This window comes from Pteropus medius, unplaced genomic scaffold (assembly GCF_902729225.1).
Source record: "Pteropus medius unplaced genomic scaffold, Ma_sr-lr_union100, whole genome shotgun sequence".
NCBI lineage: Eukaryota > Metazoa > Chordata > Mammalia > Chiroptera > Pteropodidae > Pteropus > Pteropus medius.
Genome location: NW_024349519.1, coordinates 2,966,991 through 3,072,666, shown reverse-complemented (window position 1 = coordinate 3,072,666; position 105,676 = coordinate 2,966,991). Strand labels below are relative to the sequence as shown.

Genomic DNA, 105,676 nt, shown 5'->3' with positions numbered 1-105,676 from the left:
TGTAAGTAAGTATTTTAAATGCAAATAGTCACATTGTGTTTATTGTTTTAAACTAGAAGGTTTTTGACATAGTCTGAAGTAGTGCAGGAAAGGGAGCAAGGACTTTGGAATCTGAAAAGATGTGGGTTTAAATCTTCACCCTAACGCTTACTGCTAGTTACGATACCTTCCTAAGCAATAACTTCTCTGATCTTCAGTCTCCTCACCTGCAAGTTTGGCATTATCTTACCTTGCAAGATTACTGTAAGGGTCATCTGAAATGTATACAAATGATGTATACATTATTTCATTCTCCTGGATGCATCAAATGTGCTCAAAGTTCATGCCTGGCATTTTAAGAAAACAGATATAGCTATTATGGCTCTAAATTATTGTAATTAAAAAAATATTTCCGAGTGCCCATTATGTAGTAAACATATGAGAGGAATCTGAAGATACATAAAGCATCTTAACTCCCCAAGATTGTTTGCTTGTTTGGCAGTGACAAGCCTGAAGTTTCTAAAGATGTGCAAAGACTAAGTTAAATCCTATCCCAGAAGTGTAGTTAGTCTTGAGGACTCTGAGAAGCAAGCAGCTTGGAGGTGCAAGGGGAGAAGTATAGATGAGGTGGGACATTTTTAAATTTTATCTCACACACCAGCCAATGAACCAGTGGTAGGGTTTCCTTCTGTGTCTTCAGGAACTGCAGAAGCTGCTACCAGCTTCTGACATTGATCAGGAGGGGAAAGAATTATTAGCCACTAATTACTGGTGGTAGGATTATACAAAGCAGAGTGAGATGGTCAGGTCTCTTACTGAGGAAAAACCCAATCTGTCAATATTCATAATCAACCAAAGTCATATAACAGCCATTTTTAATATGATTTGGAGAAGTGGCAATTTTAGAATTCGCATGTATTACTTAGCAGTCAAACTCACAATGATCAGATTGTATATTATCTGATTAACCTTTGTATGTAAAAATTGGCCACATAATCCATAGCATAAAATGCTCATGATAACAACAGCAGATAACAACAAACTATTCTAAATTTTATGTAGAAGAACAAAAGGCCAAAAATAATTAAGATAATTTCTGAAGAAGAATAAGGTGCACATTTTTACTTTAACAGATATTAATACTTATTATGAAGCAGTAGTGATCAAGGCATGATAGTAATGGCAAAGGCTTAGACATATATCTGATGGGTCAGAATGCAATGTTTAGAAACAGATCTACATATATATGAAAACTTGATATATATGAGAGGTTACATGGGGAAAAGTTCAGTGACTCAGTAATGGAATGCAGTACAACAGGAAAAAGTAAAATTAGATCCCTATATCACACTGTATACAAGAATCAATTATAGATCAATTAAAGACCTAAATGTGAAAAGTGCAATTTTTAAACATCTAAAAGAAAATGTTTTATGACCTTAGGATAGGTAGGGATTTCTAACACAATGTCCGAAAAACAAAGAAAACCATGGATAAATAAACTTGACTATGTTAAAATTAGAAACTTCTGTAATTAAGAGATATAAATATGAAAGACAAATGGGCAAGTAAGAATTTTTTAAACAAAAAATTCATGCATAGACTATATAAAGAATCCCCATAATCAATAAGAAAAAGATAATCCAGTAGAAAAATGGGTAACAGATATGAACAGGCAGAGCACAGAAAAGAAAACCAAAATGGCAAATATTTATGAGAACACAGTGATCAGGGCAATGCAAAAATAAAACTGTTAGAAGATAGAATTATACATCCACCAGAGACCAAGTATTGGTGAGGATGCAGAACAAAGAGAAATCTTATGTTTTGCTTATGAGAGAATTTTACTGGCACTACCACTTGAGAAACAATTTGACAAAATCTAGTACAGTTGAGGATGAACCTACCATACTACCTGCACCTCCCAAACCATCCTATAGGTCTGTCAACTCCAGTGTAACTTTGGGGATCTCAGATTAGCCTTTACATCTTTGAGATTCTACCATGAATGGAAATAATGTGTTCATTAACTGATGCATTGAATACACTCTGTAAATGTATTTCTTACATAATTCACGGTGGTATAAATACTAAGTTCTCATTGCATATTTAAAGTGAATCTATCTAATGCGTAAAATGAGATGCACCAGTACATTATAGGTAGCATAAAATAATAGTTGCTACTGTATCCTTACAAGTCTATTGGCAAAGAAAAATGAGTCCTGATGCCCTGAAAAGATAAAATGTCTTTTTTAAGCATATGAATAGTAAAAAAAATATTCCACTGGTTTATGAAGAAATGGATGTTCTTTTAAAATAGTAAATATTCATATGCATCAAACCAATCCTTTTATAACTATATTCCTAAGATCATAAAACATGGCAGCTCTTCCCATAGCTGGAAGAATGTGTGGTTACCCTGGCAACAACATCTTAGTTCCTGCTTCTAAGTACCACCTGGAGATTTAAGTCTAACAGCTGTGCAGCATCTACATTTCCATTGAGGAAATAAAATGCATTCATGCATCATCTCATGGAGGATTTAAGAAGAAACGAGCTTGCAAGTTTGGATAAGGAGGGAAAGAAATAGCACTACATACTAGCAGAACCAGTTGAGGTTTAAAAGCCCTAACTGCAGTATTGGAAGCATGCCCAAAGAAGCCAAGGCATAGCATTAGGGCTTTCAGATCTCAAGGAAGATTTTTCATCAGAGTTGTAACATTCATATAGGCCCAGTAGCCTAAGAACGTTTTCTTATCCCTTACTAAAAATGTATACTTTTAAGTGGAACTGGCATTCTCCATCCTAACAGACATTTAAACAAAATGGTCATACACTCATCACTGTGAGAAGTAAAGAAATATGAAAAAAACAATGCCCTAGTTTCATGCTTGTTTCTCAGTACTCCTAATTTTACCCAAAGTATTAGGACCTTCCTGAGATCTACTCATATTTAAAAAGCCAAATCCTGTAGTAATTTCCAATAGAATTAATTTCATGGGAACTTCTGAATTAGGTAGTTGAGTGCTAGAGGAAGAATAACATTGCTAGGCTGCAGGGGCACAGTGGGCTAGGGAATAATTTCCCATCCTCTCCAAAGAAAAAAACAACAAAGAATTTAAGATATATATTTAATTTTTTCTTTCACTTTTCCCCTGATTATTATGATTCTATACATATATTATAGAAAATTTAGAAATAGAAAAAGTTATAAAGAAGCAAAAAAAAAATCACTGATGATCCTAACATTGTTAATGTATTAGAAAGCTTTTATCTTGTTTATGCATTTTTCACCTTTGTGCTGCATTTTAGAAGAGCTGCTCAAGTTATCCATCCATACTACAATTGATTTTCTGCAGTATCAGTTGTGGTCATTATTGCTTCAAAGGACTACTTTAATTCTGATATGGCATTTTGAGTTCTCATTCCAGTGAGAACTCCTTTATCTTAGTCTAGTCATTCTTGAATTTCCTTCCTATTTCATAGAGATCATGTTTTCATATACCTCTGTTAGGATACCAAACAGGACATCAAAAATTTTTTTGGTACTGTAGAATCTTCTTAAAGGCATCAGGTTACTTTTGTCCTGCCTCAGCCTTGGACAGGGAGAGATCTACCCAGCTCAATATAAATAGGTTATGCAGAGGTCCCTAGCACTGTCCACTTGTGTTCTGAGAGCTCTCCCTCTCTGAGCTAAACACTGAGGGCTGGTTATGTGCACAGCCTCTGTCCAATTTCCAGAATTTAGGATTCCTTCGATCAAGCACTCCATAAGTACCAACATCCCTACTACATTCAGATGCTGTTGTTGGTGCTGAAGATAGGGCAGTGAACAAACAAGTTTATAGAAAATAAGTAAACCTGTAATCGTATAATATAAATTATAATGTTAAGCTTCTGGTAAGGGAGATCAGAGGTTAGGGAGGCAGTTATTTTACCTCAGGTGCTGGAGGAAGACCTGCATATTGTAAGGTAATATTTGAACTGACGGAATTGAGGGACTGAGTTCTCTAGTTATCTCGATGAAGAGCATTCTTTGAAGGAGAATCAAAGATGGCCTTTTAAACCATTCTAAGGCTTTTGGCTTCTATTTTGAGTGGGATGGAATGCTGTTCTAGGATTCTAAGCAGAATGCAATCCTAGAAACCAAGTGAATCAAGTGTTTTAAGAAAGGGGGAGTGATCGAGTGTGTCAGGGTCAGTAAGAGGAGGGCTGAGAACTGGCTGTTGGGTGTAGCAGCATGGAGATCATTGGTGACTTTGACAGGAACTATTTCGATGAAATCACAAAGGCGAAAGCAGTTTGGAATGGATTCCAGAAGGAAAGAGAGAATCTGGACAGGAAGTAGACTATAGGCTACTCTTTCGGGTTTTACTCTTAAAAGGAAAAGAAACTGGGGTGGTAGCTAGAGGAGGGTATGGGACCAAGAAATTTATAAAAATTTTAAATGGGAGAAATTATTATAGCACATTTGTTTGTTAGCATGACCCAGTAGAGAATAAAAGTGATGCAAGAGGATAATTACTAGAGCAATATTTTGTAGTAGGTGAGAGAGGATGAGCTCTGGGGCATGAGTGGCAGGGGCGTGCATGTTCAGTCATGGCTACAGGGGGGAGGCTGGGGTGTGGACACAAAGGAACCTGCACAGTGGGAGCATAGACATCCAATCAGTGTGGCTCAGCTGGACTCTCACTGGCAGTTAGTATATTTGACAAACTAAGGTGCCATCTGCCATTCTTCGTATTATGTGCACCAGTGCACTCCATGAAAGGCCAACCCTCTGCCTCTTCCCAGACAGGCATGCACATGCAGTCGCTGTTCCCAGGCCTGTTCTTGTCCTCACCACTTTGTGTTGGTAAAGCAAATACTACATTTATGTCCATTTCACAGTTCAAAAAACCTTGGGTGCAGGCCGGTTTAGCCACTAACATAAGCTCACACACTGATAAATGATAGAGCAGGGAGGTGAACTTAGACATGTTGACTGTTTCTGGGTTCTTCCACACTATTATCAGGTTGGACCCAAGAAACAGGAAAGGGATATTTTACTTCTGAAGACTTTGAGATTCAATGCCCTTCTCCTGCTCTTGTCTACATAAGAGGCCACCACAGGAATGCTTATGTGAATGTATAATCCACTGAGGTGCTCTTTAAATCTGAGGAGAAGCAAGATTTTGTGCTTATTCAATTGCTTCTAACCAGAGGATAATAGAATTTTGAGCTCACAAGGAACCATTCCCAGGATCCTTGGTTTAACCCTGTCCTTCTACACCCCACTTTCTTCATCTGCTATGTTGGCATCTCAGGTGTCACCTAACATCTACTTCTAGAACTTGCAACCTTCAACTCAGGAAACACACACACACAAACACACACACACACACACACACACACACACACACACACACCCTTTGTTCCCTTTTGGAAGAGGCTCTAAGAAAAAAGATATAAGGCTTTAGCCTGAAAACTCTCCTTGCTATTCCAAAGGCTGTCATTGCAATCATTACATGGGGCCACAGGAGGTAGTGCTTTAACATGCCTCTGGCAGCTACCCTATTTATGATGCATTTTCTTCAAAATCTGCTACTTGTATTAGGTGAGCTGTACCTTCCAAGTTGCAAGTGTTTTCTATTATATGTACATCGTGTGTATAAGTCTCCATAAACTATTGTGTCAGGTCATGGCTAATCGGTTTGGACTCCTAATTATAATGAGGTGTTATTAAAAAGGTTTAGAGATGCAGATGAATGAAAAGGTGTTTTAAGTACAGAAGTAGGACACATGTAACCAAGGAGCATATTTAGAAGCTACTCAAACATGCCTTAAAAATTAAAGTTTAGGTTAAAAAGCATTTAGAAAAATAATAAAATTTAGAGTTTTTGTGTATATATGTATATATGCACATGCATATATAAATAAAATATTTTTAGAGCCATAACATTGATGCTCCTATGGCTCAGGAGCATACACACTAGGAAAATAGAAATATGTTTCATACTGTTCCCTTACAGAATGTTTTGCAGGGGTTCTCACTTTGATTTGTTGCTCTTTGCAACATCTTGCCTTGAAGGCCCCCTTCCTTTGTGGAAAAGCTCAGGCATGCGTATGAGCAGAATCAGTCATTTCGAAGAGAATGAGATGATGGCTTTACTAACATTTCCATATATGTTGATCATGTGGGGGAAGAGAGGATTAGGCAAAAGCTAGAATTAGTCATATGAATTATGTACTTGTTTGGATACTGGGCCACTCCTGCCCCAATCAGTGCCAGTAAATCCTGCAGACAGCTTCAACACCACCACTCTGTTTCTATCCCACTCACATAAAATTCCATGCCAAGGTACAAACCACAATCCTCCCTTTCTTGGTTTTTCATACAAAAACTATTTTAGAATAAATTTAAATGTCAAACCTTCAAGAACTTTGAACAGAGGAGACTTCAGCTCACTTAGTTCACAACATGGCTAATTTTTTTTTAAAATTCTAATGGAAGCACTAAAATTTTAGAGGTCTATATTTTTCACAGAATTTACATTCCAGAGAGAGACAAAATTGCTATGGTGGAGAACTGGATAAAAGAGGAAACATTGAGAAAAGCATAGATATCAACAGCAGCACTTTCATGCCCAGGAGAGACCCAAAGATCTTGTGTATGAATAACACTGCAATAGCTGCTTTATGCAGTCTGTCAATAAACACAGTCCCCATACCGTTTGAAATATTCAACATTGACCTAAACAGACATAGATAGAAATTGCCAGTCCAGGCAGATATTTTTGAATGTACACATAGAACACATTGCAGGAAGAACTTGGTGCTTTACCCCCAACTGTTTTATGCACACATTTCATATTAAATACACATTCAGTGTTCATAGTCTGAGCAATAGAAAACACATTTTTAATCAGTCCTGGACAGCAGGAAATACTTCCTGTAGGAGTTCTAGGAGGTGTAGTCTTCATTTAACAGATGCTTGTTGATAATAGAAGGCAGGAAGTTACATTACATCTCTAGCTTCAAAGAACTTAAATTGTGGTAGAGTTCTCTAGGGAATCTAGTCATCAGGGAATTTTGTATAGCTATATGAGAAAAGTATAAAATCATAAAGAGGAAAGAGAAAGTCAGAGTTTTGATTTCAAAATTAGCAACTAAAAAATAACATCCAGGCAATAGGGAAAAGAGGTAGAAAGAATTGAATCAACAGTAATACTATGCATTATCGAATCCACTGTTTCCTAAATTATAAAATATGGTCCACTGGACTCTTTTGAGAATCTGATGAAAGTTATGGGCCCAGAAATAACCACCAATCCTTAAACTTTTACACATGATCCTAGCCAAAAGGCCGAGAAGCGATACCCTCAAACTTTTAGACAAAATGTTGGCGATTTGGAATCTGAGTTCACGGGCTTTTATAGTTTAAATCTAATACAGTTACATTTACTGTAATTAATGTGTTACAACTATTTATCTACATTTCTGTCTCCTCCACTAGATTATAAGCATTTCTAAGAATTACATTATATTTATGCTTTATTCAAACCCCTCTATGTTCAGCATTGTGTTGTTGTGTAGAATGTTTCTAATGTCTAAAAATGTTGACTGCCTTCTCCCTGTCTCAATGTTTAGTATTAAGTTAGTACAGCATCTTCCAAATTTCAGTCATTTGAGCAACTTCCTCAGAATTTTTGCCAAAGCTGTTTACCACCAGTATTATTATTTATTGCAAGATAATGATTTTTGTTGATAGATGGAGCACTAAATAATATCATATTTCAGAGTGAGCATGTTATTTTCATTCCATTTTCTTTCAGTCCAGCTTATACCAAGGAGAGAGTTCCAGTTTACTCGTGGTGTATTTTTAATAACTCTCTGATATTTGGAGATCTTCTTTGGAACTAATTTAGAGGCTTCTGTAGGCAGCAGTATCTGGCTAGAAGTGAATAACATTGCTTTGTTTCTTTCATTGTGTTTAGTTTTATGGAAAGTGATACTAATTTTCTATTTATAGAAGTGACAAAAATGTTTTTGTTTTTTTTTTAACATATGCTTAAATTAAAAACAAAGCATTGATTTAGAGAAAAGCAGTGCATCAGTTATCTATTGCTATGTAACTACCCCGAAATGTAGTGGCTTAAAAAACAATGACTTATTAGGATTCTCTGAGTTGGCTGGGCTTAGCTGAGCAATTCTTCCTTTTGTGATGTCTGCTTGGGATATTTCCGTGGCTTGAGAACTTGGCTGGGGCTGGAAGGTCTGAGGTGGTGTCATTCATGTCTGACAACTCAGTTGAAGTGGCCAGAACGAGTACAGGTGGCTGAGCCTCTCTCTCTCCACCTGGTCTCTCATCATTCAGTAGTCTGGCCTGGGCTTCTTTTTACATCATGACTGGAGCTCAAGAGAGTGAAAAAGCTGCAAAATCTTTTAAGGCATAGACCTGGAAGTCACAAAGTATTGCTCCTGACACATTTGGTGGTCAAAGCAAGTGATAGGACAAGTCTGGATTCAAGGGGAGGAGAGAGAGACTTCACATCTTTTTGGGAGGTTTAGTGGCACGTGCGATCAGAGGTGGAAGGAATATGGCAATAATTTTGCAAACAATCTACCGCAAATGTTAAGTAAATAAGTAATAAGGCAAGTTGTAACAGATATGGCAAAAATTGTGAGGTTGTTACTGAAATGACTAATATTTAGAAGATGCAGTATCCACCTAATACCTAAATATTCAACTAGACAGTCTATTGGCATTTTTAGCACCTTGTACATTCTAAGCATGGTACTATGCAGAAAAAGGTTAGAGGAAAAAAGATTAAACATGATACAAGCTTGTCCTAGAACTGCTTACTCTAGTAAGAGAGGTGTGTAAATTAATATAATTATAACAAAATAACCATGATGCATGTTACAGTAAAGAGTTTAAAATACAGAGTACTGACATTGTGTGAAAGTTTGCGAGAATGTGATTTTCTGGGTCCATGACTTTTATCAGATTCTTGAGAAAGTGAGCAACCCTAACAGGACCTAAAAAGCACAGAATGAATCAGGAGATACAGTGGCATGACACACAGGGATGACACTGTAGTGGTGAAGAAAAGGCTTTTAGATGGGAATGAGGGATAATTGAGGTAGAAGGATTGACTTGAGTTGGAGGCCAGTTAGATGTGTGGGGGCATGAGATGGGCATTGGGGAAGGAGGAGGATAATAGTAAAAGAAGATAGGAATGTGAGGAATTGGAGAAGGAAGAAGAGGGGGAAGCTAATTCCAGACTGACTAAATTTTCTAGCTGGGAGAATATCTGTTAGAAAATATAGGATATAGGAGGAAGACTGGGTTTTCTGGGAACATCTTTCTGGAATACAATATTTTTTCACATTGTAATTGAGGTGCATGGGTAACAAACCACCAGTAAACAATTGGAAATGGAGATCTGGAACTTACCAGGGAGACCTTGTCTTTTGCCCTTGCCATCTACCTCAAGGTAAAAATATATTTAATTTTTAAGGAAATTGTATTTTGTAATATTATCCTGATTTTTCAGTTACTCATTTATGAATACACCCCACCCCATGAAGAATGTCTACAATGTTAAGTAAATCAGTCTATGTCAGTGATTCTGACCACCTCTACTTTGATTCATGCTAGGATATTTCTCTGGATTTAAGGTGAAAAAAGATGTTAGTTCATGACATGTGTTGAAATTATAGGATCCCACAAAATAAAACCTTCAATGATTGGACCATTTCATCATTTTAGAGCTTAGAAAGATTTCAAATATTGGATGGGCAAAAAGAATTTAAATGATTATTTTTTTTAACCTTAGGTAAAATATTATTTCAAAACCACAGCCTTTGAGTGTTAACTAGTGTTACTGTGGGCAGAAGCAGCAAGCAATGTGCCAGACAACCTGCCACAGCTCTAGACTTCATTCTGAGAGAAGAGGTTTGGGAATTACTTTAGACCATTATTTTTCTGCCATTTTTGTTTGTTACTTTGATTCAATTTATAAACTGGGATGTTACTCAAAATACAAAATTTCATCAGGAAAAATTAATTCATCAAACACAGGCACTATATAGGACTCTAAAATCCTAAAAAGTACACATTACAAAAAGCTAGGAAAAATTTGGGCTTGGTACCATGAAGCTGCCGTCTTTCTTTATCCCATTGTTTGTGACCATGACTATTTTAGTCATGATATAAACCTATGGAATCAAATCACTGACATGTTTATGATTCTCTAGTCATATCTTGTACTTATTAATACAATAAAAGTGGCAAGGACACTTAAACATGTAGTGCCTCCTATCAAGAGAAGATTAAAACCTTCTGGTAAAGTCCCCAGAACACTGGCAGTAAGCTTTGTCCTAAGTCTGTACCATAGCACAGACTCTTAAAGTGGGGATCTGAACTATTTACCCCAAACTTAATATTATGGAGGAATAGATAACAGTGTTCAGATCCCTTGTATTGGTGACAGAGAATACTACTCTCACTACTCTCAATACTACTACTACTACTACTACTACTACTACTACTGCATAACAACAACAACAACAACAACAATAATAATGCAATAATACAAACCATGACAATTACCTGATACTATGTTCTTGGGATTGTTCCAAGTACCTTGCGTACACTAACCAATTTAACCCTCATAACATCAATGGATACTATCGCTATTACAGATGAGGAAATTGAGGCCCAGGGAAGTCACACATCTGCAAAGTGGAGGAGCTAAAAGAGGAGTTGGTGCTGACAGGTGAACAATACTGATAGTAAAAGTGAGGAATATGATTTTTCTGTAAGGTGAGAAAAGTTACTTGGGAAAAAGCTGCTCCGTCTTTGAAGCCAGTGCTAACCCTGAGGAGAGGGAGCAGTGTTGACTTCCCAATCCCAGGCCTTTGCGGCTGCCCAGGCTCTGCCCCATCACCATGAGGAGCGGCCGAGGATCAGGTGTGAGGCTGTTTGGGGCTGCTGCTGAGATTCTTCTCACCAACAGCCATGCATCCCAGAATCATAAAATATTTGAGCTGGAAGTATGGCTGGGGATGCCCGAAACTCCCCCACTTTACAGAGAGGGTCCTGAAACACCACATAGACTGAATGTTGGTTACAGGGACACCTTTTCTTTGGTCCTAGGAAAGCAGACTTTTTCAGGGGGGCAATTAACGAAGCAGGAATTTGGAGCTTAGTTTGTGTCTTTCTTTACCTCCTATCGCTGACAGACAGGAATGACAAGGATAAAGGTTAGGATGAAAGGGAGGATATTCTACCAGATTTTATGGAGAAATGTGAGCAGGAAGGAGACTTTCATGCGGGATTTATTTATAGCTCTGTAGGGTATATGGATTTGTGTTTATGGGTACAAGCATTCAGGAATCATAAAGTTTAAATTCCTTTAATGTTCTTAGTGGGTGCCTGGGAGGTGTTCATTATTTTGGTTTTCATATTGATGCTATTAAGAAAAGTCAGAAAATTCAGAAATCTCATTTCTCACAGAAATTCCTGCTGGTCCCTCTTCATGAGCACTGCTAACCTGGGCATTCTTTGGTGCTCAATATTTTGGACCATTACCTGGATCCTTTGATGTAGGCTGAAGTTCCACTGGCCATGTCAGAGAGGAGGCACCTTCCACTGCTGCTGGGTTTTACCCCAGCCCTCTTGTTACTGCGCCCAGGAAATCATTCCTTTTTCTATTTCCTAATTATGCCTCTGGGTACTTTATGGTAAGGGAGACGTTTTCCTCTTGACAGGCAGTATTATAGTATAGAACTGTCCTTGTCACCCTTTATCACTTTTAATAACTATGAAATCTCTTACAAGATATCTAGAGTGTTATAAACATACATTGATGGCACTATTTTATTAGTCTTAAAACAGTCAAGATCACAGACAATGTGCCAGAGCAGGAAGACAGTGAACATAATATTATAAATACATGTGTTGCATGAAAATCATCCTCTTTGATGTGGGGACATTAGTTGGCAATGGAGAAGTGATGAAATGTAGTAATAATTTTACTTTGGAATGTCTCCAGGTATATGCCAAATGCTTGTTATATTTAATCTGATCGATATCTTAGCATGTCAGAGGTTTAAACATTTGTCATAGTTAACTCATGACAATGGAAAATGAATGAAAGGATAAAAATAGAGCAAAAATACAGTTTGGATAGTGAAAAGTTAGCATATGAGAAATAATTTTAATTTAGGAAATCTAAGCAAAATATGTAAGAACAATGTACCTTATATTTTGTCATTCTGAACTTTTAAACATTGGAGACCATTTAGGTAGGTAGTTGAAATACTAGGACTGAATCCCATTTCTTTGCCTCTTGATCTCTCATTCATCCTCATCAGGTACATTTTAACAATGAAATATCTAAAAGGTATATATTGGTTTTGCGATTCAGTGCTCAAAAGTGTCCCCAAAGCATTGGTTTAGATCTGCTAGTGTATGGGCTGATGATTTGTGTGTAATAGACCTCAGAGCTCCCAGCATCTGGGGAGAGAGAAAAGCACCAAAACCAATATCACCATTAACAGCAGTAGCACCAAAAATAATAACAATAGCATTAATTGGTGTACATATATATTAATGTTACCCTTTGAATACCCTGTTTAGACAGGTATTATGACAGTAGTATAAGGGGTCAAGAGTTCATGCAGTGAGGTTAGACTTTGGGTAAGTTAATTAACTCCTCTCAGAAGTACAGTTTCTTCATCTGTAAAGGAGGAAGTATTATTATTACTTATAATATTACTGTTAGTATTGCCTTGAATTTTTTTCTGATGATTAAATGAATAGTGCATGTAAAGCACTTAGTACAATGCCTATTTTATGATTGCTAGTTATTATCATCATTGTTGCCCCCATTTTTCAGATGAAGAAGTACTGGCTCAGAGATTCAGAAAGCTGGGAAATGAAAGGCAGGAAGCGAACAAGGAGGCATTTGACTCTCAAGAGTCCTGCTGGCCATCAACAGCCCACTACCACGTTGCATTAGGGAATATTGCTTTATGGGAAAGGAGGGTGTGGGAGTGAGGTTTAGCCTTTGGCCAGGAATCTGACTTTGAGAAGAGATGACAGGGACTGGGGAAAAGCAGTTATGCATAGTCGGGGCCTCAGGGGCCTCAGACACTGCCTCTAATTGACACTCTTGTCCCTCATGTATTCTACCTTCTCCCAATGGCTTGCTCTTTCTTTGTCATGATTGCCCACTGTAGAAAAATGTTTAATTAGGTCATTCACAGGCCCACTTTCTCTGAATTTGCTTAATCCCCTGATTAACTGAAAGAAGGGAAGGGATAACCTATCAATCAGATATTGTTTACTCTACCCTACTTCCTGCCGCCCTGTTAGGTTATTTAGACCTGGATGCTTGCTTTGTCTGCACAGCTCTAGTCAATTTGCACAGCATTATTTGTAGCATCTTGAAGAAAAGGCAAAATAAGAGCTATTCTTGAATAAGAGTCATCACATAACACTCATAAGCAGTTACTCTGGTCTTATGCCTATTCAGTTCCTTTTTTGCTAAAGAATAAGCATTTGTATTGTACACTCTCCATCCCCTCCCAAAATTTGGGAGGAGAGATGCTGTTTGAAGTTGAAGATTTCTTTATGTGACATTGGATAAATCTTGATTTTGCACTCTTGTCTTTTTAAGTGGTTTTAGAAAAATTTTTCTGTGGTATAGTCTGCTGTAGGGATTGGTGAAATTGGTATTTAATCACTTTTCCCTCTGTGGTTTCATTTCCAGGATTCTCCCTTGCATTAGATTTAGTTGTTTGCATGTTTGTTTTCCTCTGTTGGAGCACAGGCTTCTTGCAGGCAAGGCCAAGGCTTCCTTCTCTTTGCTTTTACCATACCTCATACAGAGCACTGCTCAGTAAGCATCAGAGCAGGTAGAGCTAGTGAATCACTGTGTACTAATTTGGGCCAAACCTTTTTGCTGGCCATTAACCTGAAAAATTAGTGAAAAGGAGAAGGGAGCTCATAGTCTTGACTCCAGGAGACAGAAATAATTTTAGCAAGTCGGGCACCTTTGGCAGTCACTAATTGACACCAGCATAGGGTGAGAAAAAAAAAAAAAGGAAGAGAGAAGAAAGATTCAGAAGAAAGGACCTGAAGATAAAAAAACAGGCTAGGATGGGGAACATATTTTATATCACCAGTTACTTTTCCCAGTTCCCAATCCCTGTCTTGGGCCAATGTGCTCTACCATTACCCTAGCTATAAACATTTTTATTTATTTATTTATTTTAAAGCTTAATCAAAAGAATGGATTTCATTGGGCTCCCAAATCAGAAAGAGAAGGACACTGAAACTATTTAGGCAGTGAAAAGTATGCCCTTTTCCTGCTTTTTAGCCAAAGCAAGAGTTGTGGCATTAGTAGGTGGGTGAAGATGGTGTATCTGAATATGTGATCTCCTGGGCCCAGAACAACTGATAGTGATGATTGGGAGAGGAAATGCAGGAGGTGGGATCAACTGTTATTAAGGGTAATTGTCAGCAGGTCAGACCTCAGTGTGGGGTAATGATACATATTTTGTCCAGAGTTGGGCTGGCATAGACTTACTATATAGGTAAATGTAAATCTCCCAGTGATTTCAACAGTCAGGCTCTTGTGTGTACACTGCTTTGAAAGCAAAGTTTTCCATTTTCTGTTTTCATAAACCTTTTTTTATTCTTTCATTCTCCTCTGATGTCTTTCTGGACTAATAGAAAAATAAAAAAAGAGGACAGGAAGTAAGGGAATACTTAGTTGTAAAAAGGGTAAGCAGTTTCCTAAAGGCAAGCACTATAATGTTAGCCTTAGGTACTTTCACTTTGGAAAGAAAAATGTCCTTAGATCTACTTTTGCTATCCATGATACTTTTAGCAGTACTTTTATTTAAATTTAATTGTTTTTCCCAATCGTCATGACTTTAATAAAGAGGCTGCATTGGGTCTCCTTAACTTTACTGTAAACAAAATAACTATTTCAGAGAGTTCTGCGGAATTTGTGTAGACTGGTTCAGGGCTATGTGTTTTCTTTCTAGAGATACCTCTGAAGAGAAAAGAATGCATAGGAAGAGAGAAGGAAAAATAATGGGCAATGAGTAAAGATAAGCGGAAACATTTTTAAAGACGTGAAACACTGATTGCAATGGATAAATTTGATTTTTGTTGTAATGGAGAGTACAAGAGTTTCTTATTCCCAAAGATGAGTACAATCAGTTGGCTTGTTCTGCATGCATATGGTGACAGAGTCAGCTCGAGTCCACTGCCAACATTTGAGTCGGTTTCATTCCTGAACCATGGGGACGATGAGCAATGCAGCATTCCCCTCCCGTTCCCAGTGTGCTCCATCTGTGACACTTTCTTTCATTTAATTTCCAATTTGTTTAAAATAGTTTACTCTAAAGTAGGATAGTACTATGTTGCCAGTGACAGGCTCTGCAGCTCTATCATCACAGAAATGCTGTCAGCATAGTATTAGAGAATAAAAAGCTAACAGGTGGAAGTCAGATAAAGCCAGCAGCATGCACAGATGGCAGTGCAAAAACCTTAACGTTATTCTACTTTGGGCATGCTTTGAATTTCCATACTCTTGCTAATGTGGCACAAAGCTACTATACTCAAGGCTGTTTTTAACCATACTTGTGGAAGAGGCAACCCTAGAATTTCATTTTAGTGATTTGGTTTCAGCATTTTATTTTAAATCTTCCCAAGAAATCTGTTACCCACTTTGCTAAAGAGTAACAAAATAGGTACCAAAGATCAGTGAACTGGTCCAAAGATTCAGTTTGGTTCATGGTTATTGCTTCCCCTTATAGTATTTCAACACAGGTTATAAGGATGATTAAAGCATGGTTCCTGACCTCACCAAGCTCATTGGTTTGCTAAGAGAGACAAAGGTAAAGGAAACATGGGCTCAGGTTGAAACACTGCCTATACTTCATAATATTTTTGGAAGAAACGAATGAAGTGCTAGATTTCTTGGATAGTACTAACAATCTATTTTGGAAAGAAAGATGGAGATGGAAAGCCAAATAGGTAAGTGGGAGGGAGGGGAAAATTTGATGAGGATGCTCTGTTAGAATTATAGGAGAGTGAAGGAAAAATGTTTTTCATATTTTTATATTGAAAAATTTTGAACTTATAGAGAAATTAGAAAAATAGTACAATGAGTACCCATATCCACTTTACATTGATAGATTTACTAGTTGTTAATATTTCTTCACATTCATTTGCACTATCTCTGTGTGTATTATTTTGAACTATAAAAGTAAGTGGCATATCTCATGGCATTTCAGCCCTCAGTTGTGTAATAGGCCTGATCACACCCTTAAAGAACTCCATGGCATTCTCTAATATACAATCCATATTTAAATTTCCCTAGTTATCCCAAATATGTCTTTTATAGAATTTTTTTCCTCCCCAACTCATGATTTGATCATGGTTTACACATTGCATTTAGTTGTTGTGTCTCTTTGACTTTATATTTTTTTCTTTGTTTCATGACACTGAATCTTTGAAGAGTTTAGACTGGTTATATTGATGAATATCTCATCTGTTGGATTTATCTAATAATATCTTCATGAATATATTTAGGTTAAACATTTTTGAGAAAAATTCCACAGATAGATATTGTTGCAATGTAACGGCTCTAAATCTAGTGTTCATAGACTTTGTGGGTTTATGTGTGTGTAGCTATCTGGGTTCTACTGAGAGGAGGGATTTAGTGTTTATCAAATGTTCAAAGATTCCATGAGTTAGGAATTGGGGTAGAGGAATAAGTCATCATTAGCAAGAGGTTAATAGGTATTCAGTCTACACTTAAATCTTGTTAATCCACTAGATGCATTTTTAAACATGGTATTTTTACTTGTCGGTTTTTTAAAAAGTAATGCTATTCATGGTAAAACATTCAAATAATACAAAAATATTACAGAGTGAAAAGTGTTCTTTTGATTCCAGTTCTCCAGGTGGTCCTCTGTTCTTCTTGGCAGAATTAACCTGCATTCCCAGTTTCTTGAGTAGTAGACCCCCTTATCCACGGTTTTACTTTCTGCAGTTTTAGTTACCCATGGTTAACCAAAGTCCGAATATATTAAATGGAAAATTCCAGAAATAATTGATAAGTTTTAAATTGTGAGCAGTTCTGAGTAGTGTGATAAAATCTCTCGAGTCCTGCTTCATCCTGCCTTAGACATGAATCATCTCTTTTTCCAGCATATCCACCCTGTATACATCACCCACTCATTAGTCACTTAGTGGCTGTCTGGGTTATCAGATTTACTGTTGTGATATCACAGTGCTTGTGTCCACTTTAACTCTTATTTTACTTAATAATGGCCACAAAGTACGAATGTAGTGTTGCTGGCAATTAGGATATTCCAAAGAGAAGCTGTAAACTTTATCATTACGTATGTATTGGAAAAAAACATAGTGTATATGGGGTCTGGTGCTACCTGTGGTTTCAGGCATGCACTGGAGATGTATGGCCTGAGGGTAAGGAATGTATGCCCTGAGGATAAGGAGGGACTAACTACTGTATAGTCTATGTACAGGTAAGTATATAGGTGGATAAGTGTACTTTTGTTTAATTATTTTACACAAGTAGGAGAATTTTATAGAGGAGGTATGCCAAATATGAATTTGACTTAAATTATTAAATTAACTGCAAATATCTGATAGCCTTCAGATAGTCTATGTACAGGTAAGTATATAGGTGGATAAGTGTACTTTTATTTAATTATTTTACACAAGTGGGAGAATTTTACAGAGGAGGTAAAATTCTGAACCATGGGGACAAATATGAATTTGACTTAAATTATTAAATTAACTGCAAATATCTGAAGTGAAAAAATCCACTGCTTATATTTGGAAAAACAAAAATATTAAAAAAACCGAAACAAAACGAAGAAACCAAAGGAGGAGAGGATCAATGATGATGATCCCACAAGCCATTCCACTTAACCAGTGCAGTGTGGTGAGTAGGAGACAGACACACCAGCCCCTGTTTCTTCACCTGGACTCACTCTCAGCGTGTGCATAGCCCTGAGTCAAGGGTGAGACTAGATTTATTTTTATTTTACTGTGGTAAGAACATTTAACATGAGATCTACCCTCCTAGAGTTTAAGTGTGCCGTGCAGTATTGTTAACTGTAGGCGCAGTGTTGATCAGCAGGTCTCTAGAACTTACCCATCTTGTGTTACTGAAACGTTGTACCTGGCGATTAGCAGCTCTTTCTCCCCCATCCCCTAACCCCCAACCACCCTCTGTCCCTGGCAACCACCATTCTATTCTTTGGTTCTATGAATTTAACTATTTTAGATACCTCATATAGGTGGACTCATGCAGCATTTGTCCCCCTGTTACTGGCTTATTTCACTAGTATAATGCCCTCAAAATTTATCCACGCTGTCACATATTATAGGATTTCCTTCTCGTTTACTGTTGAAGAGAGGCTGGCTTTTAAAGACTGGATTTATCCCACAACCTGGCCCCTCAGTGGAAGCCAGTTTCATCTGATGCACAACTGAAGAACTAGAAACACCTTTCAATTTCAAAGCTACGCCAGCTTTGTGCAGGATTTACTTGAGGAAAGGTTCGTGGGCCTCCAAACTGGCATTGCTCTCGGGAGATCTTCTAGGGACATTTGAATTGTGTGCAATTCCAGCCTTACACACTGATTTGAGAACCCCGTGTAAGGTGTGCTCCACTGCTCCTTGTTCAGTTATGTGCTTTAAAAAAAGTTAACAGGATATCTTGGTTGTTCTACATCAGCCCATAGAGAACTACTTTATTCTTTATTTTTATTTTTTGTCATACAGATCATTTTTTTAAAAATTAGATTTATTGGGGTAACATTGGTTAATACAATTATATAACTTTCAGGTTTACATTATAATTTGACATCTACTTTATTCTTTTAAAGAGTTACATAGTATTCCATTGCATAAGTGTACCAGAATTTGTTCAAAACCAGTCCTGTATAGATGGATATTTAGATTGTCTTCAGACTTTTGTTGCTACTATTATAATGCTACAAGGAATGACATATCTTTTTATAATAATACATTTTGGGGATTTTGAATGACCAAGTGACCATAGGAGAACAATTAGAATACTTTTGCTATATTTTTTGGAAAATATGGGCTTTGTTTTCTTTTCTGATTCGTTTGTATTGAAACTATTTTGATTCTAATTCCTATGATTTCAACTTTTCAAAATTGAGTTAAAAATATCAAGTACCCTTTAAAAATCCTAATTAGCATAGTTTTAAAATCCATTTAATGGCATTAGGATCCTAAAAGACAATTTACCAAATATCTCTAGTAGTTAGTAGTTATTCAACAAATATTTCTTGAGTGACTCTTGTGTACTAGGTATATAATATTAAGGATTTTAGTAGATTTTATGCCTCCTGGCATCATGGACATTCTACTGAAATTTAAGACTAAGAACTATTTATTAGGTAATTGCTCATTTATTCTAGTAAATTTATAATAAGATTGTATATCAGGGAGGTGGAAAGGAGGCAGGCAATGCATTCGTATTAAAAATTATGTTTTAATCTATTTCTTAAGAAGCAGTGATAGAAACTGGTTTCTTTCCTTTCCTTCCCTCCCTCCCTCCCTTTCTCTTTCTCTCTCTCATTAAATGACTATACTGAATGTTATGGATTTTTTGGAGTCTGCCTGAATGTAAAATGGTTTTAGAAGCTTTGACTGTCGTAGATTCCAGGATGAAGTTTTTAAAATATACAACATTATAAACTATTTTCTATTACAGAGGTATTAACTAATTCCTAATTAAGATTATAATCCTAAAACATATAAATGGATCCCAGATAGTATGTAAAAGTAATTGATATGCTTTCCCTAATTTTATAGAGCAGAAAATTATTATAATCTTTATCCAGTTAACATCTATATATTAAAATTATTTTTTTAAGTTTTGAATGGATTAAACATCATATGATATAGAATTTAAAAATAGTACAAAAAGCATCTAATTCATTGCACAAAGCCAACCAATATAGCCAATTTCTTTTGAGATGTTCAGTGCAGACACAGGCAATTATATGTTTACATTTCCTCCCTCCCTTTTCTGTTTCCTTCTCTCCCTCCAGTTTTAATAATTGGCGTAGATCAATCCTTCCTCATTCTCCATTTTACTTTCCCTAGATACTTTTTCTTTTCTCTTATAGCTTATTTAGTTTTATACAGGAGCTTTAAAAAATCAACTTGCTTAGTTTGAACAAAAAATTATACTAATAACTTTGGGAGCAGGATGTCCAATATTTATAAATTAACTTTGGAAAAGTTGACATCTTAAGATGCTGAGTCTTTTAAACCAAAGACATATAAATATTCCTTTCTATTTGTTTTATTTTGAGTAATTTTTGTCTTTTTGTTTAGTAGAGTAATTCCTTCTATTATATCTTCTGGTTGTTTTTTGTATATATGAAGACTATTGATTTTTCCATATTATATATATTTTTACTATACTAGATTCTTTCATTGTTTGTAATAATTATTCAGCTGATTCTCTTGAGTTCTCCAACTAAACAATCATTTTATCTGCACGTAGCTCCTGAACAATATTAAATTATGGTGACGTTAAGTTGTATGGCTAAGTTAACTTATTTATGTGCACAGTTTTGAACAAAGTCTCTCTGGATGCTTAACTGAAAGCAATATAGGCTGTTAAATATAAACACACACAAAACATCCTGACCTACAGTCACCATAAAAACAAACACAACCAACCCATGAAAAGTGCCTCATATGCAATTGCTTGTGAATCAGATGTCGCAATTTAGTGAAAACAAAACAACAAACTGAAATATTTAGATACTGAGGTTAAGATTTCTATCACTGTCATGAATAACCTTCAATTTCAAATTTTTTGTGTTCCTTAAAACTCATTGTTCTTATTTATTAATCTTATAATAAATACATGAACAAATTTGAACTGATAAAATATTCTCATAAAATATTGCTTTTATTACCTGTTTTCCCGTTGTATATCCACATAAAATTTTATTTGAAAATGGATGTTAGACAATAAGAAAAATTGAAAACACTGGATTTACTCCTCTTGCCTCTCACTTTCTGGCATAGAACATGCCATTGTAGACCCAGTGTCAGTAGGTCAATGGCCAACAGTCCCTGTCTTTGTGCTGGAAACGTCTCTAGAGAGGGAATCTTAGACTCCTATAAGTGAAATTATTAACAATACTAATTGTTTGATTACCTGCAACATATGGATTGTTCAGATAAGGCCTGGTGGGAACCTGACCCACCCAGGCATAACTTTCATCTGAATACGAAGGAAATGATTCATTGACACTCAACCCCGAAGACCTTGCCTGGAAAACAAAGCTCAGTATTGCATAATCAAGTATTTGAAAACAGAGGGTTTAAGAAAACAGTTTGGAAATCAATTCTCATCACTTTCTCTCATTAGGTTACCTATTGTTTGTTTTTCTTAATAGTAGTAACTGCCAATGTATTTTGTTTTGCAGTTTATTAAGTGTATGTGAGGTAATCTTTGTGAGGTGGTGAGTTGGTGTAATCACTCATTTTACCACTGAAGAAAATGAGGCTCTCAGAGGTTCAGTGACGTGCCCAGGGTTGCATAGGCAGAAAGTGACAGAGCCAGGAATGACTAAATTTAGGTCTGCCTAGGAAATGGGAGGGCATGCATTGTATCACTTCATTTTTTAGAAACTCTGTTTTCTGATCTGTAGAATGAGCATAATCGTCATTTTGCTCTATTGTTATAAATAATGTAAGTAAAATGTCTAGGTCAGTATTTAACATGTGTGAGGTTCAATACATATTTAATTTATTTGTTTTAGCTATTTTCTTTCAGTGCCATGTTTATAGTTTTATAGCTGTACCTTAATTGCTACTTTAAAATTTCCACTGCCTAATTTCTTATATACAATAATAGTAAATTAGGGTATTACTATATTGAATCCTCAGTGTAATACTTTTCCTGGGGCTAACTTACAGAAAGTTTCTTTGATATTTTACTTACGCATTCCTTCCCCCCACTTTTGGGCAAAGGCCAAGAGTATTTTGAGGAGATTAAGATGAACCTAGAATTTATTGAACCATACTGTTAAAAGAGCCAGAGTGAAGTTTTAATACATATATAAGGTGACATATCTAAAGAGGCCAAAAGTAGTGGGTGTAAGCAAAATCATAAAATCCATTTATCTGCCAACACATTTATGTAAGAGATTACATTATTGGTAAGGAATTTCCTGCCGTATGTCATTTTTTTCTATGGAACTTTTCAATAGCTTGTAATGGGCTGTTGTGCTTCCTCTTTAGGCCTGGCCATTATCAGTTCCACTCAAATATTCCTTCCTACTCAAGATGGAGTGTTTTGTGACACTTATGAATTTGTACATCTATTTTTTAATGATTACAATGTTGATTTAGATCCTAGGAGACTTAACATTTCTGATTCCCACACACGGGACTGTTGTAAGAATTTACTCTTCGAACATACATTAATTATTTGAACCTCCAGGAAAAAGAGTGCCATAAAATCAAAAGCCACATATGAATTTTATAAGAAATAATTTCCTAGTAAAATAAGACACAAAAGTAACAACTGAAGGACTTTTCTAGGTAGGTGAGGAAACATATTTCACTGTTTCTAATTACGTAGACAAGACAAGTAAAAGGCAGAGCATCGTGAAAAGAATATTTGATGTGTAGCAGAAAACCTGAGGTTGAGTCCGGGCTCCACGACCTACTACGTGAGCATGGGCAAGACACCTGGGGCTGCTGAGTTTCATTTTCTTCAGCTGTAAAAATGGGCACCATATCATTGCTCTTAATCTCTGTTTTTATTTTATTAAGACAAATGTAACTCCCCAGAAAATTCATGTTTACAGATGTGGTATAAAACTTTACTCATGCAGCCTTATTTTAATGTGGTTAGATATGCAAATTAAATCTTTAGGAATTTCAATGCTTGTACAAGTAATTGGTAAATAGAAAGTAATATAAAAGAAATATGTAGATTTAATATTTTCTAATATTGAATAGAGAAACATGGTTTTGTGTTTTATTAAAAAAATAGATTCAGCCATAGCTGATTCAATGAATTATTAGCATTCTAAATATAGACCAACTTTAGTCTTCTTTTTTAAAATAAATTTTACATCAAACAATCTGCCAGGAGAGAGAAAAAAATTAATATTTTCTAAGTGACTTTTGCATCAATTGCATAAAACTGTCGCTTGTATCATATGAGATATTTTGATTCACCTAAAATTTCTGGTGTATTATACAAGCCTAAAGATTAAAACATTTTCAATGACTTTTCTCTTCGACTATAAAAAAATTAATTTCAAGAAAATCAAGAGTAGGTAAATACAGGTACTCTATTGGAAAACTTGATTGCGCTAATGAGTAAAAGTAGAAAGTGAACTAGGGATGTATACCTTTGGAAAAGAGATGGCAAAATTATCACTATCTGCAGGTGAATGATTGTCTGGCAAAACCAGAAAATCAATTGCAATCCTTTTAGAAACAATAAGAGAATTTAGTAAGAAGACAGGTTAAAAGTAAGTACACAAAACTCCATAGCTTTTTTATTTACTAAAACAATCACAAAATGATTAGGAATATTCATAATATGAAATATGAAGGGCCTTTATGAAGAAAATCATTGAACTATACTGAAGGACATAAAATAAGTTTTAAAAAAATGGAAAAATAACTTTCTTACTTGGAAAGTATTTAGTGCTATAAAGTTGTCATTCTCTTTATTCAACATCAGTCCTATTAAAAAACCCATGGATTTTTTTTTTAATTCATCAAATTAATTCTGTATTTCATTGAAGGATGATTGTGTAAAAAGAACTGGTGAATTCTTGAAAAAAGGTAGTAGTTGTATGTAGAATGATTTTCTCTATCAGATATTCATTCAACAAATATTTTTAAGGCTCTGTTTGGTGCTTGGAAGTATTCTATGCACTGGAGATACGAAAGTGAATAAAACAGACCCAAGTTTCTGTTCTCATGGGATCTAGTTTAGAGACATAGACAATATGCAAATAAGTAAGTAAAATATATAGGATGTCAGATGGGGATATGTATTAAGGAGAAGAATAAAGGAACTAGGTAGTGGCAATGTGCAGGGCATCAGTGCAGGTTGACAGACAATGCAGTTATAAATAGGCTGCTCAGGAAAGATCTCACAGATAAGGTGGTATATGAGTGAAGACCTGGAGGAGGTGAGTCATGAGGTTATCTGGATATTAAAAGCTACAGTAATTAAAACAGTGTGGTCTTAGCTCCAAAGAGCCACAGAAAAATGGAACAATATATTGAGTTCAGAGATTGGCCCAAATATATATGAAGATTCAGCATATGATAAAGTGGCCCAAAAGACGGACTGTTTATAAATAGTGCTAGAACAACTTGCTAGCCATTTGGAAAAAATGTTGGGATCCTTGCTTATATAGACAAAAGTTACAAATGGATAAAAGATTTTAATGTTAAAAAAAATATTAAACTGCTAGGTGAATATTTAAGTAAATACCATTATACTCATACTCTGACTAGAGCAGGCCTGTTAAAGCATGATAACAAATCTAGAAAACACAAATGAAACCGTCCCCAAATTTGACCATAAAATAATTTATCAAAATCACCTCCCACAAAACAATTTTTTTTAAAAAAACACATTTTACAGAAACACTATATTTTCTTATTCTAATTTTTACTCTTTCTGAAGTTAGTGCATACATTTAATGTGGTGATGTCTCTTTCCTTTTGCCCTTAAGAGCTGTTGAATTGATAGTACACATTCTAATAAGCTGCTTGTTAGAAACCAGAAATAAGGTCATATATAGAGTTGTAGAAAGCAAAACAATTTCTCATATATTCCAATAGCAAAAGTAAAAAGAATATGGACACAATTCACAATGAAAGAAGTACAAATAGCCAACAAAAGTGAAAAGATGTTTAACCTCTTGGGTAATCAAAGAAAGATAAGCCAAAACATTACTGAGATGCAATTTTTAGAGGCAAGGAGGATATGGCATTCTCATTTACTACTAATGGGAGTATAAATTTGTAAAGCCTTTTATCAAAACTAAATATGTTTATGCCTTTTAAATTTTTTCGGATTTTTTTCTACAGGTAATCAGACTACTGATCAAAGATGATGTATGAGAATGCTTATCTCAGCATTGTTTGCAATAGTAAAAAACTGGAAATAGTAAAAAACTTGATGTTCATTAATAGGGGAATGGTTAAATAAGCTACAGTATATACTGACTATGGAATACTATGTGGTTATTAATTATTTATATAGAAAGATGTCTACAGTAAATTGTAATTAAAAAAAGGCATTTTGGAAGACAGCGTGACAGTTTCTTACAAAGCCAGACATAGTCTTACTATATGATCAAGCAGTTGCACTTCTAAGGATTTACCCAAAGGAAATGAAAACTTATGTCCACACAAAAACCTACACCTTAGCATCTTCATTTATAATTGCCAAAAATTGAAAGCAACCAATCCTTCATTGGTGCCTGGATAAGTAAACTGTGGTACTTCCAGACAGTGGAATATTATTCAGCAATAAAAAGAAATGCGATATTTCATCAGGAAAAGACAGAAAAGACATGGAAGAACCTTAAATACATATTGCTAAGTGAGATATAGTCTGAAAGCCTACATAATATATAATTCCAACTATATGACATTCTGGAAAAGGCAAAACCGTAGAGACAGTAACAAGATCAGTGATTGCCAGGGTCTGGGAGGAAGTGAGGGAGGGGTGACTAGGGTGGAGTACAGGGGACTTTTAGGACAGTGAAACTGTTTTGTGTGGTACTCTAATGGTGGATACATGACATACATTTGGTGAAACCTATAGAAGAGAGAATCCTAATGTGAACTTTAGTTAAGAATAATATATCAATATTGGCTCATCAGTTATAACCAATGTACCACACCAATGCAAGATCCCTTAATTATAGGGGGAATGGGTGGGTAGGGGGAGGAATTAATGTATATGAACTCTGTGCTTTCTAGTCAATGTTTCTGTAAACCTACAAGTGCTCTAAGAAATAAAGTCTATTAGTTTAAAAAACCCCAGACTACAAAGAACATGTGTGTATGATTCTCTTTTTGCAGTGTGTGTGTTTGTACATGAGTGTGTCTGAGTCGGGGGACATGTGTAGAAATAAATTCAGAGGGATTATATGAAAATGTTAATTATGGTATCTTCCAGTGGTAGGACTATGAGTGATTTTTGCCTTTTAATTGGTGTCTTTCTGCACTATCTAAATATTTTACAGTTGTTTTTATAATTATTTTTGTTTCAAAGAAATAAGATAACAGTGACAACTACAAAGAAAACCAATAACAAAAATAGAATAAATAAAGTAAGATAAAAAATAATCCATAATCCCACCATCTAAAGATAAGCACTGTTAATTTTTTGGTGTACATGCCGTCAGACTAGTTGTGGTAAAATATGTATTGTAATGTGTGAAATATATATATATATATATATACATATATATATATACATATATATATATATATATATGGTGGAGAGAGAGAGAGAGAGGAATGCACACATATTTCGTATGATTTTACAACATAATTATGCTTTATATATAATTTTCTTCCCTTTGTGTTAAGCTTACTTTACTACTAACATTTACCATGTTGTTAAAATCCTTTGAAAATATAATTTAAAAATGTGCGTATAGTATTTTATCATAAGATATACTATCAGTGAATATTTAGGGTGTTTTTCTACAAATATTTTGATGTTATAAACAACATTGCGGTGAACATCATAAATAAAAGTTTGTATTATGTCATTATTTCAGGACCATATTTCCAAGGTGCTTCACAGAGGTCACTTCAAATCATGGCAAACAAGGTAACTAAGTCCTTAAGATGGGAAGGGATGTTAAGAAAATGTTTAGTCTCATTTCTGTTTGCATGGAAGAGCATTGCAATCAACCAGTTTAGAGACAAGTTTTCCTTCTAACCTTAAAAATTTTCAAATGTACATGATATCTTTATGAAAAAAGTCCCAAAGTAGATATGTGAAACTATAAACCTATACATTAGAAGTGGCTATTAGATTCATAAAAGATTGTGATACACAATCTTTTTTTTTGATACACAGTTCAATCAAGATACCAACATTTTTTAGAATGATTGCACTTAACTTTTTGGGGAAGTGAGAGGAAAGAGAGGAACCAAAGATCTTTCGGAGAATCTCATGGAGACAATAGCCTCTTACCTCAGAAAAATATCCATGTGTGCATACACTCACATTCTTGCATACCTAGTGTTGGACATGACGATAGTCTATCAGTGAATCTCAGGTTAGGGCCCCTACTGTAGCACTTGAACATGACTCAGGACTTTAGTTCACTCAGATATTTTCAAACAAAATCACTTCTTAGTTATATTATAGTTTACAAAATTCTTTCCTATACAAGGTTTCATTCAAGCACCTCAATCTACTGAAATAAATAAGGGATATAATGTTTATTTAAATTTTAATGGCTGAGAAAATTAAGGGCTCAGAGAGAGGTTAAATGATTTGTTTAAGGCCTTTCTGTCACAGAGAGTTTGTACCAGGACTCAAGTCCTCTTTGACTTTAAATCTGATGTTCCTTCTCCTCCATTCTGTTGGGTCACTCTATTCTTCAGGCTTTGGACTCTCTAGAGATTAATAAAATAGTACTAAGCTAGGCCTTTGTAATCTCAGATTTTGGTATCACTGTAGAACAGTATTTTAGTCTATACATAGTAGGTACTCAATTGATGCTGGTTGATAATATTTAGATTTCATTTAGCAGGAAATTCTGCTGTTGTTAAATACCATTATTACTTTGCTTACTTACACAACTCTATGCAAAGTCAAGATTTTGTTAATTATCTGGTAATTGATGCTTTCAGGCATCAGTTTTTCTCCCTGAACTGTCAGACAGTGAAATCATGGAAAATTGGCAATAGCGAACATAAGATATGCATACATATTGAAGATAGTTAGATTTTTTTTTTTATAGCTTTATGATTGAGTTTTTTTCCTTGTCAAATACTTATAAAGAACGTTGAGGGCAACTGAAGAGGAAGAATGTCACAGAGAACAATTAGTTCCTTTGGATTGAGTCTAGGAGGTTCATGTCGTATACAAGGTACCTCTTATCAGAAATTTTTTTTCAGCATTTTTTTTTTTTTACCGAATTTACACCATTTTTTTCTCTCAGTAAAACAAAGCAAGGATTTTTTTAATACATTTGACCTGTTTGAGTTACTGATATCAGAGAGGGCAACCCTGATATATATTTATTCATATCTTTTTAAAGTACATAAAGTTCTCTATTCTTAAAGGAATTGTTCCATAGAAACCCAAGGATTGAGAATATTCCTTTTTAATAATATTTTATTGACATTAGTGGATTAATCTATACCTAAAGATTAATTTGGAGGAAGGGACAAGGGGAATAGAATATGAATGCGTATAGGTAAAGGAGAGAATGTTGGGCTATTTGGGAATTAGGGCATTAGAGCCAATGGAAGGATGTGAATGCTGCTTTTCAGGCTTCCTGTGCTTTCCAGGCTCTGTGCTAAGTGCTCTACAAAAATCTTCTCATTATTCTCCTTGACAGGCCTATAAGATGTCAGATATTATTATCCATACTTAAAAAATGAGAAAACTGGCTCAAAGGGGTTTAAGTAAATGACTCAAGTTCTCATAGTTAGTTAATGGCAGAGTGGGGATTTGAACTCAGGACTGTTTAGACTCCATGCTTGTGTGCTTTAACTGTGAGGCATACACACATCAAAGCAATGCTGATGTTACAATAATTTCTCCCAATTTGTATTTTGGTTAACTGCCCAGAATTTTTTTTTAACAGAAGTGGCACATGCTCTGGTTTATTTTTATTCAAAGATAAAAGTATATAAAGAGATGTAGGTCCTTTTATGGCTTGTTGGAGTTTATCTGTATTTGGTCCTAATTGTGCATCAGAATGACCTTATTAGTTGAAAATAATTCCTTAATTCCTGTACAGAATCATAAAAATGTACTTTGTAAATTTCTAAGTTTTCCTTTTTCTGGATTGCAGTAATTTGCATTCATCTCTATTCCTGTGCTTTTGACAGTAACCAGAGTCTTCAAGTATTAAACATCAGTGAACTACTGCATATAATTCTGTATTGTATGAGTGGGAAAAAGTGAATCTGGGGGATAGATCCTAATGATGTGTGGTTCCAGCTGGAGTCTCATGTCCCTCAGGGCAAAGTCACAGCAGTCTAAATGCATATAAGATGGTACTCTACTGCTATTAGTTTACTTGGTAATATCTGGCAAAGAATATAAGATGAACAATGTAGCAGGGTTGACTGGTTTTTTTCTGCAGGAGAAAAAAAAAATCACAAAATTGGAAATTTTATGAAACTATCCCAATGTCTGATAATCATTTAGTCATCAAATACTTGTTGGGTAGTAGATGTGAAAATACAATGATGACTTAATCATTATTCCTACTTTCAAGGAACTCACAGTCCTGAAGGGAAGACAATCAATCAATCAATCTATCAATCAAATACAGGGCATCAAGGGCCCTAATAACAGGGCCTTTATGACAGTACCTAGGAGAGGCCCTGGCTTTACTGAAGGGATCAGAGACATAATTCTATGGGAGGAACATCTATTCTGCATAGGACTGGCTACATAATTTGTGGAGTCCAGTGCAAAACAAAAATGCGAATCATTTGTTCAAACTATTAAAAATTTCAAAATGATGACAACAAAACATTAAGTCAAGCATAGGCATTTCTAATTGAATTTCCTTCCACTTAGACTGTAACATCCATAATGGGAAAATTCCAAACCATTTTTCAGCATAATAACCCAGTCTGGGTACTTATGCCATTTGTTTCTTTTGAAATATTATTAGTACATAACTAATATCTGTGGATCTATGACAACATATTTAAATCAGTTTGGTGTGGTCATAACAATTTTTGGAAGAACCGTAGGATATTAGAATGTTTATTATTTATCCTTTAATTTGATATCTAAATATATAGTACATATATTATGTACATACACACATACATATATACTTATTGGTATACATTATTATATAATATATATCTTATTCATATACACTTATTAGTTTACATGTATTATAACTATATTTGTATATACTCTATTGGATACATATGTATGTGTACATAAATTAAAATATACATATAACCATATTCTTTATATAGGATAGATTTAAGATAAAAGAATTAGTAAAATATTACCTTTCTTTAAAAAAATAATGGTGAGGAAAAGCACTTTTACTTTTCCTCATGAAGTTTTTATTTCTTTCATGTCATTTGCTAGTTTTTTCTAATTGTTTCTATGGATTGGGCCCTGTACTAGAAAAGGGATAAAAAGGGGAACAGAATGGAAATGGGCTTGTCCTCCTTGAGCTTATCTCCTGGTGGGAGGAGACAGAAAATAAATAATTAACCAATAAATAAAAACAATAACAGGCCAATAATAATTAAGTAAGAGTCCCAGGGAGGACCCTTTAGTGAATATATGAGAAAGCTGGTTAACTTATAGCTGTTTCAAAGAAGGAAAGTAACTTAATGAGCACATAAGTTTCACCTAGTTTATCTGTGTCATTTCATTTAAATCTTATAATAACCTTATGAATAGGTCTATTTTATAGAAGAAACAATTTGAAGTTTACGGAAGTCACCTAATTTTCCAGGATTATCCAGTTGGTAAATTGAAGAGTGGACTTTTAATTCTTACTTCCTACTTCTTCATGCCTAATGATCTCTTTTTAAGTAGGAAACTCATGTGTCTTTCTGTCTACAGAGAGAAAGTAGAATCACAGTTTTGCTACTTGATAGCTGTGTGGTTTCTGGCAAATCACTTAACTTCTCTGAGCCTCTATTTCCTCATTTGTAAAAGGAAAGAGTGCCAGCTTTCAGGTTTTATGATCTCAAATTTTGAATCAGTGGGGTCTGGCTTAATTAATTTTACTACACTTTACACACAGACATTGTACACTGATATAGATTCTCTCTCTGGCAATGTGCACAAGGGTTTGTCAACTCAGGCTACTTCCTCAGGGTGGTGGCTCAGAGGCCTTGACAACTAAAGCCTGAATCCCTGAGTCTATGGAAGGATCTCTCTTTCCTCTGCACCTCACCCTCAATATTTTTTCAGGCTAGGGAAAAGTTTGCCTATGGTATACTCTGCCCTTGAGGGTAAAGGGCTCAGGGTGACTTTAAAGTCTTTTCATTGAAGGCAGAAGCACCAGGGAATTGTCGTTTTCTATTTCTTGAGCTGTCTGGGTAAGTGTAGCTGTAATAGAGTACAGTTCAAGAAGGTAAGAACCACTTTGGAAGAAGCCCTTAAAGTGACTCAGTTTCAAATCACAAGATCAATTTTGCAAGGTTCTAGAACTACTGATACTGAGTATTACAGTAGCTCCATGGCACAGGTTCAGAAGGTGATTCAGGATGTCTTCTTCCTTGGACATTAAAGCTCATTACCTGAAAATTACTCAGCCTTGGCCCATAGGGAAATCTTAAGTGCCCAGCCCCAATAGCATAATCCTGTTCGAAATACCAAGATTTCATGATAATGAACACTGTAGAAAGAGAAAGGACAATTGCCTGGGTTATACCACATCCGTTGGATAATTTCCAACCAAAAGGACACATTTCTAGATCACTATATGTCTGTCATGTAAAGGATCTGTGGACTTTTAGCTGTGTGCTTAGAATAAATTATCTAGGCAGCAGGTAAAAAAGGGGATAAAAGTTCCTGCCTATAAACAATTTCTGACAGAATGAACTTCATTTGATGATAATTTCTATTCTTGCCTGCAATTGGGAATATTACATCCTGCATCACAGAGGTGTGATGCGGGTAGCATGAGATAATGAAACGAAAGGCTTCACGTAGTGTTTGGCACAGAGTAGATGTGTAGTGATGACAGTTCTCCCCTAACACTCTGCTCATCTGATGTCTGTTAGGTGCCAGGCTCTAGGCCTTACAAACCACAGAGAGAAATGTGTGAACTTGCCCTCAACAAACATGTGGTCTAGGAAGGAAGATGAGATGCATAAGTAGACAACCTCTTGTGGGGCTTGGGGGTGCCCAAGAAATCGCACCCCATTTCCCAGCTGAGTTGGGAACTAGGAGATTGAGAGAGGGATCCAGTAGTCTTGTGGATTCTGGAGAACAGGGCATGGATCTGTTAGTCCAGGACACCTGCTAGTTCTTCAGTCAGCAAGGGGCGGATGTCCCCATTTGCAGCCACTGGCAGCCTACAGAACCACAGTCTTCCTGTGGGAGAGCAGAATGTGCAGGAGGCTTCCCCACAGAGTGGTTAGAAGGGCTGCATGAAGCAGGCTCAGAGTGGGAAGCATTCCTGCCATGGAGCCTTCTCCACATGGAAGCTTGAGAGAGGAGAAGGGTATAGGGGAAAACCTTACAAAATTTGTTTTCAAATTAAATTGAAGGACTAATATTCAAATTAATATCTCATTACTGGTTGATTTATTTGGTTCTCAAATCCTGGCTCTGCGCCAGAATCACCTGTGGAGATTTAAAAAGTTACCAATAACTGGCTCTTCCTGTGGGGATTCTAAATTGGAGGATTTGGAATGGGATCCGGACATCATCTTCATTTAAAAAACCTTCTGCAAGTCATTCTGACAGACATGCAGGATTTTGTACCATACTCTTGACCAAAGATGGGCTTGGTTAATCTTTTAAAAAAATATTCTTTGAAGAGGACCAATAATAATTGCATTATGCTTCTGTGAGAATAACTCCTTCAGATTTATTTGTTTGTTTGCCAAAATGGGTGAGATGCTCAAGGTAGTAAACAGATAAAAGGATAAGTTCTTCTGTATAGTTTTTTTTTTTTTGTAGAAATGACTCTGTAGATACATTTTTGTTTATCTTTGTTCTATACCTTATATGATCAAAGCTAACATTTCAAAAGGTGGTCTCCCTAGAAACATAAATCAAAAACATAATAGATTCAGTTGCAGATTTACTTAAATTGTAGTGAGTGCCTATTATGTGCTAGGAACTGTGCTAAGTAATCTATCTTTTCTCAGGTGAGAGACAGGTTATAAATGTAATAAGGTTAATGAAGATATTGTGAATTGATGAAAATGTTTAGAGACCATGACCGGTGAAGACATGATGATGCTGTGACATGTATACATTACTTGAGACACTGAAAATCGGTACAACTTTAAAAAAATAAAAGTTATTGGTATAACATTGGTAAATAACAAATTTAAGGTGTATAACTTTATAATACAACATCTGTATATTCCATTGTGTGCTCACCATCCAAAGTCTAGTTTCCTTTCGTCACCATTTTTTGACCCCTTTTGCCCTCTTCATCCTCCCCTCAACTCCCTTTCCTTTGGTAACCATTAAGCTCCCTTATCCTTTGGTAACCATTATTCTGTGGTACAATTTTTTGAATATACATTTGGTTATATATCTTAAGAACTAGTTTTATGTAAATGTTCTTGCCATTTCACTTATTAATCCAATTTTTGGGAATTGTCTTAAGGAAATACTTTTTAAAAGTGACATGCTTTAGGTAACAAGAGAATCATTCTATATTTTAAATAGAGCAACATCTGGAAATTTTGTAATTAATCATTAGGGAGATAATAAGTAAATTATTGCATAATGACTAATGACTTAATGTTATACAGACACTTAAAACAAATATTTATAAAATCTATGTGTCAACAGAGTAAAATGCTTACTACAAAATGTCAAATGAAAAAGTATGTGCCAGGACACTAAAAGTTTTTCGCCAGCACTGGAAGGGGTTGTGAAGATGGAAAGTGGTTTCTGTGTTGCAGTAGTAGAATTCAGAGCGTTTTTCTCTTTTTGGATGTGGTGGATAGATGCCATTCATGTTACCCAGCATCCCTTCCCTCCCTGTACAGACCCAAGAGGAAAAGGAAACTTACCACTTCTAGCCAATGAACTGGGATGATGTATGCCTGGATTTTTTAATGGTCATGTGCTTTTCTTCTCTGCCAAGTGGAGAAAACTTGCCTGTAGCAAGAGGTAACCAAAAGTTAGAGATACTTCAGAAATCAGAGAGGTGGATGGATGGATGTATAGATAAAGGGGTAGATAGATCGATGGACCAAACTGATGACAATTTATAAGTTCTAAGACAAACCTCTGCATTTGTCATTTATGTGAGCCCCAAAATTCCTTTCTTGTACTATACAGTAGACCTTCGGTTAGTCACTTGCAATTGAAAAAAATTCTGACGATAGAATTTATTTAAGTTTTAAAGTTTTTATTCTATATTAGAATTTGCTAAGGTTCTTATTTGTTTATTTTTAAATAAACCTTTACTTTCTGAAGTTCTCTGGAACATTCTGTACTTGTGTGTAAATACTGCATTTGTGAATCATTTCCCGTTAAATTACCCATAGATTTTTGGTCCCTACTGAACTTTAATTTCCTCCCATGTCTCTTTCTCAGCTTTTCCTGCACCATCAGCTACATTAACTGTTTTCCCACATCCTGCTTCTGACAATAGCCACACTGAGAATGCTTTCCAAAGGGTGGTCTGAACCACAATGTGAATTCAATTCTGTATAAGGTAGGAATGTATGGGGAATTTTGAAATAAATCAACAAATATTGAGCACCTACTATATTCCAGGCACTAGGGCTACAATGATGAAGATAAGACAGAGCCCCCGCCCGTAAGGTGTTCTATCTGTGAGTACATGTGTGTATGAGATATGGGATGGGGGTCTAGTCTGAGAGTTTATTCAGCTCTTAGTACTGATTTGCTTAATATTTCTGTACAAAACAGTAGGATAATAACCGTGGAACTTTTATTCTGTGCCACACCTATGTGCTTCAATTATTATTTTCCCCATTTAACGGATGAGGAAGCTGAGATACAATGAGGATATTTAATGTATCCAAATGGCACAGTTGAATTTTTATTATTTATTTATTCATGCATTCATGCATTCATTCATTCATTTATTTTCATTAAGGGTTGGATTTAAATTGAGGCAGTCAGGCTCCTTACCTCTGGACAATGCTGCCTACATAATATTGTAAAAAAAAAAAAAAATCTGCTCAGAAATGCTGAATCTGCTACTTAAATCTACTACTTAAATTTTTTTGAAAAAAGTTTATTAAATTGTGATGGTATAGGATACAGATATCTGGCCAGGATGTGATGAAGGGAGATTCCCTTCTAAGCTTGTTATATTTTGAGCCATAGAGAAAAATGATCTGAAAAAATGAATTCTTTCAGACATTCATCTATTCAATAGATGTTTACTGACTATTTGCTACTGTGTAAATTTTGTAGAAAGCCCTCCATTTAGTAAATGTAGATGGAAAACAAACAAATCCTTAAAATATACCATGGCATGATAAGTCCTATTATAAAGGAATTGAAAAGCTACTGTGAGAGCATTGAGAGGAGGGAGGGGAAGGAGAGGGGAAAGGTCATGAAGTGGTTGACAAGTAAGCTGAGCTTTGAAATATGAGTAGGAATTCCTTAGTGGACACTGGATGGGGAGGGTGGTGTAGGAGGGTGGGGTGGTACTGGAAGAAAGGGCTTCTGGAAAGGATCTGCTTCTAAGCTCACTCAAGAGTGTTTTGAGAATTGCAAGTGGCTCTAAGTACAGGACTAGAAAGATAGGTGGGAGGTGGACAAACCAAGGAAAAGCATTTGGATGTATCTTTGAAGTCAAGGGTATATAAATGTTTTCAGTTGCATACGCCTAATGCTAAAAATAACTTGAGCATTACTCTTCAAATTTGTAGTTTTTAAATAATTTATATGATTAGTTATTTACATACATGTACTATCATACTAATATGTTATATATCTTACAGTACACAGAGATAAAATTGTATAGACATTATTTAAAGATATATCTGTATTTTTGCTTCCACAAAAATATTATTAAATATTAGAATGAGCAATGTGTTTGAAAATGTTATAGATTTTTTGTAAACTTTGGTTTAATACTTTGTGATAGGATAATTAAAAGGATTCTAAGTTCAGTTTATTTTGACTTTTAGTTTTAATCAAAACAAGATACTTCAGAAAGAGAATTCCAGTTGAAGTGTTTGTTGGTGGGATTAATCAGATCATGATGTAATTTTTTAAATCCTAAACACTATGCTAAGGTTTTTCTTAAAATTTAATTGATAACTTTCCATCTTCCTTAGTGTCAATTTATCATTCTTGTAAACTGTTTGGAAGGTGTTGCATTTTCATATTTTTAGCAATTGGTTCACACCCATGGATAGTCTTTATATGGACTATTTTAAAATAGACTGGGAAAATCTGTTTCTAATATACTTTTTCAGATGGGAGAGGTTTTTCTTTTCTTTTTTAAATGAAACATATTCACATTATTTTCAGCCATCAACTCATTGATGATGGGGAAACATTCCCTCAATCATATGAGTTATTTCTTGCTGTGTAAGAAATTATCCCCCCAATTAGTAGCTTAAAACAACAGAGATTTATTATCTCATAGTTTCTGTGGGTCAGGAATCTAGGAATGGCTTAGCTGTGTTCTTTTGTCTCAGGGCTGCAACTGAGTTGTTGGCCAGTCGTCCAGCCAGCTTAAGGTGGATTAGGGGAGAATACGCTTTCAAGTTCACTCACATGCCTGTTGGCAGGTCTCAGATCCTCAACAACAATTGGCCAGAGATAGTAGTTCCTTGTCAGGCAGCTTCTCCATAAAGAGAGAGTGGGAGAGGGCTAATAAGATGAAAATCGCAGTCTTTTTGTAAGATGTCAGAAGTGACTTTTGCTATATTCTGTTTGTTAGAAGTGAGTCTGAAGTCCAGCTCACGCTCAGTAGAGGAGAATGTATAAGAGCATGGATGCCAGGAAGAGGGGATAGAATAAGGGTTGGGGAGGACAATCTCATTTTCAAAATAGCAAATTAATTTGGAAAAGCAGTTACTTTCTTATTCACTGTTAAAATGTCATCTTTATCTTGAAGAGACATGTTAAGCATATTTATTTTTCTGAAAATATTTGCACAATCCTGGCAGCCACTAGTCGTCATAGGAAAGGTAGGTCAGACAACTCAGGAGTCTCATTTTTTGTAAATGAAAAATGTGGAAGTCATCTTTTAGTTGGACAACTCTTTAAGTATTTTGACACCAAATAACTAGCAAACTAGCATGGGCATAAACCTTATCTAAGTTAAAATAACTGTAAATAGTTTACTTTATGAAAGACTTAATTTTATAATATTACCACTGATGGCATCTTTTGGCACGTAGAATGCGATTCATTCCGATATACTGAAGGTGAAGAAATGAGTGATGGTGCTGCTATTGCCCCTCATTTGTGGAACTCCCTTTCTTCCTTTAGAGAATCTTAGGTGTGTTAGATGAAGGATGGACAGGGAGAGGGCACGGGTATTATTCCACACATTCAATATTAGTGCCTTTAAATTACTTTCTAAAAAGATTCAGAATATATAAAAAAACAAATGCAAATATTTCTTTTTCTGTACCACTGTGGATAACATAATGAAGCTTTAGGGTGCATGCACATCCCTTTGGAGACCTCTGCTTTAGACCAAGGATTCTTAACTCAGTATTTATTATTTATGGGAGATTTGCTTTCAAGGAGTGGAAAAAAGTGACCAAAGCTCTAATTAGTTGTCAAAAAAACATTAAGAACCACTGCTCTTGGTAATGGAGAGCCACTGAAACATTTTAAGAAGAACGTGAAGAGACTGAAAATTTAGAATGTTTCTTGGGTAGCAGAGTGGAGAGTGGCTTGGAGAGGTTGAGCCTGGAACCAGGGAGAGCAGTAGCTACCAGAGAGGCAAAAAGTAATGAAGGATTGAACCAAAAGAAGGTGAGTGGAGTAGAAGGGGGAGGCTTGTGGGTCATAAAAATCAGCATGTTCCATAACCAAGGATGTCATTAAGGCACAACTGAGCATGTGTTCATAAAGGCAGTTTAGAAATAAATCACATCTTCAAAAGGGAATCCGAAATCTGAATTCAGAGAAAAAGACATTTCAGGTCCTCCGCCTTTTTAAAAAATTGTCTTCTCCTTTATTTATTATTATTATTATTATTATTATTATTATTATTATTATTATTATTGTTGTTATTAATTTTCCTGGAGTTTCAAGATGGGAGAGAGAGATTCAGAAAGATGAGTTATTAATATTTTTAAAAATCTAGTAATACAGTAATAGAAGAATGGTATTTGGAAAGTGGGGCTATAGAATGATACTGGAGCCCCCCCCAAAATTTACAGTTTGAAAATCTTTTCTAGGTTGGAAAATATAATTCTACAGCTGTGCCTTCTTTAGGAAGGGCAGGGTGTTTTTTCTCCCCCTTTCTAGATTTTTGATTTCTTTTTATTGTGATGAGCATCGCTATAGTTTTGTCTCAGTTGAACTGTATCTCTTGGCCAGTTTCTTATCTCTCTCAAGTAGTATGAAACATTTCTGTTTCACACCTCGCTCAGCCCCTCACCTACACCTTCTTATTTAACTAGTCCCTTGGGCAATGCTCGGAGCATCCGAGTGAGCTGGAAATGTTATCTCCAGGGTGTTGTTGCAGTGGATTCTCAAGGTGGTGGCTGTCATATTCTTGGGGTTCAGATAAGACAATGAATGGGGTGCAAGAGCCCTGGGTGTCACACTCAAAGTCGTGCGGGAAAGAAGAGGGAAGCTCCGTTTCAACAAGGGCTTCTTTCAGTTCCTGCACGGCCTCATGTTTCCTGAGCCCCAGACCTGCTAACTGATCCAGAAACAACAATTTGAACACCCTGGCCTTTCCCCACTGCCTCTGCAGAGGCTGATGTTATTCCTGCACCCCAGCCAGGGCACCCTCCCCAGGAACTCGGAGCCAGTGTGCTGCGGGAGTCCAGGCTGGTGTTGCAGTTGGCGGCTCCTCTCCACCCACAAGCACTTCCTATTGCCAGAGGAGCCTGGGCCCAAGGTGGGCAGGGCAATGGCTGTGCAAGAGCCATCTTTCTGAGTGGCAAGTGTCTGCAGTTCATCGGTGATTGTTCCCTCTGAGATTAACTTCCTAGTACAATTTATTTTGACTGTCAGTGGCAATCAAATGAGACCTCAGACTGTAATTATTTTCAACCTGGCTTGTATTAGACCTTGACAGCTGAGCTCCTGGCACATGGATGGAGGTGTTCGGGAAGCCTCAAGAAATTTGACCTCCTTTTCATAGCTGCTTCTTGGAGAAAAGGCTCTTAGTTGGCTTAAGAATCTGGTCCCAACCATGTGTGGTGACTGTTAGGGCTTATTTACCAGGTATTTAATTTAATTTTCTATTTGAAAAACTATTTAAAGGTCTAGAAAGATAGTTGTTTTTCAGTTGGGTATTTTTTCTTTTTTCTTTTTTTTTGTAAATTTAAGAGAGTCTTTGTGTAATCTGTCTGATACTTGAGGAAGACCCCCACGACGACAGTGTGGAGTTAGGTAGAGCTGGACTGTAGTCTCCTTTCACTGACATTAATTATGTAACTTGGGAAGATTGCTTTTCTTCTCTAAGCCCCCTGCCTTCTCATCTGTAATGACATCTGCTTTATCATGAAGTGAAATTCCTTAATCATCAAGGATTGGAAATGATGAATAAAGCTCTAGAATAGTGCCTGTGTCATCGAATGTGCTTGTTAAGAGAGAATTATTATTTTACTCTGTAAATTGTCACCCATGTGGCCTTTGTGGGGGATTGAATCAAGGTTTCTCGAAAGAGAGATGTGTGTGAGTCTTATGACCTGAGTAAGGAGCACGACCGGCTTAGTCAATATTTATAAAAAAGCATCCACTGACAACACGGTGTGCTGTGTTAAACATCATTGTCCAAGAAGCAAAAATATAAAACTCATCATGAAAAACTTACAATTGTATGTGGCAAGGCATGTTAACAAAAACATTTACAAAAATTTGATTATAGGTAGTTCTCTAGTTCTCTAGTTCCTCTTATACTTTTTAAGAGTTAAAAAAAATTCTGCCATTACTCCTAGATGTCTCCACCTTTCAGTGATCTGTATGAGGCCAATAATTCACTTCTGGGGTTTTGAAGTTATTTGGTTTTGGGTTTGGGGCATTTACGTTCTCACTTGTGATAAATGTAAGTAGTAAGCTGATTCCTTACCTGATTAATACAGGTAAACATGAGCGGGAGGAGTGTGCAACATAATTTACATCTGCCTTCTAATCAGATTTATTCAGCTCTCTGGTTCTCTTTGACTGTGGGTTCCAAAATGTTCTGGTGGAGTTTGCAGATTCTCTCACTCTTGCACTCTGCTACTAAGGGGTCACTCTTTCTGCTATCTCCTCCTACCATCTCCGCTTTGCTCTGTCTTATCAACTCTGAAATCTGCCCATCACCCCACTGCCCTTCAGAACTTTTTTCCTTGAAGCCTTTCCAAACAGGTGCTATATTGCTTCACTTTTGATGGCCATTCTGCTAAGCCCTGTGTCTTATAGATGTTCTCCCTCCTGAATAGTGACGTGCCTGTCTTTATATAGCTCTGACGGCCTTTGTGTTTCCATGTCTGTCACTTGGCATTTACCACTATTTATCCTACCTCCTCCAGGAGAGCCCATGGGAATAGGCTTTTCATGTAATGCCCACTGTTGTTATGGATTAAATGAATTATAGAGACAATAAATAAAGAGTGTGTTGAGGAAAGCTCATCTTAGTCTGATAGCTTATTATTAACTAAATATTTATTAGGCAAGGTTCTGAATTTTTTCTTGAAGGAATGAGTACAAGTTTGGACTGGTGGCTGACTCATAGACTCTAAGGAATTCAAAAGCCATGGTTTGCTGAGAAAGTCAGCCTGAGAGAGAAAAAGAGGGAGTTAGGAAGTCCTGGAGATGGAACCCACTAAGTGAGGCCTTGCAAGGTCCCTTGTAACTTACCAGTAATTTTCCCCATCGATGTGGTACAGATGGCTGAAGGTGAGCACTCCGAGGTTATCTGATGGAAGAATGAAGAAAAAGGAACTGCTCCTACTCCCAGCCCAGTTCAATCAGTAGTTGTAATTCCTACCATTTATTGAACTCCTTACTATGTCCAGACACTATGCTATTTTTTTAAAAAAATAAACACTATCTCATTTAATCCTCAGAAAACACCTCTGAGGAATTTTCAGTTTTACACAGAGGACACAGAAGCCGAAGGTCACAGTTAGTAAAGGTTAGAGTCTGTCTAATCTTAAAAGGCTGTGCTAAGGCTTGTTTTCACCTATGTGACTATTCATTTTTATGTCTGATCTTTTTGAGGGGGAGTAGGGAGGGAGGAACCTAACATTTTTGTAGAAGATAAGAATTTGCCTTATACCTGGAGCATAGCTTAGCTACATGATCTTGGGCAAGTCGCCTAAGCTCTGTGGGCTTCAGAGTGTTACCTGTAAAACATACGGGGGCTGAGGAACAAATAGTGTGACTTCTCCAAATGCTGATTCTTGCGAGGCTACTATATCCCTTTGAGCATGTATGTCATAGTAAAAGAGGGGAGATAGAGTCATCTGTCCATGTCTGTAATTCAGGAATTCTTTTTATCACAGAAATCTATATTTGTGATTTACGGTAAACTTGTCCATTTTCCTTTGCCATTTCTTCCATGTGACAAGGAGATATAGCAACACATGCATCCTTTCTTAATGTATTTGTTATGATCCTCAAAGTTTTATAGAAGATGAAAATTTACTAATAATATGATGAGGCTTAATGACCATAAGAAGTCCATAAATATCAAATTAAAACTCATCTATAACATCTTCTTCAACCAGGGAAATGCTGAATTTGGATGCTATTAACCTTCTGGTTTAATTACCGATGTTTTAATATCATGAAAATGAAGAAAGGAAACCACAGATTATTTAGATGTGATACACAGTTACCCCAAGTCTACATTATAATTGAATTCACTGACAATTCCTAAATTGAAATAATCTTTAATCACAAAGCTATTCTTGTTCAATAAATTCTTTTAGTGAGAGACTAGATTTCAGAGAGAGATGAGTATTGTTAACATTATACAGATACTTAAAAAGGCCAGCTTTGAATTCGATGGTCTTGCTCATCTCATGGTCTTTGTCTGGGATTCCGATGATCAGAATACACACATTCCAGAAACAAAATGTACTTAGGGAATGACATGAAACCTTTAGTGTCAATGACCAAGTGCAGGAGGAAGAAAGACTGTGTGCTGAGTGCTGGATCCCTTATTATTTAGAACACATCAAGAGGAAGACATTAGCAGGTCGAATGAGGAAGAGAACAGGCAGAGAGCAGTTGAGTTACTAATACAAGGCCACACAGATACCAAATAGCAACAGCAAATTAAACCCCCAGATCTTTTGAGCTGCTCTTTAAATACTGATTCACCACCCCACCCTTTACATTTTCCCCCGTTTCTATGAGAGCTGATAACCATTTTTTGGATTTGCAAGATTAACACAGAAAACTAATAGAACTCTCTCCATTGCTTAAATAGTTATCAATCATTTTATCCACTCATGAGAGATGGTTGGAAAGGGTTAGTACTTTTGAGAAGTTGAGTGTGGTAAAAAGCTGTGCGGGGAGAAATCTATTCCTGGCATTATATTCAGGAATATAGCAATTAACTTACAAACTGGATGATGATAAGATTTTCATGGATGGCAAGGATGAGGGGATTTAAGGGAAGAGTATTTCAAGATGGCAAAGAGGATTTTGTCTCTCCTCTTAAAGGTGCTTCATTTGGCAGATGCCTTTGTTTGTTTGTTTGTTTTTTTTTTTTTTTTTTTTTTTTTTGGGTGACGGCAACCCTTGGTTGACCTCACAGATTGCAAGGACCTTGTCAGGTTACAATCCCTTATTTTTTATTTTTTACGCCTACGGCACCTGGTCTTCTTAGGTGGTCTCCCATCCAAGTACTAACCAGGCCGGCCCCTTCTTAGCTTCCGAGATCAGACGGGATCGGGCTTGTTCAGGGTGGCATGGCCATAGACTCCTGTTTCCTTCTAGAGAATTCTAGTATAGTTGACCCTTGAATAACATGAAAGTTAGAGGGGCTGACTCCCAAGTTGAAAATCCATGTATAACTTTTGACTCCCCAAAACTTAACTACTAATAGTCTATTGTTGACCAAAAGCCTTACCAATAATATAGTTGATTAACACATATTTTGCATGTTGTATGTATTATATAATATATTCTTACAATAAAGGAAGCTAGAGAAAATAAAATGTTCAGAAAACCATAAAGAATAGAAAACACATGTATAGTGCTGCATGTCTTTATTGAAAAAAATCTGCTTATAAGCTGACCTGCACAGTTCAAACCTGTGTTGTTCAAGTGTCAGCTGTATTACAAAGACTTGTGATGGGTCTTGCTTCCAGTTGTCTACATTAGAGCTCTATGTAGTCTATTCTTTCTCTTCCCTCATTAGCTTTAAGGTATTCAGAAGGTCTTTAATATATCTGACCTACATCCTTTCTGTCGTAATTTAAGCTTATTGCCGTTTCTGCTACTGTTTAAACTGATCCCTCACTCAACATGGGTTAACCCCAAGAGCTTTAGACAAGGGTATCTATTGGAACACCCTCTTTTGGCCTTGTTGTCTTCATAATCCCTTTTGTAGGGGACAGGTTATCTTGGTCTCTCTCACAATTAGTTTGGAAACCTGCTCAGCTGCTCTTGTCACTCAGCTCTCAAGGGTCACTTTTGTCATCAACCAAATATTGAAACAGGTGGAACCTGCCGCAAGTAATGTGACCCACAGTGGAAAGAAAATGACTCAGTCCTGGTAGCTCAAGTCATGTTTGCGAGAGGTAGCTGTGACAATTTAAATGCCTCCTTGTGACTTTTGCAGCAAAGGGCCTTTGAACGGCTTGATTCCTGAAGACCATGGCATTCCAATGTCACAAATCCGGCACTGGACATACCCCTTTTCAGTCTCCATGCACAAATCTGCCTGTCCCAAGTTGGCTGCTGGAGAGCCTGGTCTTCCAGCTCCTGTGAGAGCAGCTCCAACAACACATAGGAGAGCTCAGATTGGAGGTTGGTGTGAAGGCACAGACGCAAAACTTGGTGCTGGAGTTTCAAGTGAAACCAATGAGGAAAGAAATTTGTTATAAAGCACTCCTGTTTTTCACCTTTTGTTACACAACTTCATTTTGCTTATCTGTTAACAGTCATTTACATGTTGCTCACTGCATGTCACAAAATATACACACAGTTCTTTGAGCCTTGCTTATTTTTCTTCGCAGTCTCAGAGCCACTGCTGGATCAGGTTAACCCAACTTCCAAAACTCCTGGAATTTTCCCAGGTCGTCAGTCTATCCCGCTCAACTGTCCACCGTGACTGCTTACATTTGTGTAAAGGAAGAATAATCTAGTGGGAAAACTCCCTACTGTATTAAAAGAAGACATGAGTTTTAAGCCAAGTTTCATAAGCTAATAGTTCTGAGACTTCGTTTCATTTGGGCAAGTCCTTTCATCTCCCTGTACCTCCAGTTTTAATTTTGTATGATAAAGATAAGATGCTAGTAACATACCTATGTATAGGGATGCTATGAAAATGAAAAAAAACTAATGCATGACAATCGAAGAACTCCTCTGAAGTAAATCCTATGTAAAGTCAATAAATTGAGGTTACTGTTACAATGATTTAAGTGGATGTAAATGCTCGACAAGTCTTAACTACATAAACATAGGGAAGTGGAAGAGATATGCTAAAAAGAATAAATGGCCAACACTGTCTCTCCCTTTTTTTTGTACTTTCAGAGTGTGTATGCATTACCATTTTTTAATCGCTCAGTTCCTTTTTGTGAAGTTTTTGCTAAAAATGTAAGTTTAGACTGGTGAAAAACCATATCCCCTTGTTATTGAAGTTTTAAAACATTTAGATATTTTTACCTAAATGCTAAAGAACAAAGTCAATTGTTTAACTAAAAAGGCAGAATGTAAATATTTAGCTTAGGTATTTGGAGTATCTATTTTTACAATCACAGTACTTCCTTGCAAATACTTGAGAAAGAGTTATCATATGGCTCTTTGAAAAGCGTGGGAAGTTAAGGATGAAATAAAAACCTGACCATAGACTTCCTTCCTCACTTTTGAGTGAGATCTCAATAAATTTCTCCTATAATTGGATGTGAACTTTATTACCTTTTTATGTGACTTCATACTATTATTTTAGGAAAATATTTAATTGCATTTTAAGAGAGACATGAATTAAGTGAAATGCAATTCTTGGAAAATAAAAAAAAATGTGTTTCTCATTTTATTCTTCTTTGGATTTATTAATTCCCAGGTTCTGAAGATCAATTTAAACTTCATAATTTTATTAGTCATTCACTTTCTTGTTTGAACTTTTGATCATTTATTCCTTTATTTGGCCATCCATTCATTTATTTATACATTTATTGTCATATATTCGATGACCTAATAATATGTGCCAGTCACCATTCTAAGTGCATTTATATTTTATAAAGGCATGGTTTTTCATTTAGGCATATTTCTTTTATATTTGGCAAACCACTTTGTTTTAAAGCACGTCCTGAACAATGGAGAGACATATGAATAAATATGCCTTAGTATGGTAATAAACGAATGTCTATAAGTCAAGTTCTTGACCATGGAAAGGCAGGCCACCAACAACAGCAACAATGACAATAGCCTACACCAACAGAACCCTGCCATGGGCATTTGGTGCTAATTACAAGTGTTTTCCATGAATAAACTAGTTTAATCCTTACAATAATCATTCATGTTCTCATTTTAAAGAAGAGGAAACTGAGGCAGGGCACCTCAGCATAAGTAAATGTTCTAAAAGTTATAAAGTTTATTAAATGCTAGATCTAGAAAAACAATATTACAATTATCAAAGTGCTTTTGTGAAAACTAAAATAGAGAAGTCAAAAAAAACTGCAGAGTAATTGTTCTTGTAACTGTACTAAATGACTAATATAAGGTGTGGCTTCTGGTGGGAGGGATTTAAGTCTGCTACCTACTAGCTATGTGACCTTGGACAAATTGTTTTACTTCTCTGTGCTTCAATTTCTTCATCTATAAATCGAGGAGAGTGATTATGAGGATTAAATGAAATAATGAATATAAATATTTAGCATGTGTCTCACACATGATAAACACGTAATAATTATTAACTATTATTTTCATAATGTTTTACTATCACTGTATTTTTACTTTTCCACATGAGACAAGGAAGGCTGGTAAAATAGAAAATTAAATTAAGATAAAATTTTTGATTAAAGCAAAGTCAGCAACTTGAACCTCATGCAACTGAAACATTGTATTTTATGAAATTGATAAATTTCCTACAATATATCATAAAAATTATTGTAGTGCCCAAATTATAAAATGCCAAGAAGCAGTTTATCATGGAAGAATAGAACCAGTTGGAGAATAACCGATTGTTGGCAATTCAGTTTTATTTAGTGACATCTTCTGTGTGTCAAGCGCAGTGTTTGGCATTATGGGCTATAAAGCAGGTGGCTTACAAAAGAGAACCCACATAAGATTCTTTCGCCCTATACAGTCTTTTGGGTAAGGCAAGTCATATATGGAAGAAAGATTAAACAGCAGACCCTGACATGGAAGACGTATTCACTGCTTCAGACTGGAAGGGAGAAGTAGTGTGTGAGGAGTCTTCAGAAAAGCTCTGGGTAGAGGATGGGACCATTTTTAGCTGCAGAGAAGTGAGAAATGCATCAGAGGGGGCGAAGAAAGCTTCAATAGCTAAGAGTTGAGGCAATTTAGGGGAAAGGTTTGATGGAGCTAGTCAAGAAAAGTGAAATAATTTTAATTCTTTAACATCTTTGAGCCTAGATTTTATTTTTTGAGATATGTGTGGCCTAGAGACAAAAGCATGGACTTTGGATTTAGATGGGGTTCATATCTCAGTCCTATACTTATTAGCTGTGTGAGCATATCAGTGAATTTAATCTTCCTGAGCCTCAGTTTCTTTGTCTATAAAATGAGCATAATTCTTGTTCTATTTAGGGAATTATGAGGCTCCAGTGAGATAAGGGGCTTGACAGTGCCTCAAGGCCATAAAGAATCTGTGAGTTTAGGGATTTTGCAACAGTGTCTGTTTTTAAAGTTCCTACCCTTTTTCTAGGAGATCCCCTTCCCTCTTGAAAAACATGTGTAGCCTAAATAGTATACAGAGCAAGCTTTTCCTTGTGTAATATATATTTTTTCCCATTAAGCACTTCTGGGTTCTTGGTAATTCTTTTGTAAACCACTTCCTTTTGTTGAAATCTTGAACTAGGCTTGATGTAGAAACTGGCTGTTGGGGCAATGGTAAATGAGCCAGTTTATTAAAATTACAACAAAATTATTCTTTGGAGAATGGTGGTCTCTTCTGTTTCTATGTCATAGATTACAACTCCCTCCCAATCATAGAAACTCGTCCTTAAATACTTTAAATTGACCGCATCTTGATGTTCTGTAATTCTAGCTTGCAAAATAAGCTCTCCTAAATATATCATCTGATGACTACTCCAGCTTGCTATGTTTTCAATTTCTCACATCTTGGGTTATTTGAAGACGTTTATATTTACCTAATCCCCAAGTAGCCACAAGGGAAAGCAGGCTGCCACCAGGCTCCATGCATGCTGTCTGCACTCACTGGCCAGAAGGGACAAGATTCACTTCCCTTTGTTTTTCACAAAAGTCATGACATTTTTGACTCACCTCCCTTCCTTTATTATGAATCATTGCTATTATTGATACCCAAACTCTGGGTTAGTTTTATTTGCCTCTATGTTCTTTTCTTTTTCTATTCATTGGAAAGTCTAATACTTCACCCTTTTCTGTCTGCCCCGCCCCCAGAGTAAAACCTAATATCAACTGATCTTCAGGTTCTATGAGTACATATTTAATTATTTCACATGGCTGGGGGATTGGCGGAAGGAGGAAAGAAGATGTTATAAAAGTGTAGTGTAAATTTAAAAGCGAAGTCGTACTCTTCATCTTTTTCCTATTCTTCAAAGCAATGTATCTTATACTTCGGGGCTAAAATGTACCTTGCTTTCCTGAAATCTTGGATACAAACCCTTGCTCCATAGTTCTCTTTTCTTTTCCAGGACATTTTGCAACCAAAACAGAGGTTGGATTGACCAGCATAGGTTAGGAGCCTGTTACTGTTGAAGGAAGATCTTAATGGAAGGATTAAAGCTTCCATTGTGCTTTGATGCCTGATCCATCCCCTCCCCTCCCTTCGCTTCCTCTCCTCTCCTCCCCTCCCTTTCTTCCTCTTCTGAATTACAATGCTTTTCAAACACTTTCTCTGCCCCAGTGGGATCTAGAACTCCAGCGAGGTGCCCTTTACCTTACAATGCCCTCCCCAGTGCTCCTGATAGCCTCAAGTGAAACAGTCTGATGCTGGAGGTCTCTGTCTAAGCAGGCAGTCTGCTGTGAGCTCCATGTTTTGGTGTGTTTGCACCAGCTTCCTGTTGCAGAGTTTGGGAAGTGAATCTTGTAACTCTTTCAACTGAAACACTTCCCCTTACTCTGGTACAACAAAGAGAAGTTATCTGAAATAGATGCCAACTTTTAGGAGTAAGGTTAAAGCACTGTGTTTTAAGGAGGCCACGTAAATAGGAAAGAACCTCTGCTCCACCAGCTGTACCTGGTTATACAACTTGTTTTAGCCTCAGTTTCCTCTTTATAAGATGAGGCGATGCTGACCTCCTTGCATAATTGTTACGAGAAGGCAGTGAGATAATTTAAATGAGGTGCCAGGCACTCAAGTGGCACTCACTAAGTGGTAACCATTTCTTTTATGCAGAATACATTCCGTTTTGTATACATGTTGTGGACCATGCCTCTTGAAGTTTGTTTTTTTGTGTTGCAGTCATGTGACTCATATTTCTAGAATAGCCCCTGTACTCTGAGTAGGTATCTAAGTCCACCTTTCTCAATACTGTGAAAGCTCCTGGAGGGAGGAGATGCTTGGGATGCTCATCATTGTGCTGGAATAGAGTGGTATAGAGAGTAGGGCCTAAGAGCTAAGACTGGAGCTGGGCTGTCTGGGTTTGAATGCTGCTCCTCGGTTACTAACTGTGAGATCTTGGGCAAGTTACTCAGCCTCTCCGTGCTTCAGTTTCCTCTTCTGTAGAATAGAAATCATAGTGTATACTGTCTCAAAGAAAGGTTCTAAGAATTAAAAGAAAAAAATTTACAAGTTTATATAAAAGGCTAGGACAGAACCTGGCTTGATTCGATGTTACTATTCACAACACACATTGGACTACTCAACACATGGTGAGTGCTCCCCAAATGCAGGCTTATAGATGAGCAGGCTGTAGAGACATCGCCCCCCCACCTATGGGTACACCAAATAAAAGTGTGACCGCTACATGCTGAGAAGAGCTAGAGTACTGAATAGAATTTAGGTTCCTGTTTATGGGGAAGCTTTCTTGGGAGGTGGGACAGTGATGGGGGACCCTGAATGCAGAGCCTAGCTCAGCACAGTGTGCCTCAGAGCATTTACTATAGACATGATTAATATTTTAGCCAAGGCTGTCACTGGCAAATGGGCATTCAGGCCATGCTGAAAGCTCAGTTAGGCCACATGTTCTCTTGTGCCAGAGAAATTCTGTTTCTCCTGTTCCTCCCCTCCCCCCACACTCCTCCCTACTGGCATGCTTCTCCTTCATTTTGGTGAATTCCTACTGGTCCTTCTGGTCCCAGCCTAGATGGAACTTCTTCAGGAAACCTTCACAGTGCCCCCTATTTCCCTCCTATTTTGTACCCCACGGTTCCTGGCTGTATCCAATTTTGGCAGTCAGTTCTGTGGGGACAGGACTATATCCAATGGGTTTAATGCTATATCTGTAATTCCTGGCCTCTGGCATAATAGATTCTAAAAATATATTTTACAAATGATACATGGAACACTAGAAAGTGCTATGGGACATAAGCAGTTTCCAAGGGACATTTATCCTGTCACTCAATAAGGTCACGGTGCCGGGTGGGGGGAGGGGGACACATGAGAACACAGCTTTAATGGGAACATACTCATACATTTCCAACTATAGGAAAAAACAAATAAGCAGGCTCATAATGCCTGATTTAGCAAATAGGCCTATTATATATAGCGTTAACCCCAAACTTCAGTATTCTGGGTAGAATTTGGGGATAAATGAATGGGAGATTCAGCACAGGAAAACCACACAATAACGACTGATTAAATATTATACATGTTTTCTCAAAGTTATCTTATAGTAGCTCTTTCTTGACTGTTAATCAATGGCTTAATGTTTAAAGGAAATAAGCCCAGGAAAGCTATCCTGTTGTATTTTTAGAAATACTCAAGTGAACTCTAACAACTCCTTGAGAGTTATGGCAACGTCCAGGACATTTTGTATCTTCCCAGGCATTTGATATGTTACTGCCTGCCGGGCCCAGTGTCTTTTAAGGAATTCTGCAGATCAAGTGCCAGGCCACGACAGGAGTCTTGTTGGAAAACAATCATTGGCCAGGTTGAAACAACATTAAAAATATTTCTGAGTTTGCTGAGTGTTGTTCACAGATCCTCAGCCCAGAGTTCTTTTTCTCTGGGTCTTGGAGTTGTTTTCAAAGAGACCACTCCTCATATTATACCTGACACTTGACAGGACATCATGTCAGGTTGAGTGGTCTTCCTGGAAGCCTTTCTACTTTAGTAAGAAAAGAAAATAATTTTTTATACCCTCAAGAATTTATATCTTGCAGATAAGATGTGAGCTGTGGTACAGACAAAGCCATTCTGGGGCTTTGGAGCTATTGTGAAACCTTATATATCCTTACTAATGAAACTCCCAATTCTTATTTTTCTGTCTCAACTGGAGAAAACTAGAAAAAGAAAGACTATTTTTGCTTTGGGATAGAATGTATTTTTGGCTTATTTGTTGATATTGGGGCATGTTACAAGCCCCTGTGGGGAGAGGAAGGTCCTGGAGTTTGTAGGACTAAGCTCTCCACCCTGCCTTTGCACCAACCAGGCGCACACATTTGACTGTCTGATGGGCAGTTTCTTCATCTGAAAAGCAGGGATAACACATCTACATGGTTGATGTGAGTGTCTATCAAATACCGGGAAACAAGAATTTTAAAATCTGAATTTAGTTTGCTTTTTTTACATAAATATGTGTAGGAAAAAAAAAAAAACTGGGTATAAGTCATAAAACTAGAGTCTTGGTCTTGCTACTCCTTAGTTTTGAATAACTTAACTCAGAAACTAAGCCTTAGGCCCCAAACCAGGAGTCAGGGGGTGCCTGGTCCCAGACTTTTCCAGCCATACTGTCCTGCCTTTGGTATGTAAGTGTGTTATGATACAATCATCTTTTTTTCACTGTCAACCTCATTTGAAATTCTAGGTGTCAAAAAGCTGCTTTAGATCAAAATTGGAAAATGGCAACCATGACTATTTGACCAAAAGAGAATTACAAAGCTGAAAACCTTAGCGTTTAGGTACAGCTCAGAAAACTGAGGCTCAGAAAGGTGAATATCCGCCTGGACTTACTCATGGACTCATAGGGCCAGAGCTCCCGATTTCTCATCTTTCCCCCATATCACCGCTGCCTCATTTTAGTGGGAGATAAGAAAGTGGCACACATATAATATGTTGTTGGAAACTTACCCAGTGGCTGGTGTAGTGCTGACCACCCAGTGAGGCTCTCTAGATGCCTTCTAAACGATATGAATGGTGAAAAACTGCCACTAAAATTTTTGGTTTAGAGTGTTGAGTGAAATTTCCAAATTAAATGCACCCGTGTAATCAGCACCTGGACCCAGAGACAGAGCATTATCTTCATTCCAGAGCATCCGGCATGCCCCTAGCAAGGGTTACCTCTATACTCACTTGTAATTACACAGGTTAGCTTTCTTCTGTCTGTGTGCTTTAGGTATAAATGGAATATCAGTATGTACTCATCTGTGTCTCACTTCTTTTGGGCGGGTATTTTGATGTTCGCTTAAATTCACAAGAAGAAGGATTCCAAATTGGAGGGCCCTAAATGGATGAAAAAAGTCTTTTCATATTGCAGTTTTATTTTCCTGATGGAAAGCAGGTATCAATATATAGCGTTGATTAGTAAGAGTGTGTAGGTGTAATTGAGTTGAAACATGTCCTTTATTGCCAAGATTTTTGTACCTTTAGTGATTCATTTTATATTAAATTGAAAATTTTAGTTAGGCCAATTGATATATGAAGAAAGTGAAAAATGAAATTCTTTCTGTTGTGTGCTTCCCTTGAATTTACTCTATTAAACAGATTTTGGGTTTTTTGTATGTTCAGAAGAGAAGATGAATTTTCTAAGTAAATAATCTAAATAAATAGATAATCTTAAATAAAGATTCCAGATGATTCTTAGTTATTTTTGTATTCCTACTGTTTGACTAAATGTCTGGCACATAGTAGGTATTCAAGAAATGATGTCTGTGAGAATAAATGAATAATTAAGTAAATTAAAACAAGATGAGAAACATAGTATCACAAGTTTCTTATTCTAGAGAAATGTACGTTTAGAGTAAAGAGCAATAATAAGAACCTTAACATTCTTTACAGCTATTGGAAGACAGTTTTTTAAGTAGTTTTGTCTCTGGGATCTGGAGTCTGGCTGTCGTAACCCTCTAGTCTTCATGGTAGTAGAGACTGCTAATTATCCCCTAGGGTCCCTTTTCCTCTGCTTCTTCTAGTAATGGAATTCCTGAGGACTAGCAAAGCATACAGCTACTCAGCTAGAGACAATGTTTCATAGCATCTTTAGTAACTACGACACTAAGTAATTGCCAATAGGAAGTCACCAGAAGTGATGTGGCACCGTCTGGATTTTACTACAAACGAACAAACAAACGAACAAACAAACAGTTTCTGCTGGCTGGGAAATTATAACACTAGAACAGCTAAGGGGAAGATGGAGAGGAAAGTCACATATTGGTAGTAGAGTCTCCCTGCCTGACCTCTGCACTGTTTGGGAAAAGAGAAACAAACTCCTATGTTCTGAAGACATATTTGGGGGGATTTAAAAAAAGACCTTAGTATGTATCCTAATTATTACAGAAACTGACATCAGAAGTGGAATATTACGAAAACAAAAACCTAAATTTTGTTGGCATTGGATAGCAACAGGCAGAGAGTGACGTGGGCACAATAGTTTAGCTGGGAACATTGGTAACACTTGTTATTCTGTGACATATCACTTGCTAAAACAGTCACCTATCATAAATTGGAAGACAGGCCATGTGCCTACTGACTTTTAGCTCAAGAAAGACAACTCAGAATATAGGTATATGTTGGCTAGTCCTCACTATTGTTAATAATGTATTGTAAGAGGAAAGGAAAGTCATGTAATTATTAGCCAGTAAGCAGAGATAGAAAGGAATATTGCTCTGATAAGGGGGATTTTCTTATTTATGATTTGCAATCTAATATGACTCAGAACTTAAAAGTTTGGGCCATGCAAAGTTGGAAAATCTGTTTGTATCTCCAAATAGCAGTAGATAAATTTGATGATAGAGTTCTTTCTCATGAGCCTTCCTTGGCCAGGCAATGGAAGTCAGCCCAGAACAAAGAATGGATTAAAGACATTGCCTTCCTAAGTGCTCCAGATGGCAGCTACTAAAGGCAGCCAATATTAAATGGAAGGAGAGAGTGAAAGGCTAGTACATGAAAGAGGAGTCTTGGCTCAAGAGTTGTGACCAGAGAGATCTTTGGCTATTGTTACTTTTACATGGAAGCTGATAGATTAGAATCTTACTTAAGGATGGAGGTGAGTGTTGTCTATTTGTGGAAAGAAGACTGTGTATGGATATTGGGCAGAGGGGTAGATATGGCAGAGACTGTTATCCTGATAACCATTTTTTTTTCTTTTTCTATCAAATATACAGGTTCCTCCTGTCACTCCCCACTTCCCCCACAGTCCCTCGCCACCTGTCCAAGTATTAGCAAGGCACCTGGTTGCCTCCTAGTGACTGTATTCCCTCAGACTTCTTTGTGACTAGGTGTCACTATATGACTCATTTCTAGTCAATAATATGTGAAAGGGAGTTTTGTATGTGTTTGAAACCCACTTTCTTTCCACCTCCACCTTCCCAATGGCTGAGAAATAACCCAAAACTGGAGTTTCTTTGGACCTAAGAGAAAAGCTACGTATTGATGACCATAGAGCCGCCTCACCTGTGTGATATCACATACTTCTGGACTTTTACATGGAAGAAAAATAAACTTTGGTGTTGTTTAAACTACTCTTTTTTTTTGTGTGTCTCTGTTTCAGTGGCTTTTGCACAGTGTCAGGTTCATTACAAAGAAAGAGAAACCATTTTATTTTAAACAGAGATTTAATACAGAGGATTAGGTACTTACAAAAGCATTAGAAGGGTTAAAGAAGGAGGTTCTAGGTGGTTCAGAGTCATCCAGGGATGACCAAAAAACTTTACAAAAATGACTCACCAGGGGAGTTGCTACCTCTGAGGCCAGCAATGGAACCCTGCCAGGATCAAAAACATGTTGTTGCCAGCAGCTTCCGGACACCGAGGTGTCTATAGAATGGATCCTGGAACATAGTACCAAGGAGCCTTAACTTACTTGTCAGCAGAAAGAGTCAAGAAAGGAAAAGAAGGTGATTTCTGCCTCACATCTGTTTTCTATATCTCCATGTCTCACTGTGTGTATCCACCTTTAGAACCCAACCTGCTTCCAGAATCCTAGCTGCAAAGGAATTTGAGAGATGCGGTTTTTGTCTTTGCAACTTCTCCATTGAGAAGGGAAACTGAGTGAGCAAATCCAGTCCTAGCACTCAGTTATTTCATCTCTAGAATGGAGATAGTATGTTACTTACCTCAAAGGGCAAGTGGGAGAACTAGATGAGATTTAACCAATGTGAAGCACTTACATATGTCTGGCAATACTAAAACACTTAAAAAGTTGTAGCTGTTATAAAATCAACTAGTTACTTAAAATATCTCTCCTGTTTGCCACATTCATGTCCTTTTCTTCAAAACGTTTGATTGGTTAGGGGTTGATAAGCTTGATAAAGATGGTTTTTTTTTTTTCTGTATAATAATATAAAAGTAGCCATCTCCCTATTATTACAAAAGCTAGCTGCGACCTGAACATAAACTTTCTTTAGTGAATGCTCCAGAAAGTGAGACTACTCCATGGTTTGACAGCAGGGTGAGGCATAAGGCTGGAGAAGGCAGGGGTTCGATCATTTTTAGACCATCTTCAAGAGTCAGCATTCTATCTTAGAGCACTGGCAGTCTGTTGAGGGGTTTTAAGTTGAGAAGAGGCATTATTAGTCTTGCCTTTCAAAAAGTGCTCTCTTGTGGAATGGCAAATGCAGAAGAGGAGGGTTGGATGAGCAGTTGCAATTATGTAGGTGATAGCAGCTTGGATCACTAGATTAGTGGCACTGGGAAGAGAGAGAAGCGGTTTGGGATGTGTCCTCAGCAAGACTGGGTGATTGCTCTGTCAGAATTCTCTCAGGGGAATTTTTGGGTAATAGAATGAATTTATGTTTTTCAGTTAAGATGTGCAAAATGTCTGTAGATGCCTTTGGATACCTATCACCTGGTATGAATCAAAAGCCTGATTCTGATTCATATAATTAAATAAGAAGAAAGGAAGATGATGTCATTTTCTGTTGGTTTACAACTATGAAGGAAGCAGGTATTATATAAGATTTTCTATGAACTGGGTCCAGAGTTATCCAACAGTTATTTAATGGCTAAGTGTGAAGAAATTTCAAAACGTAATTATGCAGCACTGTTACCTATTAGTGACCGAAATATGGGTTAATTGTTTTCTGTTACATGACTAGACATTGAAATGATTTAGACATTTTACTCAGATAATCCTAATAAGATACCTCGCACAGACAGGCCTCACATCAATGCTCAGAGAATGGTTTAGCTGCATATGCTGAGTACAATTTTGCTAGCCTGTCATTTCATTAATCTGTTTGGATCTTTGGTAAAGGAAAACAAAACAATGATAGCATTCTTATGATATCTTTTAAAAAGGAATAGATTATAAATATAAATTGTGGTGTGCCACATTTTATATTTTTTGTTTTAAAATCATTGTGTGTGAAGTAATTACAGGACATTGCATAACTGCGGGGATAGATATCAGGTCAAATGAAAAGAAGCCATTCAGTTATCTAGCAGAGTTCCTGTCAGCTCTGTTCCTACGTCACCAGTGACAAATGTCAGTGTTACTGGTATCATTACAGGTAAAAGGTCAGTCACATTCTGACTTCCTTAGTCTTGAGTGTTTCCTGTGCAGTCTAAAAATATGCTGGGAGAAAGTAGGCTGAGTTCACTGGGTAGGAGCAATCTATTTTATTTAAGGACAGGCTGGATTTTGTTCATTCAGTATCTAACTGTGGAACATTAAAATATATTAAGTCATTTAAACAACATCCAAACTGTTTAATTCAATTAAAAAAGCAGTTATTGGATTTGGTGACTATTAAGATGTTTCTGATTCTTTTTCTTCTACTCTGATAATCTAAGAGTTAGTCTCCATCCACCTAATCTTTGAATTCCGTGAAAAAAGAAAATAAGTGTGGCTTTCGGAATTAGGTCTTTGAACTATTAAGATTTTTAGGAGTTTAATTCCTAAAAGATGTCCTATATCTGTGAGTTTGGTCAGCAATTTTACCAATTTGATTTATTTACTGAATATTTACTGAATGCCTACTATGTGTAGGGCTCTACAGAGCAAAGTTTTTCAAGTACATATTCCACTTTTCTGAATCTTCACAGTCTCAATGTTATAGATAGGGAAAATGATTACTGCCCAGCAAGGAAAAATGGAGTTTCATGGATGAGCCAAATGAAATATTAAGCAACCCATCTCTCTTCATTAGTCATTTTCATGTCATGCTTATATGATGCGGAATAGCTACAAGACCTACATTATTATTTTAAGTATTCTTTAAAAAATGGCAATATTCTTATATTTTACAGAGTTCTTAAAAAGGTACAAATGTGATGAGATTCTTTAAAAGAATACACAAAGAAATAGGTGCTATAATGAAAAAAATAAGGCAAGCTTATTTCCAAAAAATTTAAAGTTTTTTATTTATGAGCAAATAATAGTTTATTAAAATTTTTAAGGAATCTATTTCCAGCTTTAAAATCATACAAAGAGGATTAAAGGGGAAAACAAGCAGGAAAATTTAGAAGTCTGATTCAGAATTGCTTAAAAAAATATGCTGAAAAGCAGGCAACTTCCCCGCCCCCAGATTTGATATTCATAACAAATATCCTTACATTTCAGCTTTCAAGTTCAATTTATTTTTTCCTATTTGTACTTTATTTTTCTTTTCAGTTGCAAAGGAATGCATGTCTATTCTCATAATAAAAAATCTCACAAAGTATATAGAAAAAGAAACACCAGATTATACTCCCTCCCCCCATACACACCTCTTTCTACCAGTTCCACCTGGGAAGTAATCTCTGTCCATAGTTTAGCGCTTATCTTTCTCTGAATTTGAAAGTCATTCTATTTCTAAAATACTACTGCTTTTTGAGAAGAGACTACTATATACTCTCATCCAAGTTTAGTGAGAAAGACCCTGCAGAGGGAAGAAAGAATAGTAAGTAAAAGTAACTTCATTTCAGTTAAATCTCAGAGAACTTGTTTCTGAGATCATCTTTAGAGTTTTCTCATAGTCCACTATGGATCAAATTGTGTCACCCCTCCCCCAATTCATATGTCGAAGCCCTCACTCCCAATGTGACTGACTGTATTTGGAGATAAGGCTTATAAGTAGGTAATTACGATTAAAAAAGGTCATATGGGTGAGGCCCTGATATGATAGGATTAGTGCCCTTATAAGAAGAAACACAAGAGCATGCTCTTCCCCGCCCCCCAGCCATGAACACAAAGAGTAGATCATGTGAATACACAGTGAGATGGCAGCTGCCAATAAGCCAGGAAGAGCACTCTCACTAGGAACTGACCATGTTGGCACTCTGTTTTTGGATTTCCAGCCTCCAAAACTGTAAGAAAATAAATGTCTCTTGTTTAAGCCACTCCGTCTATGGTATTTTATGATAGCCTGTACTGACTCATACGTAGACCGATATGATTTCTTTCCAATGGCAGTGCCTTAGGACAAAGCCTCCATGAAGCCTGACTTTCCTCCCTGAGTAGGTAGGTTAAGAGAGTGACACACAGGAGCTGAGTGCAGTTCTGAGAAAAGTAGACTAGACAGTGTGTGAAAGGAGAAAGGAGAGGACTGATTCTAAAGGGATGTACCAAGACTGAGAGGCGAGTTCAGGAGAAATGAACACCATTAGGAAACAGGCATCTGAAGGTTCCCACCAAATAGACTTCCCACTTTCTGAAGAACTATGGATGCTAACCAGAATCTTCTTTTTTCTTGACTTGCCATGAAAAAGGCAGAACATTATTCCAGAATGAAATGGCCCCAGTTGACTCTAGTAATATCTTAATATATTAAGAACAACAACAAAAATCTTTACCCAGCCTTCTGCTTGCTCAATCCAGAGTCCTATTCTGTGGATTTCCTGGGTTTCCTCCAAGCCAACCAGTAAAATTGTTTCTATGGAGCCCGCACCCCAGCAAGGATGCAGGCGGTGGAAAAGGATGAGGTGCATCTAGACAGCATAATTGAAGTGCGGAATCAGAAAAATGGGACTGCTCTATATTTTAAGTTATTCTTTTGAGATTTTCCCATTTAGAAAATATTTAAAAAAAGATATTTCCATAGACAATTAAAATTCCATTCCCTACTTTAAAAGGTGGTGGTATTGAACAAAAATGACAACACATGATGATATCTTGTTTAGGTATGCAGGAACTCCAATTAATTTCTAGGAGAAACAAGTTTATTTCTATGTTCTTTTTGAGAAGAAAATTGGTCATTTCAATGAAATTTATTAGTATATTTACATTTATTTTTGATAAATATTCATTTGTATTCAGATATCTTTTTTATTCAATTGTCATTTTATATGTAAGCTCATCTTTGGTTTCTCATTAATTTGTTAAGTGTTTTTGTATTTTTTAGCTTATTAAAAAGTTGAATTTTATCTGCTCTAGAATTTTAATGCCTTCTAATGTGCTTATTTCTATTTTTGTTAATGTTATTTATTTCACTTACTTTTATTTTCCTTTGGATAATTCTTTATTTCTCCCATATGAAATTCAATGGATGTTTAATTTAATCCTTTTCTCATTTTTATTCCTAATAACAATGAAACTATATTTCTAAAAAAAAACTAACAAATAAAATTTCTCATTAAGATAATGTTTTTTAACTCTTCTTAAATTACTTGTTTAAGGTAGAATAGCTAATTAGTAACAAAGGAAATCTCACAACAAATTTCAAAATTGAAATACTGTAATGATAATGCAGAAAGTCTGGCCAAAATTATAATAGATGTATTTTTTGATCTAAAGGTGTTCTCATTTAGTTGTAAGCCTCCATCATCCACATGCTAACAACTCCTACACTTCTCTTTGTGCCCTGACCTCTCCCTCGAGCTCCAGGCTCATATCTCCAAGTGCTTACCTGGGTTCCTCATAGATACCATAAATGGAACAGAACGAAGCTGTGAGTCCCATCCTCACCCCAATGTGTTTTTTCTGCAGAGCTACCCATGACAGTAAATGGCAACTTGGTTCTTTTAGTTGCTTAAGATAAAAATCTTGGTGTTATTATTGCCTCCCCTCTTTCTCATACACCCTACTTCATATCCATCAGCAAATCCTGTTGGCTCTACCTTCAAGATATATCTAAACCAATTCAGTGATAGGTTGGAATCCCAGGAAACTGACCCTGAAAACACTTTGTGTGTAGGAAGTTGTTAGGGAATTTTTCTCTCTTGAGATTACTTATCTGTGGATGAGAAGGGGCAGAAGCAGGATGGGGTAGAGGGGGAGATTGGATTGCAGTGTGGTCCCAGCCGACTCTACGAGAGCTCTGAGATTGTGGGGACTTTTCAGAGATGCCCTCATTTTTGAGAATGGGCTCTCCTTTATACTGTTACATGGACCAAACAGTAAATATAGACTTACCTAGGAAAGGGGAATAAATTTGAGTGAGGCAGCTCTCTCCAGCCAAGGACAGTCAAGGGTGATTCCTGGTATGGTGGAAATAATCAGGGTGATGTAAAAGAGTTTTAGACACTTTAGAAAGAATGGTCATTGAGTTGAGACTTGGAAAAATGATGGATAGGATCCAGTGCCTCCAAGAGCTGGTGGAAGAGAGTAGGGTGGGAATATATTTGTCGGGTTGAGGAGTAAGAATGAAAGCCACAGTGGCTGGAGGATACCACTCGTGGATGTGGGAAAGTCATAGTATGAAAGTGTGGTTCTTAGGGATTCTGGATTATGTCCCAGTCTCATTCAAAGATCTGACTTAATAGTGCCATGATCATTAATGTTTATCACAATGTTTGTGTCAGGAGTTTTGCCTGAGTACCCTGAAAATCAAAGTCTTTTTTTGTAGAGAGCTATCCAGCACGTGTGATAGCATCAGAGGTGTTCTCAAAGCAAGTCAATGTTTGGGCTCTGTATCAATTTTTTTTTTAGTGATTTGAGGGCATGTCACCAGTCATGCTCTTTTGATCGTTGGCTCTTTTGCTGTATTCTTAATTAAATTTGCAATGTACATTAACAGCAATGGAAGAGTGACCTGCCTAGGAGGGCCATTATACACGAGTTCATGTTGCCAAGATAGGCAGCACAATCCATTTTCCTGATGGTTTTGGCACAGTCCTTCCTGGCACCTCAGAGATGGGCAATGCAGTGTTACGTCTGCTGTTGTGCCTGCTTATAAATCGGGGTGATTTGGGTGGACACAAAGTAGAACATGGAGAGGACAACTAATGTATTGTGGGGGAGTAGAGGTGGCAAATCATATTATCAACTTCCTCTCCATAGAGATTCACCAAAGGAAAAGTTCTGGTCCTATAAGCAAACTAATCAAATTTTAGTCTTACAAAGATTTCCATCCATCAATAAAATATTCATTAATGTCTTGCCAAATGTAAAAACTTAATAAAATATATGCAAATGAAACTGAGTATAAAAATCTTTCCCATGATATTTATTTAGATTTGGGTATGATCTTTTGTAGGACTCTATTTACCTATTTTTAAGGGAGTCATTATTTGTTCTTATTAGTTTTATATATGCATGTCCAGTTTCAGAGTCTCCTTTGCCTGTGAATTGAGGGAGCTGGAATCATGGGAGACTCTGGGTTCTGGCTTTCTGGCTCCTTTGCAGCCTTCATTCATCCCTGAAAGTCCTACTCCCATCTGTTCAGTAAAGACAATGAGTCACAAAACAATCAGGGGCAAAGATTAAAATGTCTCTCTTTCCAAAGTTTGTTAACAAACTATACCAAGTGCCTGTCAAACACTGAGCTAAAACCCAGAGATGCAGAGGCAAAAACAGTTGTAATTGTGTAGGAGCAATTGCTGTTTATATGAGGTTATTTGGATGGTGGCAAGGGAAGCAATGAGAGAAGACAGAGAATATGTACATAACTGATATTTTCAGTTAGATTTTTTAGAAAGTACATTTGAGGTTTAGGATTCAGCATCCCAAATCTAGAATAATGGACCGGACAGGCCTTTGCTTGTTTAAGATCATTGACAAAGTGTTCACAAGGGGTCCTGTGGGAGGAGGATGACTGTTGCAGGTAGAAAGGGATGAGCATAAGAATAGGAAGCCACACAAAAAGGGAAGGAGAAAAAAAGTTCCCGAAGCATGTATATGACTGAAGTTCTGTATTTTTATGAAATTATCTACATATGCAGGGCAGGTATGTTTAAAAAAAGATTAATGATTGTTAGAGTCAGAAATGATTTTAGATATCATTGGACTTTCTAACTGGTGTGCATCAGAATGTCTTGGAGGAGTATGTTAAAAATAAAAAAAAACGGTACATAAACTACTCCATTGGCTGAGACACCAGCTCCCCAGGTGATTCCAAAATACACCATAGTTTGAGAAGCACTTATTTGTCCAGTTTTCTTATTTTACAGAGGAGGAAATTGGCATCCTCAGGGGTTAATATGGTTGCCTAACATCATATCAATTCCCTCCCCAGTTTAATCTTTATTGGCTCTATGCCCAGGTAACAAAAAAATGCATCCACTTTGGGAAGTATCCAGAGATACTTTTTCTTCCTGCTTTCTGTTAGAAAAGAATGGAAATGTGCAAGCAAATTCAGAAAAAATTACTATGTATGTATTTGTGAGTATAGCTGAATAGATATCTTTTATAGCTATAAAATTTGAGGATAGATGAAACTATATATTTTCTACTTTCTCATTTTTGCCTATAATTGAAAAAAAAAAAGGCATTTATTTTATGAGCCACTCCCACCAGAGCTTATTTGGTATTAGGCACAGCGAACTGAATTTCACCACAACCCTAACATTGGTAGGCCAGCCTCATTGTTTTAGGTGAGGAAACAGACAGAAGACATGTCCTTTCTAGCACAGTCAGATAAATTATTAAAATTTTAATGGAAATAGAAAGTTACTGACATTCGTATGTGTCAGGTGCTAGGCCCATAGCCTAATTGTTCGTACAAGACCCAGAGTCCAAGGTACCAGATTTTTTTGAAATAAGTATGGCTTTCAATTTATCAATCTACCTGTATTCTACTCATGCCTTTCTGGCAATGATTAACACTATTGTTTAATGCATGGTCTAAAGTATGTTTTCTAAACTCTCTTACCAAATGAAAGTTCATTTTTTTTTTGGAATGAGTCAGCTGTCCAGGTGTTTGTAGCACAGGAATTTGCTTCTCCAGTGGTGGGGATATGGAGCCCAGATGCCAGGGGAAACAGCTACTTCCTAATGTAACTGCTCAGAAATGCTGGAGGAGAAAATTTAAGAAAAGAAACTGCTTTCCTGTCTTATTGGGAGTTAACTGTGTTTTATAACAGTGTACCAGTGCTTCAAATCATTCATCAATTTGAATAGCTGTGGTTGAATTTCACTGTTAGTTTTACTTGGGAGTCACATTAATCCTTCTCATCTACAAAATGTGCCAGATTTCTCTGGTGACAAGCAGTCCACCACGGGGCTTAAGTAGAGTCTCAGGAGGGAGGTTTTAATCAAACTCAAATTTAACTCAGAGGACATTTTGGCTTTTCCTTGGCGGGGGCTGGGGCAGGGTAAATGCTCCTCTAGATTGACTCAGAACAATTTGGAATTTTTTTCTACTATTGTTTTAATTTTTGTGGTTGTATCAGTACAAACTGTTGAAAAAATTAACTTTGAATTAAGATTAGAGCTAAGCCAGTCACATAATGGTGTCTGGTAAGAAAGCTTCCTTGACTCATACATCAGCTGCTTGAATTATTCTATTCTACTCACCAGGAGCCTCAGGCTATTGGCCACTGCTTATGTGTGTTTATTGTGTTCGCAGAATGTTAAACTATAATATTCAGCCAAAATTCATGTTTAGAGAACTTCAGGGTTCCATATTTTGGGTTCTAATCTTTCAGAGGTGATTCCAACTGATCACTGATCAGATTTCCTATAGTTTTAAATATTGTATAAATATAAGCGAGTGTTATGCTTATATGAGTTGGTGGTATCCTTGTTTAGTTTGCTGGACATCGATATATTTTTGACTGGTTGGTGTCTGTTAAAAATTCAAAATGTAGAGTATGCTGAACAGCAAATGTTCTTTTTTCTCTTCCGCCTATCAAATTCCTCTCCCAATGACTGTTACTGGTTTCTTGAATGTGTATTTCTCGGGGTCTGTTACATATTTACAAACATCTACTTATGTTCGTAAATGTGTGTGTACATATATATACATATATATATATATATATTTGTTTTCATAGAGATGATAAGTATACATATATTTTTCTTTTCATACAGATGGTAGCATACTCTGTACACTGTTCTGAAACATACGATTTTCTCTTTAACTGTATCTTGGAGATCTAACCACCTCAATACATAGCGTTGTCTCAATCTTTCACAGAAGGGCATTTAGGGTGTTTCCGATCTTTTGCTATTACAAGAAAAGGTGCGTTTTCACCCGTGGGAATATATTTATGGGATAAATATCCACAAGCCAACTGCTGGTTCAAAAAACGTGTACTTTAAATTTTAGCGATTATTTTAAAACTGCCTTGCAAGAGGTTATGCTGGTTTATATTCCCATCAGCAATGCAAAAATATGCCTATTTCTGTAAAATACTTGCCAACATAGTATTTATAATATTTTGATCTTTGCCAACCTGATTGTTGAAAGCTGGTCTCTTATTGTAGCTCAAATTTACATCTTTTGTTATGAATGATATAATACATCTTTTCATATGTCTAAATCATTTGTTTTTCCTTTTCCAGACTGTATTTTCCCTATGCTATGCCCTTAAAATTGTTTTTTTTCTAATTGATTTGTAAGAGCTCTTTATTCATAAAAGTTAGTTCTTAGTCTGTGATGTAAAGTGAAATTTCTTTTGATGTTGCCTATGGTATTTCGAGATATAGAGAAATTTAAAAATTTTATGGAATTGAATCCATTGATGGTTGCTTTTGTGGCTTCTGGATTTTATGGCAAAAATTAGAAATGCCTTCTCCACTTTGAGGTTATTAAAATATTCTCCCATTTTCCTCTCTTGTTCATTTATGCTTTCACTTTTCTCATTTAAATCTTGACCTATCTGGAATTTTTGGGAGCATCTGGTGTGAGGTTGGGATCCAACTTTCCCCCTAGATAGTTATGAGGATCTTTTGCATACTTATGGAGCTCTACGCTTTGGGTGGCACTGGGCTAGGCAGGGTGTGGCTGCAGCATGGAGCCCTTGTAGAGCTATCCTGAGCTCTGGAGGGCACAAGGCAGTGTGCCATTCCATTGCCATGTGTCTCCAATAAAGACAAAGAAGGGCTCTGCAGAGGAAATGTTGAGACTCTTATGGGAAGAGGAGAATATTGACTCATTTGAAGAGAGGGAACAGGGGTGAGAGTGGGTGGTGGTGTAGTGGAATAGAAAAACATTTTAGATAAAGAAAAACAGCAAGGGCTGTTTTTACCATTGGGAACAGAATTAATTTCAATATTTTGTATTCCTATTACATCACCACACAAAAATGGAAGAAGTTTTAAACATTTGATTTAGGACAACGCTGAATAGGTTTTTGAGAGTGTGAGATATTAGAAAAAAAATATATGTTGGTCTCCGCCTCCAGTTCCTGGTACAAAGCTCCTAAAACCCTTGAAACTTCCTAAGTGATAAGAGCACTAGGAGCACTTTATGTTCTATTGAGACAATGCTGGTGGGCTCCTGGATGGGGTCTGGTAACTAGAAAGACCAAGTCATGATTAGAAGCTGGGAATTTTCAGCCCCATCCTCCGGAGAGGGGTGAGAGATTGGAAATGGAGTTGATAATTGATCACTGCTACTTGAGAAAGCCTTCACAAAGTCCCAGTAGTGATGGGTTTGGGGAGCTTCCAGTCCGGGGAGAGTGGCACACCCAGGGAGGGAAGGGAGGCTCTATGCCCCTTCCCACACACCTGGCTTTATGCATCTCTTCCATCTAGATGGTCATATGTGTCCTTTAGCATATCCTTTTATAATAAACCGGTAAACATAAATAAACTGTTTTCCTGAGTTCTGTGAGCCGTTTTAGCAAATTAATTGAACTCAAAGAGAGGGTCACGGGAATCTCTGACTTATATTGCTGATTGGTCAGAAGCACAGGTGACAGAATGGGGGACACCTAAAACTGGGGACAGTCTGGTGGAACTGAGCCCTTAAGCTGTAGAATCTGATGCTTTCTCTGAGCAGATAATGAGTTAAATCATAGGTCATCCAACCGGGGTCATGGAGAACTGCTTGGTAAAAAACCTCCATGCTCATAGTGGCCAGAAATGAAGTGTGCTGCGTGCTTAGTAAAGGAGACAGACAGGAAAGAAACACCAAGTAGGGAAGAACTGGGTTTTTCCCTGCTCAAGCGGTAGTCTGAACTGAGTTTTTATAATGCAGAGGGTTTACGTTTATCTAATTTCAAATAAACGTTGTAATACTAACATCATCTTATGCACCTTTAAATGCAAGACTGGGAACTTTGAATGAATGCATAAGGCACGAAGGAGGGTGCAAAAAGTGTATAACTTTAGTTTCGATTTTTACTTACTTGAGGGACTGATAAGTTCCACAAAAATGACTACCTTTATTATATTTTCTTCTACTCTTGGCTGGATGTTTATTTCTTTCAGCTTTTAGTGTTCACAGCAGGGATGAGGTCAGGTTCTTATTGCTAAAGGTCTGATGCATTCAACAGCTCAATTGGAGTAAGAGATTATCCAGGCATTTCCAGGAAATTTGCTGACTGGTGTCACTAAAAGTTCACAGCTCCAATGTCCACTGGGTCCCTCCACACTGCCTCCCAATCCTACTTTCTGGGTTAGCTCTGTCTTCCATTATTATCTAATTGGAGTACACTTCTGTTAACATTTTGTATTTTCACTCCTTTGGTGCACTGCACTGGAGGGAAGTTTTGGCTTTCTGATTTAAGAGAACTATGAACAGATTTTTAAGGGTTATGTACATCTAATGTAGGGATGTAGAGAAAGACTTGTTTAGTTTTAAAACACTTTTCCACCGCATTCTGCTTTCCATTCATAGCACATGGCCTCTTCTGCTTCCCAGAGGAAAGAGACCATTGGAGAGGCGCTCCTGCAACATCCTGCTTCTAGTTTGTCTCTGTGTGCATTTCGCTTCCCTCCCTTTCCTCCTTCTTAAACAAGAGGGAACATTCCTCCCTTTATGCGAGTCCAATCTCTCCATCTCTTATATGGATTTTATCACCTCCCATCTGCTCAGGAACTCTGTTCCTTTAATCGTCCTCTCTTTTTATGTCGATCTCTTCCTTCACATCAGTGTACGTGCTCAGAATGTCTTATTTTGTCCTATTTTGAAAATGTCCTATTTTGAAAATAAATAAGTAAGCAAGCAGAAACTCTGCTTGGACTGCACCTTGTTGCCTCCCAGTCACAGCTGAAGCTTTTGAAGGTTGTCTGCGTTTGCCTCCCATTCCCCCTTCAGCCTTCAGTGGTAGGTTCTGAACCTATCCCTTCACTGAAACTACTCTTGACAAAGATTTGACAACCTCCTTAGTGCTAAATTTACTGAAATTTCTAGTCTTTATTTTCTTCAAAGTTTGGGCCTCTTTGTCACATCAACCACCCCCTCCTTCCTGACGTGTTCTCTTTCCTTTTTGTGGATCCTCTATGGCTGCTCCTCTCCATTTTTGAGACTCTTGCCCCGTATCCCGTATCCCAACGCCAGATCTCCTCACAGCTCTCTCCAAGCTCCTCATCTCTTCTCATACCCCGTGAGCCAGCCACAACCAACACTTTACGAACAACCGATCTACAGTTAAAATCATACTTGTTTGAATCTGCCAGACCCGATTTGACCCTTAATTCCATCCTTTTTAAGTTTTGTCATCTGGACAAGACACTTAACTCTTGTAACCTTAGTTTTCTCATCTTTAAAATAAGCATAGTAATTCCCACTTCACAGGGATGTATTTGGGAGTAAATTAAATCAGATAAACTCTATAAAACATTTCATTTATTTATTTATTCAAAAAATATTTTGAGCCCATACTATATTATGTGTACTGTGTATAATTTTTTTGACTGCGACATACAAGAAGTACAACTTATAATGCCACCTATAATGCATACACATAAATATATTTTCCTTAAGAAATTCTTACTCTTTGTATTTTAATAGGATAATACTTAGTTATTTTCTCTTCTACTTCACTAACACTTATGCTGGTCAGAAGCTACTAAATTTTCCAGTCCATGAATGAAACATGGCATATACTTTGGAAAACATTCTTCTAGGCTCTGGGAAGTGTCTGCTGCATGGAACCTTTCTTTTTTTTTTTTTTTAGAGCTGAGCTGTCCATTAGAATTTTCTGCAATAATGGAAATGTTTCATATCTGTGCTGCCCAATATGGTAGCCACATGTGGCTTTTAAGCTCTTGAAATGTGGCTAGTGCAACTAAGGAAGTGAATTTTAACATCTTATTTAATTTTAATTTACTTAAATTTACAAAGCCACATGTGGTTACTGGCTATGTTATTGGACAGCACAGTTCTAGAGTGTGGGTGACAAACAAGAAAAAAGTAAACGAATAAAATAAAAATATAATTTCTTATAGTGATAAGGAGAGTGAAAATGCTATATAGGGTGATTACGAGTGACTTTGGGAAGAGTTTAGGTTGGATGGTCAGAGAACACCCTTCTTTGGAAGATATTATCTGAGCTGACATCTGAATTACATGGAGCCAGGCATTTGGCCATCTGAAGAAAGAGGATCCCTGGTCGGGAGAACAGCAGGTGCAAAGGCTTAGAGGCAGAAATGAACTTGGTGTATTTGGGGAAGGGAAGTTGTGTGTGGCTGGATCACAGTGGCAGCTAGTAAGTACTAGAGAAAAGTGGCAATGACGATAATATTCAGGCCTGATTAATCAACCCGTTGTAAATATTTCCACACAAGAGTTCTGCAAACAGCTTATTCAATACTGAACATTTAAAATCGTTCCTCCTCTATGCTTCCTATCTCAGTGAATAGCATCGCTATTCAACCTGGCATTCATCTTCCTCCCCTCCCTCTTCTTCACTCTATCAATTGCCAAGTCCTATCATCGTCCCTTCTGAATAGCTCTAGAATATGTCTACTTCTCCATATCCTTGTGGGTTATTTTCTTAACTCATATGCTTATAATGTTTTCTTTTCCTATATATTCTTCACATGGCAGACAGAGTGTTCATCCTAAAACATGAATACAACCATGCCACTCTTTCACCTCAGTCTTACTGTTTTCCTGATGGCTCTCGGATTAAAGCACAAACTCTTTAACAAGGACTTATGAGGACCCTTGTAGCAAGGCACATTAGCCTGTTTTCGGCAACTTGAAAATGCTTTGCTCTCTATTCTTTGAGCATCTGTGAATAGTGTTTCTTCTGCATAAAATTTTCTTTGTTCAATTCTCCCCAACCTTTGGATGACATCCTTGGGGTATAGCTTAAGCATCACTCCCTCAAAGAAAGCTTCCATGATTCCCTGACCCATGTCTGATCTTCCTTCCAGGTGTTCTCAGTGCACTCTGAATTCTCCCCATTGTAGCACTTATTATGACATCATAATTACCTAGTTACAAATCTGTTGACTGTATGAGAACAGAGATCAGTCTACCATGTTTTTTGTTGCAGTTCCAGCACTTAGCACAATGCCGAGTATCAAGTAGATGCTCAATAAATATTGGCTGGATGAGTGAAAAATAAATAACTTGGATTCAGATATTATTGGCAATTACTTATTACCTATTGATTAATATTAATAGCTAGCATTCATTGCATTTGCTTAGCATTTTACTCTATCTCCTTTATACAAGCTACTAAGGCAGGCATTATTATTCTCATTTTACAAATTAGAAACCGAAGTCCCTGAGAGGTTAGAATAACTTGCCCAAAGTTACACAACTGGGAAGCGATGAAGTCAAAAAAACACACTTTGGGCCACCTAAGTAAAAAATCCATTTTAATCCCTGTACCAGATATGCCGAGCTATCTGGATTTCCTTGTTCTAATAGAGACTTCACAGAAGGCTATGAGTATGTAATTGGAGAGGGATGCTGCTAAAGTCAGAGTTATCCTGAGCTGAGTCATTGTCCTACACTTATAAAGCCAGCTTCCACTTGCTGGGGCTGAAATGAAGCTCAAGACTAAGACATTTTCTTCAGTTTAGTTAATATATATCTCAAAAAGGTTTTCTGAGAATAAACCTCCTGGGGTTGCTGACTGAATGCTCCAATAGTGGGCTCCTGCGTACTGGAGGGGCTTGATTGATGGTGTCCAGGGAGAGAGGGAAGCCAGGAGCCTGGGAACTGAGGCATTAACCATGCTCTGGCAAAAGGCATTTGCATTCTCTTTGTGATCACGAATCCTTTTGGGGAGTGGCCTTGTTTTTCATCATGTTTCAGGAACTACCACACTGAATTGTGATCCTGCGGTTTACATTATCACTGCAGCTTGGTGGAAATTCTGATAGACTATTGTTCCAGGGCCCTTTGGAATTTGTAATCCAGTGATTTGATGTGACTTTGGGGAATTTGATTATGCTATTTTGGTCAGTGCTTGTCATCTTTATGGTGGTTTGGACAGTTAAATTGAGTGTCTTCCTCTTATAAAACTCCAGGCACTTGCCAGATTTCATCTTGCTTATTCTTCACTATATCCGTCTTGGGCAGGAGACTGGCAATTGTTGGCTCTTTTATAATGAGAAGGACAATGGGGCCAGAGAGGTTAATTGCCTTATCTCAGTGAAACATCCATTTTAGAGTAATTCAACATCATAGGATTTATGTTTCTGAGTGAGACCATTCCATTTACTGGGGAAGAAATGCATACTTTATATTTAAGGATTCACATACTTCGATGTTTATGCATTCACTCATTCATTTATTACTTTATTCTGCCATTATTTATGGAGATCCTACTATGTGCCAGGCACTGGAGATAAAGTGAGAGAATGAGACAAACATTCTGTCAAGAAATTGACATTCTGATTGAAGAGGGAGAACAGAAAAAAATGTAAACATATACATGACTTTTTCATCTCAAATGCTAATTTTCTATGGACAAAATAAAAACAGTAACAGTATATAGAGAATGCCTGGGGTGGATGAAGAAAGAATCATCAAAAGGCTTCAATGAGATGGTATCACGTAAGGTAAAAGCAGAAGGATGAAAAAGAGCCAACGTTGAGAAATCCGAAGAAGAGCACTCCAGGCAGGGGGAATGGCAAGTGCAAAGGCCTTTAGGCTAGAACAAGATTGGCATGTTTGAAGAAAGGTAATGCTGCTTCCTTAGAGGTTTTAAAGTAGAGGAATGATGGGAATCTCATCTTTGTTATAACAAGACCTCTCTGATTGCCATGCAGACATGAACTGAGGGAGGCAAAGGATGAAACAGGAAGAACAAGAGATTGTTGCAGTAGTCCAAAGACAGATAATTCTTTTGAGTTGTTCCTATGTTTAAGACACTGTTGAAGCTTTCCATACATGATTTGTATTTAATACTCACTGCAATCCATACTATAATGTAATTACTATCTTCCTCTTTCATATAAAGAAACTAGAGGCTCAGAAGTTTAAACATCTTTTCCAAGGCCACTCAACCTAAGTAGCAGAACCAGGGTTTAATTTCAAAGTCTGTATTGTTAAGTACTGTTTTCTAGCCCTGGCATGTCTTAATAGCCGGCTGAGAGGTTCCCCAGACACTTACAACTGCTGTATCTAAAACCAAACTCACTGTCTCCTCTCTCAAACCTTTCTTCTTAGTTCTTCAGTTATAAGAATGGCATCACCACCAACTCAATAATCTAGGCCAGAAACTTTCATGTGTTCTTAACTGTCTTTACACTGTGCTTCTCTTCATCAATCTGCATCAGATTTCTTGTATCATTTTATCCATTTTAATTGTTATCTTTTCGATTTCCATGCCTATTATCATTGCCTTGGTTTGGGCCAATTCAACCATTCCAATAGCTTCCTATTAGTTCTCTGATTCCAGCCAATCTCTACTCTCTCCATTTTATTTTCGTCCAGCCTCTAGCTTTAGTTCTCATCTTAAACTCAGGTTACATTAACCCTGTTGTCCCATTGCCCTCAGAATCAAGTTCGTTATTTTTAGTATGCCAATCAATTTATCAATATTGAGTAGTTCATTTATTGCTCAGCTGATTGCTTATTATTATTGCATCATTAAACTTATTTGTTGTTGTAGCTGATAACTCCAACCACGTATAACCAGTTATGTGAGCAGGAAGATTAGGAACACACAGTTCAGCTGATTCCTGACCCAACTGTTTAGAAGTCCAGCATGAACTGTGCTAATCAATGTATGACACACAGCATTCAAAGGTCAAGAAGGTCTTTCCATAGCCTCCTGGTACAGCTTGTTGACCCAAGAGCTTCGGGAAGTCACTCAGCTGGATACATTTTTGTTGGATTGAATTACATGGAAGAGACACGAGGAAAGGCCTGAGCTCTAAAGCAAATGAAGTCCAAACAAGCCACAGACTCTCTTAACCTCTTAATGGTACGCAATGGGAAAAGGCCTCCAATTATTATGGATAGGAATAATTCGATTAAAAAGTAAATGGAAATTTCTGGACAGAAGAAAATACCCATGCAGTGCGAGATTTTTCCCAACTCTGTATTGTGCTGTTTACAGGCAATCGGCCCCTGTGGGTGAAGCATTGAATAAATAGAAGGCTAAGAAACAGGGGAACTGTGTGGTTATTTTCTGAGTTGAATTCGTAGACCTGTAATTCAGTGATTCAAATCTGGCCGTCAGCACTCAGCCAGCATTTTTATTTCAAGCATTTATAGTCAGGAGGTAAATATATGCTAAAGAATTTTCTGACCTGGCCCTACTAAGGATTCCTTAAATGTATGGTAGTTTTTCCACACAGATTTTCTGGGTCTAACAGAAATCAAGCAAGAAAAAGTGAAAAAAAAATATGTCTAACCTTGTCATTCTAAAAACCAGCTGTTTTAATATTTCCTTCCAGTACTGTCAGTATGTTATCTGATTTTCACATAGTTATAATCTTAGCATAGACATAACTTTACAATTAGTTTTTTTTTTTTGCTTCTAATATTACATAAGCCCTTTTACCCCAGCCACTTTGCATTTGAAACCCTAATGTGCTTTTATAATAGAATTACTAGGCAATAATAGATTTTTCCAAAAAGGCTCGCTAAGCTCTGGAAGCAAGAGGTTTTTGTTGCTATCCTCAGCATCACCATGTCATGGTTAACATCTCTTACTGTTTTAGCCAAGATAGCAGGCCGCCAGGGGCCAAACCGAGCTCCTAACATAAACAGTCATAGGAGACCAAGGGACGTACCACAACCTGTGAGTGCTGAAACAACTTCAATTCTCCTTTTTTGTTCTATAAAGAGTACAAAGCTCTTATATTTTACCCTCAAGGCACCGAAACTATTGCTCAATGTAATGACCAGCAAAGGGAAGGCACCTAGGACCTTGTGGTTTCCTACCTCTACTAGGCACTCAATAAAAGAAAGGCCATTGATGATAGTATAAATTCTAGTGACAGTATAGAACCTATTGTTCACTCAGTCATTCTGAAGCTCCCAAGCCAATCCACCAAGGAAAAGAACATTTTGTTATTGGATGAAAAGGCAGATGTTAATCAAGGAGCTTACATACTGTGATACAGGTGATCTATAGAAAGTTATAGGGATCTTTTGTCTGCTTTTCCTAGTGTTACTCCAGGATTGTATAGGATTTCCTATGGACGTAGCATTTTCCCATTCACAGACACCAAAAGAATTATTCAGAAAACATTCCCTAGAATAAAATGTGTGCTGACTCAGTGGTCCTCCTTGGAAGAGACCTGGAGGGAAAGTGACATAGTAGGAAGGGAGGATGCAGAATTATATGGCCTGCCTCACAAGCCCATACATCACAGTTCATGGTCAGAAGACTGTGGAAAGTCACGTTTTGTTGAGGGGTCCCTTTAGACATCTGTGTATATCCATAGCACAGAAAATTAAGATGTGCTAAAGGGAGCAAGGGAGATGGCTCTCTCTCAATGCTTCTCATTTGGCACGTGAAATGACCTTCAAGAGCTTCTGTTTTGTACTTTCCACTTACTAGTCCAATGTGTTCTGGGACTTAATGTGCTAATATTCATAAGACTTGTTAATTATAAAATTATCATCATTGCCATTATCATCTTCATCAGCCTCACCCATGGATTACCAAATGTCCTTGGTTAATGAGGCCTGTACAAATATGAATTTTACCCCAGACTCATCTGGTTTCTAAACAATAAATATTGCTAATAACAATTTACTGATATCCATAGATGAGATGACACACTTTTAATCTGGCTGCCACTAAAGAAAAATTGAAATGGCTAAATGACAAAGTACTGGGTTGTTGCATAGAGGACAAGCTGTGCTAACCCTTACATACTCTAACCACAGCTGGGCTACCACTGTTCCTTGTTCATTCATTTATTCATTGGACAGATATTCATTGGAGTTGAATGTTTACCCTGTTGTCAGGCATTGTGCTCGGGTTCGGGTTATATGCATGAGCAAAGCAGGCAAAGTTTTTCCTTCAAGAAAACTTCAACTTAGTGGAAAAGATAGATGTAACCTAAAAATCTTGTAATAATGCAGAATTAAATCTGTGCTGGGTGCAAGGAAGGAGAGTGCAGGGGGCTGAGAGTAGATGGAGGGGCGGTGACCCAGTCAGGGAAGTCTGCTCCAGGAAGTGGCGATTGACCCAAGATTGGAAAGAAGAAGAATACAAAATAGCTGACGTTTACCAAGTGATTATTATGAGCCAGGTCCAGATTTTAGTGCTTTATATGAATTATCTGTGAGGTATGAACTCATGGTAACATGTAGGTGAGAAAACTTAGGCTTGGAGATAGTAACTTGTTTAGCATCATCCAGCTGGTGAGTATAGGAGTGGGTATTGGAACTCAATTTGATTCCAAAGCCTGGAGTCCTAACCACTCTGCTATGCTATCTCCCATCTTCCCTGAAATAGAAGTTAACCAGGTGAAGAGAATGGTGGGAAGAGGGTACTGGGCAGGTAAAACAGCATGTGCAGATCACAGAGGTAGAAGAGAGTTGGAGGTATGTGAGGAAGTAAAGGGAGGGCAGGGTGACTAGGATTGCAAGTAGCGGGAGAGTGTGAGATGGGGCTGGGAAGGGGACAGAGCCAGGCCATGCAGGGCCTGGACAGTCATGTCAGACTTTGGCCCTGCCCAAGAGGAAGCCACTGGAAGGCTCTAAGCAGGAGTGGACATGATTGCAATTGAGTTTTGAAACAGCCACTCTAGCTGCAGTGTAGAGCTTAGAAGGGAGCATAGGCAGATTTTGGAGGTGAATTAAAACCCTTTGATGGTGGTGGTGGGGTTTGAGAGCAATAGAGGTGCTGAGATAAGTCCTAACGTTCCGACTTTCTCAATCTGATGGATAATGACACCATGTCTTGAGGAGGGAACAGTGGGAGATGACATCGTTTAGAGGAAAAGGTATTGAATTTGATTTGGGCAGGTTGAGTTTTAAGGTGCCTTTCTGACATCCAGGTGGAATTGTTTAGTAGGTTGTTTTATATATAGATCAAGAGCTCAGGAAGAGGTTAGGGCAGGAGATAGAAATGTGTGAGTCATCACAAGGAGAGGTGGTAATTGTGCCCATAAGCGTGGGCCAGACGGTCTCGGGAGAGAGCCTTTATATTTTCACCACCTACTCCCATGCTTTCTTCTTTCAAACTTGTCTCTTGAGGGGTATATGCCCTTCTAGTCACGTTAACCTCTCCATCTGCAAACCCGATTCCTTCTCCTCTACTCTGTCCATCCTTCACTCTTCATTTATACCCATTCCACATCCCTCCATCAAATTCCCTAAACTCTGCTTCCTTGCTGTCCTCTCACTCAGCCTTTACTCTCTTGAATGCTGACTTTTCTGTTTGCCTCACTGAAGTTTCTCTTTCAAAGACAGCCAGTGACCTCCTAAGCACTAGGTCCAGTGGCTCATCTCATTCAGTCTACACCTCTAGCATCTGACCATTGACACCTTGTCTATCAGACATTCTCCTTCTCTGGGTTCCCTGGCACAGCACTATATTGACCCTCAACTCTTTTCTCATTTCTCCTCTCTTCTTCACATGCTTCTCTCTCTGCTTCTACACTATAAATGTAACTATTTCCCAGGAATGTTTTCTTCTTCCTCCTTCTATGTCTACACAGCTATCTTGTTCAATCCCATGGCCTTAACACTCACACCCTTGTGAATAGTGCCAAAATGGATCTTTCTTGCCAGTACCTGAGTGTCCCAGACCCAAATCTCCAACTGCAGGCTAAACACCTCCTCTCTACATCTTGCTGGCATCCCAACTCAGCATGGTCCATATCAAATATTTTCTTTTTCCTTTCAAATAAGTCAATGTCCTACACTGTCTACTTTAGTTGAGTCCCTCTTCTTTTTATTCTCTTTAATCCTTTGCAGTGCTACCATATTTAAGCCCTATTATCTCTTGCCTGGGACTTTTGCATTTGTCTCCTAGCCAGTTTTTATTCCTCATGTCTTCTTGCACTGAATGAATCCTATGCATTTGCTCTAAATGAATCACGTATTCAACCCAGATCGTATCTCCTCAGCCCAAAATCTTTAATAATCCTCTATCGTCACTGAGTTAAGTATTACACATGAGCCTAGTTTTAGACCCTCTTAACATGGTCCTGGCATAGCCTCCCATCTCTGTCTTCTACTTCCATCTGACACATAACTTCTGAGCCAGCTATGTCTGCTTCTCCTCCAGGGTGCATGACATTTGAAGACAGACATCTGTGCCCCAGAATCCTTGTATCACCTATACATCACATGCGGAACATAATAAGTGCTCATTTAAGTTTTGTTGTACATATGATAAAGTATTTGCTAGTTCCTGCAAATGTTTGGTGCTTCCCAGTTCTTGCCTTTGCTCACGGTGCACTTTTTACCTGGAGAGACCTCCTCTTTTTGTCTTAAGAAGTAAAATATATAAAGTAGTGTCATTTAAAATCATTTTATATATATATATATATATCTATATATATCTATATCTATATCTATATCTATATATATATATATATATATATCTCGTTGTTACTTTACCTGTTTATTAAAAATCTCTTCAACCTTTAGGAATCATTTCCAATGGCATTCTCTTCAAAATGCCTCTCTTTCCTTTCTTCTTCTTTTAAAAAATTATTGTAAGTACCACAGTGGGATGCAAGGAAATTTCAAAGGAGATATGGCCACTGGTCTTATATCTATGTTGTGTTTGATCATTAAGTGCACTTTTGTTATAAACCCTTTGATTCTAAACAGTAATTTAAAGACTTGCATCTCTTTCTGGCCCAACTACAATGAATTCCTTCCCAGCACTTGCTCAGTTTAACTTTTTGGGAAATGGGGCTGTGTTTTGCTCAGATTTAAGTCCCCTAAAGCGCCTAATATGATGCCTTGCCCACAGTAGGTTTTTAATATTTGTGAACTTGAATTAGGTGAAATGATGCAGATGGCTGCTAGTATTTTCCATCATAAGTGAAAAGTGAGTCAAAGATTTGGAGCTGTGTTTATGTTGCTTCCATAGCCAGCAGCAACGCAACAATATACTCCTTTCACAGAACCAGCAAGAAAAGCAATGTAACCATATGTCCCACAATGAGTAGCTGTCTCTGCCACTCAGTTTGGGGAATAAATGAAATTAAACCATTATGGAGTTGGAAACATGAATATTATGTAAACATAGGCATGTTTCTTGTGGAGCTAATCTCTGTATGATCTTTCATTCCCAACTCGCTGGCTCTGCTGGATTTCAGTCGCCAACCAGGCCCAGGGCAGGCATTTCAAACATATCACAGCCTTATTTCTACCACAGGGGCTGGGAAGTGAGTTATATAAAATTACACTTTGTTTTCAGAATCCTGTCTTTGTGATTTAGAGTTGGTCCACTCCTTAGTCCGTTAACGAAAAGGGGTATAATTCTCAAATTCTAATTATCCCCCTGGATATAAAATGTTTAGGACCTTATAGGAGCTTTCTCTCTAGGACGTGATCCACCCCTTCCCCTTTTTAAAAATAAACCAAGAGAGGGATGGCCAAAATCTTAGGATGAAAAAATAACCCTGATGAAAGAGTTCTGGACAGCTCTCCCAAAGCAGCCACTGAATTACGGGAAAAACATTTATGGGGAGAAACCACAAGGCATGGGAAGCAGGGTCTAATTCGGTCATCAATAAGTCTATTGTTTCTATCTGGGAATTTTATTTTTCCATGGAAGTCCTCAAAAAGGGCTAAAGTATTCAGAGCACCATTTCAGTTCTGTGCTGGATCCCAGACAGTGACCTGGGCAGTGGGCGGGGAGACAGCTTTTGTTCTCTTAGGGAGCTGAGCTAGGCATTGTGCCAAGTGACTGATCTGCAGGCAGGTGGACTATAGGTCACTCCTCTACTATGGAGGGTTTTGTTTGAGAGTCAGAAGATCCAAGAGTGAGGAACATCAACTCTAAGTGGGAAACATGTTATTTTGTTTCTTTGCCCCCAAGATATTCATGTGTAAAATGGGCACAGTAATTCCTGAGCCCAGTTTACTTCACAAAGTTGTTACACTGTTAACACAGAAATGAGAAGAAAAACAAAAAAGCAGAGCTAAAACTGTTATCAAAGCATTCTGAGATGCTTAAAATGTTATAGGAATAAAACATGCTCTTAGGCTTTCATTTTATTTTGAAAGACACAATACCACTTTCTGTTTATTAAGCACCCCCCCAAATTAATGCGAGACACAAAGTAAGTGTGAACACGTGGACTTGTCTTCTGTGAATTGTGAATGGTGGCGAAAAAAGGCCCAATTCTAAGATGTTTTTCCTGGGTTTGAAGTTTTTGCCTAAATAGGATTATGCGATGTTCTGAAAGTCAGTTCCAAGATCTTGAATTGCTTATAATTTATTAAATAATTTTTTGAAATACAACAGGTTCTGGTGACACATGGAATCATGCAAACATAGGTATGACATTTAGAATTATGGAATTAGAGGGAGAGAGATCATCTAATGTATCCTGTGTTCTACAGGAAAGGGAAGGAAGCTGGGTGCCAGGAAGTCTAAATGACTTGCCCAGAGCTTTACGATGTGTGCATGAGAAAGCTGGGGCTAAAACCCAACCCTCCAAGCTTCCCAGCTCAGTGTTCTTTCTTTTGAATACATTTTTCCATGACTATTCTGACTGCATATTCTATTTTCATGGTCAGTGTTAAATCCTTGGAAGAAAGCAAGTGGTTTTCCCCACTGTGGTTTTAAAATAAGAGAAACGTTTTGTAATTGTAAATGCATTGTGCTTTTAAGAATGTATAATTCTAGTAAAATGACTGGTCATAAAGTACTTTAAATACATTTAACCTTTACAATAATTCAGATGAAAACTTATTAACACCAGATATGTAGACCACTAATAGGAAGAAGTGATTTGGTCAAGGTTTCTAAAAATCAAATCTGTGACTTAGAAAAGTTAGATTTTCAGTTCCATTCTTGGAGATTTTTTATCCTACATGAATTTTGTTACCTAAGTGTTATTATATATGAATGACTATTAGTCACGGAGATGAGACTCTTCCTATTGCCCACCTTAGTCTGGCTCTAAACTAAAGCTAAGCTCCACGACAGTATATCCTAAAATGTTGACATCCATGCCATTGTGACAGGCCAATCCATAGTAAATTGAGTTTTCCAGTTCATCAATAAAACCTCACTTTCTTGAGAAAGGACTGAATTATCAATAGTAGTGGTAATAATAATAATGATGTTTATCAAATGCTTAATGTTTCTATATGCTTTACAAGTACTAACTGATTTGATTTTCTCAGTAAGCCTATGAAGTAGGTACCATTATTATCTCAATTTTATAGATGATGAAACTGAGGCACAGGGAGGTCAAGTAACTTGCTCCAGATAACACAGCTAGTAAATGGCCAATATGTAAAATTTGCACTTTTATTTTCCTTATTAAAAATGTTTACAATTATTATTTTCATATAACAACCCTAGCTGTTCAATTCTTTGTCTTCGGGCAAAGATCCCTCTTTGAACCTCAGTTTCTCAGTTCTAAAACAACTGGGTTGAACCAATGATCTTGAGAGTTTGCTTCAGTTCTACATGTCTAGTGGTCTGCCACATCCTCTCACATCCTACCTTATGTTCTTTGGACCCAGGCTGTTCTGTCATATCCTATTCTACCCTTTCCTGCCCCACTTTACCCTATTTCCAGGGATAAACAAAAGTCATATAACATTATCATTTTTATTTATATATAAACATCAGGCGTGCTAACCCTTTAAAACATTTTAACTTGAGAAAAACAGGGAGAGAAAATAACCACTCCTTCTCTCCTCTCTGCCATTTTACTTCTCAAAACATTCATGTTAGCAAACCTTTTTCCTCAAAAGTACTACAAAAATTCTCCACTAAGGATTATAAAGTTCAAAATTCTACAGTTTTTTTCCTTGCCCCAACATGTTTATACAAACAAAAAACAAGGTAAAAATGAACATAAGGGCAACCTGAAGTGGGGAAATAAGTGAAATCACCAGATAAATATCAAGGTTTGTGTACAAGCCTTTGCAGAGGAGATAAGGCTCACCTCTTGCGGGATGCTTTTGGAGTGTGTTCTGGGCACACAGTATTATTTGAATTTAAGATCTTTTTCGACATCAGCTACTGCAAGGCCACCCTCCTTGCCCCTGAAGTGTGATGTTCCAGAAATTCTCTCTATCTGTCATTTGAGATGCCCAGTTGTGAGTTCAATGATACACTTTTGGGTGGCTCAGAACTGAATTATCACAAATTATAACTTCCTCAACTCAGAATCAATGAGTTTTAAAAAACAATTAATGATGTTGAACATGGTACCTTTTTATATGTGAAAAAGTGTTATGAGGTGCCTTTACCAAGTTTTAAAATCAACCCAAGTATTGGGGCAAAAGAAAAGTTCAAACTATCTAGAGTGGATTGATGCTAAAAGGAATAGAAATAATTATTTACATGTGTATTTGACATTTCAACCAGAAGGGGTTAAATCCCTGCTCTAGTTGATACATTTTCTTCCTTATGAATTAAGCACTAAAGTATGTCCACTTCATCATTTTCCTCACACGCCTAGCTCTTCCTTTATTATGCCTTGTCTCCACTTGCCTGCAGACAAATCTCTCCATATTTTGCTTCTGACTCTAAATAACCATGATCACTCATGATGAGAGACTATTGGTTAATGAGATGGCTATGAGATGTTGAGAAAGTTCTATTTTGCTTATAAAGCCATGACTGTCTCTTTTATAATGTAACTTTTATCTTCTGACAGAGAGCTTGGACCTCACATCTCTTTTTGCTCAGTGGTTAATGGTTACTATTCAAGGATTTAATTCTTCAGTCATGGAGAGTTGGATTGAAGATAGGGACACAAGAGGACATTTTTCTCTTCACACTATAAGTGTCTCTCACAACCCTTTTACTTGGTAGGGTGGTAAACTATCTCCTGGAGGAGAAAGTATATCTTATATTATGTAATTAACCTATTATTGTGGCAAATGTACAAGGCTGATACACACCCCAGTACTAATGCTAACACCATTTTCTTCTTTTCATATGAGGTTTTTACGACTTAGAACTGGCTTCTGTCACATAGAAAGGTGTGCACGTGTTGAGTTTGGAATAGTTCATTTCCTCTAGCAGCAGAAGAGACTTCTAAGTGAGGATCATGATGACCCTAATTAGGGATCTAGTCCAATCAACAACCCAGAGGCAAAGGTAATTACTTGATGTATAATCACCTCTTGAACTTTCTGCTTCACTGTATTTACAGTTAGAGGAAAACAAATCCCACAATATGTACATGCTTTCTATTAAGGATGTAGCACAAGCGTAAACAAAGTGTCCTCTTAAGTCAATATTTGCTAGGAAAGGCACAATGTGTTCTTGATATCATTACGGTACATAAAGTTTCACAAACTAATAAAACGTTGAATTTGCTACATATTTATATACAAGTGCTATGAAGCATAACAGGAAAAAAACAGGCCTATATTTTAATAAAATCAAATACATAATGCTCTGAGAGAAAAGAAGTTTTGTACTTACATAGCTCATGGGTGGAGTTTTCAGCCCCGTTTCCATGGAGAAAAAGCTGATTTAATATTTCATTAGAAAGTGAAATTGTGTCCTTTTTGGATTTCCTTCAGATGAAACTGAGTAGATGAATAATGTATATGTCTTAAGCCAATAAAAAAAGTCTTGTAATTTGTACAGCTGTGACTGAAGTAGTCGATTAACAATTGAAGGCAAAGATGATAGAAAATTAAAGAATAAATAAATGGATGGAAAATTCCACAACTCAAAATCCCAAGGCTCTCTCAAGGACAAGATTGTTACTTGAGAAGACTCTGTTGAATTTTTGGCATTCTTGCATTATCTCACTTTGAAGATGGAATGTAAACCATGGGTTTTAGCCAGCATCACTGTTCTCTGAAGGAGGCTCAGTTTGCTGGGACTTTGTGATAACACCCACTTCCCTAAATCTAAGCGACTAGGTAATATTACAAAAGTTTGAGACATTAACGATGTCTCTTGGTGGAAAGAGCAGCCTCATCTTTGAGAAGTCTATGGCAATGTCTCTTTCCATCAGATTCCTACTGTAAACTCATATAGAGACCCATTCCTATCTGCAAAACCTTTAATGGGAATTTTGGCTACATGTATATTCTGCTAATCCGATGAAGTACTGTTAAAAGTTCATTTGCCTGAACAAGCCCGATCCTGTTTGATCTTGGAAGCTAAGCAGGGTCGGACCTGGTTAGTACTTGGATGGGAGACCACCTAGAAAGACCAGGTGCAGTAGGCGTAAAAAATAAAAAAATAAGGGATTGTAAGCTGACGAAATCCTTGAAATTTGTGAGGTCAACCAAGGGTTGCCTCGCCTGAAAAAAAAAGAAAAGTTCATTTGCTATAGAAGTCATCAGGACTCACAACCAGTGGGCTTGGTGGAGGCTGAACAGGTGCTGGACACTGGTGATAAAGACATGTCCCTCTGTCCTTTGCTGTGTCCAGACAGTTTGATAGATAAGTTGGGTACCATAGCAACACACAAAGCCTATGAGTATAAAGTTACTTTTATTATTTTCTGCTGCCCAGTACAATTTGATAATTTTCTAAGTGTCTGAAGCATTTTTGAAACAAAACATAAATTATCAAAGAAAACAGCTAATAAAACTTAATCTCTTCTTACTTGTGTGTGTGTATGAAATAGAAGATTTTTAGGGAGTATTTAAAATAAAATATTCACTCAAACTCCTGGAATTTCAATTTGTTTTCTTCAACTAATTAAAGATTTGGGGTATGATGCAAAAAGGTCAGTTTTAAGGACACTTAAAATATCCTTTAGCATAAATAGCATAAGGGTATAAAGAGGAGCATATATAGTAGAATTATAAATTAATAAAGACTTATTACTCCTTTAGAATTTAGAAATATTTCTTATTGGCTTATTACTGTGATTTTCAAGTCTGCTTTAAATTATAAAGTTGAATTTGCTTTAATGTTTTCTAATATAGAAAGGATTCTGAGAAAAGCGTCAGCATTCAAAATATGGCTGGTCATTGCTGGAAGAACCTAGAGGCCTACCTTATATTCTTTTCACTTAGGACTAGATTATATGTTAGGGATGCTACATTAAAAGTTGTTCCACTGCCGTGAGAGATCCTGTAGATCTTTCAGGCCATATTCTTCTTTTAGGGTTGCATCAGACTGCACAGGATATTGCCTTGAGTAGAGCGTTAAAGCAAGGCTTCAGTGTGTAAGGTATTCTCTTTACAAATGGTTGAGAGAGATTTTCTCGTAAAGTTGTCTCTTCTTGAAATTTAGACTTCTAACAAGATCCAATCAAATTATTTCCTTTTTATTTAATAAGGTGTTCTATAACTTATTAAATAAAATGCCCTTAATAATAGAGAATGTGGACATTGATAAATTTGAACCAATAAGGAAAATATAGCATTGGTAATTTTTAGTAATACTGTTGGCATTAGTTAGGAAGGTTCTTTTGGTGAAAAGTCACAGAAAATGATTTGAAAATAGAGAAATTATTAACATGATACTGAAGACTCATAGGATAGAAAGAAGTTGAACAAGAAGACTTTGGGAAGATGAAGCAACATGGAAATTTATAAACTAAGTCAAATAATTCAGCTCTAGATTAGCACCAACTTCCCAATTCTTAAGAGAAAGTCTTATTGGGCTATTGTGGGTCCATGTCCACCTTGGATCAAAGAGCTAGGGTGAGAGGGGCAGGATCATGCAGCACAGACCTGGCTTCTAGGGGCCTGCCACCACAGTGGGAGAACATATGTGACTTCCTGTAGCTAGGCAGTCAACACCATAGGAGGTATTGAAATTAGAAATTATAGCTTCCAAGTTCTATGTGATATGTTTTAAATATATACATATATGCAGGTAATCAAAAATCAGGTGGTTTCTTAGTTGTAGTTAGCATAGTTGTAAACAGAATTATTGCAGAGCCAGGCAATTAGTTTTAAGGAATATCATCTTCACTAGCATAGCCCAACTCTCTTGTCAGACATTTACCACAAGGAATAGAAATGCCATCAATGGCAAATAGCATATAACTCATATTCAGTGAGTTAACATATAAGCTAAAATGCCTTGTGCCATCAAAATGCCAATCTGTATTTATCCTTCACTCATGGCTACTTAAGAGTCTTTGTTAAGTCATTCACTGATTTGATTCATCTTTGTTGATGTCCTGTTCTGTGCTAACCTCTATATTATCATCAGGAACTCAACAATAAACATGTAATGGTTTTGTCCCTCAAAGTGTTTATAGTCTAGAACAGGGGTCCCCAACCCCCAGGCCGTGGACCGATACTGGTTCTTGGCCTGTTAGGAACCAGACTGCACAGCAGGAGGTGAATGGCGGGTGAGCGAGGAAAGCTTCATCTGTATTTGGAGCCACTCCCCAGTGCTAGCATCACCGCCTCAGCTCCACCTCAGATCATCAGGCATTAGGTTCTCATAGGAGCACCGGTCCCTGGTGCCAAAAAGGTTGGGGACCGCTGGTCTAATAGGTAATTCAGTTCAGTGGGTTTGAGCTACAGTTTAGAGTAAGTCAGGCACCCTATGGGAGTACATTTGAGAGACACCAATATGGATGTAGGATGCCAGGGAAGACTTCTTGAAAGAATAAGCAGGGGAAATGCAGGAAACTGAAGGAATGTGGAACTGGGAAAGAAGACAGACAGAAGGCAATGAAAGAACATTTCAGCCAGAATGTGCAGAATCCCAGAGGCAATAGTGGGCATTTTCATTTGGAGAACTGAAGTTAGAACAGTACGGATTATGGAAAATAAGATGGGGAGTTGTCATTACATGAAACAAGAAAGGTAAGCAGAGGTCAGATAACAAAAGGTATGGTGAATTATATTAATGGCTGTATTTTAAGGATAATGAGGTCTTACTAAAGTGTTTTAAATGGGGGATACATGATCATATTTTGAATTATAAAAATTAGTGTGGAGACTGGACTAGAGCTTGTAAGACCAGAGGTGGGGACACTAGTTAGGAGAATAACAGACTCAAAAAAGAGAAAGAGAGAGAACAGTAAACTGAACCAAAGTGGTGCTAGTAACAATGGAAAGAAGCGGATGATGGCAAGAGATCTACAAGAGGTATTGTTTGATGAGAAATGGGAAATAGTGAATAAAGAGTGAAGGTGAGGATGAAACCAGGCTTCTGGCTTGGGCAACCCAGTGGAAAACAGGGCTGGTCACCAAGATGGAGAAGAGCAGGGTGGGGTGGAAACAGTGAGTTCTGTTTATGACATGGTGTACTTTAAATGCTCATGGTACAGCCAAGTAGAGCTGTCCAGTAGTCGTTACAGGTCTGGTGATCAGGAAAGGATCTGGGATGGAGATAGATATTTGAGAATCAATGAGAGTAGATAGGAGTGTGCAGAGAGATGTATTAAAGAGAGCTGTTATTTCTTAGTTCTTTTTTTCATTGAAGTAAAATTGGCATATAACACCATTAAGTTTCAGGTGTGTTAACATTATACTTTGACATCTGTATACACTGCAAAGTGATCACCACCAAAATCTCTTAGTCTTGATGGGGCCCGTAAATGGTGACACAACAAAAACACAGGGTCCTTATAATCTCTTTAAGGAAGAGGTGTTGGAAGCTTCTAATATTGGCACCTTAGAGAACAATCACTGGTGAGACTGAAGCAAACCTAAACTATGCTGAGGACCCTCCTTTTTGCAAGGCAAATTTCTGGTGACGCGAAGGCAAAAGAGAGATTTCACTTTCCTTATAGAGTACTGTGTGTACACAAACGAGTTATTTAGAGTAAAAAAAAATATATATCTGTAGTGCATGCTTTCTTTCCATATGGGTGTAACCCTGATTGATCATCTGAACATGCTGTGTCTTCTCCAAAGGGCTGGAACAGGCATAGCTGGAACGCTGATCAGGTGGCTAATATAGGTTAGCATCCTGTGCTACTTCATGGACTCCCTGGTGTCAGAGATTATATTTTATCATCATCTCTGTAGACTCAGTTCCTTGACTGGGGCCTAGCAAGTGGCAGGTGCTCAGCAAGTATTCATTGGTTGTCTCAAGGTTCTTTGAGAGAAAGACACCCTCATATTCTAGGGATCCCTTCTTGTGCTGTCCAGTCACTTGTTATTTCTCAAAGTGGAGTGAGGATTCCAGTATGGTGGATTGGAGACTAGGTCAAGATATTCTTGAAGCTCATATTTCTCTTGTAGGACTGCTTAGAAGTTCTCTGGCAACTTGGAGCCCCAGAATTGTGAAAAAGAGCCCTAAAATTCTATCAACAAGTCTTCACCTTCAATTTTGTTTGATATCTTCCTTATGGTAAACTAATTTTAAAACTTATTAGTTAAAGATTATAGCCAAGGGAAGAAATAGAATTAATGGCTATATCCAGTTACGATTCTTCTGGTTGCAAGTAATGAAGTATCTGACCCAAACTGGCTTAAGCAAAGCAAAAATATGGCTTCAGGCCTGGCTTTAAATACGGCCATGGAATTACTCCTGTCAATTTTGATTCTGCTTCCTCTGGGTTGATTACATTCTCAAGCAGTGAGTTTTGGTTCCACTTTTTCTGAATTGATTTCACTTTTCTTTCATTATTGCAAGATAGCTACTAAGAACTATAAAATTCTTCCAAGTTTAAATCTTGCAGAAAAAAGGGTGAGTCGTTGTCGTGGCATCCCCTGCTGAAGTCTCATTGGCTCTGATGGGGTCATTTGACTATTCATTGACCTATCATTATGATCCAGAGAATGGGAAATACTGATTAATTTAGATTTGGTCTTATCTTCTACTCTGCGCCCTGCATACATGGGCTGGCTTGAAAGGATGGGTTGCATATCCAGGGGAAACCTGAGTTCAGTTACAAAGAGAAGAGTGGATGAATGCCCAGTGGCAAAAACAATGGATGGCATGTGAGCCACCATTTTCTCCTTCCACCCCCATGGCAGACGTTGATAATAATCAGTGTGCTTTTTCTCAGATGGCTTTGGCAGCCTCCTCAACACAAGGCTGTTGTCAGCCACTAACAGTCCAACAGAGTTGGCAAGCAAGATGAATGTTGGCCTTGATGGAGAAAATACCTGGAAATTCTTAGAGAAAGCCATGTTTTTTTTTTTTTCCCTCACCAGTAAATCAAGGCAGAAGCAGAGTAAAAGAATTCTAGCATAAGATTAAAATTGATTATTGATGAGTCTTTTTAGTTGCCCCCTTTTTGTTTCTCTATGATATTTTATATATAAGAAATATTTTGTTTACAGGTTTTGAGAAACAATCTGGGCTTGTGAAATAGTAATAAATTTGTTTTTTTTCAGGATGGACATTAAAAGCATTAGAAAACATTCTGTGATTTCAGTGGGCACAATGTGGCCAAAATAACTACGTCTTTTCCTACAAGAAAAATGCAAAACATAAACAAATGAAGTAAGACTCAACCAGATGGGCTTACTTCTGGCAACCAGTGGTCAGGATTTCAGGAATTCTTAGTCTGAACCCCGACTGTGCCACTGTCACCCAGAACTAGCACATAAATGAGCACCTGTGATACCACAGGAGTCCTAGGAAGCCTCTGCCTTCCTGTACCATCATCCCAAGTGCTTCTCACACTGGCTCAGTTGGGCCAGAAATTCCAGAATTAAAGATTCATTTTGTGATTTTAAAGCTTTTTTCCCTTTGTCTCCTCTTAAAATGCCCTTAGAAGGGCCCTGTGAAGAACAGAACATTAAATTCTATTGACATTTTACAACTCTCTAGCAGGAGTGTTGGATTGTCCCTTGAAAGCAGGTTTTATTGTATGGGAAGTGGCAAAAGCACTGGGGGGTAATGTGGGTGCCAAAAAGGGATCAAAGTGTTCATAAAGAGGAGGCTGAGAAAGCCACAGACAAGTGTTACTTCTCACTTTATTATGGGATCTTAGCTATAGCCTTGAGGATGCAATTTGAGACCCTCCAAATTTCAATGTGTTTATCTGTCCATCCATACCATATTAATTTAACAGACATTTATTGAGTATCTGCTACATCCAAGACACTGAGAGGAATGCAAAGATGTAATTTTTGACTGAAGAATCTTAATTACCGAGTTATATAAGGTGGAGAAATAATAATGTTGCCCTGTTTTGCATAATGTTTCAAAGTTTTCAAGGTCATGATCCTAAAATTATCCTAAGATGATTTGTACCCTCTAGTCTAGAAAAGTATGTTATTTCTTTCAATTACAAAATGTTGTACTTTCTCATAATTCTTCGGGGGTTTAGTCAGTAAAGCGAACCAACATGATAATGTGGAAACAGTTTGCTTTGTCTATAGTATATTTACATAGTTGTCCTCAGTAATCTCTACCTTTCCCCCTCTTTCCTCTTCCCTCTCCCCTCTCCAACCCACTTACCTCTTTTCTTCTCTCTCTCTCTCCTATTACCCACTTTCTTTTCTTTCTTCTCTATAACCCTCCCTCCGCTTTTCTCTTTCTCTCTCTCTAACCTCTTCTCTATTCTTCTCATTCTCTCTCTCTTTAATCTTACTTCTTTCGTCTCCTCCTCCACTCTCTCCCTCTCCCCATCTCGACACTTCTTCCTATCTCTCTTTTCCTCTCTTCTCCATTCTTCCTCTCTCAGTTTTGCTTCTTTGGGAGTTTGATCTCATTTCTCCCACTGTACACAGACCTTCATGCGGTGAGGAAAAGGAGGAGTTTGACCTTAGCTCTATGTTTACACAAGCCCAACCTTGACCTCACAGAGAAAGAAGAGAACTCTGCTCTTCCAGTATTCCTCTATAAATTATTTCACTTAGCCCAGCTCAGGTTGCATCTACATCCCTGGGTCAGTCAGGCTGCGGGGATGAGTACCATGATGTAGCCCATCTGGGCTGTGGGCTTAGCCTGAGGCCAGGGCCATAGTTACTGTGATTGGCAGTTCCACAAAGCTAAGTGGAGGTAGAGAGAGTGGTTCCCTCACAATGTAGGAGTGTTATTATTAGAAGAAATTGGGGGAAGGGATACTGAACAGGAAAAAACAAAACAAAAACGAAATAAGAGGCAATGTATTTACCCCCCTTCTCATTCCAAAAGACAGTAATTTTTAAGATTATGCATCATAAGAAATACTTGAGAGTCTTCAGTACTTTTTTAGGATAAAAGTCACTAAAGATAAGCCAAAGTCCAATATTTATTTTCATGCAGCCCTGATATATTGACATTGAATTCAAGTTATTATCTCTTAGTGAAGGCAGAAGCTAACATGTTATTTAACAACTAATGGCTATATCATTCACTCTGACATAAAGAATAGGATGTTACAGTATCAAAAAAAAATCAGTTTGTAAAAGCTATCACAAAACCTCTAGAGACCAATAGAATAAATAATTAAAGGATCACTTCAACTTAACCATATTTATTGAATGTATATTTTGTGCCAGGATCCCCAAATTAAATTATAATATGCCAGGAAGAAAATAATAAAATGACTAACTAGTATATATTTGAAAAGGTGGGGATCTGCTCAATATGTCTTCAGCATGAGTGCTGAGACTTGGGGTAGTGATGCTGGGGAGCAGGGGAACTGACCTCACCAAGGTAGATGAGGTTTGTACACCTTCAGCGTCTGAAGGAGGTGGTGGCAGTGTCCCACAGTCACCATTATACATGCTTCCTCCTAGCCTTTCAGATGTGGCATGGTAATAACACCTTATGGTTTCCTAGGGCTGTTCAGCCAATAAAATGCATTCGTGTGCACCATCTCACTTGATCCCACATAACTGCTCTGTGAAGTGTGCCAGGAGAATCAGCATCATGCTCAGTGAACGAGGGAGGTCCAGGGAGAAATGACCTGTCCAGTATCACACGGGTCATCAAATAGAGAGCTAGGACTCCAGCTGAGCTTTTCTGAGTGCGAGACAGGCACTTTCCCCTACTGCATCACTGCAATGTTTTTCTCAGTAGAGGGACGATACAGGGTTGACTCTTCTTCCTAGGCCTACAGTGGACTGGTTTGCCCAGGTCTCTCCTTCACTGCTTCTTAATTTTCCTTGCTTTCCAAGTGCAGATATCATCGAAGGCAGTTGGATCTAAAGTTCATTAATGATCACAATTCCCTTGGGGGACTTTAATACTCTCTCTAACACCCCCTCACTTCTCCTAACACATACATCGAGTCCAAGTCCCAACCCTTTCTTGATTTCTGTTAACGTCTGAGACAAACGCTTATTGAGGAGTGACCACTTTGAAAGGGGCAGAAGGGGAGATGGGACTGAGCTTGGGGAGCCATGAAGCTGTGTGCAGCAGACCTAGCAGTACCTGCCAGCCCGGTGGAGGGTTCTGGAGCAAGCATGGCCTGTCAGAGGAATACTCGTTGGGTGGATATGGCCGGGCTCTGCATTCCTGCCTTGGTCAGTCACTGTTTGGGGACCTCCTAAGAAGAGCGTGACCTTTGTTTGAAAGCTGAAAGAGCCAACAGCAAGAGGCTGTCAGCTCACCACAGTCCTTGCAACTCGGTGATGAGTCTTTTAAGGGTTGTCTGAGCTACATATTTCTATCTGTGCCGACAATATCTTTTAATATGCTGACTTGTGTTGGTAATTTAATTGGTATATGTCTTTACGTTTTACCTCACTAACTAGAGTATAATTTTATTAAGTGTCAGGACCTATGACAACAACACATCCCCTAAAATAATATATGATAAAAACAAAGGAAAAAAAGGTCAGGGCTATTTTATAGATTTTTAAAAACCCCTTCTGCAAAGTGGCACATTAGATTTCCTATTAGATCATTGATTGAATTGGAGAATAAAACAACTGAGTGCCTCTGGTGTTAAAAGGATGACAGCTTTCAAAGCATCCATAGAAGAGAGATAAACATCATCTCTCTTGGAGAAACTTGGCAAGTTGGAGCTAAAAACAAATGATAAACATGGGCTTTGTTTAAAACTTAATTAAGCTTCAAACTTTCTGGTGTGTTACCCTGCAAATATTTAATGTACTTGTGGAAACAAATTCTTCAGGTGTATACTTTGGAAAATGAATACATGTGGTCCAGTCACAACTTCTGGATTTAGATTTGATTTACCAAGAGGTACAGCCTTACAAAAGAAGCTGGCTTTCTGTTTTTGGGTTATGTGCTGGTTGTGATGTTGATAATCAGCCCTCACAGAACTGCTTCTAAATATGTCTGTAGTACTCTCCACATCTGAGAATGAATTTAGGGTCATCAGGAATACCTCTTTGCAGGAGGAGATGGAAATTGGAGTACCTGTGTGCCCAGATATTTTCTATCATGTCTGCATGGCTTTCTCACATGTTAAAGCTTCCTGTCCTTACGTAGGAGTAACAGTCAAAGCAATCATTCCTACTCACTTCATTTTGACAGTGCAAAAGCTTTAAAATACGTTTCCCTGGTGGCAAAATACACTTGATAAACACAGGGAACTATCCTTTAAAAAACAGTTTTTAGAGCACAAACAGCTGTCTTCCATTTTGGGCATTGAAAGGGAACAACGAAAATGACTAATCTCACTAAGTATTACAATAAAAGTGCTGACGAAACCTTAACTACATACTTTACATCTTTAGTATCCCTGTAATTACAGTTCTAGTTTAAAAAAACAACAACTTCTAGGGCACATTTAATTACTATCTGCCTTTATCACTGCCTTCTCATAGGAGTGTTCTGCTCATGCACTGACCCCATTATAAGTCATGTATCTGCCCTGAAAAGGTAAAAGCTTTTTGAATAAAACATCCCTATTTAATACTATTTCTATTATCCTAGAAGATGCTCTGGAGGAACAATCAATAGTGACTGATCAGAATTGGGGATCGAACATCTTAGTAAATATTATGCTGCCATCTATACTTCATTATGGTGTCAACCTGTGTTTATTTTTATCTTTTCCTATACAAGTGAACAAGTTTCCTGGGTTTTATGTCAATACAACATAAGCCTAACAATGGAAATCTTCCCCCCAAAATTATTTTTTTAAATGTTAATTTTAAAAGATGTTTAACAGGGGGTTGAATTGGGGAGGATTAAAAAAAGACAAATTGATCTGTTACTCAATACATTTGAAATTGTTTCTCAAAAGGTCATCACTGCTGTAGGCGCAAGCATAGCTGCTTTTCCTAACATGCTTTTATTTCTACATTTCCTTTCAAAAGCCTGCCGTGAGCCAGAGGTGGGGCTTGTACATGTCTGATGCCCTTCGGGACACACCAGGAAGTTGTGGGCAATATCTGTGGTTGTTTCCATAATTCTCAGTCCCACCTTGGGCATCCCTGTTGGCTTGTAGCACTGGGATGTTGGCCATTCTCAGGAGAACCTCTGGAGGCTTGTAACCACATGCCTGCAGGAAGCAGTGACATGGCTTTATCCTGCTTTGTCAGGTGATGGAGGAGACAACATCCTGGGGATGAATAAGAGCACAGACTTGGAATCATACCAACTAGACTTAGGTGCTGGGTCTGCCATTTGGAAAGTGCATGACCTTTGGAAAGTGCAATTTTACTTAATCTCTCTAACTTTTCTTACAGGTGAAACAGGGATAATAATAGCACATCATTTCTGCTATGCGAAGAAATGAGATAATGTGTGAGAAGCCCTTAGCACATTTCCTGGCACAAAAGAAAGTTTCAGTAGGTGATCACTATGTTTATTATTATTGAAACACTAACAGGAGATTCAAACTACAATGCAGCATGTCTAGAATAATTTTTTTAGACATAGGCATCTATTTTGGGGAAACTATGTTTCAATTGAGCTTCTTTTGGTTGCAGAGTAACAAAACCTTGTTCAAGCTAGCTCCAGTCAGAAGGGACTTGAATGAAAGTTTATGGAAGAATCTCAGAGGATAAAGATGAAAGTCAGGCTGGGTGTTGCTGGAAGCTGGAATCTACTACTGGAGTAACTCTGTGTCCCTCATCTCCACATGGCCTTCTCATCTGTGCTCTGTCCATATTTCTGCTTCTTTCTCCTCTATCTTGGCCAGATTCTTCTGCTTGCTCATCTTGCATGTGGCTCCAGTGGCCTCCCTGACACCTCTGATAGTAAGGGGCTGTGTGTCTCTTGACACACATTGGTGAGAGAAATCTGATTGGTCCAATTTATCTGAGCTGGGCCACATGAATCATAGGCCATTATCTAGGCAATGCATTGGTTCCTTTTTGGTCAATTGTTCACCCATGGGAGGTTAGAACTGCCTCTTTCAGGCCAGTGGGCAGGGAAGGTTTTCTAGAAAAGAGTAGGAATATCTAGTCAAACCTACCTGAGAGTTGGCCAAAGTATTGCTAGCAGCTTTGCTAAGTGAGTCCTAATGACAAAGGCTCAATCACAGAGAAGTTGGAAAGACCTGAAAACTGGTGATCCCTCCTCCCCCTCCCCAAACGCAGCTGGTATGAAGGTAGTAGCTCACCATCCATGCTTTCAGGGCAGTAGGTCAGAATGAGAAGAACTATGCTAGAGTTTTTTTTCATGCAGAGGGAAGAGCAAGTAAAAGATGGTGGCGAGGGGGCAGAATGGAATGGGAGGGGGCTTGAGGTGGACGAAAAGGATGAATCCGTGTGAGCCAGCTTACTGAGGAGCTGTGACTTCAACGAGGGCAGAAGATGGGGACGGGGAGGTCCTTTGGGCTCAGGGAAATGGCTGACCCAGTGGAGGGAAGGTTTTTCACATTCCTCTGGCCCAGAGCCCTAGGGGCCTGGTTTTTCTCTGCTCTGGCAAGGGAAGTGGCTGTTTCTGATGAGCCGCTCTTTTACCGCTGTGCTGGATCCTTCCCTGGGGCACTGAGTTCTCTAGAGAACTAGACCAGGGCAGCAGGTTAGTGAGGACAAAGTTCCTCAGTGGGGCCGAGCCCTTGAAATGACTGATAAACACCTGGAATCCTCATTCTCAGTTTTGGCAAAAGCCTCTGCATTTTCCCTTTGGTCAGGAGAGGTCATGGCCTGATTACACAAATGTCTCTCTGTCTCATTTAGTTGTAATTGCCTTTTGGTAAATGACGTGACCCATGGGTCAAGTGGATGAGATGAAGAGAAGTTCTCTTCAGTAACCAAATGGCCTTGGCCAAAAGAAACAGCAGTTGGGCTTATGGATCAAATGCCCTGATGTCAGGGGACAGAGAATGGAAAAGGTAACGATTAGAGACATGGTGAGGGCACATTCAGGGAGAGGGATCACCAGCAGATTGAAATGATCATAATTAAAGTAACAACAATAATAATACATTCCATTTACTTAGCACCACTTAGGTATCAGACACTTTACATACATTTATTTCTCCCCGAGCTCTGAAAAGTAGCTGTTGAAATATCTATTTTACAGAAGAGGGAACCAAATCTCAGAGAGATTCAATAACGTGCCCAAGTCTATACAGCAGCTCAGTTGGAGTCTGAGCCCAGGTCTCTCTGATGTCATTGCCTGTGGAAGTTCTGTTACCATATGCTGCTTCTCAATATTGAGACAGGTAGGTTGAAGAGGATTGGTGGGAATTTCACCCTAAAAATGACAAAGAGGGTACAAACAGTAAGAAAAGAAAGGGGATTTTATTTTGAGATCTAGATGGCAAGAGAGAAGGAAGACAAGGGACCAAGTCAGCTAGAACAGAAGAGGAAGGCGAAGGGTGGGTGGCCACGGTCAAAGATTTGGACATCATATGTTTGCCAAATGATAAGTTCAGGTCACCTGGATTTGCTGGGTGGAGGGGGTCAAATTTAGAGGGGGATTTAGGGCCCCTCTAATGGGACAAAAAGCTTTGTTGTTATCCTATATTACAACAAATTTTTTATGAAATCAAAGATTTTTTTTTCCTCTTTTCTCTGCTTAACTTCTTCTCCTAGAGTAGTACCTGACATATGGTAGGCGTTCTGTACATAATTAATGAATGAATGGATAAACATAAATATATCAGCCTTCCACATATGTGTGGGTCTGTTCTAATTGTTTATCTTACACAAATATGACACCGTCTGAATTATTATACCTTTGATATAAAAAGTCTTTACATCTGGTTGGTTCCCTGCTCCTTCTGCTCCAACCCTATATATCTTCATAACTTTTTGTCTATTATTGGTCTTTTGCTGGTCCATATACATTTTAGAGTCAGTTTGGCAACACTGTACTGGAATTTTGATTTGGAATTTACAGGTTAATTTGGGGAGAATTCACATCTCAATATGGGGTCTTCTCATCTATGACTATGGAGCCAGTAGTTCAGTAAATGAAAGAGCCCAGGTCTGTCAGCCTTTCACCCCACTTCTATTTTCTTTTGCTGAACTTTGTGAATCTGATTGAATATGCGGCAAGACTCTGGAGCTCACTCTGCTTATTGTCATAATCACATCCTAAAATTCTGGCTGATTACCACTCCCCCTCTTTCACTTGTAATGTGCTCTGCAGCTGACTCAGGGGGCTGCTGTCATCCTGTGGTCAAGTGCAACTAGTCCTGTGTCTTCTCTGAATATGGCAGTGACCTTCATCTGTGGAAAAGTCTTTTCAGCCATCCTGGGAGGATTCACTTTTAAATTAATTACCTTGAGAATAAACGTGGAAGTTTGAAAAAAGTTAGTGACATATAGTACCCAGGCTTCTTTTATTTCACTTTACTAACGTGTTCCTTATGACCCACGAGAGTTGATGAGATAATAACTAGAGGGCAAGTTCCTGTTATGTATGTTGTTTCTCTCCTGCCTCATGTCAGTGACACTGCTAGGCAAACATCACCTTCTTTTCCAGTGAGCCTAGACAAATCTCAGAATCTTTTCAATATGGAGCTCAAGCAAGGTCTACTAATTGATTGGCTTTGGTAAAGAGAGGAAAGCTATTTACCATCCTTTTTCTAATTTGGTCTAGTAAGTTTAGAAGCACTTAAAATTGGAATGAGGCCAAAATTAGGGGCCTTCTGTGGCTTAGGACACTGGGAGAGCTCTGAAGGAGAGTGTCAGCTCCTTTGCCAAAAGGCAGGAAGCTTAGAGTGGAGGAACCTTCTGAATTTGTAATAACAGAGGTTTGTTTTGATGATGGGCTAGATAACAAAGTGCCTAGAAAGTGCAGAAAGAACTAGGCTTCCAAGCAAAAGGAGTTGACCGGAAAACAGGCAGTTGATTCAGCAGATGGCATTGGTACAGAATGCAATATATGAATACAGTTTTTCTCCAATGATAGTAATGGGCACTTCAGCCCTTTTGAGTTGAGATATAGGACAATTGTCAATTAATTTCAGATAATATACTTCCATGTCAGTAAAGTCATATTTAACACCCAAAGTAGAGGGATTCCACTCTTACTTTGCTATTGTTTATCCAGGCTTCCTGGTACCTGAATTTCTGTGGATCCAAAATCGCTGTTGAATAAGGCAGTGGTTGAATACAGCTGAGCTCTGCTGGAGGTGGACGTGGGTTCAAATCTCTGCTTAGCCACTTTCAAGGCATGTGACCTGGAAAAACATATATCCTTTTTAAAGCTCAGTTCCTCCTCTGTAAACTAGGGATAATAATAGAATTTACCTAAAAGGGTCGCTTTGAGGATTGAGCTAATGAGCTTAGAGTGTTTAGCTTGGCATAGTAAGTGCTCAACCCTGTATTAAAACTTTCTTCCTCTGTCTCACTCTCATGGTCAGTGGGCTTAAAAGTGAGAGAGTTTGGGGCAGATCTTGGTGTCTGGGGCTTGAGTTAATATAAGTGCAACCTGGTCTTTGGTAGTAGGGGCCATATTTGACTCTCAAAGTATATCTACACATTTTGAAGAATAAAATTTGAGCTCTAAGTTACAATTTATTATTGGGTCTATCAAAAAATCTTCTTGGTTTCCAATGTCATCATTTTAGAATTATAGATTTTAAAAGTAACTTCAGATATTAAATATTTACAGAATTCAAAAGCCCTCTTGCCTGAAATATTAAAATTAAATATTGCCAAAGATATAGATATCTACATTTTAATTTTAAAATTTCAAGCTGTTTTAAAATTAATCAATTGATATCTGATAGAATTTCTAACAAAATAAGAAAAATTCAGGGGTCAAGGATTTCTAAAGTTTTCGTGTGATTAAAAATATATATGAAAATGGGAATATTTCCAAATTTTTGACAGAACCCATTTCTAGATCCCATAGTTAGGGTATAGAAAATGTAGATTTTGACTTAGTCCTCTGGAAAAGGGTTTTGCGTGATTGCTGGACAGAGCTGTTATGTGTGTGCCTTGTGCTAATAGAGACTTAGGATATCATTCCCACTATAGCCTCACAGAAACCCTTACATCCATCCAAATGGATCATCAGAGATGTGGATGCGATGTTCATCTCAGCATTATTTATGATAATGAAGAAATCGGAAGTAACTTAAACATTCAAAAATAGATTAATATTAATTAAATCATAGTATATCCATTCTATAGAATGTGTTTTTAAAAAATTACCTTTTGCTTTTTATGAAATTAATACATGTGTATGGTTAAAAGAAAGTCAAATAGTGCTAAAAGGCTTATCGTAAAAAGAGCAGCCCCTTGACTCAACTCTCCTGATTCCCAGTTTAACTTCCCAGAAGCAGCAATTTCCATCTTCAGTATTTATTTTGTTATTCATCTTCCTCCCCAACCCATAAATAATATAGGCTTATATATACTAATACTTTTTAATTTGTTAATTTTATATATTATCTATTCTCTTTCAGATAAAGCCGACTTCAGAGCATCAAAAGTTATCAGAGATAAAAAAAGGAAATTGTATAAAGATAAAGGGATCAATTTTCCAAGATGACATAACAATCGTTAATGTATACATGCCTAACAACAATGTCAAAATATGTGGGCAAAAACTGATAAAATTGTTAAGAGATATAGATGAATCCACTATCATAGTTGGAGACTTCAACACCCCTCTATCAGAAATAGACAGATCCAGCAGGCAGAAAATCAGTAAGGACATACTTGAGCTTAACAGCACCATTAATCAACTGGATATAATTGACATCTATAGACTATTTCATCCAATAACAGCAAAATACACATTCTCCTCAAGCTCACATGGAACATTCACCAAGATAGATAACATTCTGGGCCATAATGCTTACCTTATCAAATTTTAAAGAATAGAAATCATACAGTGTCTGCTCTCTGACCTAATGGAATTAAACTAGAAATTATCAACAAAAAGATATCTAGCAAATCCCCAAATACTTGGAGATTAAACAACACACTTCTAAATAACATGTGACTAAAGAAGAAACTTCAAGAGAAATTTTAAAAATATTCTGAACTAAAATAAAAATAAATACAACTTACCAAAATATGTGGGATGTAGTGAAAGCAGTGCAAAGGATATTTATAGTATCGAATACATACATTAGAAGATAAGAAAGTTCTAAAATCAGTACCCTAAATTTCCACGGAAAACAAAAAAGAGCAAATTTAACCCAAAGTAATCAGAAAAAAATAAATACTAAAAATTAGAGCAGAAATAAATGAAACTGAAAATAGGAGATCAAAAGAAAGTCCATGAAACAAAAAGCTGATTCTTTAAAAAGATGAATAAAATCAATAAGCCTCTAGAAGGCTAACTAAAAAAAAAAAGAACACACAAATTACTAATATCAGAAATGAAAGAAGGGATACCACTACAGATCCAATGGACATTACATGAATAATAAAGGAATATTGTGAACAACTCTATGTCCACAAATTTGATAATCCATATGAAATGAACCAATTCCTTGAAAGCCTCAATCTACCAAAACTCACATAAGAAGAAACAATTTGAATAAGCCTATATCTACTAAAAATACTTGAATCAATAATAGCTTTCTGATACAGAAAGCATGAGGCCCAGATGTGTTCACTGGTGAATTCTACCAAATATTTAAGGAGGAAATTATACAAATTCTCCACAATCTCTTCCAGAAGATAGAAGGAAAGGGAACAATACTTCCCAACTTATTCTATGAGGCCAGCATTACCCTAAAAACAAAACTGGATGAAGACATCACATGAAAAGAAAACTACAGACCACTATTGCTCATGAACATAGATGGAGAAATTTTCAACAAAATACTAGCAATTCCAATTCAGCAATGTATAAATGGAATTATACACTAAGACCAAGTATGTAAGGCTTGTTAAATATTTAAAAAACAATTAGTGTAATTCATTACATTAACAGACTAAAGAAGAAAAAAAATCACATGATCATATCTGTAGATGTAGAAAAAACATCTGACAAACTCCAACACCAATTCATGATAAAAACTCTCAGCAAACTTTGAATAAAGGGAATTTCCCCACCTTGATAATGAACATTTACGAAAAAGCCTGTAACTAACATCACACTTAATAGTGAGCCACTAAAAGCTTTCTTACTAAGTTCAGGGACAAGGCAAAATGTCTCCTTTCACCAATGCTTTTCAATTTCATACTGGAAGTCCTAGCTAATGCAACAACACAAGAAGAAATAATAAAAGATACAGTGATTGAGAGTGAAGAAATATGTTTTTGTTTGCAAATGAAATAGTTGTCTATGTGGAAAATCTGGAAGACTCAACAAAAACAACTCCTGGAATTAATAAGTGACTATAGCAAGTTACAGGGATACAAGATGAATGTATAAAAGTTGCAGGATATAAGGTTAATATAAAAAAGTCAGTATCTTTCCTGTACTAGTAAGGAACAAGTAGAAATTGAAGTTAAAAACAATACCATTTATATTAGCACCCAAAATAATGAAATACTTAGGTATAAATCTAATAAAAATATGTATAATACCCATATGAGGAAAACTACAAAACTGCTGAAAGAAGTCAAAGAACTAAATAAATGGAGAGATATTTCATATTCATATAGATGAAGACTCAATTTTGTCAAGATGTCAGTTCTTCCCAACACGATCGAACTCTCAATCAAACTCCAGGCAAATTATTTCATGAGTATTGGCAAAATAATTTCAAAATTTATGTAGAGAGGCAAAAGACCCAGAATGGCCAAAACAATATTGAAGGTGAAGCATAAAGCTAGAGGACTGACACTGCCTGACTTCAGGACATACTATAAAATTACAGTAATCAAGACAGTGTGGTATTGACACAGGACTAGACAAATAGATCAGTGGAATAGAATAGAGACTCCAGAAATAGACCCTTATAAATATAGTCAATTGATCTTTGACAAAGGAGCAAAGGCAATACAATGGAACAATGATAGTTTTGTCTATAAATTATGCTGGAACAACTGGACAGCCACATGCCAAAAAAAAAAAAAAAAAAAGAAAGAAAAGAGACCTAGATCTCACTCCTTTCACAAAAATGAACTCAAAATGGATTACAGACCTAAACACAAAATACAAAACTATAAAACTTGTAGAACATAACATAGGAAAATAATCTAGATGGCCTTGGGCAAGGTGATGACTTTTTAGATACAACACCAAAGGCTTAACCTATGGAAGAAATAATAAGCTGGACTTCACTAAAATTAAAACCTCTACTCTGGGAAAGACACTGTCAAGAGAATGAGAAGAAAAGTCTCAGACTGGGAGAAAATATTTGTAAAAGACATACTGATAAAGGTTTGTTATCCAAAATATACAAAGAACTTTTAAAACTCAAGAATAAGAAAACAACCCAATTAAAAAAAATAGCCAAAAGACCTAAAAAGACACTTTACCAAAGAAGATATATAGTTGGTAAATAAACATATGAAAAAATGTTCAATATCATACACCATTAGGACATTGCAAATTAAAAAACAATGAGATAGCAGTATATATCTTTTAGATTGGCCTAGATTCAAAGTACTAACAACACTAAATGCTGACAAGGATGTGGAGTAACAGGAACTCTCATTCTTGTGGAAATGCAAAATGGTATCTCTACTTTGGAAGACAGTTTAGCAGTTTCTTATAAAAGTAAACATGCTCTTACTATATAATTCAGCAATCTCACTTCTTGGTATTTACCCCAAGAAGCTGAAAACTTATGTCAACATAAAAACCTGTATACGAATGTTTATAGAAGCTTTATTCATAATTGCCAAAACTTGGAAAGAACTAAGATGTCTCTCAGTTGGTGAATGGTATAAACTGGTACATCCAGACAATGGAATATTCAGTGCTAAAAAGAAATGAACTATCAAGCCATGAAAAGACATGGAAGAAACATAGATGCATATTACTAAGTGAAAGAAGCCACAGCAAAACTATGGAAACAATAAAAGGATCAGTGGTTGCCAGGGATGATGGATGGATGAAAAGGTAGAATATAGAGGTTTTTTTTTTTTTTAAGGCAGTGACACCATTCTGTATGATACTGTACATCTGTCATAACCCATTGAATGTACAGCACTAAGAATGAACCCTAATGTAAACTATGGATTTGGGGTGATAGTGATATGTCAACATAGGTTTATTGATTGTAGCAAATGTACCACTGTGTTGAAGGATGTTGACAGTGGGAGAGGCTGTGCATGTGTGGGGCAGGGTGTGTATTGGAACTCTGTACTTTCTGCTCAATATTGTTATAAAGTAAAACTACTCTAAAAATAACCTGTTAAAAAACTATATAATTCTTCTTCTCTTACATTTCTTGTTCTGTCCTCGCTCTCTTTTTTTCTTGGCATTTCTAATAGTTAGGTATTAAATGTCTTAGCTTATCTTTCTAATTTTGTTCTTTTTTCTTTCAATTCCCCATTTTTTTGTCTTTTTGTTCTAATTGCTGGGAAATTTCTTCATTATATTCTAAACTTCCTGTTGACTTTTTTCTGCTTTGATATTTTAAAATTTCCGCGATGTTTTTCTTGTTCTCTGAATTTTCCTTCCTCCTTTTCTCTACCTCCCAGGCCCAGATTCTGTTTCTTATTTCATGGTTGTAGTATCTTCTCTTACGTATGTGTCTTCTGTTTTATTTTTGTTTTTTATTATTTTTCCTGAAATGTGTTGGGTTCCACTAAGTTCTCATTTTTAATGTCTTTTTGTTTTTCATGTTGGATGCCTTCCTCCTATGTCCGGAGATTTTGTCTCTCCATTCATCTTCATGAGACACTACAATACTGGTTAGAAACTAATCGTTGTAGGTTGTCAGGACTGAGAGTTAGCTTTTCTGTTAGTTGACCCACGAATATTAGTACCTGTGGCTTTTTGAGCATCTGGTTTGGTTCTTCATATCAGAATTTTCCACTTTCTTGTCTTGCTCATATCAGCCTTGCTGCCAGTGTTCTGGCGGGAACTCAACCTGTCATTTATATACTTTCACTTGAACCCTCATTTTTAGTCTTTTATATCATCTCTGGCTCCTCTCCTGACCTCTAACAGGCTAGGCAATCACATATCTAGGAGGTTCTCTGGTTCATTTTCTTCAGAGAATGAATCCTCTGTTTTGAGGTGGGAAGGGAAGTCCGTTGGCTATGCACTGCAAAGACTGGCTATCTATTCCTAATAAAGATTTGAAGTTCGTTCTCCTGTGCTCGGTTCCATGTCTCAACTTCACTTTTTGTGAATCCCTTTGGGAGGATTCTAGAGTGAATTTGCTTATATCTTGATAAAATCCCCAGCTGTAGGCACCCAGTTTCAACTTTCTCTATTCTACTAAAGCAGTTACTATGCCTTCACCTAACTTCCATCTTGAAAAAAAGTGATGTTTCTTACTCTTTAGTTCTCCTTGTAATTTTTTTTTTGATGAGAGGCAAAGAAAATGAACATATCATTTCAATCTGCCATGTTTAACCATGGGTAATATGCTTTTGAATATTTTTTTTAAGGTCAAGGGAAAATGCTCAGCATGTTAAAAAATTAGGAGACAAAATTATAAAAGGAAACATACCAAGTTTATTCCTAGGTTGTGGAATTACTGGTAATAATTCTTTAAAAACATCTTTTTTTTTGTATGTGCCAAATTTTCTATAATAAGCATACAACACTTTTATAATAAAATAATTTTAAAAATATGTTTAAAAATTCATACTGATGCTTATATTAGCCCAACAAGGGCAAATTTGACTGTAGTAAATGTTAGTGACCTGGAGAAGAAAATAGTGTTTATTTACTCCATGTCAAATATTAAAGCTTCAATAATAAATTAAATGTAGGAAGGGGAAAACAAGCTTCCTGGTAAGAAGTGGTGCATTTTCTTTTCATTGCCAATGTAAATTCAGTTCCTACAGATAATGATTAGCAACATATATTTTAAGATTATATAAGTAGTAGGTATTAAGGATTTAATATAAGAAAATATTGCATACAATATAATTACTCTAATATTAGAAGGGACTTTTAAATACCTGCCTATAATCTAAATCAGACTATTCCAAAATGGGTTCTATAGAATAACAGCCTCAACTGATTCTCTGCAAAGAAATAAATTTGCAAATTGCTACATATTATTTTGCTTTGAGGAAAAATAATTCACATTAGAGAACTGAAGACTTTGAGGATACTATGGTAAAGAAACTTGGTTAATTTTATGTTTAACTTTGAATAAACATTTTTGAGACTTATTTTGACCGTGGAACTCTTTTTTCCCACAAAATCCCTCCTTGTGATCCTGACCATTATCATTATTATTGTTGCTTAAATTTAAATATCCAGCATTTGATTTCTTTCAAGTCATAATCATGTTCTTTACGCAGAGAGATTATGAGGCCACAGCTACTTCTGTGGTCTGGTAGAGTCAAACCATTCAATTTATTTGATCACAGAGTAAAGTAAAATTAACTATGCTGGATATTCCCTGCATTTCTTTAGGAGAGAAATATTTTACTGTTTTGTTGGGGGTAGAATAATTTTCTTCTTTGTTTTGTTTTTGGATAAGGCTCAGGAAGTCATGGTTCCCAGCTGTTTTCCAGCAGCCATGGCATTTTGTAAAGCCTAGAGCATCTCGTGGGAGTATCTTTACTAAAATATATCTGTAGGTGCTGGTTATTGTCAAATTGTACAGCTGGAGCCCTGAGATATCAAGATGTATTGTCTAATTTTCGAGCGAACATAATTTTAAAGAAAGTTATCATTCAGGGGCTTTCTTTGCCATATTTGCTTTTCATGTCTGGATTCCTTTTATGAAAGGAAATGGGAAAAATAATTTGGGAATCTAAAATAAATCAAACTTTATCTGTTAATTTTAAACTGGACGATTGGAGCATACACATGGCAGCATTTACAATAAACTAAATTGCTTGGCAATAATTGGCTCTTGAAAAACAATTTTTCAAAGCCTCCCACTCAAGAGTGCCTTTCTGAAGTGGGAGGCCTCTGGTCTTACTGGCAAGATTGAGAGTGGAGACGTGGGTTCTAGTCCCAGCCCTGCCACTAAACAGTTCCAAGACATTACTATTAGTACTATTAATAGCCACTTTTACTGAGGGCTTAGTATATACTAGTTTTTGTGCTACAGGCTCCACATGCATGAGTTTTTTTCATCTTCACTACATTCCTTCAGAGGGTTGGTCTGAATAACTCCTCATGCTTTTTCTAAGCTTAAATGGTCCCAGGAGATGTGTCTCTACTGCCAGTCCTTTGTTCTATTCTGGGGGCGGGGGAGAGTCAGGAAGCAAAGGAATCTCATCCTCACAGAAAGAAGTGGGTAGACAAGCTCTTGGGAACCTGAGATGGAACTCAAGACCATTTTCTATTCTAAACAAGTATATAATCTAGTATAACATATATTATAATCAAATGATGTCTTAGGGTTTTTCTGGTGGCCCAAGCATCTGAAAACCAAATATAGCCTTGTTCTCTTGGCTCATAGCCTGTTTAAGTTGGGCAAGGGAGAGGTGGCTTTTATTGGCTTGCCCATCAATGTGGGGTCCTGTGTTTAACAATTTAGCCATCAGTTCAACCAGTTAAATGACATCATGTATCTCCACCATATTAACACTACTATAAAGTGTCTTGGGGTTTTCAATGCATCTCTTCATCCATGATCTTATTGTATTTCTAACCCTTAATACCATATCATATTATTAATGTCTGAAAGACAAGAATCTCTAGAATATTACTTTTATTGTCTTACTTATTCTTGGTTCTGACTCAGCAGACTGCAAGCTTTCACTGCCTGATGGCCAGATGATTTATAATGGACTTCTCTGCTTTGGTAGTATGGCATTGGTCCAAGGGGCCATTCCAACATGGGGATGTTTGGCAGGAAGAATCTTATTTATCTGTTTTTAACACAAGTGCCCCAGTGTATAGAAAGTGGTAGTATGTTGTCACTTCCATATAGACTATTCCCTCTTTTGATGTATAGGAATGGTAGAACTCACCATTCATCCTTTGTCTTCCTAAAAAGGTCTCTCACAAAACACTCAGAGGGAGCTTTCAGGATTCCTAGGTAACTGAGCTGAATGTTTATTGAACTCCTACCCTTTTGAGCTCATCTTTCTTACTGTTTACCCTTTAACTTATCTGCTGAG

The 105,676-nt window shown here is 37.2% G+C and overlaps 1 long non-coding RNA gene and 1 pseudogene across 1 annotated transcript; both read right to left on the bottom strand.

Annotated features, from left to right (window-relative positions):
* Positions 1-33,447: 33,447 nt before the first annotated feature.
* LOC120618246 (uncharacterized) lies at positions 33,448-82,098 on the bottom strand. Its single transcript, XR_005657193.1, has 3 exons — positions 81,828-82,098; positions 40,983-41,040; positions 33,448-34,109 (listed from the first exon to the last, which is right to left on the bottom strand). It is a non-coding gene; the product is annotated as an uncharacterized LOC120618246 (long non-coding RNA).
* Positions 42,939-43,057, bottom strand: LOC120618817 (uncharacterized; annotated as a pseudogene).
* Positions 82,099-105,676: the final 23,578 nt, after the last annotated feature.